Consider the following 144,179-nt stretch of genomic DNA (forward strand, 5'->3'; position numbering starts at 1 on the left):
GATATATATATCACATGGTGGTGGGTGGGGAGATGGGGTAATTGGGTGATTGGCATTGAGGAGGACACTGGATGTGATGAGCACAGAGTGTTATATGCAACTGTTGAATCTCTGGGTACTGAGTACATAAGTAATGAGAAAGAAATCCAGATAAAACCAAATCAAGCAAAATTTCTCACTCTTTCTTCATTAAATTATTTATTATTATTGGGTTTTGTAAACCTGGTCCTTCTCATCCAGATTTGAGCTACTCTTTGCCTACACCGTTTATGGGTTCTTTGGCTAATGCCCTGCCTAACGTCTTTAATAAAGATTAGTATAGGTTGTTTTTACTTGAGTTAAAGTCTACTTTATTATCATCATTTTCACATATGAGTAAAGGGCTCATAATTAATAAATGGCAGTGCTTTGCATTGACATTAATTTCATGTCAGTCTATTCTAGATCAGAAGTCATTATATGGCAATACTCAGGCTGAGGCTGGGCCACAGTATGGGGCTCAGCTCCCATAAAGTATCCTGTAACATTTAAAAAGTATGAGATTTTTTGTGTAAAAATACAGATATGGGGATTCTTTTGAAAAACAGATATTTGTCACAATGCAGTTTGAGTTCCTGCCCAACAGTGATGAGCTGGAGGGGAGCAGCCCTGGTCCTTTGCAAATGGGCACACGGCTCCACTTGGCCCTGGTTCCCACCACTACTTACTTCATCTCAAGGATGAAGATCCCGTGATCCTTGGCTCAAATCCCTTGCCTAAATTCATAGGCATTTTAGTGTGCTATCCCATTTTGAATCATCCTAATTTTCATCATTTTGAAGGATAAGGATGATAGAATTGAGAAATGAGTATTCTGTCTGCTATCTTAAGTAACATCATCTAGATGGCAGCTGGAGAGAGAAAGAAAAAGAGAGATGGAGAGAGAAAGGGAAGGAAGGAGGGAAAGAGAGAGAGAGGGAGAGACATAGGGAGAAAGAGAGGCAGAGGCGGGAGAAGTACACAACGAAGGCATTTATCAGAGGAATACATTTAATGTCAAGAAAACTGATATTTGGGAGATTTTGTTATTTTTTTCTGGTTTACAACTTTATCAGTGCCCATACCCAATTACTTTATTTGTATTTGAACAGTTCAATATTTATTCAGTTTGTGCTTTAACATAAATAATTGAGTCTTTTTTCCAATTGCCTCAAGGTATAGAGGCAGAAAAATAGTGAAATGTTAAAAGAAAACTAGCTTTGCAAATTTATTGAAATTGAAAACAGAAAAACAGATTAGCTGAAAGTCCTACAAGGGACAATGATGCTCCAGCCCATTGGGACATTGAGGAATCAACCAATGTGCCATTAAATAATAAAACCCGTGAGGTGGCGATGCGGGAGAATAAAAGCCTATTAAAGGGTTCCTAAGAGTTAAGGCTCTTGCCAGCAGAGCCATCTGTCAAGAGATTATGGAGAAGGAAATTTCTGCAGGAATTTTCCCTTGGGACCAGATGAAGTGCCAAGAAAAGGTGTGTGGCATCAGGAGTGAAGACAAACTCTGAGAGTCTTCTGCGGCGCTCATCACAGAGAGGGAACCATCAAGCCACTGAATGTCAGGGAAGAGGAAAGGAAGAGCAGACAGGGGAGTCTCTGTGTTGTCTTTGGCTGGAGAACCAAGGTCATAGGAAAGAGAGTTCGTGAAAACAAATCTCTTTAAGGTAAGTTAAACTTTGTTGCATCGGATTCTGAGAATTTTCTGTAGTTCAAAAACAATGACGTCATTGACTGAATTTCGAGGGTACTAGTAAAATAATGAATATGAAGTTGATGAGTCAAATTGCAGAAGGTAATCAAAAATATTTGAGCCAAAGTGGGAATACAATGTGTTTTTTTGCTTTATGTTTTTGAAAGCTTGTATCTTTGGAGTTTATGACAATACCTGAGGTATTTATTTATAAGAAACCCTAATACACTGCTTTTACTTATTTCTTCTAAATAAATGCTGGGTAAAAGTAATCAAGATGGGCTCATGAGTATTTGCCTCTAGAGAATTAAGTTCATGCCATGCTGTGAAATAATTAAAAACCACACAACCATGAAAGTTATAAGAGCTAATAATAAGGGCAAATATTTCATGAAGTTCCTAGAATCATGTCAGGAAAAGATACTTTAATTTATAAGATTCTAAATAGATATGAGTTAATTCCCTGACCTATGTTCCTATATATGTTCTACTTTGTGGGTTTTTTTTTTAATTTTATCATATTTTTGGTTTTCTTTTTTACGACTTTGTGTTTTTTTTAATAATATTTATTCCTCATATCCTTTGTGATTGGCTTATTTTCCTCCCCTTTTTAAAAGATTAAAATGTTGATCATAAAGGTAGAAGAAAAATATCACAGATTTTTGAAAAACTACAGATTTATTTAGACTACAAGATAAACGTTACACATTTTTTCCTTTCTTTTTTTTTTTTTTAAGTCAGAAAGACAGTTGGCTCTTTAAATGTCAGGAAAATAAACATATAAGAGGTATATTTTATTCTAATTTAGCAAATGTTTTTAAACCTGTAATACTGATAAGAAATTATTAATCAGAAATAAGGATTAAACACAGTTTAATTCAATTTTATTTTGTCCTGACCAAAACAGAGACATTTTGTTTAACCCATTGGTTACTTAGAGAAATGGAGATGAGCAGACATACATATAAATTCTAAACAGGGGCAAAAATTAATTTTATCCTGGGAAAGAATACAAAGTCAAATAAAACAGAGTTAGTTCTGAGTGATCACAGCAATCCAGTGTTCAGGTTGGCACTGTGCCCATATCAGATTATTGTGTCTGTAAATGGAAAGAAATTATCTTGTGAATTTATGTTGAATTATTCTATGAATTCAATTATAGTGGACAATTAAGTTCAATAACCCTGGCTTTTGAATCTTCCTTCCTCTCCTACACCAAAACAAAATGAAACAAAACAAAAAAATCAGTTTTGCCTGAATTATCAGGATATGGTTTAAATTCTTTTTATTTCATCATTTCATTTATTCTTCCATTCACTCATTCATTCAACCAATATTTAGCAAGCACTGTTTAGCTGGAAGTTATTATGGGGCTAGCCACAAAATAATGAATGTACAGGGTCCCTGCTCTCAAAGGGCTTACAGTCCCTTACATGGCATGTAACTTCTGCTTTTCACTTCAAAATAAGTTGAAAGACAAATATTATTTCGCCAACAAGAATTTAAGGTTTAACAGAAGTCAAGTGATAGCAACAGGAAGCATCTATGTTCATATTATAATTCAGAACTTTTAGTGCATTGATTGTATTTGTACTTTAGTATCTGAAAAAATTGTTTAAATTAGCAAGGGCCAAGATGAGCATCATTTACTCTGCTCCTGTGTTTTCATGAAATATGGTGTGTGGCTCTTTAAAAAAACATGGAATAGATTAATTTTATGTGCAGAAAAGAACAAAGAATTTCTATGCCACAAAATGTAGACTCAAATTCTATTAAAGATCCAGAAATGCTGCATTTTGTTTGTGATCAAAGACTTATCCCTGAATATAAGGATACTTCTCTAAATATTTGAAATTGGAAATATGATTCTTACCTGCTATATCTATTATTGTTTCTAAGATTGATTTGGGGACTTGTGTATTTCTAACATTTTTTGAAGTATTACAATGGTTGGTCCTGAACAAAAGTGATACTTCAGTTTTTGAGTTATGGAGATCCTCTCTGGGATCTCTGCCAGAAATAATGAAGTTCTTGCTTGGATGAATGGGTCTGGAAACTGTCACTTCAAATGAGATGTGCTTATTATAGAGCACAATCATCCTATCTTTTCAAAATAATAACATACTAAGTTCAATAGTCAATATTTTGATAATGTAACGTATGTACAAAAGTACAAATAAAATGTTCTTGTCATAGAGAATGGGTTAGTCAGAAGGGAACAGGTTGGAATTAAAAACCCATACAACTATGAGGAATAAAATCTGGAGCATTAGGGTAATAGTTCAGCAGTCCGTGAGTGAAGAGAGCAACGGATTACTCTTGACTTTTTTTTTTTCTTTCAGATAAAATCAGTTAGGTTTCCAGTTAAGAGTTTGATGTGTTTAATCTTCATGTATTGGTCACAAAACATGTTCTTTTTAAAAAGATTTTATTTTTATTTATTTATTTGAGAGAGAGAGAGAATGAGAGAGAGAGAGAGCATGAGAGGGGAAAGGTCGGAGGGAGAAGCAAGCTCCCCGCTGAGCAAGGAGCCCGATTCCGGACTCCACCCTGGGACTCCAGGATCATGACCTGAGCCGAAGACAGTCGTTTAACCAACTGAGCCACCCAGGCGCCCCACAAAACATGTTCTTATGCTATATAATTTTGAATGTTTCCCCCCTTTAATTGTCTTTTGAGTACAGGGGCTCAGAGAACACATCAATTTTGAGGCTCTCTGATTATTAAAAGTCATGGCCACAGCCTTCTGCCTGCCTACCTACCACCTGAGTGCTTTGTATCCAAAGAAGTGATAGAAACCCAAACTTGGTAATGCGACTACTCCTTACATTCCATAAATCACATGCAGCAGTGTGGGGTTGTAGTTAAGCAATGGGTCCTAATACCAAAACTCCTTGGTTTCATTCTTAACTTTGCTAAATACTATTTGTGAGGGCAAGTCTCTTACCTGCTTTCCTTAGCTATAAAGTGGATATAGTAATGGCACTATTATTATTGTGTGGATCGAATAAGATAAGGCACGCATGGTACTTGTGAGACTGTAGACCCTCGACATATTAATGATGGTGATGGTGATGATGATGACACATGTTTGAAGAAATTCAGACTTTTCCAGGGCCTTTTCTGAATTCTTGCATCGCCTTTAACTTTGGTCCAGTTTGGGATGTCTTTATTGCGTGCCACCCAAGCCACGAAAGACAGCTTTCAGAAAGTGTGAATCTGATCTTGTTACTTTCCCAAAGTGGAGCTCCATTACCTTTGGCTGAAGACCCACACCCCTACCACAGACCACAAGGCTCCTTTCTCACCCTCCTGGCAGTTTTTCACGCCTCTGGGCCTTGGCACACTTTGGTTCCTCGGCCTAAAACCCTTCCTCTTCCCCCCCCCCACCTGGCTCATTCAAACTTAACCTTCAACACTCAGCTCAAGCTGTCGGGAAGACTTTGCTGATCCCACCTTCTCCCACCCCTCTGTGTACTCAGGACTGTGCATAGGTCTGTCTGGGCCCTAGTTTTCCAGTCTGTCAGCTTGTCACTTCCTTCAAAAGACTGTGAACTCTTTGAAAACAGGGGCTATATCTTTTATCATTAACCCAGAAGTTAGTACAATTTCTGTCACGTAGAAGGTGCATAATAAATATTAGAAGGTTGAGTGAACATTCTAGGGAGCAGGCATGGAGCCGTGATTCCTCTCTTACCGCTGTGTTTGTCTCCTGTGTACGGATGTCCTGCAGAGGGACTGACATAAACACATGGATCCATGCAAGGTAAGGCAAGAAGGGCCATTCTTGTTTTATCCTTTAGAATGCGGATCCGGAATAAAAGAACCAGCAATGGTGCTTTTAATTTCAAATGTAATTTTTAAAAACTCCTCATTGGCAGTAAAGAATGGATTCTTTTTACTGAAAAAATTTTTTTTTTCTTTTTTTAATCAAACTAGGTGGCTTGAGGTATTACCAAAATGGTGCTAAGACACTTCTGGGTCTTTCTGCCGTTTGCTCCTCTCTTAGAGGAGTTATGTTGGAACCTCATTTGGAACTCAAGATTGTAATGATTGCTAGAATGGTTGTATCAGGCTGGATGTAAAGATGTGGTCTTAGAAAATAAGGTAAATACCGAAAAAATATTTTATTAGGCAATTCGTGCTGCCATCAATGAGTTCAGGGTGTTTTTGGAAATAATGAAGCTGTGTTATGAGACTCTTCTTAAAATTCTCACATCACCCTGACATTTTGCATATAGGAATTGGGAGTTAATGTGGTTTGCATATTTTGAATACGCAAATGTGGACGACTGAGGTGTGATCCCCTTTGCAGCATTAGTAAGCTGCTTCTAGAAGCTCCAATTTTGAATTTCCTGCACTTTGAAAAAAAAACCTGTTTTCAAACTACAGCGAGAGCCTATCTCCCCAGGTTCTTTCCTGCCCTCTCCTCTGGCGCTTGTTAGGGGATCTGCTCCAGCTCAGGTACCTAGAGCCGCCGAAGAGGGCAAACATCTCAGCATAGGCCTGGGGTCACTGTGTACTGCTCTTTCTGCGGCTAGCTGCAGAACGTTGGCCCTGGCTTTCTTGCCACCCATGTGGACATGACCCTGCTTAGAGTCTAATTTTTCAGGTTCTCTACGCTCAGTACAGTATAGTGAACCAAGTCCAAGCACCAGTTAATTGTATGGGTCTTGTTCTAGCACTACATGTGTCAGGCAGCTGTGTGATCTCCAGGGGTTTTCTTTGTGGGCCCTTTATTTACTATGAAAAACCACTGTGTCACAAGCTGGTTTGGGATGAAAATATCACAACCCCAAACTAAACTGCTATGCCCATGGGTTATGTCAGAATAATCATGAATTAAAATAAAGCTATCCTACTTTCTGATGAAAGTATTAGCTTTCCTTATATCCTTTAATCTTTATGATTTACTCTGGCAGGTACCAAGAATTGTTTTTTTTTTTTTTCACATTTTGAATACCATTTATTTTCAAGATGTGATTTTTTTTTAGAGCAGTTGTAGGTTTACAGCATAATTGAGAGGAAGGTATGGACATCTCCTGTGTCCCTTGCCCCTAAACGAGTGCCATCCCTCCATCATTAGCAGCTCCCACCAGAGTAGTCATTGGTTACAACCAATGAATCCACATGAACACATCACAATTACCCAAAGTACTTATTTTACATCAGAGTTCCCTCTATTTATTATACATAATATGGGTTTGGACAAATGTATAATGACATGAATCATATAGAGTGGTTTCACCGCCCTAAAGATTCCAGCTCCATCTGTTTACCATCTCCCCACCAAGCCCCTGAAAACCTGTGATCTTTCTAATGTCTTCATTGTATTCCCTTTTGTAGAATATCTGTATTTGTAGAGTTGGAATCATACAGTATGCAGCCTTTCCAGATTGGCTTCTTTCACTTAGTAATATGCATCTAAGTTTCCTCTATGTCTTTTCATGGTCTGAGAGCTCATTTCTTTTTCTTTTTAAATTATTTTTATTAACATATAATGTATTATTTGCCCCAGGGGTACAGGTCTGTGAATTGCCAGGTTTACATACTTCACAGCACTCACCATAGTACATACCCTCCCCAATGTCCATAACCCAACAACCCTCTCCCTCCCTCCTCCCCCCAGCAACCCTCAGTTTGTATTGTGAGATTAAGAGTCTCTTATGGTTTGTCTCCCTCCCGATCCCATCTTGTTTCATTTTTTCCTTCCCTACCCCCCAAACCCTGTACCCTGTCTCTGAAATTCCTCATATCAGAGAGATCATATGATAATTGTCTTTCTCTGATTGACTTATTTCGTTCAGCTTAATACCCTCTATTCCATCCACGTCTTTGCAAATGGCAAGATTTCATTTCTTTTGATGGCTGCATAGTATTTCATTGTATATGTATATACATATACTTCTTTATCCATTCATCTGTTGATGAACATCTAGGTTCTTTCCACAGTTTGGCTATTGTGGACATTTATGCTATAAGTATTCAGGTGCACATGCCTCTTTGGATCATTACATTTGTATCTTTAGGGTAAATACCCAGTAGTTTGATTGTTGGGTCATAGGGTAGCTCTATTTTCAACTTTTTGAGGAACCTCCATGCTGTTTTCCAGTTAATTGTTTGAATGCACCAGCTTGCATTCCCACCAACAGTGTAAGACGGTTCCCCTTTCTCCACATCCTGGTCAACATCTGTCATTTCCTGACTTGTTAATTTTAGCCATTCTGACTGGTGTGAGGGGGTATCTCACTGTGGTTTTGATTTGTGTTTCCCTGATGCTGAGTGATGTTGAGCATTTTTTCATGTGTCTGTTGGCCATCTGGATGTCTTCTTTGCAGAAGTTTCTGTTCATGTCTTCTGCCCATTTCTTAATTGGATTATTTCTTCTTTGAGGGTTGAATTTGTTAAGTTCTTTATAGATTTTGGATACTAGCCCTTTATCTGATATGTCATTTGCGAATATCTGCTCCCATTCTGTCTCAGTTGTCTTTTGGTTTTGTTGACTGTTTCCTTTGATGTGCAAAAGATTGTGATCTTGATGAAGTCCCAATAGTTCATTTTTGCCCTTGCTTCCCTTGCCTTTGGCGATGTTTCTAGGAAGAAATTGCTGCGTCTGAGGTCGAAGAGGTTGCTGCCTCTGTTCTCACGGATTTTGATGGATTCCTGTCTCACATTGGGGTCTTTCATCCATGCTGAGTCTATTTTTGTGTGTGGAAATGGTCCAGTTTCATTTTTCTGCATGTGGCTGTCCAATTTTCCCAACACCATTTATTGAAGAGACTGTCTTTTTTCCATTGGATATTCTTTCCTGCTTTGTCAAAAATTAGTTGACCATATAATTGAAGGTCCGTTTCTGGGCTCTCTCTTCTGTTCCATTGATCTTTGTGTCTGTTTTTGTGCCAGTACCATGCTGTCTTGATGATGGCAGCTTTGTAATAGAGCTTGAAGTCTGGAATTGTGATGTCACCAACTTTGGCTTTCTTCTTCAGCATTCTTCTGGCTATTCAAGGTCTATTCTGGTTCCATATAAATTTTAAGATTATTTGTTCCATTTCTTTGAAAGAAATGGATGTTATTTTTGATAGGGATTGAATTAGATGTATAGATTGCTTTAGGTAGCATAGACATTTTCACAATATTTATCCTTCCAATCCATGAGCATGGAAAGTTTTTCCATTTCTTTGTGTCTTCCTCAATTTCTTTCATGAGTACTTTATAGTGTTCTGAGTATGGGTTCTTTGCCTCTTTGGTTAGGTTTATTCCTAGGTATCTTGGTTTGGGTGCAATTGTAAATGGGATGGAGTCCTTAATTGCTCTTTGTCTGTCTTGCTGTTGGTGTATAGAAATGCAACTGATTTCTGTGCATTGATTTAATATCCTGACACTTTATTGAATTCCTATATGAGTTCTAGCAGTTTTAGAGTGGAGTCTTTGGGGTTTTCTACATAAAGTATCTTATCATCTGCAAAGAATGAGAGTTTGACTTCTTTGCCAATTCGGATGCCTTTAATTTCTTTTTGTTGTCTGATTGCTGAGGCTAGGACTTCTAGTATGATGTTGAATAGCAGTGGTGATGATGGACATCCCTGCCATGTTCCTGACCTTAGGGGGAAAACTCTCAGTTTTTCCCCATTGAGAATGGTATTAGCTGTGAGTTTATCATAGATGGCTTTGATGGTATTGAGGTATGCACCCTCTATCTGTAAACTTTGAAGAGTTTTGGTCATAAAAGGATGCTGTACTTTGTCAAATGCTTTTTTGCATCTATTGAGAGTATCATATGGTTCTTGTTCTTTCTTTTATTAGTGTATTGTATCACATTGATTGATTCTTGGATGTTGAACCAACCTTGCAGCCCAGGAATAAATCCCACTTGGTCGTGGTGAATAATCCTTTTAATGTACTGTTGGATCCTACTGGTTAGTATTTTGGTGAGAATTTTTGCATCTGTGTTCACTAAGATATTGGTCTGTAATTCTCCTTTTTGATGGGGTCTTTGGTTTTGGGATCAAGGTAATGATGGTCTCATAAAATGAGTTTGGAAGTTTTCCTTCCATTTCTATTTTTTGGAACAGTTTCAGGAGAATAGGTATTAATTCTTCCTTAAATGTTTGGTAGAATTCCCCCAGGCTCTTGTTTTTTGGGAGATTTTTGATGACTGCTTCAATGTCCTTACTGGTTATGGTTTTCTATTTCTTCCTGGTTCAGTTTTGGTAGTTTTGATAGTTTATATGTCTCTAGGAATGCATCCATTTCTTCCAGATTGTTAAATTTGCTGGTGTATAGTTGCTCATAATATGTTCTTATCATTGTTTGTATTCTTTTGGTGTTGGTTGTGATCTCTTGTCTTTCATTCATGATTTTATTAATTTGGGTCCTTTCTCTTTTCTTTTTGATAAGTCTGGTCAGGGGTTTATCAATCTTATTAATTCTTTCAAAGAACCAGCTCCTGGTTTCGTTGATTTTTTCTACTGTTATTTTGGTTTCTATTTCATTGATTTCTGCTCTGATCTTTATGATTTCTCTTCTCCAGCTGGGTTTAGGCTTTCTTTTCTGTTCTTTCTCCAGCTCCTTTAGGTGTAGGGTTAAGTTGTGTACTTGAGACCTTTCTTGTTTCTTGAGAAAGGCTTGTATTGCTATATACCTTCCTCTCAGGACTGCCTTTGCTGTGTCTCACAGATTTTGAACCGTTGTATTTTCATTTTCATTTGTTTCCATGACTTTTTAGAATTCTTTTTTTAATTTCCTGGTTGACCCATTCATTCTTTAGTAGGATACTCTTTAGCCTCCATGTATTTGAGTTCTTTCCAACTTTCCTCTTGTGATTGAGTTCTAGCTTCAGAGCATTGTGGTCTGAAAATGTGCAGGGAATGATCCCAAACTTTGGTACCGATTGAGACCTGCTTTTGTGACCCAGGAGGTGATCTATTCCGGAGAATGTTCCATGTGCACTAGAGAATGTGTATTCTATTGCTTTGGGATGGAGTGGTCTGAATATATCTGTGATGTCCATCTGGTGCAGTGTGTCATTTAAAACCTTTATTTCCTTGTTGATCTTTTGCTTGGATGATCTATCCATCCAAGGACTGTTTTTTATTTTTATTTTTAACAGTATTGAATGAAGGTCTACTATGTACCAATATTTTTAAAAGGATTTTTAAAAGAAGATTTTATTAATTTATTTGACAAATAGAAAGAGAAAGCACAAGCAGTGTAAGTGGCAGGCAGAGGGAGAGGAGAAGGAGACTCCCTCCTGAACAGGGAGCCCGATGTGGGCATCCCTGGACTCTAGGATAATGACCTGAGCTGAAGGCAGCTGCTTAACTGAGCCACCCACACCCAAGCACCCTTCTGTGGACTAATATTTTGAATTCAGAATATACTCATTCGGTAAATGAATCTACATAGTGAATTCCCTGATTGCTTCTTTATTTTTTCAAGACCTGGCATAATTTTTGGACATAGTAGATACTTAATCTTTATGAATACTTCAATAAACTAAACAGAATTTGACTACGTGGTAGGTGTAGGCAACTTGGAGAATCTGTGTAGATTCTATTTCACCTTTAAGAAGAAAAATGAACTGGCATCAGAAAATAAGTGACAGACCATCCTCTGACCGTTCAGTTTCTCGGAGATATTTCAATGAGAAGACAGTCACTAGAAGGAGCCTTTAGGCCCCACTCTGGGATATCCCAAACTGTCACTTTTTGAAGACTGCCTCTAAGTCATATTGAGATTAACTTACTGTTTTTTTCCCCCAGGGAAAAATTAACCAAATTTTCATTCAAAGTTATGTTTTCTATTATATGAAAAGCGGTTGTCAATGAGACACTCAAGGTCAGGGTTGATATCTGGCTTTATCTTCCTTTAAAAATGAATTTAATGACTTCATTAAAATCTAGGGATATATAAAAGGCAGCAATGCTATCACTCAGTTAACAGAGATTTACTTATCAGAATTTCAAACAAGGAATTCATCAAGCCACAAATTCTTTCCAAAGAACAGAATTGTCCTGTATTCAAAGAACATGAGGGCCATATCTCCTGTCGTGCCCTTGATGACAATTCTGTAAATGTATTCTAGTATATGGCTAAAAGAAGGCTGCTTTCTTTCTCATTTAGCTCAAGGTATAGGAATTGACCAAGAGAAGACAGACTTAAGGATTTTCTCTTCTTTAGAGAGAGGCAGTATGCTCAGAGCATCCTGGCATGTCTATTCTGAATCAGGTTTCCATATTCCCAAGTTAACCTATCTAGATGTCCCTAAGGCTGTTTATCCTTCTAGGTGTCCTTACGGCTGAGAACTGGCCTTTGAGTAGAGTCAGCTCCCACAGTGGCTCAAGACCCAAGGCAATTCAAGAGAAAAAAACAGAGACAAGTACAAGGAGACAGTAACTAAGACTTTTGACAAAAAAAGAACACAAACACACACACACATGCAGAGACAATGCACACACACCGCTTATGAAGAGATTGAGACATACTATGGCAGGGATTTTTTTTCACCTTTAATAAAGAGCTAAGGTCTTTATTATTTTTTTATTTTTAAAAATTGTTTAGATATTTATTGTTTTTTAAAATTTACTTTAATTTTATTTTTTTTTCAGTGTTCCAAAATTCATTGTTTATGCACCACACCCAGTGCCATGCAATACGTGCTTTCCGTAATACCCACTACCAGGCTCACCCAACCCTCCACTCCTCTCCCCTCCAAAACCCTCAGTTTGTTTCTCAGAGTCCACAGTCTCTCATGGTTTCTCTCCCCCTCCAATTTCCCCCAAGTCACTTCTCCTCTCCATCTCCCAATGTCCTTTGTGTTATTCCTTATGCTCCACAAGTAAGTGAAACCATATGATAATTGACTCTCTCTGCTTGACTTATTTCACTCAGCATAATCTCTTCCAGTCCCGTCCATGCTGATACAAAAGTTGGGTATTCATTCTTTCTGATGGAGGCATAATACTCCATTGTATATATGGACCATATCTTTTTTTTTTTTTTTAAGATTTTATTTTATTTATTTGACAGAGAGAGAGATAGAATCACAAGTAGGCAGAGCAGCAGGCAGAGAGAGAGAGGGAGAAGCAGGCTCCCCACTGAGCAGAGAGCCCGATGTGGGGCTTGATCCCAGGACCCCGAGATCATGACCTGAGCCAAAGGCAGAGGCTTAACCCACTGAGCCACCCAGGTGCCCCTGGACCATATCTTATTTATCCATTTGTCTGTTGAAGGGCATCTTGGCTCTTTCCACAGTTTGGCAACTGTGGCCATTGCTGCTATGAACATAGGGGGTACAGATGGCCCTTCTTTTCACTACATATGTATCTTTGGGGTAAATAGCCAGTAGTGCAATTGCAGGGTCATAGGGTAGCTCTATTTTTAATTTCTTAAGGAATCTCCACACTGTTTCCAAAGTGGCTACACAACTTGCATTCCCACCAACAGTGTAAGAAGGTTCCCTTTTCCCCTCATCCTCTCCAACACTTGTTGTTTACTGTCTTGTTGATTTTGGCCATTCTAACTGGTGTAAGGTGGTATCTCAATGTGGTTTTGATTTGAATCTCCCTGATGGCTAATGATGATGAATATTTTTTCATGTGTCTGTTAGCTATTTGTATGTCTTTTTTGGAGAAGTGTCTGTTCATGTCTTCTACCCATTTTTTGACATGATTATTTGTTTTGTGTGTGTTGAGTTTGAGGAGTTCTTCTATAAAGAAGATATAGATAGCCCTTTGTCTATAATGTCACTTGCAAATATCTTCTCTTAATATCTTAATATCTTTAATATCTTCTCTGTAATGTCACTTGCAAATATCTTCTCCCATTCTGTGTGTTGCCTCTTTGTTTTGTTGACTGTTTCCTTTGCTGTGCAGAAGCTTTTGATCTTGATGAAGTCCCAAAAGTTCATTTTCACTTTTGTTTCCTTTGCCTTGGGAGACATGTCTTGCAAGAATTTGCTGTGGCCGATGTCAAAGAGGTTACTGCCTATGTTTCTCCTCTAGGATTTTGATAGATTCCTGACTCATGTTGAGGTCTTTTATCCATTTTGAGTTTATCTTTGTGTATGGTGTAAGAGAATGGTCGAGTTTCATTCTTCTATACATAGCTGTCCAATTTTCCCAGCACCATTTATTAAAGAGACTGTCTTTTTTCCACTGTATATTTTTTCCTGTTTTATTGAAGATTATTTGACCATAGAGTTGACAGTCCAGATATGGGCTCTCTACTTGTTCCACTGGGCTATGTGTCCGTTTTTGTGTCAGTACCATGCTGTCTTGGTGATCACAGCTTTGTAGTAAAGCTTGAAATCAGGCAACGTGATGCCCCCAGTTTTGTTTTTCTTTTTCAACATTTCCTTAGCAATTTGGGGTCTCTTCTGGTTCCATACAAATTTTAGGATTGTTTGTTTCAGCTCTTTGAAAAATGCCGGTGGAATTTTGATCAGGATGGTATTGAAAGTATAGATTGCTCTACGCAGTAAAGACATTTTAGCAATGTTTATTCTCCTGATCCATGAGCGTGGAATGCTCTTCCATCTTTTTGTGTCTTCTTCAATTTCTTTCATGAGTGTTCTGTAGTTCCTCAAGTACAGATCCTTTACCTCTTTGGTTGGGTTTATTCCCAGGTATCTTATGGTTCTTGGTGCTATAATAAATGGATTTGATTCTCTAATTTCCCTGTCTATATTTTCATTGCTAGTGTTTAAGAAAGGAACTGATTTCTGTACATTGACTTGGTATCCTGCCATGTTACTGAATTGCTGTATGAGTTCTAGTAGTTTGGGGGTGGAGTCTTTTAGGTTTTCCATATAAAGTATCATGTCATCTGTGAAGAGAGAGAGTTTAACTTCTTCTTTGCCAGTTTGAATACATTTTATTTCTTTTTGTTGTCTGATTGCTGTTGCTGGGACTTCTAGTAGTATGTTGAACAAGAGTGGTGAGAGTGGGCATCCTTGTCGTGTTCCTGATCTCAAAGGGAAGGATGTGAGCTTTTCCCTGTTGAGGATGATATTTGCTGTGGGATATTCATAGTTAGATTTTATGAAGTTGAGGAATGTTCCCTCTATCCCTATACTTTGAAGCTTTTTAATCAGGAACGGATGCTGTATCTTGTCAAGTGCTTTCTCTGCTTCAACTGAGAGGACCATAGGGTCTTTAAAGAAAAATGGCATGATTCGAGTAAAACTATTTTGACTTAAAGAATCTATAGTTCTGTCAAGTTGGCCTTCTTTTTGACATACTTGTCTTCACCTCAAGACCTTTGCACCAACTATTCTGCTGCTTGAAATGCTCTTTCTCTATTTTCACATGACTGACTTCTTATCATCATTTGTAACTTTCAACATAAATATCAACTTCCTCAGAGAGGCTTTTCCTGACCACTGTAAAAAAAAGCAGCTCATTACTCACCTGGCAGTACTCTATTTTAATTCTTTGCATTGCATTATACTCATTAATATCTAATATTTCTTATTGTTTACCTTTAAAAATGTGTTTTTTTAAAAGTTTACCTAAATGATACCAATGAGTTTTTTTTTTTTAAGATTTTATTTATTTAATTGACAGACAGAGATCACAAGTAGGCAGAGAGGCAGGCAGAGAGAGAGGGGGGAAGCAGACTCCCTGCTGAACAGAGAGCCCGATGTGGGGCTCAATCCCAGGACCCTGGGATCATGACCTGAGCCAAAGGCAGAGAGTTTAACTCACTGAGCCACTCAGGCACTGCTAAAAAAATGTGTTTTTAAATCTTCTCCCTTACCTTGGTGTAACATAAGATCCTAGGAGTACAGGTTTTTGCTTGTTCTCTTTATACCCCTTGGTTGACACATAATACATATCCAATTCACACAGTGGATGGCTTTTTCAACACCAGAACTTAAAAAATTCCTTGGATTGAAACTGATGTTTAATAAAGAGTTGTTTAACTGAGTTTGAAGCCTTATAGTAATGGAAGGGATTCTAATAAACTATTTCTCTTTAACTCTCACAATTTTCTTTCACATTGTCCTTCCATTTGTTAATTTGGTATGAAATGGCCTTGATTTTTTGTCTTAGCTATTAAAAAAATCAAAATGATTCATACAAGTTTTAGGGCATTTTAACATTATATTAAAGTTTGATTTAAAGGCTGAAATGATTTTTTACATATTTCACAATTGATTAAACAACCAATCAGAAATACATGGAAGGGTCACATTGATAAGATTCCTTTACTTATGATTTTATATGTCTCGATTTTTAGATGAGGAATATAATATTTAGATTAAAAGTGTCATGGCATTACTTTTATTTTGTTGTTTTGCATATTGCTTTTCTCATTAGTGTTGTCATTTGTGTGGTTTACCTCTATTGAATAACCAATGACAGTGGAATGCCACGAACATTTAATATAGAGTTTAATTATCATGGGTTTGTGATGATAAACAGGTTCAATACCAAACAACTAACTTATTCTTATATTAAGCAGAATTATAATTGTCAAATATTTATCTGTTTTGCAAATCTAGTAGTCTTCTAAAATAACCTGTTTGACAATCTTCTATGAACATCAAGAGTATGTTATGACACCCGAATCCAAAAGTCTTGAGTAATTTAATTAGATATGCCGACAACAAATCTGTACCAATGGATGACAACAGTCGGTGCAGACAAAAGTTAAAGAAATGAAGGGAGCATATTTGGGTAACTAAGACATCATGATCAGACCGGAGATTGAGATCAGCAAACACAAAAATGTTGCTATTTCCTTAATCCACCACACCAGTATGTTTAAAGAAAACTCTATAATCAACAACTAGCCCCCCCAAAATATACCTCTAGGTCCACCTGCATTCTGCCCACAGCACACAGTGTGTCTGTGACCCGGTCCTCATGGAGCATGGTGAAAGACCATGTGAGGCGCACTTCCCCCCCCCACTGCATCCCGGATCCCACCGTCCTGCTGGATTTTGCTGACATTAAACAAAATCTGCAGGGTTCAGGAAGGTTGGGCAGACACATCAGAGGGAAATGTGCAACAATGTGGAGCGTCTCTGCTTGGCCTGTTGGGTTTGACATGCCAAAATAGCCCAGAAGGAATAGCAGAGCCTTTTGAAGTAGCTGAGATGCTTCCCTGATGTCACTTCTCTGAGTTTTAGATCAATGCCTGGAAGATGAATCAGAACATGTGAGGAGAGTCACTGAGGGGAAATATGTTGGAAAGGTTGCAGGAGTGAAGCACCCAAGCCCGGAGAAAATGTGGGGTGAGACAAGCAAGCAGGAAAAAACAAAGGGCTGAGTCATTGGAGGCCTAATTGACAATGGCACAGCTGTGACAACAATTTGCCGGCGGCCTGACCTATTTGATGAAAGGGCCTCTGCTTTCCTTGGAACCTGAGTTGCAGTGGTTCATAGGAACGCACCACTCATGTTTCCAGCTGGCTCAGCCTCATAAATACCTAAGCTCACAAGATGACATTTTTAATGCTCTGCAACTGCTATTCTGCGTTTATATTTATTGCAATTCCTCATATCCATTAGTGCATCTATCATTGATAAGTTTGTCACTGCTTTAGGAACACAGTCCATCATGCTGCATCAATTTTATTTTACAAGCTATTAATGTACTATAATGCAGCTTCTAATAGCATGTGGATATATTTGATTAGGAAGGTGCCAGAGTCAGTCAGATTGAACTGGGAATTGCAAGAGGACCCCAAATCTGTATTTGTTTATGGTAAAGATGAACAGCCTCGGTACATAGTGACTGTGTTAATAGAACAGGTGTATCTTCTTCATTTTCTCAAATAGGCACTGAAAAGAACGAATTTAAGCAATCTATTTTGACTCACAACAGACTTACGATATTTTGTTGACACTTGACATGTTTATTCTTTTAGCAAAATTATAATCATGTTTTAATATTTCCCACATGCAATTGGCAGCTTTATCCAAGAGACAACGATGGCATATGAGTCCAGAAGATAGGACCAACCATGGGTTTCTGAAATGAGGTAAATAAATGTATTAAAATCTTAGCAAATAAAGCACAGCTTTTTAATACATGACTTGAGATATTTCTGGATGCTGTAATAATTTTTGTTAAACCTAAACGAAACAAAAGGTACCTATAACAAATGTTTGAAATTGTATAGAAGCTAACAGTGCACACGAATATGGACTATACCATTTCACTCTACAATTAGAATCTGGCAAATCACTGTTGGTGTCCACAGTCTCCAGAGATGAACTAGGTCAGTACAGTCTGAGCTATTTTAACATTTCTGGCTGTGATAAAATGCTTGAGCCACAGTTTAAATCTTATTGTACCAATTTCAAATTATAAAGGAAGATCTATTATTATGCAATTAAAAATCCTGTTTGTTACATATTATGAAACCCACCTGTGAAAACTGTTTTTTAGATGGTTAAACACGGTAGACAGGTATGCACTTGAACCCTTACTGAGTTACTTTTCAAATGTGTAGAATCAGGCAATGTGATAATGTCTTTAAGCTTCAGCCTTCTGTATGTTTACTGAAGATAATAAGACCCGATGCATAGATTGCTCTTAGAATTGAATGAAATACCGGGTGTGGGACTTTCACACAAGGTAATATGTGGCTTCTGGAAAGATTTAGATGACCCTGGATGTGATTTGACAAAATGATTGCCAAACACTAGATTTAAAACAGATCTAAGCTCAGCCTATCATACCTACTAAATAAAAACATATAATATACATGCACAGAAAATTTTTGGTAGGACATACAAAACATGGATAGCTGTAATAAGGTAAGATAGGAGCATAAGATTGGCTTTTCATAGCATGCCTTTTTATAGTTGATGTCTTACTATTTGTTCATATTAGTTTTATGATAAAATCCACAATTTAGCTTTTTTAAGGATGTAATTCTTTAAAAAGAGTAACACAGGGGCGCCTGGGTGGCTCAGTGCATTAAGCCTCTGCCTTGGGCTCAGGTCATGATCTCAGGGTCTCGGAATCGAGCCGGGCATCTGGCTCTTTGCTCCGTGGGGAGCCTGCTTCCCCCTCTCTGCCTGCCTTTCTGCCTACTTGTGATCTCTGTCTGTCAAATAAAATCTTAAAAAAAAAAAAAGAAAAAGAAAAAGAAAGAAAAAGAGTAACACATTTTCTGGCATATCATGATAGCTCCATAGATGCGAGCTGTTTTCGTAAGGGGGATTATAAATGCTCCTTTTCCCCATGAAATGCGACAGACATCTTTGCTGCTACTTAATGTAAGGTTTGACTCCTAGTTTAAATGAGAGGAAGTTGTATGGGGACAGATGGATTTCCAAAGCCCGTGGGATAAGTGTCTCTAAGTGTGGGTGCATCGGGAGGCACCAACAGTATGAGGGGCTGCTTAAAAAGACTGATAGCAATTTGCGGGTGTCTTCGTGAACACAGAGCGGGCTGGAGGAGGAGGGTGGCAGTGCCTGTGTACTCTCAGCTGTCACAGCTCTGGAAACGGGTCCTGTTTGGGTTTTCTTTCTTATACAAGAGATGTGACAAATTGCAGTGTGTGCGGAGGAGGGTGACCAGGGTGGCACTGGGAGCAGAGTCCATATCTACACGGATAGGCAGAAGGACCTGAGGACCCGGGGAGCTAAGGCAAGGGGCCCTCCTAGTGACAGTTCCAGCGTTGCCACACAGTAGAGGGATTCAACTTAATCTGTGTTAGTTCCTGAGGGCAGAACTGGGACCACTGAGTAGAAGTTAAAAAAAGACATATTTCGGCTTACAGCCGCAGCTAAAACCCAGCATGTCATGATTTATTGCAGCAAATGCTACCCTAGGCAAGGATAGACTTTTCTGTTAAATTCTGAAGATAAAATGTACCAAAGCATCTGGATTCTCACAGGATAATGTCGCAAACTTAAACTAAATAAATAATCCCTGCAGATACAGTGTTACAAAGGTTAGATACATCGGGCCGGTGAACTCTGTGTCTGCTGCAGCGCCCCCTGCCGTTGGAGGCTCTGGCTCATTGCCGCCCCCACCTGCATTCACAGCCCGTAATGTGTGATTTGGCCTCTTCAGTGCCTTTACCCTATCCCTTCATTCTGGTATCACAGTTTACAGAGTTCAATACTGGGCCCCCCTGCCCCCTGACGCTGGGCCCGTCACTTTGCTTCCAAATCCACTCCCTCACCCCTTTTCATCCTCTGTGCCCCCATAAGATGTTTCTTCTCATTGAAATGTAAACTCTTTAAGGGTCTAAGTGCAATATATATTTGCGTCCTAGAATAGAGTAAACCTCCCTAAATTGGATCACACCCCTTTGTGAATAGTAAAGGGGGCAATTACAGATTTAAATATAGATTTAAATCTTTATTAGAAAACCATTCATTACCTCTTTCTGGCCCTTACATGCCAGGGATCATCTATCTATGAAGGTCCTCAGCAACAAGAAAATATGAAGCACACAACAAGATGAGGATATTTATTTATTTAGAGAGGGACCTGTGGGCAAGTGGGGGGAGGGACAGAGGGAGAGGGAGACAATCGCAAGCTGACTCCCCAGGGAGTCTGACATGGGGCTTGATCTCAACACCCCAAGATCATGACCTGAGTCAAAATCAAGAGTTCGATGCTTAAGGGACTCAGCCACCCAGGCACCCTGAGAAGAGGGCTTTAAGATAATGCATGTGTAAACCTGTGTCACTATTAAGGAAACCTATAATAAGCATGTATATTATTCTTTAAAGTTTTTAGGATTGGGTTAAGGATATTTTTGGATTTATCCGTGGGTAATATTTCAAATATTTTACAATCATAGCTGCAAATGGACTGATCAGTGCTGTCTTTAATGCTGGCGTGGAGTTCGGAGTCCCCTTCTATGCTCCACAGTAACTCCCTGACTGTAGGGAGCTCATTATCAGTCCCGGAAGCACAAGGAGCAGAGGCTAATCTCAGGAAGGCACAAGGATATATTACTTAGCTTATGTTGGGTAGCCAAACAATTTCCCTATGAGTGAGTCTTGTAGAAATGGGTGTGTCACTCATTCATTCAGGCTAGTGGAATCTTCCAGATGTTAAGCCTTGTCAAGAGGCATCCTCATTTTTCTCTCTGGTCTCCTATACCCTGTTCAAAAGTATATTTGAAAGTTTTAAATAGCTAATGCAGGTTTCATAAGCACCCTACCTAAAATGAGGAAGCAGGATAGGATTTTAGCTTATGCATCAAAAAGGGTGGAGGGACGCCTGGGTGGCTCAGTTGGTTAAGCAGCTGCCTTCGGCTCAGGTCATGATCCCAGCGTCCTGGGATCGAGTCCCGCATCGGGCTCCTTGCTCGGCAGGGAGCCTGCTTCTCCCTCTGACTCTGCCTGCCACTCTGTCTCCCTGTGCTCTCTCGCTCTTTCTCTCTCTGACAAATAAATAAATAAAATCTTAAAAAAAAAAAAAAAAAAAAAAAGGGTGGAACCTCTGATTCAGGTTCAAATGTTACAGTAAACTACACCAAATGTTTGCTCTAAATTTCCAAAAATATAGCTCAAATCTGAAAATCTAGCACATTAAAAATAGCCTGTATCAGAAATACTTTTTAAAGAACTTTCCATTACTATTTATTTAGGGAATGAAAAGCATATTCTATACTGATGAGAGGGGAAAGACATTATGTCTAAAATTTCACAAATCAAATTGTTCTTACAACCTTACCAGAAACTGTTCTTACATTCATTGGCTCAGTTTAATAAACTATGGTTATTGGGACTTGCTCTGTGCCAGGCATAGTCCTAACTGCTACTGGATATACATAGAATAGACAAGTCAGCCTTGATGGGGACTGAAGTCTAGGCTACTGGCATCTCTTCCTATCTTTATCTGAATTTTAATTTTCACAATAATTTGTTTAACTTCTAAAATATCTATCATCATGACAAGTGATTCCATAAAGGCAAGAACATTTTCTGTCTTGTTTATTAGCAAGATAACACCAGCACAGTGATTGCCACATGATAGATGATGAAAAAATATTTGCTGAATGGATGAATTAGTAGATGACCAAATTATTATATTTCAAAGTGGAGTAATGTAACTATTATGAAAGAAATACCTCCCAGGTACTGAGATTCAAAGATAGGCGTCTTATATTTTAAGATGGGCCTTAGTGAATGTATCATTTGAGATATCCTCTAAAAATTCATATCCCGTGTACGGAGACTGGATCAGCTTGAGATAACCCCTCTTCATCCCAATACATTGTAAAATTATGGTTTCACATTTCAGTCCCTGAAATGTCCCATCGAGTGGAGGAAAGATCTACAAAAGATGATATTTAATTATTGCCCCAACTTGCACCTACCTGCAGAGCCTGTGCAGTCATTGTCAGTGTCCTTCCTAAAACAGGGAGAGGGAGTGATCTTTGCTTGTGTTTATAGATGACAGAGCTGAAGGTATTTCAAGCCATGTGCATGAGTGCAGACCACAAGATCAATGGAGCCCTGCAGAGAGTTCCACAGGCACACTATGAATGACTTAGTCCTTTCCTCGCCCAGGAGCTGCTGGTGGGCAATCCTTTTGCTGTTAGCATCCCACTTGTGTGTTTACTCTTGGGCAGTGTGACATTATTCCTCTAGTGTGAGCCACCCCATTCTGAATGCTTCATGCCAGCATGCACTCCTGTTGCTACCCAGAAAATGACAGCTTTTCTGCGTTGCCTCTGGTGGTGACTCACAGCATCCCTATCACTTGTGATCAATGGCTTTAGCTCCCCTTTCCTCTGTTTCTTTAACATCTGTCTCTGTTGGTTCTCCTCACACTCTTAGCTCAGCAGTTCTTGGTGGTAATAGGCTTGGCTTTGATGCCAGTTGGCTTGCAGAGTAGGAACTCAGTGCGGGTGACCCCTTCTTGTCATTTGAGGTTACACAGTCATTACTGGCAAAATAAACACAAGAGATCCTGAACTAAGATGTGACTTGGAAGTGCCATTCTTGGCAGGGCTGGTTCAGTCAAGAAATTTGGGGTGATTCCATTTGTCAGGAATTAGCAGTTTGGTACCCTGAGTATCAATGCATTTCTTGAAAGGCTCTCATTAGCCCTGAATTGCCTATAGGTATTCTGAATATATGCTACTCCTCTGTTGCATTTGCATGATATATTATCTCCTTTGGATTTATGATGAACAGCACCATGTAAAATTCACAAATAATCCATAATTGTTGATTTTCTCTTTCCGGGGATTAACCAGCACATATGGATGGCCATAGCACCTTAGAAATTCACAACCTAATGATATGGAAGAGCATCTGATGAATTTTCAAGCGGCACTTCCATGTCCTTTATCATATCTTCTAATACAGTCAACTAAAGGCACACTTCGCTTTCTGGTGTCATTTTGACATCAAACACAAATACCACTGATAGCCAGAGTGTCTAGTAATATTGGCCATGTACACAGGTAAATTTCAGCCAATATTATAATATTTATTATTTATAAATATGTAAATACATTAAATGTAATATATTAATATGTTATATGTAATTTATATACCATTTTGTATAACCTATTTATACATTTGCATGTATATTTTATATATATTCTCTTTATAAAGTAAAAATCTCATTCTCTAATTCCCAGTGACCACTTACTGATAAAGCTATTTTCTTTCTTTCTTTCTTTCTTTTTTTTTTAGATTTTATTTGTTTATTTGACACAAAGAGAGAAAGAGAGCAAACACAAACAGGGAGAGTGGCAGAGGGAGCACCAAGCGGGGAGCCTGAGGCGGGGCTTGATCCCAGGACCCTGGGGTCATGACCCAAGCCAAAGGCAGACACTTAACCAACTGAGCCCCCCAGGCACCCTTGATTAAAGCTATTTTCAGTCATAATAAGAAACAGGTAAGGATTATTGCTGGAAGGTGTAGTCTCTAATTTTAGAGAAAAACTATATATTTTTCAATCTAAAAGTTTCCTCAAAACTCTTTTTTTCTACCTCAATTCAATAAAGTGGATGAAGTATGTAGTTGTTTAGTGCCTGACAAGTGTAGTTGTTTTGTCTGTTAAGATATGTTCAGTCAGGCCTCTTTTGGTTTTAAGTCCAGTGGCTACTCATTTAATCTACATTCACTTAACCAATTCTCCAGTTGAGAGATGCCCTCTCTTTCCCCTATAAAATGCACTGAAACCCACAGCCTGCAAAATACACACATTAGATATAAGTTTTTCTCTATCACTCTCCTGTACCTTTTTTCTATTAGTAAGCTGAATGCTTTTAAGAGTAAATGATGTTTGTTTCCAAACATGTTCATGTTTATTGTAGTATTATAATTATTTTATTTAATTTAGTATCTGGATCCTGATGAATTAGGGTAAAAAGGAGAGAGTAGTTGTGGGTTGAAACTAAATGAAATACTTGGGAAAAGTTGGTAAGGGCAAATCATTAAGTCAATATTGCTCAGACAGGGTAATGTACAAAAGTGTTGAACCACTATATTGTACACGTGAAATTAATATAACACTCTATGTTAATAAGCTGGAATTAAAACAAAAACTTAAAAAAAAAAGTATTGTTCAAGAATCAGGTGTGGATAAGACAACTATGAGTCCAGAAAAAAGATATTTAAAATTTGGAAGATTTATGTACCCAGATTGCTTTACATTTGGCTTAAAACTCTATTTCACCTTAAAGAAGTTTAAAAGGGAAATCACGATTATTGTATTTTGGCTGTGGCTTGTACAAGAATAGTAGTAGAAACTCCAAGTCACAGATACAAAAACAACTAGAAGTAAATGTATACATTTTTGTATTTCCAGTTGAAGGGTTTAAAGTGTCCATCACCTTTATGATTTCCCACTGGAACAGCTTATTCCTTTAACCAACCGACTCCTGGTTTAACTTCTTTTGGAAAATAGATTTCTCCAGTAGCAAAAACAGACTTTGGCTTGCAGTTTTACCAGAATAATGTTGAGTACAACAGTGAATCCAGGGATGAGCTGAACCACAACGCTGGAAAGGAAGGAAGCAGGAAAGCTCTGGAATGCTCTGGAGCAGGAGTTTGATTTGTGACTATCTCACTACATCCCTGCTCACAGGAGCCCTAGCACATTTCATTCTGTGTCTCTAGATTTTATTTTATTTATTTATTTTTAGTATTTTTTTTTAAATTATTGAAGCGTAGTTGACAAATCATGTTCTGTTAGTTTAAAGCGTACAACATAGTGATTCAACAATTCTATACATTACTCAGTGCTCGCCATGATAGGAGTAGTCATAATCTAGCTCCAGATTTTACGTTTCAAGTTTCTGGAAAGGAGAAGCCGAATCTGCTACCCTTGAAACAGTCACCTGTCATGAATTAATCATTTATATTCTAGAAGAAGAGGTTGGTTTTATAGTCATGAATCAAGGAACCGTTTTTGGAAAGGGAGAACCATCATGAATCATGCAGCTGCCCCCAAGAAGCATGTACTACACCCTTAAAATTGATTAAGGGTTAGAAAAAAAATGGAAAGACATTTAGTGGTATATATAATGAGGAGGGGCATTTTTCTCCACCAGAATTCAGGGGAGCTTTTCCCAAAGCTTAAAGGGGTTTGAGTGCAGGATGACAGTATAATTCCTGAAGACGTGAGAGGCAGAGAGGATCACCTGTAGGAAAAATGGGGCCGTTGGAGGGTAGGGTAGGGAGCAAGGGTCTGGAAGTAGGAAATCAGGGGGGAGCAATATTGTGCTGAATGGCTAGGAATGAGAAAGAGAGACAGACAGAGACAGAGAGAAATAGAGATAGAGAGATCTTGGTGTCTTTCTTATGTATAGAACACTGAGGAAAAAGAAGATCTAAAGGAGATTTCAGAACATTTTTAGGACAAAGCAACACATCAAAATTTATCCTCCTATTTAAAAGAAGACAAAATATATGTCAATGTTATTTTTAAAGGATTTTTGATTGTTGTTTTGCATAAGCAAAAGCAGGCTACTAGAGGGGAGCCATAATTATTTATGCTAAAATATCTACACTGTAATACATACTGACCACAATATTTCAGATTTAGCACTGCATTTAGAAATCATTCCTGTTTTCTACTCAGAAGAGTTGTATTCAAGCACATTTATACCATTCAAAGTAAAATACAGAATTAGAAACTCAGTTTCTAGTCCTTGTTTCTACAGTTAATAGGTCTGCAAACTAGTGTATCTAAGCCTAATTTTTGTTACTCATAAAATGTGGCTGATGAATATGAGTAGCAAATCAGCTGACATGTGCAAACATGTACACCACAAAAGCAAAATAGTATTCTAGCATGAAATTATCAATTGCTTATTGACCATATAGTCTTATTCATTATAAAACTTAGAATTCTAGAACGGTAGAGATAGAATAAAACAAATGTTAATAAATATTATTCATAAAGGGATAGTATCCATTCCATACCTTTTACTCACTTCCCCTTTATTATTTCTTCTGGACGGCCACAAAGATCACTTTTCTTTCTCTTCTCTAGCTTCCTCAACACATTTAGATCTCTAGTTTCTCCTACACACCTCCAGGTCAGATACAGCCTCCCTAGTTCTCTTCCCACACAGCCCTGAAACAAATGTGTGGTGTCCTTTTCTTTTTAGGGTTTTATTGCTAAGAGCTACCTGGAAATAAACACAAAGAACAAAAATAACACATTACAGAAGTTACCAACTCTCAAGATACTTAAGTATATTTTCAGCATATTTGGCCCTTTGTCTGTATGGAGGTGAGTGTGTGTCTAGCCTGTCAAAATTTCTCATTAGCAGGGCGCCTGGGTGGCTCAGGGGGTTAAAGCCTCTGCCTTCAGCTCGGGTAGTGATCCCAGGGTCCTGGGATCGAGTCCCGCATCGGGCTCTCTGCTCAAGAGGGGGCTTGCTTCCCCCTCTCTCTCTGCCTCTCTGCCTACTTGTGATCTCTCCCTCTGTCAAATAAAGAAATAAAATCTTTAAAAAAAATTTCTCATTAGCTTTTAACTTTAGAAGATCCTGGGGTTGTTATTATACCCTTGGTATTTTATTTATCTCTGGGTAGGGCTTCTAAATCTTGATGAAAGTTTTCCAGTTCTTGAAGAGAAGAACTGGCTTTGAGTAACCTCCTGTTCGCTCTCCTATCCTTGTCCCCACACCCTTTTTGTCTACGGCATGAAACCGTCTCATTATGGATGACGATGTGAGAATCCTTTTAGGACAAAACTGCCACATCCCAGTGTGCTCAGCGTTGAGCAGATCCTTTGTAAATTAAGGAAACTCCTGACAAGTGCCTGCAATTTTAATATCCCTTTGTTTCTTGCAGAAAAAAAATCACCTTAGGTCATTTTCGACAGATATAATTTGGGTCTCCTGTATGTGCTGGATGAAAAGGGACATGTATGAATTAGTTTTTACTGCACTCTATATTGCAAAAAGATTATAGCTTTCCATAAACTTAACTCATAAAATGACATTCAATACAAGTTATTTCTTTCCAGAGAGATTCCCATGGAATGCCGCTAGTTTTAAAATAGTACTCATTGTTTATTGAACTAACTTAAGAGAAATCAAAAGTGATTATGCTTATGTTTTCTTAAAGAAGAAAAAAGTTAGATTTTAATCTATTCATGTTCCCTCTGTGAGAGTATGTTCCAACTGAGAAATGGGACAAAACAGGAAATACTTTATGATTTTTTATGTGAAGGGGGACTATAACCATCACTTCTGTTTAGTTTATAATTTTTCAAGTGTTGCCAGCCTTTCATCCCCTCCTGATGGGGCACTTCTTAACTTTCATCATATACAGTTATACAAATGGGTATTAACAGGGGGAAAATTACATGAATTATTTAGGAAAGCCAAATGCTTTAAGCATTACTGTGAAAAGAAATAATTCAGCATTATCCTTATCATCCTTTGAGTATAAAAAGCCAATATCAATATTTACTTACTCTGGGAAAAAATGAAATATATCCTTATGCCAAAGTTATTAAAAAAATTTTATACATACATAATATATATTATGTTATATATATATATATAGTATATACTACATATTGTGAGTAAGGTACATATTTTTCTAAAAATATTGGTTCTCTAAATGTTGTATCTGTGAGTGGTATTTAAAGACCATTTATTAAATTCTACCATGTAATTCCTTTTACATACTATAAATCATTCCAACCGCAATCATTAAAGTGCTTTTAAACAGTAAAGTTCTATATTAGTAGGCTGTATTACTATTATCACTTCTGTGGTTTATTTACACCCCTATACATTGCTTTCTGCATTTTATGTATTCTTTTATTTGTGAAAATCATTGACAGCACAATGAACTTTCCAAATACTGGAAACTGTGCTGTTCACAAGCAATCTAAGGGAATCATTTAGAATTTTTGAATAATAAAAAATGAAATCAATCTCTATTTGTGCATGTTCCTAGTGTGTTATGAATGCAATGTGATCTTGGTATTTGCTTATCAAAGGAATGTACTAAATATTGTAGAAAAGGCCATGGGGCATAGTGAACTCTATTTTATTATTTCACTGTCCTTTGACTATTAATTCCAAATTCCTCTCTCTTCTGTTGGTCTTAATGAAATTTAACAATGAGATAAAAAGTCTTCAGTCTAGTGTTCAACAAAAAGTGGTAGAATTTCAACATGAATGAGACTTCATTTTATAGACGATTTTGCGGTTAATGAATAGTCTGCATTTTGATGTTTTCAAATCTTACTAAGAAAGCCTAACTCAAAGAACAATCTTCTTACGCAATGATTATTTTCTTGTGTACTCTTCTCATTCAAGTTAATTCAGTAGATATTGATTGAATTCCTATATATACTTCTGAGGTGGTTCTTTATAATGACTGTGTCTAGTCTTTTCTTCTCTTCTTGTGTTCTGTTCTACAATACTCTGCTCGAGATTCAGAGTCCTAGTAGAGAGAATCCAGTTGGCCAGACTTAAGTGAAGAGCTGGAGAGCATAGTTTTGGCAGGAGGATCCAAAACTGCTTTTACCTCTTCGAGGTAAGATAAGCACCTGAATTTATGTCCTTAAGACTGCACTCACTGGGGGGAAATTTCCACCCAAAAGTAATATGGAGTGTGGTCAAAAAAGGGGGATAGATCATGATCTCTATAGCCAAGAAGCCTCTGTGGAGGTGGATAGTAAGCAGAACATTAAATAAAGTGTGGGTTTCAGGTAGACAGAAAAGAAACCAAAAGCATTTCAAGAATGAATCCATTTGAATTATTAATAGCCAATCATTCATTTTCTTATAATCTGTTGAAAGAGATAGCCATGCATCAAACAGTGAATCACAGTGAATCACTTCACAAGCTATGAAGAATGTTTGGGTCCTCTAAGTTAGCCAGTTTGTAACATGAGTCTTGATAAAGGTTCCTCGTTTACTTTATCTTTGACTGAATTTCACTTGGTCATTACTAGCTTTATTGTGAAATACTAACATATGTACAACTTTTCACCTTCCTCGCAGGGGAATTAAGACTACTGTGAGTTTTATTAATGACTCTGATGCCCTCAGAGGGAGGTTCAAAGTATTGCAAATAAGAGATGTGAGAAAATGATTTTCCCCAGTTGTTTCTCAGTTCGAGTTTCACTTGTGCCTTTGACTTGTTATGTGACCTTGAGCAAGTATGTTAGATACTCCGGTTCTTAGATCTACATGTGAATGTGTAATATTTACATCATTTATTATTTGATAGATATTGACCATAATAGATTATAAATTGTTTAGAGAATTATGTATTTTTCCAATTATATTTCTTCCACTAAGAGAAATCCATGCATTCTGGGAATTAAAAACCATAATTTGAGAGCTCTGTGCCATTTTAGGGAAAAAAATAACCAAACAGTTCCATATGAAGTATTGCATGCATAGTACAAGAATGAAATTGAAGCTTTACTGTTCCCCCAAAATAGCTTTCAATGATCTTTTAGAACTACAATTGCATTCTTAGATATTTATGGAATGCCCGGGTGGCTCAGTTGGCTAGGTATCTGCCTTTGGCTCAGGTCATGATTCCAGGGTCCTGGGATCAAATCCCACATTGGGCTTCTTGCTCAGCGGGGATCTTGCTTCTTCCTCTACCTCCTCTCACCCTGCTTGTGCGTGCGCTCTCTCTCTCTCTCTCTCTGTGTCACAAATAAATAAATAAGATCTTTTTAAAAAAAAGAAATTTGTATAAATGCTATTTCAACTTATCCTGGCGTTTGGTCGGCCAATGAAAGGATAACTCGTTTTCCATCATCGACAATATCAGATTTCCTAGTTTAAAAAAAAATAGTGAGAACAAATAAATAGTTCTTTCTCAATTTCTGCACCAGGGAAGCAATGATGTGTACTTTAAATTAGCAGATAATGTAAGCAACGCTTATGTGACCAGCTTGGCAAATCTCCTTTTAAGTGTGTTTTAATTCAGGTATTTCTGATTTGGGGGGAAATGATTAGGCAGAACCAGCCTTACATAAGTTGGATCAAGAGCAAGTTTCTTGGTTATATGGTATGACTTGAGGGGGAAAATCCAAAAGTATCTTAGTGTCCAAAATACCTGAAAATCTCACCAAACTTATTGAAAGACCTGGTTAAGAATTAAAACCTTATCTCTGAAAAACAGAGAATTAATTCACTAATGCCCAGAAACGTGTATGTTCTCCTCCTTCCTATATTCAGTTCCATCGTCCTCTGCTCCTCCCTAAAGAGCCTCCTTCATTCTTTCCCAAATATTCCTGTAACCACCTGACTTCCATTTCTTCCTATTCTGGAATTGGCACCCCCCTCCTTCTTTCTATTTGCTCTAATTCTATATTAGCCTTTAATAGCTACATTAAGCTTTTATAGCTTAAGTTCTGTCTTCCATAGAACCTTCATTACTAACTCAAGTTGAAAGGCACTGTCCTTCTTCTGAACACATGTGAGCTTTGTGGTCTGTATGGATTCCTTCATTTTTAATCATTTGGTTTTGCCATGTGACATCTGATCCATTATATGCTTATTTTTTTAATTATTCTTTTTCCTTTACTCCCCCCCCCCATTTTTCTTGCTAAATTTTTTCTTCACACACCATCGAGAAGGATCCTTCTAAATACCACTCACATGTTTAAAATCCATTGCACAACTGATTATGTCAAATTCCTTACCTTAACTTATGAAGCCACATGGGTCTTCCAAATCACATAATACATTGAGCTCTTTCCTCAGGGCCATTGCCAATACTATCTTTTCTGCCAAGAATTCTTTCTGCCTATCTTTTTTTTTTTTTTTAATGTGATTAACTACTTCTCATACTTTAGAGTTCCATCTATGTATTAACTTGCTTTATAGTCTTGCTCTATGTTGTCAAAGCATGATTGTCTCTGGGTTCTCTTTTATTTTAAAGTTGTACTCCTTCCTTTCATCTCTATACTGATATTTCCATTTATCTCTCATAATTTACTCTTCACCATTCTCCACTGACCTCTGGCCTGGAGACTTGCTTTGTGATTTGCATCATTGGCCTTCCTGCTCTCTGGATTTGGCCAATGAGAGCTGACTCAGATAGTAGGGTGTGAGGGCTCCATATTTATTCCCTTGGCTTCCCCTTTTCCAAGCTATCCAGTGTTGGTTGTTTCTTGTAAAGTAGATAATGCATATTTCCATTTTTATAGAAGAAGAAACAACTCAGAATGGTTAAGAGATTTACACAATTACACAGCTACAAGTGTTAGTTTCAGGATTAAAATTTAAGCATTTTCCCTGCATCACTCTGCCTCATTTAACAATCGAAACAGTCCTCTTGTTCAACTTTTATTTCTCAGCCCAGTTGAAAGCACTTGTCTAAGTTTCGTTTCTCCATCTCTTTGCCTCTAAAATCACTGTCTCTCTGATTTACACTCACAACAGCGAATTGGGGGAAAAGTCCTCATAGTATTTATACCCATCTGTGCTGACCTGTCGAATACCTGCAGAATTCATCAAATGTGTTTAAAATCATCTAGCCCTATAACAGATAACCAAGAGTGATTAAATTAACACACACACACACACACACACACACACACACACATAAAAACAAAAAAATAAGACTAATTACTTTGAAATACATCCTGAGGACAAGTATAGTAATAGATTACTTTTAAGAATTACTGGAACTTAATTTTTAGATTAAGTAAAAAAATGCTTGAGATTTTATTATATTGAGCTCCATATATTGTCTACCACAACAATGTTAATCAAACTTGGAATGACAGAAGGTTTTTGAAATCATCATGTGAGAAACCCTTTAGAATTTCTATATGAGGTTTTGTTAACTGGAAAAAGTTTGCTGCTTGGATTTTATTGGCAGAAGAAATTCAAGAGCTAGTATGTAAACTCGGGCAGAATGCAAAATTCTTACAGGTTTTACTTACTTGAAATAGTCTTGCAGGGAGTAATTGTTTAGACCTTTAAATTTGAAAGTTTTTGCATATTTTGCTAAAGCATTGTATGTCCAATGCCTCACTCTTCCCTTAAATATGAAGGACCGTATGAAAAGGTTTTTATTCTCTTAAGGAGAGCCATTAATCTCCTTACCCGTAGGAAAGGCAAAAAACATGAAGGATAAGAATGAACCTTAATGTAAATACAGATAAATATGGCGACAGCTGTAGCTGAATAGTTACAGAATTGGCTTGAGAAACGAAACCTCTGTAGTAGACACACACACACACACACACACACACACACACAGACACACACTTTGGATTTATTTATGAAACAGCGTCTTCTAAACACAGAGCCTTGCATTGCAGAAAAGGCAATTAAATAGAACAGCATGAGGTTGTCAATCACTTCAACAACTAACAAAAGCATCTACTATCAAAGCAAATAATGTAAATGTGCAAAAAGGTACCTTGCTATCAAAGCAAATAATGTAAACACGCAAAGGCAAAGAATTCTCTCTATCAGATGTCACCATTTTAATGTTTACTGTTTTTGTGACTATTTTTGTATATGCTTGATACTAAATCAGTTGTTCTAAAAATTTATACAGAATTGGCTATTATCACTTCTTAGAGGATTTGGTCACTGTGTGAAGCTTTTGAAAGAGGCTGGGAATTTCTCCTTTTCTTTCTTTTTTTGTTGCTGGTGTTGTACAAATAAATGGAGAGTCACAGCTTATCATCACTTAAAGATGCATGTGCATGCTGCAGTTTACTGAAACATGATTGGCTGCTACATAAATCAATCTGATAGAGATCGGTTCCATGACGAAGAGATAAATCATTAGCCAGAGCTTTTGGAATGTAATTCATTTGAGATAGTGATTATTGATGATTTAATTTTAGCAGTACATGTACATGTCTAGATCATGATTTTATATAAAATGTTAATGCAGAAGAATATATTCATTTTAAAAGTGAGTATAAAGAAACCAATTGGAAGTTTACATGCAAAACATGTTAATGAAATGGCAGCCTTGAGAAGTCCCAAGTTCTTTTTATTGCATAAGCTAGAATGGAGCATATTTCTCGGGAAATTTCTTAAATGTTTTCTTAAGACAAGGCAGCACAAAGAAGTGGCCCCAAACTTCATTTGACTTATCACATCCAGGTGACTGAGGCTGACCATCTTGGATTTACATCTCCTGCATCTGACCTGCATTCTACTGTTCTTTGTGCCCTGAGACACACCACTTCTATTTATTTCAATTCAGCAACATTGAGTTTTCTATCATGTGGATAAGTAGGGAATGAGTCATGTGTTCAGGGGTGCCGAACATCTGTGGCTCCAGGTGGCAGTACCATGAGACTGGTAAATTCACGTTGAGAGGTAGACTAGCTAGATGGTGCCCAGGGCTCCTGGTCTCTGAGGGACATCACTGGGAAATTAACGAGTTGGAAGAACTCACTTTATTGGAAAATTTCCAAGAAAAGTTATATACTTGGGAGAAATACCTTTTAAAGTATTCCTCATGGGGTGGGGATGAGCTGGTCAAATAACAATAGCTAGTCCCCAGAATATCTTCTCAGATATGTCTTTGATTTATTGAGTGAAGTATTCTAATTTGGGTCAGTGGTGTAAGCTGCGACCAATAGAAATCTTCCTTCTTAATCTTTCCCTCATGAGGTTCGTTCGTTCTTTCTTTCTTTCTTTCTTTCTTCCTTTCTTTTAAGATTTATTTATTTGAAAGAGAGACACACAGAGACAGAGCAGGGAGAGGGCCAGAGGGAGAAGAACAAGCAGACACTTCACTGAGTGCAGAGCCTGATGTGGGACTAGATCCCAGGACCCCGAGAACACGACCTGAGCTGAAGTCAGACGCTTAACGGACTGAGCCACCCAGGCACCCCATGAGGTCCTGTTTTGCATCCATGTGAACAAATATTTTAACCACATTAGTTTGCAGGGACACCAAATTATTGCCCTGACCAAATACTTGATTTAAGTCCCTGAAGAAGAGGGAAGGCGAAATCACAATGGCAGACCCCAGAGAGGTTTTTATTTCATGTCTCTGGTCTTTGCTCCTGGCCAGTCCAGAGTTAGTCATCTTGGGTTTTCTAATCACTCTCCGGCCTTTAACAAGGAAGTCCATTTCACTGAGGAGATACAGTATATTAAAAATTCTGCTTTGAGATCAGCTTTGTAGTTTTCTTTTCCACCCCTGCCACTCCATACACAATCCTTCTAGTCTTCACTTTTCTCCCCAAAGTGTCACTGTCTCATCTAATTGCTAACAGTTCCTCGTCAGTCTACAAAGCCTAAAATCTGAACTGATTTACCCGTCAGCCTCCAGAATTGAGTTCTTGCCTTTTCCCTTTATGCTTGCAACTCTGCTGTACACTTTTTAAAAAAATATTTATTTATTTATTTATTTATTTATTTATTTATTTATTTATTCTGAGTGATCTTAAACCACTAGGACTTCTCCTTAAATCACATTGGGTGCTTGATTTTAGTTGCTAACTCCCTGGTGGAATGGATTACCCAGGTAGATGCCAATTATTTGATTGAAAATGAATGAGTAGAATTGAGAAACATCCTGTCTTTTAAACACACAACTCCCTACCCCCGCTTCTTGATTAAAATAAATAAAATAAGACAAAGCAAAGATTTTATTCTGAGAAAGTTTGAGCTATTGGAAAGAATGAGAATGTTCAGAGAAAAGCTGGCATATATGATAATATGAAGGATTATATTCTTTGAAGATCACATCAGGTTTCCTTTTAGGAAAATAAATATTCCCCTCTGTGGCAATCACAGAGGATTTGAGGGTCTTGATTCCAGATGAGAGAGAAGTAAGCTAGCCATCGCAACATGAAGTAAGAAGGGTATGTGTACGTGTGTGGGTGTATGTGTGTGAGTGTGTGTAAAAAAGAGACTTTAGTAAATAATCCCTGTGGCGGCATACACATTCTGGGAAGAGTCACACGAATCTAGTATCCCGTCCTATATTTCTTTCCCTTTTTAAAAATTTTTCTCTTGTGATTTCCTTCCTTCTGTTATCCCTAAGGCTTCAACGAAATTTTGTTCAATATCTCAGCTTGCTATTGACTGGGCTCTGGGAAAAAAACGAGATAAGCCCATGTCCACACTTGGCACAAAATGGCACGCGGGGAGCAGAAATGGCAGAAGTCAGAGTCAGGCAGGAAGAGGTTGCAGGCAGAAGGGTGTGGCAGCCGACAGAGACAGATGGCTGGCTGTGGGGGAAAGTGACAACCAGCACACATTCTTGAACATAAAAGCAATCTCGGGGACTCTCAGAGTTACTAGGGCACAAGAAATTGCTAAAAGACCAAAGTCCCTCAGGGTGGGGGGTCTCTGAGTATTGTCGTAGAGTCATCAAAGGGAAGGGTGACCCCTGGAGGCCAGAGCAGCCTACAGCGCGGACTTACTCGATTCACCAATTCCTTCAAGATGCATTCCTCGGTAAATAATAAAAAATGCCCACCCCGCCCGAAATGCCAGCTAAGCATTTTGAAAAATGCATTATTTTATTAGAGCTCCTTATTGAATTAATGTACAGTTAGGGCTAAGGGAATAAATGCAGACTTAGCAGCGTTTACCCTCCCGGGCACCACCTGCTCCTTGATCATCCCGAGCCAGAGATGCAAGTATCCTCACTCTTCCTGAAGAAACCGCAGAACATTGCCAATGGCATGAGTGTCCTCTCAGCACCTTCCGACGCTCATCCAACACCCTCATCCACCACCACAAAGAGTCTGTTTGCTAGCGCAGTGCCTTATAACTAGCAGTGCTTTTGCTGGAGTTAAATGTTTTCTTCTCGCAGTGTAGTGGATACACTTCTTAATGAGATTTGAATGTATTACATACTTCGGTTTTACCCGCAAGCCTATTGGTGGGGAGGTCTGTGTGCGGCGGAGGCATGTTCTTTACGGAAACTGAGTAGCTAGAAAGTTGTGTTTGCAGCTTGATCTGGAGGCCTGTTGGGATCTGATGGGCTCATGCTGAAGCGAAGGGATCTGCCTAGCTCGAGGGAATGAAGAACTGTAGCCAGGCCTGATGGATTATCTTTGAACCTTGGACAAATATGCTAGTCTCTTTTCCAATAACACTTTCAATTTTGCCAGCTCTGAGACAGCTTTTGTCTCCTTAAGCACAAGTTATGATCCCCCAAATGCTTCACAAGTTACCTTTGGATCAAAAGTAGATTGGTTCTAGAGCTTGATTTTACTGAAAAGGTCTACTTCCTCTCTTTATCCTAATTCCTGACTTAAAATAAATAATATGATGTATCATGCAATTCCTAATAGAAAATGTTTTTCTAAAGGACAAAACACAAGAATTATTTGATTAGTGTTTGTTTCAGGGTGTCAAGTGCCAGAAGTGAAATACATTGAGATTATTTTAAATCTCTAATTTTATTTTTAAAATCTTGGTTAGTACTGCTGCTTAGGCATGAAATAAGTAGTGATGATATTCCCAGAGTTCAAAAATCAGAGCAAGAAGTTGTCATTTATGGTGATCTGACTTTATGGAAGTCTCTATGAATGCTACAAACTTTCTCCAAGTGATGTTTTACAGAATTGCCTTTAAAAACCCCAGAGGGTAAATAGTATTCTCAGAATAAACAGAAAAATGCTGACCTTGTCAGATTTAGCTGCTGAAAGCCAAGCTGTTTTAAGACTTGGAGGATCAAGGGTCATGGTTATAAACAACGCAGATTTAAAAAAAAAAAAAAAAAAAAAAAGGAAGAAAGCTAAAAGGAAAAAAAAATATAGTGGGCTGCACCATGAATATAAATAATAAATATGTTGACCTTGACAAGAAGGGTATGAGATATATTTATGTAAAAATAAGGCAAAGGAAAAACAACCTCCCTCCTTCCAAAAAAAAAAAAAAAAAAAAAAAAAAAAAAAAAAAAAACCAACCCTCAAACCCTGAGGCCCAAAACTACTTGGAAAAATGTTTTTTAGAACATATTTAAAGCCGGAAATGAGTCACTTTAACTTCATCTGTTTTTGGTTTCAGAAGGGGAGAAAGGTCAAAGCTTCTTTGTTTTAAGTTGGCTGGTCACTACTTCTGAAGTATAACATGATAGGGTTCAGGAGCCTTAATGAAACAGGCATTTCCCAGACACCCAGAGCCGCAGGAGAGTTCTCTGCAGTGGCCAGCAAGTGCTGGCCTTTCAGAAGATGTTTTAAACAGAGGCAAGGCGGAGCATGACCCTTTCTTGACTTTGGTATCTGGGTGGGTGTCTGCAGCCACTTCTGTGGAGAGGAGGAGGCCGAAACCAGTCACTCTTTTCTATAGTTTCATACACTATGACAGGTTGTAGCCCCACAAGCAAACTCCTCCAGTTCTAGTCAGCGTGGGAACTACCCACAGAGCTTTGCATTTTACATGCTGCCCTGACACAAGTGATGTTTTTTGTGAAGCCTACACAAAGAAACAAGTTAGGAGACAGTTCTCATGGCTGAGAACACAAGTGTGAACTTCTAAAAAATTCAGCAGTCCTTAAACCTACTAGGTTCAGCCTCCTTCCAAAGGGAATGTTCCAAAGGGAATGAGGCTGAAGCTGAAGAAGGAGGAGACAGATTTTAAGAAGTAAGCCCAGACCCTGCTCTGAGCCTTTCAAGGCCCAAACAAACCGCCGTCTTCAGCAGGAAAGCTAGAGTGTATCCCTTTGTATGTCTTCACCAGATTTGTCAAGGTGAGGAGGTCTAGACCCTGGGAAGAAGGAGTGCTGAAGCACAGAAACAAAACGTGTAAATGTAGTTAGACGTTGAGGATTCCCTAGCCTGTAACAGGACAGGGGGGTGGCTGGCCTACCCTTCGCTGCCCCCCCTCTACTCCAGCTGGAACGTGCTGTTTCACATGGACCTCTGGACTATAGGCTGGTTGTTCCTGACTGACTCGGCAACCTTGTTCAGGCCTGCTCTATTCCTGACCTTGCTTCCTAGGAGCAATATATTCACTCTGGGTCATCACTACCATGCCTGTCACCATTTTGCTTAATGGCTGGAGTTTGATGTTTTTGACCTTGGATTGAACCCAGTCATGAATAACTTCTCTATACTGGCTCAGCGGCTGAATTATCAGTGCCTTTCCCTGGCAATATGCATGTTTTCAATGATTAGAAATGCAGCCTCCAAGTAAGAAAAAAGGGGTGATGTGTATGTGGGCTGGGCTTAGTTGCGGATTCTGGAGCTGGAAATATTCCAGCACAGACGCATGCTCACGGAAGTGCTCCAAACTGTCTAGTGTGAGGACAGAACCTGTCCAACATCGGGTGCGACCTCCTCCTTTCTCTTCACCCATTTGAGAAGGCTGAGAAATGTTTCCCGACCATGCAACTCTTTATGGTTTCTCAAGATTTTTCATGTACATTATCCCACCCAATTCACCATGACCTTGAAAACTTAGTTGAGGAAATATTATTATCCTCCTCCAAGATTACACCACTAGCAGATGGCAGGTCAGAAACAAAAATCCATGTCCTATTGTTTCCGATACCAGGTCTTTCTACACTCTCTGCCTCTCTTTCGTTATTGTTATAAAAATAGTAAACCCAGAGGTGCAGAGTTCTAGAGCTGTATGAAACTTTAAATACTGTCTATTTTAATATTATTATTGTTGTCATCGTCATTATTATTCTTACAAAAGAGAAAATTTGGCTCTGAAGAAAAGAAGTGGCTTACACAAAGCTATTAGTAGAAACCACTACATCTTCTGACTTCAGATCTCTCTCTCTCTCTCTCTCTCTCACACACACACACACACACACACACAAGAAAAGAAAAAGAAGGGAGATTGAGGTAGCCTAATAAGGCTTAGGATTATAAGGAAATACTCAATTCATAGTAGCAATTTTTTTCTAGTAATAAAATTTAATAAGGCTATCTTCTTATGAAAAACTTCAAAATAATTAGTTTGATTTTTCTTAACTATAGAAAATATAAACAAAGGCTAAGTTTTTTTTTTTTTTAAAGATATATTTATTTATTTGTGTGAGAGAGAGAGAGAGCACAACCATGAATGGAAAGGGCAAAGGGAGAGGGAGAGAGAAACCCGAACAGACTCCGCACTGAGCATGGAGCCCAATGTGGAGGTCAATCTCATGACTCTGAGATCATGACCTGAGCGGAAACCAAGAGTCAGATGTTTAATCGACTGTGCCACTCAGGTGTCCCCCAAAAGGTAAGTTTTTAGTCAAATTTTTAAAAGTTTATTTCTTATAGTTCCTTTTTTTTATTGAATATCTCCTGACCCATAAGACATCATTGGTGATATAAATATGACCAGTTATAGAATCTACTCAAGGGATTGTGGCAGCTTTAAACCATGGCTACAAATTCTTTGACACTTCTCCCATCAAAATTCGGGAGCTGTGATCACTTTCCATGAATCTAGGTGGGCTGGTGACTATTTCAACCAATAATGATGATGCCACAAGACTTCTTAGCCCTATATGGTCATGCATTTAATGACCTCAGCTGACATGTAAGAAGCCCAGCAATCACCATGAGGCCCCCACGCAGGAGAGACAACATGTTTACTCTACATGTAGGCATTGACATTCCTGTTAACATTCCCAGCTGATCCCAATCTTTCTATCACCAAAGCACCAGAATGTGAACAAAATCATCTTTGGCCCTCTATACCTGCATACCAGCTGAATACCACAGAGTGACTGTCCATATCCATGAAATAGAAGAACCACCCGGCCAAACCCTGTCCAAATTCTTGATCCAGAGAAATCACAAGACATAATAAGATGGTTATTTTAAGTTACTAAGTTTTGGCGTTTATTATATTGCAATAAATAGCCAGAGCAAGGATATAGTAAATAAGTTTTAAGCAATTCAGAAACAACAGAAGGCATTATCCTGATCTCTACAAGTTTACGATTCATGTGGGGTAAAGGGTAAGGATCACTCATGAAGCAATTAGATCAATAAAAGCCAGAAAAGTCAAGGAAGTTTTAGGAAAAAGTTAGCATTGAATGGATCTTGGAGAGACAACATAATTTATTGAGTGGACAGCTCAGGAGAGGACACCATGATGATATTTAGTGAGTGTTAAAACGTGGTATTAAAAAAACTAACATTACTTGGTGCTAATAGTGGAAACAATAATCACAATTAATTTAGTGCTTCTTATGAGCCAAGTCTTCTCCATTTTATTTCTTTTATCTTTCAATGAACTTTCAGGATATCTATCCTTATACCTTTGTACCAGAAAGAAATAGAACAGTTTGCCCAAAGTAACACAGAGAGTGTGTGTCAGGACCATGGCTCCAACCGATTATTATGTTTGACTCTGAAGTTCATACCTGAATGTTTGTTCTACACTGCTCCTCTGAAATCACTTTTCACTAAAGTGAGAAATACAACTGTGTTTCACATATAGCATATTCACAAAATTCAAAATAATTTCTTTAACTTTCTAGAGCTTTAGCAAGTAAATCAAAGATGGTATATATTTTAACTCCTCTTGAGTCCACAATATGTATCTAATGATTAAAATTATTTTACCAGTATTTTTGAAAAATCATACAAAATGTAATCTTTGAAAAATAAAACCTTAAAAAGTTTCCAATATTTTAGTATCATCTCTTTTTCAATAGCCTCTTTTAGCTTAGAAAGCATTTTTTTTTTTTTTTTCCCTCAACAGAAACTACCAACATGTCTACAAGGTACTCTTTGGGGGATTTTCTTCTCAGGTACTCAGAATATACCCTCTGTCATGGAGCTGAAGGCAGGATTAGTTATTTCACTGAGGGTATTTTAGCCTCTCTAAGCTATTAAACAAGCCTGAAATATGATGAAGAAACTCGAGCTTTAACACACTAAAATAAATGAATAATCAAAATCATATTCTTAGATGTAACTAAAAGAAAACACATGTGAAAATGTGTGAAGATCTGCAGAAAGATAGGGTTTAAGTGATCATCTGGTATAGAAAAGGTATGAGTAGATTGGATAGTGTTGTTCCCTATGATTTAAATAGTCATTAAAAACAGACTCAATCCTGAAGTGATAAATACAAGCTTTAAATCACCTACTCTGAATGTCTCCAAAAGTCGAAAGCTCATCTCTTAAAAGGAAAAAGTAAAGCAACACAATGTGCCCACCAAAGAAAGCAGTACTGTGTGAGCATCAATGTTCTTGTTCATCTTTGTTCCAAAATGGCATAAAGTATATGGCATTGCTACAGAGAAACATACCATAAATAGGTAACACTTTATTCAAAAATGAAGGGCTTACAACATAGCCTAGGAGTGTTTCAAAAGCAGAAATCTGTCTCACACACACACACACACACATAATGCCAATGGTCTGTTTCTTATTAAATGATTGAATTAAGATTATTTGAAAATAGAGTAAATGTCTGTCTAAAGAAGTAAAATGGCTGTAGATGTGTTATTGTTTGACAGCCTGTATATTAGAAACATTTTCCTGTTATTATTTGTTCTATTATATAGAAATACCAAAATGTACTAAGTTAATCCTCTATAGTTGGACATCAGATTTTCTTGTCTTTCATGAGTACAAAGAACTTCCTTAAATATAAAATTTTGCAGATTCATAATAATTTTCTTAAAATGAGTTCTTATAAATTAACTTACTAGGTCAAACAGTTTGCATGTTTTTTCTGGCATTTTCTTACATATGACCAATTTGCCCTAGAGGAAAGTTGTGTCATTTTATGCTCCCACAGCCTAGGAGACATGCTTCTTTGTTTTTACTGAGTATAGCAATCTAAGGTTTTTTCTAAAGTGAAAAATATCGCATTTTTAAAAAGTGCAAATTTACTAAATCTCTTTATTCCATGTGTTTTCCTTTACATTTTTTCCAGCTGTATTAGTCTTTCAACCATAAATTTTATATCAGTGTATTCCTTATGGGTTTGTTCTTTGTTGCCATAATGTCAGCTAATCAACTATAATTTCTTCTAGATTTTTACGGTTTAACTTAGAACATTTCTAATTCACCTAGAATTCATTTTGATGTCTAGTGTGAGGGGAAAAAATGTCTTTCTACTTTAAAAAAAATCCATATATATATTAAAATCTATACATCCTAATGTTATTTTTCTCAAATATTTTTATCTTAGGAAGCCAATCACATATTCTAATGATACTCTGAACATATTTGTAACTTTTATCTAAAATTGTCTCCAATTCCAGTAGAAACTTATAAAGCCACATAAACATACCACTCTGGGATTTATAAGCAAGCTTTGATTTTGATTAGAAGTGGAACAACTCAGCTTGATCACTTATTTCATACAGCAGGCTTGGCTTTGATTGGCTTTTTGCTCTCTCTAAAAATAAAATCTGACCTCAATTGGTGAAAATTCACCATCACTAAGGATATTTCAAAGGACTTGTACCAGAGGTACCCAAAAATTCCCAAAAGAGGATTTCCAAAAATATTCTTAGCAGTGGACTAAGTGTCCTTCTAAAGTGCCTAATTTGAAATTGGCAACACTAATTTTGTTGTATATATTCTGGTTTGGATCTTAAATTTTGGTTTTATTATTTAATAATCATACTCCTTTTATTTTTTCTAAGAAACAACTTGCTAAATGACAAGGAAGATATATTAAATATCTTCCATGTGATTTCAAAAAACCCCTATTTCTTGTGGGAAAAACCATTTATATCAAAGCAAGGTGGGGTGTGTGTGGGTGTGTGTATGTGTTTATATGTTTTATACAGACTAATTCTAGGAATGTAGAGCATAATATCTCACAGATATAGGATTATGAACAACATTCTTGTTAAACATATATTGTTAAACATATATATTCTTTTTCTGGTAGATTTAGTAATGAGAAGCACAGTAACTAAGAACACAATTCATACATAATACTAATTAATAAAAATATTATTCTAAACACTCTTTTTTTGGACAGAAAGTTTATTTCCAGAATTACCAAAGAAAGTATAGGGATGTATTCTAGGAAGTCAAGAAGAAGAAGTTTTATTTAGAGGTGGCAAACTAGTGGGCCTAAATTCTTCCCGTTCATTTATTATATTTTTTTTTCCTGTCTTCAAATTGTCTTTTTCGTTCATTTGTTTTCAAAATGTAAATGCCATTGGGCTATTTCCATATCCGGAAGCTACCACAGGCCCTTCCACTCTTGAGTGCAAAGGTATTTGAATTTGCAATCCCCAAACTGGAATTTTTCAAACACATTCAGCACTAATTAAATAAATAGGACCCTATACATATGGGACTTATGGTTATTCTTTCAAGCAAAGGCTATGATTAGAAAAAGAAAGTAGAGTAAGGAATTTATCCTTCAGCTGTGAAAGGAAGAGTAATGGAATGCTTCACTGAATTCCTTATATTTGGAGCCCACTAGACCTTGTTGTGATCTACAACCTCTTCATTCTTACTTGGAAGTTCAAAGAGGCCTCAGGCTTTGGGGTCAATTTTTTCTTTGGTCAGGGAGGTTCAAGGAACACCAAGCTTAGAGTACAAATGGAAATTCTCTGACCATTTCCCTTCTCTTTTCACTTCCAGCTTCATTCTGTACCTTGAGGAGGTCTTGTGTGCACATGGGTAAGTATTATAGACACATGACCAGGTCTAAGTTCTGTACCTCTTCCCTTTTTCCCCAGAGCTAGCTACCTTGTAGCCTCATGCCCACATGGCTGATGCTGTTAGTTACTGAGAAAATGGACAAGGAAAGGGCCTATTCAGGTCCTAGAAGCAGTCTCAGGGTCATTTGAGCAGAGTTTGGAAAGTTGGGTGCAGGCTTCAGATGGGCGTGTCTTCTTAGCATAGTGTACTCCCTGCTCCATAGAAGTAGCATGGCTGGAGGATGGCCCCAGAAGAGTTCTCTACAGGACAGGAATTGGAGTAGGGGAGCTTTTTGCCTCAGTCCAATGGTGAGAACTATTTCTTGGGACTAGAATCTTCGTGATTTATCTAGTCTTGGTTCCCAACCCAGCACTTTCAGTCTGCCATGTTCTTCCCAGAGATCAGTTTTGCCTGGGACTTTGATCTTTAAGACAGTGTCTTTACATCCTTCTGCTGATAACTTGGATTTCTGCCTGATGTTTGCTCCAGGCTCCTTGAGCATCTTATTAATCCTGAGAGTTGAATTCTCCACTCACCATCTTTTTAAAAAATGTATTATTGAAGTATGGTTGACATAGAGTGTTATTAGTTTTAGGTGTACCATATAGTGATTCAACAATTTTATACATTATTCAATATTCACCATGGTAAGTGTCACCATCTATCACCCTAACCATGTTATTATGATATTAGTGACTACATTCCCTATGCTGTACTTGTAATCCCTATGACTTATTTATTTTATAATCAGAAGTTCATTTTGAGTATGGTCATGGTGCAGACTGCTAGTCTTAACTCACACCATAGCCTACCTCTGGCTCCTTCTTCTGATTACCTACTGTGCTCTAGTAGGCTTGTCTTCTAGTCCCGTTGTCTTAGCTGATCTGGAATCAAATGACGCTCCTACAGAAGAGATGCCAACAAACACACTTGTCCTGGGCAGGATGGCTTCAAGCTTGTGGAGAAGTCAGAAAACAGCAGCAACCAGGCACCCAGCAACCAGTGTCTGCCAGCTCCTTCTGAACCCATACTTGTTAAGTGATAAGAGGCCATTTCAAGGAGGGGCCTCATGTTCTTCCTGAATGTTTGTAAATTATCCTAAGAGGAGTAAGCAGATTTGCCTTTAGTGTAGGCCCTACCTTGTAGAAATATTCTAGCCTTTCTTCTTGCAAATGCCTGAAATTGCTTTAACATGAGTACAGTCTTTCATTCCATAATTAGAGACAAAAGGCTTAAAATACACAAGCCTGACTATGGTTAGGCATTTACAGAATCTCATTCACACTCAAATGTCATCAGTCAATCAATCAGTTAACATCTATAAATGGCAGATATTAGATCTCTTCCTTTTTGATGAGTGAGCGGGGTAGGGAAGATAGTAGAAAGAAACTTAGAAAATTCAGTGCTTCGGCACTGTGGATGGAATTACCGTTGAAATGGGGAAAGAAGAACACAAACAGAAGATTGGGAGCCTAAAAGACAACATTGAAAATTTCATCGATTCCATCATCTTCTCGTTGCCAGACTGAATGCGGAATTCAGTCTCAGTTCAGTCCTGCTGGAATTGGAGTCAAAGAGTATAATTTACAGATGATTAATCAGTGATGTGATTATGTTTGATGAACAGGGTATTACGCTATAGATTCTGTAGAGAAGAGACAATAGCTATCTTCAGTTTACATTTTAATACCCAAATGCCCAGATATAAAGCAGCTTTTCATGTTGCGTGGAGTCTTAGGGTAAGTCACAAATTGAAGCATGGGATGAGGACTGTTGTACAAAGCTATCCTCAAAGATGGCTAACAATAAATTAATGTAGCAAGACATGGAATATGGCTTTTCCATAGGAAACCAAGCATAGCCACATGCTTGAAATGTAGACTTCAATATGCAAAAAAGTTTGATGTCAGTCTGCTTTTCAGGATTTCTCAGCTTAAAGGGTTCTATTTTTCCTGAAGAAAAACATACTAGAAGGTTCGGATTAGAAGTAGGCAAGACTCGTGATAGGATGCTGGGTGCGGAGGGGCAGGGGAGCCACATTTTTGTCACAAGATGACTTGCTCCTAGAAGCTAACACTAGAGTTATGATGGCGGTTAGGAAATTCTTAAAAATAGAAACAACTAATTCATTAATTAATTCAGTCACTAATTACACAAACATTTATTGGGTATCAATGAGAGATAGAGTATGAGATGCCATGGTTTGTTTTGAGGAAGATACAAATATTACTCATACCAAGGCTTCGGCTTTCTGTAATCTATCAATAGAAACCAGCTGAAGCTAACATTGAATCCAAGTGAGATTTATTATGAGAAGATAAGGCATTCTAAGCAAGAGAGTATACCAGACCTCAGAAGGGATGCTTCAAGAGGCCACGCAAGTGATTCCTTTAGTATTACTGGGGCCACAAATACTGTCTCAGTACCTGGCACATCATTAATACTGCTTGATTAACAATTGTAGAAGATACTTGATTGAGAGTTGTAAAATAAATTAAGGGCTGAACCAAGAACAGAAGAGTCTGTAGCAGGAAACCCAGAAAGTGGTCAATTTCCTTGTGTCATATCTTTGCCTTTCCATTTGCCTTCTCTCTGCCCGCTTAGAGAATACGGCTGGTCTGCCACGCCGGAGTTTAGATTTTACAATCTGATTTGCACGCCTTAACTGTATGTGATTCTAATTGGCTCAAAATAGATCTTCGGTCCCAAGAGGGGCTTTGCCCCCAGGGCCAGGAGTAGATTATGTGGAAAAACACGGCTGTGGGGAGCACACCTAAATAGAACAGTTCGACTGATGTTTTATCGCAGACTCGGTAAATAACCAATCTAAAGCTGGATCCTGCAGTATTAGGGCCTTTAGATATGTATATAAAGGTAGGTTGTTTCTCAGTGTTCTGCACTTGAGCCATCTCTATTCAGTCTTCCTGCAGACATGCTACGTACACCTGTGTTTTTAAATCGCCTCTTATAAATTTGATTCCCAAATCCATAGTTTTAGCATACAGCTCTTTGCTGAGCTTCAGAGCCGCACAACCATCTTCTTACTCAATTTTCCATTCATGTCTCTTAGACACCTCACTTTTGACATGCTCAAAACTGAAATCATCTTCCCTCCAAAATTTGTCCCTCTTCCACTCGTCTTTAAACTGTAAAAATGAATACATGTTTTTCAAATACACAGTAAAGGCCATGGGAAATGTTGGCAAATCAGTTTCATTAGAGGCAAAAATATGGATACAAAAAGGACATCTTGGAATCTGGAACAGAAAATTAAAATCTGAAAACTGCCAGCAATATCACACATTAATAAAATGTGTGCCCACACATAGTCTGAAAACAAGATGTAATTTGGGAATTCAAATCAACTTATTTGGCCATTGGAGGAAGACAGTACTAGCATGACTATACATCCCAGTTTTCCTGAACAGTTAGTTTGTTCCTGTTGACTCAGCATCTGTCTAGTTTTATATGTATTTCTAGTGTTTTATTTTTAATAGAATACTATTAATAGATGAATTAAGCTAGTCTTACATGAGCTCAATAGAACCCCACTAGCTTCTGCCATGGGTTCATCCAGTAATATGTAGTAATATGCAAGCTGAACAGAGTTTTCATTCTCTCACTAGTGACAAACCATTTCTCTATTCCTATTTTTTTTCCAGATGCAGTGTGGTTAACCAACCACTTCATCTAAAGTAGCTAACTCCATGTGGTGTCCATGTGGTAATGAGAGGGGTATGCTACTCTGATACCCCTGATGGCACTCAGTATACTAACCAGCTGTGCCAGAGTCCATACAGTGGTCTGTGAGCTGCATAAAGTCATCCATCCATGGAGTCGATGGGAAGATGGGAAATTACAAGTTGTATATCCTCGAAACGTAAGCAGGTAATAATGGCTAAACATAGCCTGCCATGGAAAACATAAAAAAGAATTAAAATACTTTTGTTAAAGTCATTTTGGTATTTTTTGTATGTGCAAATCTATAGCTATTTTTGTTTCTGGTAATATTTTAATATTTTGCAATATACTTCCTTTTAAGCAAAAAATTAAACGGAAAAGCAAAAGTACATGTTTGTTGAACAATTAAATATTGGTTTATCATCTCTCAAGATATTTTGATGTTGACTATATAACTTGCAAAAAAGGTTAGCTGACATTTACTATCCACTATCCTCAGGGGACACAACGGTACATGTAAATAGAACATGACACTTTGCTAAGCACCATCAGTATATAGTACAAAAGAAATGTCTTTTGGAGACTGAGTCCAAAGTAAACTATTTAAAACTTGCATTATAATCAGTATGTTTATCTATGACTCTTTGAAACATGAGTTTTCATTTAGATCAGATGACTGCTCATCTCAATTAATTTCACTTATTTTGATCCCAAGATTTCTTTTGCTTAAAAAAAAAAAATGAAGTCATTGCTTTTATTTTTGACCCATTAGTAGAAGAAAAACTCCACAAAGAACTCCATGAAGAGTTAAATGATGTCAATTTTATGTCAGTGTCATCAGATATTTCAAGTAGAAAATAATCCCAAAAGTGGTTTAATTTTTCCATCCAATTTACAGAATCTAAGTAAAGCTTTTGGAAGTGTATTTTGTCATAGATTAACTGCATGACATTATTGGAAATGCAATTGTAAATTCTTTACAAAGGGCAACACTAAAAATAAAATTACTTGGTTTTGCAGTGATCATAAGAAAGGAATTTGGAATAATGTGACATTATGGTAAAAACAATGTTTTTAACAAATTAGGAAAGTTATGGGGCAGAAATATATGCAGATCTGGCCATAGCACACATATAACCCATAGTTATTTGCACATGAACTGATATATTCTACTCATCAAGTAGAAGTGGTACTGTTTTAGAAATAATTTTATTTTGGAAATTTACTATTGAGTAGAGCTATGATATAGTCCCACCAATAAAGTAAGAACAGCAAATTACCCAAAGCAAAGTAATTTTAAAATTCTATAATTCCCACTATTTTTGCCTCCTTTTTAGCTCTTACACCTGTCCTGGTTTGAATGGTCATTATATGATTATCCTACCTGTTTAAATAAAGGTATCATTGTCCATCCATTGAACAAAGACATCAACCAGAAGGTCATTTGACTCATCTTATCAGTCAAATATCCAGTCACTAAATAATCTTAATTTTAACTAAATTCCCACTTCTCTGTCACTACGTGAATTCAGTGCCTTAGCAGTCTTTTTCAAACTTGCTTCAAAAGACTTGTGCCTGGTGTTGCCTTCCAAATCTTTCATCTTTTCAATCTACCCTCCATACCGCTGTCAAAGCGATAGTTACTTAAAATCATTTGAAAGTTCTCAATTTCCTACCGACTGAAGTTTGAGCTTACTGTCATAGAAGGTCTCTGCCTAGCTTTCACATGTCATTTCTTGCCTCTTACCTCCATGCGGCCTTCACTCCTGCCGTATCTGTGCATCAGGTATACTGTTTTCCTTCGGGACAGGAGACGGACGAAGCTGGCTGAGTGAGTCCCTTAACAGGGTTCTCCCCTGTGTCTCTGCTTGGCTCTTACCCTACGGTACATTCCCGTACCATAGCAGTTAACATACTCTTTGGTAATTGTGGACTTGCTATCTTCCTCTGTAAATGGAGTTTCATTAGAACAGAGAGTCCATATTTCCTTTAATATCCCAAGTAATAAAAGTACTCCCTTACGTATCACCCCCCCAAAAAAACAGCAGTAAAAGTGAATACAAGACAGAAAAATGACTGCTGTAAAGAGAGAAGGAATGGGATAAGTTATCTCCAGACTGAGAGAAAGAGGGGAAAATTCGCACTGAATCTGAATTTTTAATCGATTTTGTGGTGTGTATAGAATTTGAATGTGCAAGGATGGAGAGAAAAAAATCTTGAGCAGAAAGTATTGCTGAAGAATATAGCAAGTATCCTGGAAACAGTGAGAATTTAAGTGCAGGTAGAGTGAATTATAACACAAAGTCGAGTGGTAAAGGCTATCTGGAAAGTCCAGATCCAGATTCCTGAATGTCAGTCTGAAGTTCAAGCTTTATTCTCTTAAGGATGGGAAATATTCTGAGTGTTAGAATAGGAGTTATGCATCCATGTGCCATCTCAAAACTACATGCGAGATGGCTTCAAAAAAGGAAAAGAAAAGGAGTCGTTATGAAATCATTGCACAAGCTAGATGAATGAGAAACAGTGCTGTCCTGGAGCCAGTCTATACCTGCTAGTCAGGAATTTTGTTGAGTCAGTTTTATATATAGTCCTTATTAAAAGTAAACTTGCAATTAAGTGATTTCCATTAAAAATAAAGGTAATGAATACTCAAAAGTACCCACTTCATCCTTTACTATTATCTATGCATTTGAGGTTACACATGTCTATGTTGTGCACATAAACTAGGATGATGTACTCTTGAATATCTCATCCCAACACAGTTTTAGTGACGTTGTGATGGCAGCTTGAAATTAGTCCTTATGGAGTATTTACACTACAGTGATTGGCAAATGCTACTACCATCCTGACTTGATTTTTTGTCTCGGTTTAAGATAGCAATGAAGAAAATTATAATAATGTAGATTAAACTTAAAAGTAGGTCATATCTATAGTCATTTCATGGGGAATAGCACAAAAATTCATAGGATATTTTTCTAATAAATTTTATTACCTAGAAGTTGCCCATCTTATTATTGAAGGAGTATAATTCCAACATCTGCATTTATTTTTTAAAAACGTTTGTATCAGAACTTTTTTTTATCACTTGCAACTGCTGGCTGGCTGTGGGTATGAGAGTATGGTGCAGATTAACAAATGCATTGTGTGAGAATGAACTAGATCTGTGAAAGTTACAACAAAGAACAGTATATATTTTATTATAATTTTTAAATTGTGTGCTACACATCCTTTTTATTGATAACATTTATAATAAATACAGGTATGTTTTCATGTGCATATATATTCATATAGATTTTTTGGTGGGGGTGAATGTCATATTGCACACTGCTGGCAATATGATCTTAGCAGTAAAAATGGGGAAAAAAAGAATGCTTTCAAAAAATATTTGGAGGTTATGTTACAGAATATGAAAGCTGAATGTAAGGGAATGAGAGGTGATTCAGAGTTGTATGAGGCTTTGAGGCTTGTTGAAATATGTACTTTGGAGAAATATAAAGCACAGGTAGAAAAGATTTATGTGGAATAATAGTTGAGTTTTTGACCACTGTATAGATTTGGGAGTCATCTGCACTGAGGTGTCCCTAAAGTCATTGTCAAAACTATAAAAGGGAGAAAATAGCTTAGAGAGATCTATCTGTAAGAGGAAACCTAATCTTAGGGGAAAGGGAAAAAAGGGGAAATGCAGAGAAAGAATCAACAGTAATCAGAGAATCAAGAAGAGATCAGGAGACTATGGTTGGGGTCAAAGGAACTTGGTAAAAAAGAAATGTCATGTAGGACATTATCAAAAGAAACGGGGAATTTGAAATCAAAATTTGTGAGTATTTTTGTTTGAAACCAGCAACCTAAAGGGGAAAAAATTAGTATTTAGATCAGAACAGGTCACCGTAGGTGACAGTGAAAGATAGAGCATATGATGTAAATGTTCTCATAAAAGAATCAGGTAATTTATATCCAAGAATATCTGTAGATTTGTTTAGAACCATCAATCCCCAATTAAACCTTAGAGGATTGCATTTAGCCTGCCTTGACAGAATCACAGATATAGACTGTAGCTTCTGAGAGTGGAAGAGGCTTTGAAAAAATTTGCCAAATACCTCAAAATCAAGCCTAGGAATAGTGATAGTTGTTGGCAATTTCTGGCATTAGGGGATCTCAATTACTCACATGAGAGCAGACCATAAAAGCTAATCCAGATGCTTACAAGGTGAAAGACATGTGGACTACCCACCTAACACAGACACAAACTCGTAACTGAAGAAGTCTGAGCTTTATTTGATAAGTGCCGTGACAGAAAATGGATTTATGAGGAAACCGGACAGCAGGCTCTGCCAGCTTTCTCAGGATTCAGGGGGGTCCCACCATGCCGAATGGCAAGACTCAACACTGCAGCAGCATTAGCAGGGCAACTCTGGCCTTTCTGTCTCCACAGGTGCAACTGAAAATCGACAAGACCAGGTTCTATCTGGAAGTCTGCTATGTCCCTCAGTTATACATGAAGAACTGGAATTTTGTAGAAACTGGAGAACTGGACCCAGCTAGTCCCTCCTGAGACTTGGAAACTTATGTCCTAACTATTCTGGAGATCTTACCTTGATAATCTACTTTGAAGAGATTTTCCCTACAAAATTCGATCTCTAGAAGTGACTTGCTTTTTATTAGTATTGTTGTCAATATTATAATTTTATTATTTCTCTCTTATGTATAGCAAGGTCACTTGATATTTAATATACTTATTTGGCCAAACGAGGTGGAATTACTGTGAAAGTATGAACATACTGCACAGTACTATTTTTTTAATCCATTAAAATATTTCTCTGTGTGAGTTTAAAGGCAAGAAGAATGTTATCTAAGGGGGGTAGGGAAAAATCAAGTGTGCATATATATATATATATATATATATATATATATACCCTCTTTCCATATAAGGTCACATTCTATGGTTCTGAATGGGTATGAATTTGGGGGGATGCTATTCAACCCACAACAGCTCATAACTGCATTCAAAGTTTTAGGGAATATTAAAATAATAATAAAAATTAATAAAATAATAATAAAAATTACAGATTGAAGTTTTCTAAGTAATAAAGACTATATTTGGATTTATTTTGTATCATGTTATCACTCATTTTTCATTTAGTTTAATTTCTCCTTCCGTAGTTGCTCCTGTCTCAGAAGACTATGCGTTACTGATGTGGAAGGATAAATTCACCCCTGTGGTTGGTATTTATGGTGACAGGTAAGCTGATGCACTCTTTCTAAATATTTGACCCACAAATGTAGCCAGACACTTAAAAATAAAATGTGTGTTTCCTAGCTGTGTGGTTATATTAATATCAGACTAAGTGACTTCAAGAGAAGAAGTAGTGCCAGAAATAAAGAGGGCATTTCATAATGATAAAAAGGTCACTTTATCTGGAAGACATCTTAAGTATGTATTTGTCTAATAAGAGTCTGAAATCGGTGAAGCGAAGAGGAAGGTATACTTAAATCCATAATCGTAGTTGGGCATTTGTAGTACTCCACTCTTAATAATTGATAAAACATATAGACAAAAAAAATATAAGTAAGATAGATAATATTTGGATGGTAATAATCACTTCTTGGCCTTTTGGCTAAGATCAAGTGTAATATTTGGATGGTAATGTCAACAGTCTTTGTTAAGACAGTATTTTATAGAACATTTATCCAACACTGTAGAATACATATTCTTTTCAGATACGTATAGGATATAGACCAAGGTAGACAATAGCATAGACCAAAAATATAAGTATCAATGTATTTTTTTAAAAAGGAAAACTGTACGAACTATATTCTCTAACTACAAGAGAATTACATTAGAAATCAGTGATATAAATTTTTTTTCAAATATTTTGAAATTAAAAGAGGGTATGTTCTGTGAATAAGATCTCAACTCTGACAAAGAATGCCAATAAAACAATTTATTCAACTCGATGACTTCCAGGTAGGTAAAGAAAAATCTCTACTAAACTGATCAAGAAAATTAATTCTCAAAACCAAGTAATCCTTTTAAAATTTATAAGTAATAGGGCTCTGTAAAGTTAACTTATGTACTACCATTAACTGATGGCTGGCTGCATCAAAAAAAGATGCATTCAGCATTATAAATAATCCTTGCAGTTATTTTAGGATTATTTAGGGAAATACTCTATGTTACTTTTCATGGTCCCACCTTGCTTTAAAACCACTAGAATCGGGGCGCCTGGGTGGCTCAGTGGGTTAAAGCCTCTGCTTTCAGCTCAGGTCATGATCCCAGGATCCTGGGATCGAGCCCCACATCAGGCTCTCTGCTCCGTGGAGAGCCTGCTTCCTCCTCTCTCTCCCTGCCTGGCTCTCTTGCCTACTTGTAATCTGTCTGTCAAATAAATAAATAAAATCTTAAAAAACAAAACAAAACAAAACAAAACAAAACAAAAACAAACCACTAGAATCTCACAGTCCTCCCTGGAACTGCAGAGGACATTGCCAATCATCTTGGAAAGTAAAATGAATGCTTTTTCTACATGTGTTAATGCCATTGTTTATTGACTATTTACTCAGCTCTGAGGTAATTGGGGTCGTTAGGGAAGGAGAAGAAACAAAGGTCCTATCAATACCTGACCTTTTCTAATAGCTGGTACAGGCTGCCTTACTGGGTGTCAAACCCGCTCGCCCCTCCGCGGCACACAGCTGTTTCCGCAGTGCAGGCAGAAGCAGAGGTGCCATTCCTCGTGGAAAACTTTTTTTGGGGGAAAAAAAAATCTTCTGCTGTAGACATGGTGTTTCAAAAATCAGACAAAATATATTTCATGGAAAATCTATTTTGAGATCGACATTCATTTGAAAAGCTAAAACTAGCATCCGGATAAAAAAAGGAAGGGATGAAACATCAAACTGAAAATATCTTTCTATATTGTGACATTTTCGCAAATGTAAATGAGACCACCTTTAAGGCTGTCACAAGCAAAGAAATTCAACTGGGGTCTTGATGACTGAAGGGATGTTAAAGAATCTCTCATCAGCGGACCAGAAAGAATAAAGCAAAAGCTATCACTGATGTGCAGATGTTATCAGGATGTGACTTCAGCACAACCTCACATCCCAATAGAGACAAAACGGCAGATGTTTAATATATTACAGGAACTAACCACAAATTCTGTTTTGCTCTCCGACTTTATAGTGTTTAATTTTTTTTTTAAGACATGAATTGCACTTTTGAAGAACTTCCTCTAATCTTAATGACTTTGTAAGTTTAAATGTCTACTACTGGGATGCGGGGATTTCTGGGTAAAGTGGCAGAGCAATTCCCACCTGGGAGTGGGGCAGTGTGAAGGCTGTAGGGGAGGGATTTGTGTGAGTGCTCAGATGCAGATGGTGGGAAGGGAGTTCTCATTGTTGTGTGATAATGGAACCCTAGGTGTGAAATAGAGACCTTGCGCTGATTTCACAACAAACCTACTTGAAATCTGCTCATGTCCTGGCAAACCAGAAGAATTCATAGAAACTCAAATTTGTTAAACAGAGTAGAAAATATTTGGAGATGTGAGCAAATAGTTCTGCCCAAATGAAGTCTTCTTTTTAAGGTAAAAATGATAGAGTGATGAGTTAATAGATTATTCATGTTGTTTCAAAAGGAATTATTTGCCTTGGTGAGAATTCTCTTTGGCGGGGACTGCTGGGTTTTCATTTTTATGGTCATGAAGCCAGCCAGTTGTAAAGTCATGGAAAAGTTGTACCAAGACCTATATTTCTTTCATTTTGATTAGTTTAGACGCAGTCATTTTCCAGGAAAGTTTTGTTTTCCAAAAAACCAGTCCATCTACTCTGTTCAGATGCTGTTTTGACCCTGTCTCTAAGTGAGTGTGGGCGGTTGGGGTGGAGTAGGTCAGGCGGGTACCCTCTCCTGCCGCCCACTGACAGTTTTTCTTCTCTTCCTCAGGGAGCCAACCTTGCCCTTCGGGGCCTTTGTGCCAAACAAGCCTACATTGTCTGCATCAAAAGGAGAGAAGATTACAGAATAAAAACGTAGCAAAAGGAGAAAAGGTAATTTTTGGAAAAAACAAGATGATATCTTTGAGATTAAAAACATAAACCCATGCTAATGGTTTCAAAAAAAATAATTTATAATCAAAAACGTAAACATAGGAAGCATATTCAAGATTTTCCTTTTCCTTTTAGTGGTAGTGATTAAGCCTGGTGTTTATAAAGATGAAAAAATCAGAGACCGATATCACCTAGAATTGGAACCAGTTTAATATGTATTCTGAAAAAATTTTCTTTGAGATTCAGGAAGGAATAAAGGGGGGTCACATATTGTACTTCATTCCAAAGGGAAGATATAGAGGAGCAAAATAAAAAGTAAGCCTTGCTTTATCTTAGAGGGCTCAAATAAGCAAATTCTATTCTGATGATTAGAAACAAATCAAACCGAAGGCAAAGCAATTCCTGGTTTTAAACCAAAGACAAAGCAACCCCTGGGTTTCAAGCACATTTACATATTTATGTCCACATGGAATGAATGCAGTAGAAAGTGAACACAATCCATCCGTAAAGGTTGGTTTACTGTGGGTCTGTGTTCTCTTTATGTTTCTAGTTCCATTGCTCAGCACAGTGCTGGGCACATGCATTAACACTGTCCAATGATGTTGTTTGAATTAAATAATTGAACAAGAGCAAAGACCCTGATTCTGGATATTAGACAAAGTAAAAGATTCAAATACTTGAAAGCTTCAGTACTCTCTCTGTCTGAAGGACCATCTCAACTTGTAAGAAAACTTTGTGTAATTTTATGCCAGGGTAGGCAACTACAGAGGGAATGAAAGAAGTTCTTCAGTGTAAGGTAGTTCCACCTTCTGCTAAGATGTGACCGCCAAAAAAACTCAAAATATTTTGAGGAGATGCTATCTGCCAAAGGGATTACCACAATACATGTAGGATCAAAGAAAATTCCACATTTTACCCTGGTGATTAGCTGTAATTAAATAAAGTAAGTCTTTTTAAACTTCATTAACAGCAAGACGTTTGCTACAGCAGAGTGGGCACAAATCATCCATTCTTAATTAAAAGATAATCCACAGGATGGCCATAATCTTCTTCTAAAAATACACCATTTCCCCCTGAAAGATTTTCTCATCAAATAAGGATAAATAACAGTTTCTATGAGTTTAAGCCATGAAGGAATGGAAGCTCCTCCCGTTTGCTTGAGTGAGTGCTGAATGTGGCTGATAACATCACTTTGGCATGCTATTATCTAAAATGGTAGAATACCTCACTTCAGCAAAGTCTGACATAAATCTTTGAAAACAAAGACATTGCATATGTATGAGCTGAAATAGATATGACAGTGTTGGCACATTAATATTCCTGTCACTAGGGGGTTTCAAACTTTTAAGGAGAGAATGGGAATGAATTCAGACTGTAGCTGGTAAAATAGGGCAACATACAGTAGGACAATTAGGCATCGCGAACCGTAGTAAAATATGTACAGAGAAAGGGGTTCCCCTGCTCCCTGACTTTGGTAAAAAATGACTGTGGGATTATCTCTGGGGAATGCCAGGAATAATTAATTTGGTTTAGAGATTTGCACGGTTGTTCTAAGCATACTAATAAGAATGTTCCGTGAAGACCAGTCCCGATCAATAGACGAGAGAGCTGTGTCTTTCTTACGTAGCCACTCTGGTGGTTCATGGGTAACAGATGCTTCCGCTTTATTCCACAACAACCCTCCTTAAAAGTAACCATGAGGCCTAATTGAATAGTCCTCCTTCTCGTTGGATTTGTGCAGAAAATAGTCCTATTATTGTATGTTCTACAGTCATTTCTTTTCCCGTTTTTGCTTGCTGATATGAAGCGCTTTACCATAGCCCTTTCGCTTAACTCCCCAGGAAGAAGTAAACAGGTGAGAAAATAAACTTCTTTTTACTCCCTCTGGCTCCGTAGGGCCTTACTATGTGTTGGGAAGTATCTACTTCAAAATGCCAACTATTTTTAGAAAAGCCTGATAAATCATCACATTCTCGAAAATCACCACTTATCGGGGAAGATGACATAACAGTTGCCTTCGATTTCCCTCGGTCTGGGGGTGAGCAAGAGTTATTCAATACTAGGTCTTAATGAAAAATCGTCACCAAGTTCCACTTACCGTGTTTGAAGCCGATGTTGAAATGTTAGAATTTTTCTTTTGGTAAAACATATGCATTGACCTGGTGAGTGGAAATGAGGGGCTGCTTAGAAGATTTTTTTTTTTTTTTTTTTTTACCAAAAGCTTTTTGGACATGTTGCTGTAGCCCTGGGAGGCTTGGTCTGAGCCCTGAACAGCAGTTGCCCAGATGCAGAAAAAAGGCTTCAAAACCTCTCCTTTGACAAAGAGACATGAAATAATATCTGACAAAGGCATCGCAAGCAAACATGATGGCAAATCAGCAATTATACGGGCTACAAAGGAGAGCGCATCTCACTTCCAAATGTCTTTTTTCTTCTTCTTCAAATTTTACTAATAATATCTCATAGAGGTGCTTAGGTCAGTATTTTTAAAAACAATTTAATATATGACCATGCTTTGGGTTTGGTTTAACTCCTTTATTACACTAATGCTATTTGGCATTTCATGCATGTGTCAGCATTGTTTTTGAATGGCAAAAAAAGGTTGGGACTAAACCAAGCACAAAGAAAGACACTCGCAGCTCACTATATGTAACTTCGTTTTAGAAAGGAAAAATATTCCACAGAGATTGGTTAAATGCCAATGCGCAAAATGCTGCTCTCTCTTAAACAGAGTCACATGTGAAGAGAGGAGGACCTATAATAAATGAAAGCATAACGGTGATAAAAATGGCAGCAAAATTGACCAGATCCAAATTGCATAGCTCCACTCTTTAATCTCAGAGTCTCTTTAAATACATTGTTCTTGATCTTGGAAAATAAGGAAGAGGCAGGCTTTGAAAAAGGAGTTACAAGACTAAGTTTCAAGGTGAAAATATTTACTTTTTTTTTTTAATCAGATAGCACATCATGAGCAATTTACATTTACAAAATGAATTTTGATCCCGTCTTATAATAAATCTTCATTAAAACCGTATTTGCCTGGGCTTTGACTGGGATGGATAGGAAGGAAAACACTAATGAGAATAAAAATAATAATAATATCAATAATAATAAATGAGATGTTACATGTCCTCCACAAATAACTGCGTTACACACTCCCTCAAAATCTCAACCTTTTTCTTTCATAATGATCAATCTGCTACTGATCAAAGATTCAAAGATGTGCTGTATCTCAAATAAGCAAAATACTCATGGTATGAAATTATTGATTTGAACTGTAAATGAAAACAAAGCTACTTGGGCCTTTAAAATGTTCTCTTTCATGTTGATTCATTGCAGAAAAATAATGAATTGCAGCCTCTGCTTCTTCCCCTGACATATTTGGGATAGTTTACATGACTTTGAAATGGCTTAAATATTTTACCACCCACTATAGAATGTTCTGCAGAGGGGAAGGAAAACATGCATTTGTTTTGCCAGTGGTCATTACTTACTGTCTCGTTCAGCGTGTAGGAACACAAAAGGTGTACTCTTTAAAAGGAAAGGAGAAACGAACTTCGGCAAATGTATTAACGTACAGGAACCTAGTGGAAAGGTTAGATTAGAAGATGCTTGATAATGAGCAATCAATTCATTTACCACATGGTCTGGTCTAAGCATCCTGCAAGATCTCTGATAACCACATGGGCTAATCAAGTTACCTATTAAGTGGTTGTAGATAATGACGCTCCTAAAATTATGTCACAGACTTCTAAAAAGCACTAGAAAGATGTAGTATTTTCTCAATCACATTCACATAAAGAATTTTTTTTTTTTTATTTATACCCTCACAATTTTTTTTTAGGATAATCTCTTCTGTCAGATCATCTAGATGGAATTTGTTGTGATACTATGCTTTCTGATAACGGTGAGAATCAGAGATTCAGCATTCCACTGATAAAGCTATCATATGCTTTTATTTATTATATATAACATACCTGTTGTGATTTAGACCCCCACAAAAGCGAGTGCTTTATTAAAACATTTCAGACATACAAATGCAGTTGGTTTTAAAGATGCAGCATGCCACATCTTGTTTATCTGGATTAAACATTTGCATCACGTATCAGTACATCATGCACATTTCCTTGTTGGAATCGAACAAGAATGGCCATGAGCTGGATTCTAAATGGAGTTGGAACATTTCCTACAATGATCATTTTACATGAAATGTAGAAAAGAAATAAATCCAAACAAGTGTGAGTTTGGTATTACCAATGAAGAACACAGCCTAATTCCCTGGTACCGTTTCGTCCTACGTGCTATGGCATTTCGTTGTCCAGCAAAACAGGTCTCTCATCTTCTCCTGCCGTTTTATATAAAATAAATAAAATACCCACTTCTTGCCTTATCCTTGCATTGCTTACTCCTCAAAAAAAGATATGTTTTATAAAAGAAGTTGTTATATTAAGATGTATGTCTGCTTTCCTTCAGAAGACAGATGAGAGTGCTTCAGCTGCCACTAAAGTTGTCGCTCTTTGTAACAAAATGTAATGCTGCATATATAAAAATGCAAAGTGTAATGTAGAGTCAAATGTCTCTCAGCACAAGAGTTGTTCGTTTTAGCACCCATTTTGTTGGTATTTATCAACTTACTAATTATAGGCAAATTGCTTCCAACACGAAAACTGTGATGATTAGCAGTTTTTTCTGCTAACTCTAGTCTACTGTAGTTCCGGTAAAGAATGTCAATAATCCAGATTCCTTTCTTTTTCCTGGCTTAGAAAATGTAAAAATAAATTCATCAGGCTAGCATTTCTCAACTTTTGGGAAATGTGGTTTGGAAGGATGGGGGGTGGCAAAAGGAAAGGGGATGGATTAAATATATCAAATAGGGAAGGTCTACTTGCTACCTCCCATCCCTTGGGCAGTCTTGAAGGCTCACCGAAGATTGGTCTATCGCAAAATGGAATTAGGCGATCCCAATGTAATGAACAGAGGAGCTGCATTTGAGCATTTGCACAGGAAATGCATCAGTTGCTCGAACCCAGCAGGCAGTCTCTGTATTAAAGGGAAGAAGAAGATTCTTAAGAACTACCTCCCGTGCTATCACTGGCACCTAGCAAAAGGCTGGCGGCACATACTGTTTTAAACGTCTCCTCTAACTCTTCAGCGGAGATATATGATATTGCTTGGTCAGACATAAAACAGTTTGTAACCTTCAGACCTCCATTACAGCCCTTTAAAGTGAGCTCAAATGAAAATGGGAGTCACATGCCAATCTAGGAAATGTTTTCATAACATGCAATACAATAAAAGGTTGGGTTTTCTATCACCATTGCTAATTTCACCCATTTGTTTCTCATTACAATAAGTAAACAAGATTAAATGAAAAATCTTACAGTTCACAGAGTACATTACGCAGCAGAAATGTCTGTAGCAAATACTGACTTAGTGTCTTAACCAAGTTATGTGCCTACCTCTAAGTGACTATTCCTCCCTGCTATGAAGTTTTTACGATTTTAAAGTTATATTGGCAGGTTCCAGTCAACAATGATGTCTGCGAGGGCCTTCTTTGCCCAATACTTTGCTTTTAGTCTAATTGCTTATTTGCGGTCTCAGCAAGCAGAGAGAAGAATTTCATCCTCTTTGCCTTGTCTCTGAATACTAACTAGCTGGCCCAGCCGAGGCTCTCTAAAGAGAGAAACTGCATGAGAGACACAGTGCATTTGACACAGTCAAGAGGTAAAAGAAAGAGCAAAACAAAAGTCTATTCAGGACCGAATCCTCTGATATTCTCCCCCATCCCCCAACCCCTTTAAAAATAAAGCAAAAGGGGGGAAAACCCATAAATCCATGCCTGAATGCCTGAGGTTGTTAGAATAAAGGACAATGAATGACAGGTGACTGTCAGTATCATTCTGTCTCCAAGTTATCACTTCTTGGCACTGTTGAACAAAAAGAGTGTATACATAACAAGGAAATCTATCACACGTTCTCTATGAATGCACATAGTTCAATTTAGGAGACGCAGCTAAGTCCTTCCACAGGGGCCCCGGGCTTTCCTTTCAGTTCCACGTATTTTTGCCGGACAATGTTCTGAAATTATGAAGTGTTTTTCTAGTGACAATGATGCCTAGTAACTTTGGGGAAACTGCTGATGGGTTATGAACCTGCTTTTCACTTCTTTTTTGAAAGAATTTATTTAAAGACTAGGAGATCTGATGATAAATAAAACTCCTTGCACATGTTGCTAAAATTTAGGAAAAAAAAAAACCAAACAATGAAAACGGAGTAAGAGCCCACTGATGAGAGTTTTCCTGTTTGATTTTTAAAAGGCTCCTCTCAGGCGATTTTCCCCCAAGATCTCTTTACACTTTCATCTTCAGAGACTGCCTTAATCCTCCCGTCTTTGTTGTTCCAATGTCTGATCAGTTTGTTTTTTTTTTTTTTTTTATCTATTTTTTTTTTTTTTTTTTAAGATTTTATTTATTTATTTGACAGATCACAAGTAGGCAGAGAGGCAGGCAGAGAGAGAAGGGAGGAAGCAGGCTCCCCGCTGAGCAGAGAGCCCGATGCGGGGCTCGATCCCAGGACGCCAGGATCATGACCTGAGCCGAAGGCAGCGGCTTTAACCCACTGAGCCACCCAGGCGCCCCTGATCAGTTTGTTTTAAAGTCGCATCTACCCCACATTTGCTAGAACTGAAACTTGACTTCAGGCACTTGCGGTTATAAATCCCTACAAACGGGCAGGCTTTCCAAGAGAAAGGTGGAAAGTGCTGAAACAGGGAAGGGTTTGATGGTTATTTAAATAATGTGCATTAAGTTGTCTGGTGCATGAACTACAGGTACAGAGAGATAACAAACGTGAAGTGACGGAGTAATCTGTAATTAAAATAAGTCTGGCCTCTCCTCGGATTACTGGCACACTCCAGTCTGTTGACCATCTGTAGTGGAAGGACAAAGGTTCTGTTCTCAGTTCCACTGGGCTACGGAAGAGACACAACTGCCTAGAGCCCCAAGTTTCTAGGCCTTGCCATGGTGGGCATGAAGACGGCTCACTGCGGCCAACCTCCTGATGCCAGGTGTGGTCATGCAATGAGCGGAAGGAGTATGGGGACAGTGGTCTGTGTCAGGCTGAGTGCTCACGGGGCGCCAATAAGGTAGAGCTCAACTGTTGTTACTGCCCCAGCAGGTGTTACAATACATTCCAAATCTTTTGAGAGAAATGAAGAAAGAAGGGAGAGAATAAAACAAAAAGTGAAATAAAACAAGAGAAACAGGAGAAAGTTAATCTACTGGTTCTATCTTTTTTCTTTTGCCTGCTATGAAGGAAGAACAAAATCTTAAAAGGATGAATGTGAAGGAATGCTGTGTATTTCACAATGAAACGGAGACAAGAATGTGTTTTACTAAGTTTGGAAATGCAGAGTACTTGACGGGAAATAGTTGACTTATACAGACTTCAACTCAGTCTTTAAGAAATCCATGTGTAGAGTATTTAATGAACTGATCATATGAGAATTTTCCTTGTTGCATGTAAAATATGTTTGCACAAATAAGTGAACAAAATTGCCAGATTCTGTTTTTATTTTTTCCTTACAGTGGGTGCAACTTAAACTGCAACATTTGCACATTTATTTCAGAAGTGTAAACAGCAATGATTATATCCGACACCTGAAAGTGTTTTTGTATAGCCTTCATGGGTAGTAATTATATTTCTATTGCCTTTTATAATGGTCTTCATGAAAAAACTCCTAAGAAAAACAATAAATTTAAAATCTTCATGTCATAATTGAAATTGACAGGTTTATAGTTATTGAACTTCAAAGTCACAGATAAAATTGTTTTAAAATACAGGATTAGTCTAATATTGCTTTTGATTATTAGGGAATTCCTGGGCATGGAAGTTATATAAGACACTGATATGAGACAAGGATTTTATGCAGGAGGGAACAGGAGACCAGGCCAACTTTTAATTCTCAATAAGTGAAATTAAATATGTGCATGTTAAAAGAATGAATCTATTTTTTTTTTTTTTTTTTTTTGGTGGGGAGAGCTCAATTGACCCAAAATTAAAGATTACTATTCAGTGGCTGTGTGAAAAGTTTTTCTTAATGATAGTCAGAAAGTAGAAAGAATTATGTTGTGAATAGTAAGTACTTCATACTAGAGCCTTTTCAAAATGAAGATATTTAATTCTTCATTTCATTTATATTTAATAAGATACCCACTATACAGTTGAGGAATTCCAATTATTTTGAAAAATAATGACCTGTGGGTCAGCCATATCTTGACAATTCCTGGTAAGAGTTCAAAGGAAAACTCAGGGTCTTAAAAATTTGAGAACCTATGTAGATCACCATCATCATGAAACAAAAATAGAAAGCCTCATATATTTTATGAATATGATGATTATTTGCTGAGCTATTTATTCTCACGAAAACTGTTAATTTCTTTCTCTGATGACAAAGAGCAAGGTGTTCAAGTGATAAAATATCCAGCTGACAGTCATTCTTAAATAGTAGGTGATAAATGCTTTCCTTCTGAAATCTGTTCAGCCTAAATACATTCTTGACTGTATTTTAGCCAGTGTTCATCCTGTAGGTTACAAAGATGCAATGTGTCAGGGCTGAGGAGTTGAGCAAATAATTATGAGAGACAGGGAGTCAAGGAAGTAGCGTGGCAGAGATGGGGCTTGTACTCTAGATTGAAGGGAAGGAGCCTTAGGATAGGTCTAGGAGAGGAGAAAGGGCTTGTTGGAAAAGGAATGGAATGAGCAGACACAGATGTGAGGGTGAATATAGGTGGAAAGTATCTGAGCCCTGAATTTCCCTTTGCACAGATACATAGATGGGTAGAGGTGGTTGAGTAGGTAGATGCTGAATGGAGAACCTCATATTGGGAAGTGAAAGTCTGGGATGATATTTTAGTAAAGTTTACTACTTTCTATCTATACCATTTACAATTTATGAGGGAGATGTTTTATCTTAATATAACAAACATTAAGAAATAGGGAGAGAAGGGGCACCTGGGTGGCTCAGTGGGTTAAGCCTCTGCCTTCAGCTCAGGTCATGATCTCAGGGTCCTGGGATCGAGCCCCACATCGGGCTCTCTACTCAGCGGGGAGCCTGCTTCCTCCTCTCTCTGCCTGCCTCTCTGCCTACTTGTAATCTCTGTCTGTCAAATAAATAAATAAATCTTAAAAAAGAAAGAAAGAAAGAAAAAGAATAGGGAAAGAGGGAGTTGAAAACCCAGCAATATAAACTATCGCTTTTTTTTTTTTTGAAGATTTTATTTATTTATTTGACAGAGAGAGAGACAGAGATCACAAGCAGGCAGAGACGCAGGCAGAGAGAGAGGGGGAAGCAGTCTCCCTGCTGAGCAGAGAGCCCGATGCGGGGCTCGATCCCAGGACCCTGAGACCATGACCCAAGCCGAAGGCATCGGCTTAACCCACTGAGCCACCCAGGCGCCCCTAAACTATCGCTTTTCTGTCTGAGAACAGAAGCTCAGATTAGGTATTCCTGCAACAACTGGAATGACCCAACCATGTTCTTCCTCCGCCTGGGCTCCAGGACTGAAGTTCAGAAGACAGTGGAGCAGTGACTCACACAGTGCTCTTTCAAGATAAATTGGTATAATTCCTCTGAAGGAAAAAATTAAACGCCCTAAGGTCAAAAACCTTGAAAATGTATATAAACAAACGATTCTACTGCTTGGAATTTATCCAAAATAAATGATCAGACCATCCAGGTAATTAAAATAGAATCAACCTAAATGTGAACTGTAAAAGATTGATTAAGTAAATTGTGTTATATCCAGATGGCCATCATTGCTTAATTCCAACCGTGAAACAACATCACTATTGACAATTGTTCTAAGTTAGGGTGAAATGGAGCAGGGATTCTTGATCATCAGCTCTTGAGATTCTGCACAGGGAGTCTGTGTGGGTAGCCCAGACCTCATATTTGATGCGATGCTTACACATGTGTGTCTCCTCAACTGTGTCAGATAGGGAAGCTGTTCCACTATGGTACATATGGCCGTTTGCCACCCATGTCCCTCCAGTGGGAAGGTTCGGTTTGGTTACCAAGTAGGAAGTTGCTCTTTACACTTAACAGAATTTTAAATACCAATAGTTGAGCAAGGAACAGAAAGAAGATACAGGTTGTGTTCACAGTAAGGTGGTCCACAGAAGTCACTTTACCTGTGCCCTAAAGGGAAAAAAAAATAATAAAAACTAGTTAACATCTGTCAGAAAGTAGCAGAGGAATGAGTAAGGATTTTTCAGAAAATTATATAAAGCTATCACAATTGTAAAATTAAACTTTTCTTCACATATAGGTTATATGTCTTTTTTATGAATGCTTTTACACTTACTTCAAGTGTTAAAGTGAAAACCAATTGAAGCTAGAAATTCTCACAATTTTCATGGAGTGCTACCCTTGAAGGTTTCAAACGTCTGCTCATTACAGTTTTAAATGCATTTATTTAAATCTAGCATTTATTTCCCTTTTCTACCTGTAAATAATGCTTTGGTAATATTAAAAATCTACTTTGGAGCAGGTGCTATTTCCTCAGAGAACAGTTTTGGGGCAGTAGTCAAAAATCTTTAATGAACTCATTCCAAGAGTATCCCTCTCTACTTGAGGAGATGATTGGCCCTTGTGCTCCTCAGGAGCAGGCACTTGACCTTCACACTCTGTGTTCTAGCAGTGCCCAACGGTAGAAAATACTAAACAAATGTTTGTGGCAGCAAGAATACTCTGAGACAGTCCCCATTTCATCTAAGTCAATCTATTCATGGTCCCCTGAGTACATTTTGCCCCTTCCCCCTGCCTACAGGTTATCACCCATCCTACCACGCTTACTGAACCCCTGGTGTCACTATCTCCGTTATTCGTTCCTGGTTAGCTGATGCCACCACCACTTTTCCTTTCTTAAGACACATTGGGATTTTTTTCTGTGCCATTCCCAATATCACATTATCTTACTTTCAAAACTGTCTTTCATAGTTACATGCATTATATGTCAGTAATGGTTCTTCCTTATAAGCACCAGATGCCAACTGCGGTTACCCAAAGTGTAAGGGAGTTAATATCAAGGTGAGGATGGAGACTCACATATTAATAGGAAGCTGGTAGACCAGGCTTCAGACCATGATCCAGGAGAATTCAGGAAGGACGGGGTTTAGGAGGTAGCAACCACAGTGACTTGTCAATAGCTGAAACAGTGGTCAGAATATAATCACGGGGATGGTTGTTCTTGAGTCACACAAGTCCCTCCCAATGTCTTAGAGGCGAAGAGTCGATGGACAGATTTAGGCTGTAGATGGACTCTCCTGCTCAGCTAGTGTTCCAGAAAAAAGAATGAGTTGACTCTCCTCACCTTTCTAGAAGGAAGAGAGTGGGATGTGGTGTGGAATTCACATACAAAGAGAGGGAGGGGATTTCCAACAAAAGAGATTGAGCGCTCACTAGGAAGAAGCATGAATGCAGAGTGGCCATCTCTTTACTAAACTCTAGAAAGCCCACATGTTAACAGAGAATTGACATAATAATGCTGTTAGGGTAGTATCTACTAAAGGTATTCAGTAAATTGTAATTATCTTGAATAGTGGTTTATTATCAGAGTTTAGGCTTCTCCACTCCTGCAAGAGGCAGGGTGTCCTACATTTGTCTTTTTTAAGTTTACCCTTTATTGATTACCCAGCCTGTCCAAAAACTCCAGAGGAAAGAATAATCGCTTTCCTTTGGCAAGGTAAGACTCTTTGGTGATTTTTGGATGATCTAGCAGACATCAAACAAGCTAAAGTATTAGTCACCATTTTTTGAACAATTATTCAATGAATTATCTGTCCAGCTGTTAAGTTGGGGCAAAAAACCCCAACCTAATAAAATGAGTTAACAGCAACAAAAAACCCAGTCCCCCCCCAACTCCAGAAAATTTGGTGGGAAGTAAATGCATTCTCCAGACTCACTTTGTGCCAGGAATCATTTCAGTGTTCTGGCTCTACTTAGTTTCTTCCTCATTTCAGAGACAAACTACACAAGTAAAGGGGAGACGAGAGCGCCAGGAAACGTGCAGGGCTATGCCAGCTGCCAGAATGCTGACCAAAGTTAAAGGGTCAGCAGTCATCTGCGATAGATGTACTTCATTTTGATAAACACTGGGATGTTGGAAACAGGTCTGTTCTCAGATAGTTTATAATTCAGGTGAGGAATAGAACTGTGAGGACGTTTTACTGCTGGGAATCTTATTTCATACTTGAGAGCAATTAACCAGCTGATAAACAGGCTTTTGTTTTCCATCTGAATGACCAATGTCCATCCGTTTGGGACAGTATCTTGTCAAATGGGCCACAATAACAATAAAGTTTATGTATTTTGGCTCTTTTCTCCTCTGAAAACCTGTAGTAACCTCCTGCTTTGGAATCAAGAAGCTGAACTGAGCATGCAAAATAATTACCTTCCAGAATCCACCTGATGGTGACTGGAAATAGGGATGAAAAGTGTCTTTTTATTTCGATGGCTCTTTATTTTTGTATGATCAGAACCTTCCTTGCAAGCCATAGTATTCTCTATTCCACATGTTTATACAGCTTAAACACAAAGTGAGATAGACACTACTTCATTTCAAAAGGGGTTCTAAATTTTAACTGCCGTAGGAGAGTGTCTTAGTTTCTGAACTACCTTGTACCCATTTTCTAGCCACTTCTTATTGATAACGCTGAGAACTTTTTGTGATGACTTAGTATTTCACCACAAACTGTAAACTTTGTATGTTCACTTTATTTTTTTTCTTCTCACCCATATGTTTTCCAATGTATTCATATTCATCTTTCTTTTTTTTCCCTAAATAATAAGGTCATTTGTTCCTGTTTTGGCTTGATGTAATATTTTCATAAATGAAGGTGATGCATGGTTGTATTTTTTTTTCCCCTCATAGCAGTGATTGAAAAGAAAAGCCACCTATATCCTCTTGCTAAGTTTCCCTTGAGAAGAATGAGCAAAGAGAGCTGTGCAGCCTCGTAACCATGGAAGAAATTGCCTGTATAATGTTCACAACTTTAGCAAGGTAATAATTAAGGCCACACAACTTCTGATAAAATTTCTGGAAAAATAGAAAATACCTTTTCTGTATTGATTCATATATGGCCAGATCAGCTTAAGAAGGCAAAACAATATAGATTTTCTCTTATCCCCCAATTAATAGGTATTGAGCTCTACTATGTGCTATTTTCCCAAGAATAGAAATATGATTAATATGTGGTTTCTGTTCCCAAAGACTTAATAATCCAGCATGTTTGGTTGCACTGGTTGTAGTAGTGGTAGATAGTGGTGATGATCGGTGATGATTTTGGTTTGTGTTGGGGAAGAATTATTGGGAAGAAAATACATCACCTGGGACCTGCACACATTATCACCTGGAAAATGGACACAAGTTTAATTTCTCACTTCATCTATTACCACAGATTTGCTTTAATGTGATATTGATAATTATTGATTTCTATCACTTTTAAATCTCATTTATATTTTAATGAGCCTCAAGGTTCTCAAAAGATTTCAAAGGCTGGAGATATATATATATATAAATCTATATATATATATATATATACACACACACACACTTAAACACATACACATACACGTATAAATACATATATATGTATATGTATACTATATATGTATACATATACATATATACATGTATACATATATATACACACACATATATATGTATATGTATATCTCTCTCTCCACCCAAAGGTGGGATCAAACCTTAATCAAATGTAGGAAACTTTGGGGCACCTGGGTGGCTCAGTGGGTTAAAGTCTCTGCCTTCAGCTCGGGTCATGATCCCAGGGTCCTGGGATTGAGTCCCGCATGGGGCTTTCTGCTTGGCAGGGAGCCTGCTTCCTCCTCTCTGCCTGCCTCTCTGCCTACTTGTGATCACTATCTGTCAAATAAATCAATGAAATCTTAAAAAAAAAAAACAAAAACAAATGTAGGAAACTTCTCAGCTCCTACTCTTTATGGGAAAGTGCTTCATGCTTTATAAGAAATATGATCGTTAGCATTAAGTGTCAAATTTCCCTATGGGAATGGGACATGCGTGTATATATCTAAATAATATGCAATATACATATGTACACACAATGTTCTTGCATGTTCCTATACATAAAGGTGTGAATCAATGTGGTATAGACCATATATACAAAATGAAACTTCAACTCTAAATCACAGATTGCTGTGGGGTAAGGTTAGTCATAGAGAAAGGTTATTATCAGATTCAACATAAAATGAAGTATTGAACCTGTTTTAGTAAAAAAGGAAGATGTGCATGCTCTCAGTACTGAAAATAGAGAAAGGGAAGAAGAATGATATTGAAGAATTATTTTGGTGAATAATTTTAGGAAATGCAATATCCACCCAGCTCTTTGACCTCAGCCAGAGAATTGGTGTATGGCCCTATTTTCTTTAGGCTGAAATCTTTATGATGGAAAGTGACTGTTCTGACTATGAATTTATTTTCTATTAACAATTACTTTTAGAGTATCAGTGACTCTTGACTTCTTTTGTTCAGTGGTTCTGTAGTTTACCTCTTAACTGTACTTAGTGTATTTGGTAAATAGCTGTTTTGAACCAAGGAGTATTTGTTGACTTTTATGTGACTAGCCTTGGGCCAGGTCTTACAGAGCAGAGCAGAAATGTAAAGACATGATTCTTTCCTGCAAGGCTATTCGAATATCATCGGGTAACCTACTCTCTGGCAGTATATTTGAAAATACAATTACTGGTAATACAGAGAGGGACGTGCTTTAGGAAGACCTAGCTTGTATCTAAGGGCTTTTTAAAAACTGGAGGAAAATATAGTACCAGCAAGTAGGAGTCCGTGCTTCTGGCCTATGTCTTAGCTCGGTACTTTAAAATGTCTTCCACCAAATATTTTAAGATTGTCCCTAGAGGGCTAGGACCTACAGGATCCAGGAGCACCATCCAGGCCAGGCACCCAGGGTTCAGACCACAGTGTGGCTTTCATGGGATCCCATGAGACTGAGCAAGAGGACAGTGCTGACCTATTGGATTTGTGTGAATCTTAGTTAGGACACAGGGAGAGTTGGAGGCTCTAGGCTACTGATAGTCCACCTTTGACCCTTACACTGGAGCTGTGTATATGGGCCACAGAGTCTGTTCTCACCTCTCTGTGTTCGGAACATGTATCTCCTCTGATCTACAAGCACCAGATGGTAACATGCTGGCGGCAGGCACCCTTTGCTTTGTGGTAACCTGGGACAGTTATCCTACTTCTGCCACATGCTTTGCACTGTATGTCAGGCATATCTCTGGGGTTGGCTGTGCCTGTCCCCTCTGAGGGTTTTCCAGAACATTGTTTCTCATTGCTAATCAACCCTTCTGATCAAAGTTCTCCCTTGCCTATGATTGATGTGGTAACATACTTTCCTATGTTAGTCTTTTTCTTATGGTATTTGTTTATTTTTATTTAAATTCAATGAACATATATCGCTTCTCGGCCTTTTGGCTAAGATCAAGTGTAAATTCAATGAACATATAATGTATTATTTGTTCCATATGTAGAGGTCAGTGATTCATCAGTCTTTTATAATACCTGGTGCTCATTACATCATGTGCCCTCCTCAATGTCCATCACCTAGTTATCCCATCCCCCCACCCTTCTCCCCTCCAGCGACCCTCACTTTGTTTCCTGTGCTTAAGAGTCTCTGATGGTTTGTCTCCCTCTCTGATTTCATCTTGCTTTATTTTTTCCTCTTTTTCCTATGATCCTGTTTTGTTTCTTAAATTCCACATATCAGTGAGGTCATATGGTAATTGTCTTTCTCTGATTGACTTATTTTGCTTAGTGTAAAAGCAAAACGTTCCCTCCATGTCATTGCAAAACGTAAGATTTAGGTTTTTTGATGGCTGACAAATAGTCCATCATGTATATAAACCACACCTTTATCCATTCGTCTGTTGATAGACATCTCGGCTCTTTCCATAGTTTGGCTATTGTGGACATTGCTGCTATAAACATTGTGGTGCAGGTGCCCCTTTGGATTTCTACATCTGTATCTTTGGGATTAATATCAAGTGGTGCCATTGCTGGGTCGTAGGGTAGCTCTATTTTCAACCTTTTGAGGAATCTCCATACTGTCTTCCAGAGGGGCTGCACCAGCTTGCATTCCCACCAGCAGTGTAGGAGGGTTCCCCTTTCTCTGCATCCTCGCCAACATCTGTCATTTCCTGAGTGGTTAATTTTAGCCATTCTGACTGGTGTGAGGTGGTATCTCATTGTGGTTTTGATTGGTATTTCACTGGGTTACTCTTAAGCCTTGTTGGAAATGGGGTGGACATTTCTTATTTGTATAGGACCATTCCTTTTGTTCAGCTCAGGGGCTCACCAGTCCTCCCCATTGGTGGCAGTATATGGAAGGCAGGGGTATGGTCAACAATGGAAGGTATTACATTCTAGGAATGAGATGATTTTGGTTAAATATTTTGAGGGAAGACATATTTGGAAGATGTGTTATCCTATGACTAAACTTTGAAATTCTGTCTGATAAGATTAAAAGGACAGAAAATGGATGATAACTCATACTTTGCTGCATACTCTGGGTAAGACTTGCATTTATTTGTGGTTATAATCAATGAAGTAGAGTTATAACTTTGATAGTGCAGTGAAGCCATTGGGTGATGCAGCCTCATGAGTAATGAAATAAGTAAATAAATAGTGTTAAGGAACTGAAGTAGCAGAAAGATCTAGTTTGTTTCAATACAAATGCTTTCTGAAGAGCCATGGCTTTATGAATAAAAATGGCGTTGCTACCTTTTTCATGTAGTGTGAGATATGAAATTATTTAGAAAATGGCATATTAGACATTAAATAACATGAAGAGTTTGTTTCTGAATGTGCAGAGGAAGAGATGGTGACTAGAAATTAAGAAGAATCTTCATATATATTGATTGGGCAATAAACAAATATGTAACTTCTTCTTCTCTACCCATTCCAAGACTTCTAAGTCTTCATTTCTACCTCATAGGGACCCATGCATTTGGTAATATATTTTAAATCTAATAGTTTACATAGACAGAAATATTTGTCTAGAGCACCTCACAACTAGGAATGGATAAATGTGTCAAAGGAAACCATAGATGTCAAGAATAGTTTTGAGGGAATTCTCAGCTTCATCATTTTTGGTTTCCTTAGGACAGAATCATTGCTGGACTTTGTGGTTTATTACACCAACAGACTCTTGGCTCAGAATGGCATCTTCTTCGGGGGTGCCTGGGTAGCTTAGCCAGTAAAGTATCTGATTCTTGATTTCAGCTCAGGTCATAACCTCAGGGTTGTGAGATGGAGCTCTGTGTTGGGGTCCATGCTCAGTGGGAAGTCTGCTTGAGATTCTCTTTTCCCTCTGCCCCTCCCCCCATGTTCTCTCTCTCTCTCTCTCTCTAAATAAATAAATAAATCTTAAAAAAAAAAAAAAAAGAATGGCATTTTCTGCCAGATGAACACCCATACTTGTAATTTTGACATGCCTTCTTTTATTTATTTGTTTATCTTTTTAAAGATTTTATTTATGTGACAGAGAGAGAAAGATCACAAGTAGGCAGAGAGGCAGGCAGAGAGAGAGGAGGAAGCAGGCTCCCCGCCGAGCAGGGAGCCCGATGTGGGGCTCGATCGCAGGACCCTGAGACCTTGACCTGAGCTGAAGACAGAGGCTTTAACCCACTGAGCCACCCAGGCGCCCCATACATGCCTTCTTTTAAAAAACAACAAACATAAGCCAGTGTTTTATCATACCATCTACAATGAATAAACACTCAGCGCAGTTCAGCAGCTCATATTTATGGCAAAGTCCTGTTCCAGTTCGGTCTCCATTATTTGTTTTGTATTGATGATCCCATGAAACCCACACCTTGAAAAGAAAAAAATTGGGGTGAACTAGAGCATTCCAGTAAGCGTGTTTTGCACAATTTGCCCAAGTTTATGAGTAAAAAAACAAATAGGAAAATAGATGCAATGTAGTCAAATTCTCAGCACAGTTTTGATTCAGTGGTAAATATTCCACCATTACATCTGCAGCATAGTCAATAGCAAATGCTGTTAATGATGATTAGGGCTGTTGGGCCACGAAACATCAAGGAGTAAGGATATTATTTACATTATACATTAATATAAGAGAGCATATAAATACGGTTTTGAAAACTTTAGAAAGATATTTAAACTTCAAAGGAGTTATTGAAAACTTGAATACAGGGGCACCTGGATGACTCAGGGGGTTAAGCCTCTGCCTTCAGCTCAGGTCCTGATCTCAGGGTTCTGGGATCGAGCCCCACATCAGGCTCTCTTCTCAGCAGGGATCCTGCTTCCCCCCACCCCCGCCTCTGACTGTTTCTCTGCCTACCTGTGATCTCTCTCTGTCAAATAAATAAATAAAATCTTTAAAAAAAAAAAAAAAAAAGGAAAACTTGAATACCTATACCTTTGTTCTTTGGCTACTTAAAGTTGTCCTTAGATGAGGAGCTGCTGTTGCCAACATAGGGCAATCCCACAAACATATCCATATAACCACAAGATAGAAGACATATTTTGGAAATTCAGAATAGTCATTGATCACTCACTGAGTGCTCCATGCTACACATTTAGACGTATTTTTAAATTGTTCAAATTTACGGAGTATACACATTGACCTTGTTCCTGTGAGAGAATTTACTGTAGGAAGTGCAACTTTTCTTTGAGACACTGTCCCAAATATTGTTTTAATTAATTTTTATTTTGCTACAAATGTTACATTTTTTAATTAGTGAGATATAATTGACATACAATGTTATATTAGTTTCAGGTGTGCAACATACTAATTTGACAGTTCTGTACATTTCTCATTGCTGGCCACTGTAAGCATAGCTGCCATCTGTTATCAAACAACATGTTACAGTGTTATTGACTGTATTCTCTACGTTGTTCTTCTCATCTCCCTGACATATTTGTTTTATAACTGGAACTTTGTACCTCTTAATCCCTTTTCATCTATTTTGCCCACCCTCCTCCACCTCCCATCTGGCAACCACCAGTCTCTTCTCTGTATTTAAGAGTATTTTTGTTTGCTTGTTTTTTAAGATTCCACATGCAAGTGAAATCATATGGTATTTGTCTTTCTCTGTCTGACTTATTTCACTTAGCATAATACCCTCTAGGTTCATCCATGTTGTTGCAAATGGCAAGATCTTATTCTTTTAATTAATTAGTTAATTAATCAAATAATTTTAAAAGATTTTATGTATTTATTTGTCAGAGAGAGAGCACAAGCAGGGGGAGCAGCAGGCAGAGGGAGAAGCAGGCTCCCTGCTCAGCAAGGAACCTAATGTGAGACTTTATGCCAGGACCCTGAGATCATGACCTGAGCCAAAGGTAGATGCTTAACTGACTGAGCCACCCAGCCTTCCTGATCTCATTCTTTTTTTTTATGGCTGAGTAATATTCCATTCTGTGCATATGTATACACACACAGACACAGAGACAGATATATATATATATACACACACACACACACACACACACATATATATATATATATGCATACATATGTAGATATGCCATATCTTCTTTATCCATTCATCTATCAATGGACATTTAGGTTACTTCCTTATTGGCTATTATAAATAATGCTGTAATAAACATAGGTGTGCATATATTTTTTTTCAAATTAGTGTTTTTATTTCCTTTGGGTAAATAACCAGTAATGGAATTACTCACTTATATGGTATTTCCTAATTTTAATTTTTTGAGAAACCACCATAGTGTTTTCTACTGTGATTGCACCAATTTATATTCTCACCAATAGTGAACAGACTTCCTTTTTCTCCACCTCCTCACCAACACTCATTATCATTTGTCTTTTTGATATTAGCCATTCTGAAAGGTGTGAGGTGGTATTTCACTGTGATTTTGATTTGCATTTCCCTGTTGATAAATGACATTGAGCACCTTTTCATGTGCCTGTTGGCCATTTGTATGTTTTCTTTGGAAACATGTTTATTCATGTCTTCTGCTGTTTGCTTGTTTTTTGGCATTGAGTTGCCTAAGTTCTTTATAGATGTTGGATATTAATCCCTCATCATGTATATCATTTGCAGATATCCTCTCCCATTCATAAGGTTGCTTTTTGGGTTTTTTGATAGTTTCCTTTGTCGTACAAAAGCTTTTATTTTGATATAGTCTGAATAGTTTTTTTTGTTGTTGTTGTTTTTGTTTTTCTATTTCCCTTGGCTGAGGAGGCATATCCATAAATATGTTGCTAGGTCCAATGTCTAAGAGTAGTTCCTATATTCTCTTTTAGGAGTTTTATGGTTTCAGGTCCCATATTTAGATCTTTAATCCACTTTGAGTTTGTTTATGTGTATGGTATAAGAAAGTGGCCCAGTTTCATTCTTTTGCATGTAACTGTCCTGTTTTCCCAATTTCCTTATTGTATATTTTTGCCTCTTTGTCTTAAATTAATTGACCATATAGGTATGGGTTTATTTCTGGGCTCTTCAACTTGTTTCATTGATCTAAATGTTTATTTTATTTCTGTGCCAGTACCATACTGGGTTTTTGTTCATTTGTTTTTGCTAAAGTTTTGTAGTACAACTTGAAATTTGGGATTGTGATGCTTCCAGCTCTATTTTTTCTAAAGATTGCTTTGACTGTTTGGGGTTTTGTGGTTCCATACAATTTTAGTATTATTTGTTCTAGTTCTGTGAAAAATGCTATGGATATTTTGATAAGGATTGCATTGAATCTATAGATTGCTTTGGGCAGTATGCATATTTTAATCATATTAATTCTTCCAATGCAGGAGTATAATATATCCTTCCAGTTTTTTGGTGTGTCTTCATTTTCTTTTATCAATATCTTATAGTTTTTAAACTATAGGTCTTTCACCTCCTTGGTTAAATTTACTATTATGTATTTTATTCTTTTTGGTGCAGCTGTAAATGGGGTTGTCTTAATTTCCCTTTCTGCTATTTTGTTTTTAGTGTATAGAAATACAACAGATTTCTGTATATTAATTTTGTATTCTACAACTTTATTGAACTTATTAGTTCTAATAGTTTTTGGTTCAGTCATTTGGGTTTTCTTTATATATAATATCATATCATCTGTAAATAGTGACAGTTTTACTTCTTCCTTTACAATTTGAATGTCTTTTATTTCTTTTTCCTGATGATTACTATAGCTAAGACTTCCAATACTATGTTGAATAAAAGTGCTGACAGTGAACATCCTTATATTCTTCCTGACCTTAGAGGAAAAGCTTTCTGTTTTTCACCATTATGTATGATATTAACTGTGGTTATTTCATATGTGACCTTTTTTTTAAGATTTTTTTTTTTGTCAGAGAGAGAAAGAGAACACAAGCAGAGGGAGCAGCAGGGAGAGGGAGAACCAAGAAAGGAACCCGTTGAGGGGCTAGATCCCAGGACTCTGGGATCACGACCTAAGCCAAAGGTAGACGCTTAACTGACTGAGCCACCCAGATGTCCCATATATATGGCCTTTATTATGTTGAGGTATGTTCCCTCTACATTCACTTTGTTGAGAGTTTTTATCATGAATGGATATTGTGTTTTGTTGAATACTTTTTCTCCATATAGTGAGATGATCATATGGTTTTTATCCTCCCTCTTGTTAATGTGATACATCACGCTGATTGATTTGGGGGTAGTGAACTACCCTTGTATCCCTGGAATCAATCCACTTGATTGTGGTGAATGATCTTTTTAATGTATTGTTGAATGTGGTATGCTACTGTTTTGTTGAGGATGTTTGCATCTATCTTCATCAAGGATTATTGGTATGTAGTTTTCTTTCTTTCTTTCTTTTTTTTTTTTTTGGTGTCTTTGTCTGATTTTGATATCAGAGTAATATTGGACTCATAGAATGAATTTGAAAGTTTTTCTTTCTCTTCTTTTTTTTTTTTGGAATAATTTGAGAAGAATAGGTATCAAACTCTTCTCATATGTTTGGTAGAATTCACTTGTGAAGCTCTCTGGTCCTGAAATTTTGTTTGTTTGAAGTTTCTTCGATTATTGATTATTGATTCAATTTTGTTGCTAGTAATCTCTCTGTTCAAATTATCTATTTTCTTCCTGATTCAGTGTTCTAGGACTATACCCATTTCTTGTAGCTAGTCCAATTTATTGACATATAATTTTTTATAATATTCTCTTATAATTCTTTGTATTTCTGTGGTATTTTGTTATTTCTCCTCCCTCATTTCTGATTTTATTGGAGTCTTTTTCTTTCCTTGATGAGTCTAGGTAAAGGTTTATCAATTTTGTTTATCTTTTCTAAGAAGAAGCTCTTGGTTTCATTAATATTTTCTTTTCTTCTTCTTCTTCTTCTTTTTTTTTTTTTATCTCTATTTCATTTATTTCTGCCCTGATCTTTAGTATTTCCTTCCTTGTACTAGCTTTGGGCTTTTACTTTTTTCCTAGTCCCTTTAGGTGTAAAGTTAGGTTGTTTATTTGCAATTTTTCTTGTTTCTTGACATAGTCCTCTATCATTACAAACTTCCCTCTTAGAACTGCTTTTGCTGTGTCCAAATATCTTGGAGCATTGTTTTTCATTTTTATTTGTCTCCATGTATTTTTTTTTAATTTCTTCTTTGATTTCTTGACTGATCCAGTCATTGTTTAATAGCTTGTTGTTTAGCTTCCATGTGTTTGTGTTTTTTCCAGATTTCTTTTTCTTGTGATTAATTTCTAGTTTCATACCTTGTGCTTGGAAAAGATGGTTGATATGGTTTCAATCATCTTAAATTTATTGAGGCTTCTTTTGTGGCATTACATGGATATATCCTGGAGAACATTCTGTGTGCACTTGAAAAGAATATGTATTCTGGTTTTTGGATGGAACATCCTGTATGTATTTGTTAGGTCCATTGGGCCTAATGTGCCATTCAAAGTCCCTGTTTCCTTGTTGATTTTTGAGCAGATGATCTATCCATTGATGTACATGGGGTGTTAATGTCCACTACTATTATTATGTTACAGTCAATTTTTCCTTTTATCTCTGTTAATAGGTATCGCTTCATGTATTTAGATTGCTTTATGCATTCAGATGCTTCTGTGTTGGGTGCATAGATATTTACATTTGGTATATGCTCTTATTGGATTGATTCCTTCATCATTACATAATGCTTTTCTTTGTCTCTTGCTACGGTATGTTTTAATCTCTATTTTGTCTGATATAAGTATTGCTACCTGGCTTTTTTTTTTTTTTTTTCTACTTCTTTTGTGTGGATTATCACTTTCCATCCCTTCACTTTCAGTCTGTATGTGTTTTTAATTCTGAGGGGTCTCTTGTCAGCAACATATAGATGGATCTTGTTTTTTTATTCATTCTGTCATCTTATCCTTTGGTTGGAGCATTTAATACATTTGCATGTGAAGTAATTTTTTGTAGGTATATACTTACTAACATTTTGTTCATTGTTTTCTGGTTGTTTTTATAGTTTTCTCTGTTCCTTTCTTCTTTTGCTCTCTTCCTAGACCAGGGCTGATGGCCTTCTATAGTCTTTTTATTTTGTGCATCCTTTGACTACTTTTTGCAGATATAATTGATTTTATTACTTTTGTGTTTTCCCTTCCATACTGGCTTTGTAAATGATTCATCTACTCCATTTACTATATATTTCCTTTTACTTGTGAAATTTTTTCCTTCTCTAATTTTCTTAATTCTAGTTATGATATTTCCTTTCCACTTAAAAAATTCTTTTAAATATTCTTTGTAAGTTTAGTTTAGTGGTGATGAACTCCTTTAACTTTAGTCTTTCTGAGAAATTTTATCTTTCTTCCAATTCTGAATGATAACCTTTTCAGATAGAGTATTCTCAGTGGTAGGTTTTTTTCCATTCAATACTTTGAATATGTCATGTCACTCTCTTCTGGCCTGTAAAGTTTCTGCTGAAAAAATAGCTGATAGACTTACAGAGTTTCTTTTGTATGTAACCATTTTCTTTTCTCTTGTTGCTTTTAAAATTCTCTTTTAACATTGCATTTTGCCGGGGCACCTGGGTGGCTCAGTGGGTTAAAGCCTCTGCCTTTGGCTCAGGTCATGGTCTCAGGGTCCTGGGATCAAGCCCCGCATCAGGCTCTCTACTCAGCGGGGAGCCTGCTTCCTCCTCTTTCTCAGCCTGCCTCTCTGCCTGCTTGTGATCTCTCTCTGTGTGTCAAATAAGTAAATAAAATCTTAAAAAAAAATTGCATTTTGCCATTTTAATTAATACGTGTCTTGATGTGGATGGTTCTCTGTACTTCTTGGGCCTGGATGTGTGTTTACTTCTAAAGGTTAGGGAAGTTTTCAGCTATTATTTATTCGAAAAAGTTTTCTGCCCCTTATCTCTCTTTTCTCCCTCTGGGATTCCTAAAATGCAAATATTGTTATGGTTGATGATGTCACAGGGCTCCCATAACTTCTTGTTTTTATTATTATTTTTTCTTTGTGTCATTCAGCTTGGTTGCTTTTCATTACCTTGACTTCCAGCTCACTAATCTGTCCTTCTGTCTCCTCAAATCTGTTGTTTATTCTGTTTGGCAAATTTTCCATTTCTGTTGAATTCTTTAGCTCTGACTCTTTTTTTTTTTTTCTCCTATCACTTCGTTGAAGTTCTTACTGGAGTTTATCTGCTCTCTTATCAAACCGAGTGAATATCTTTATGACTGTTACTTTGAAGTCTTTATCAGGCATATTGCTTATCTCTGTTTCATTTAACTCTTTTATTGTGATTCTGTTTTGTTCTTTCATTTCTGACATATTCCTCCATCTCCTCATTTTGTTTAACTCTGAGTTTGTTTCTATGTATTAGGTAGGCTACCTATGTCTCCTGGTCTTAAAAGAAGTGACCTTGTTTAGAAGAGGCCCTGTGGTACTCTATAATCTAGCTCTCTCTGTTCACCAGAACTAGGTGCTCCAGGGGTGTCCCATGTACAGACAGGGTACCTACCTGTTATGACTGAGTTGCAACTACTTTTAGTCCAGCTGGCTGTAATAACCAGCTTCACCTGCTTTGGCTACACTGGGAAGGGTCTTCTTCCCATACTGTTGATAGGCCCAACTACAAGCCCTGTGAGCTCTTTGGTGGGCAGGTCTGGCAACCAGCCTAGCTGTCTGTGGTTAGCTTCTCTGCCATAGCTGCAAGTGCACCAAATGGCAGGGATTGCTTCCCATGCAGCCACCTGGGAGACCTGGCTTGAGGAACTGCAGGCATACTGGTGTATGGGGTTATCTCCCTGTCTTTGCAGGCCAGGAGTCTCTTTGAAGAGTCCCTGACCCTGGGTGGGGTTACCTGCTATGTGTGGTGGGGGCAGGAGCTACTTTGGAGAGCTGTCTGCTGACATAGGCAGTTTGGGTGAGGCAAGTCCAGAGGGGGAATGCTGGGGTGGGCACAAAGTGCTAGCGAAGTAGATGAAGAGTGTTAGTGCTGGCTCCCACAAGTGTCTGGCTATCTAGGTTGGGGAATGAGAAAAGAAATGGTGCCTACCAGCACTTTTATTCCCAGAGAAATCTCTTCTATATCTTTGCCCCTTTGCCACATTTTCTAAGATTAGTTAATAAATCTTTAGGTATGCCCCAGGTGCTTTTCATACCATTGCTTCTGTGCTATGTCTCAGGCCATTATTTAGTATTTCAGCTCTTTAAAGTCAGGGACTTGGTTTCCTATTATTCTCTAGCTCTCCCAGAGTTTAGCTCTCTGCTTTTTAAGTGATATTCAGAGCCAGATGTTAATGGGGACTTTTCTCTCAAGGTGGGTCTCCAGTGCTGGGTTGCCCAATGTCAAGTTTGATCCTCTCACTTCTTCATGCTTGTGATATCCCTCCCATTTGTGGTTAGTCATGCTGGGGTATGGTTCCCAATGGTGTCTCTGCCCCTCCTCTCCTTTTCAGTGTGGCCTTCTCTCAATGACTGGCTATGGAATACTTGTCCTGCTGTCTTCAGGTTATGTTCAGAATTAGTTGTATAGATAAAATTGTTTCTCTGTGTGTCCAGGGGGCAAGGTGAGCTCAGGATACTCCTATTCCATCATCTTCTTGCTTCTTCCAGATTTTAAATTTTATTTCTCCTAAATATTTAAAAGAGTCTTTTCCCTAAAATTATTTAGAAATAATTAAAATCCTGCCACAAGGAGAAATCGTAATCTAGGACATTATCACCCCAAAACCTTAAAACTCTATGTTTTCTGCATGTTTTATGGTCCTGGCTTAATAGTGAATGAATACCATAAAATGCTGAGAAACCATGAACTTGATAGTAATAACTCTAAATTTAAGATTAATGTTTTATGACAATTAATTTTTCCATTTGCTCAGGAAATCTTAAAAAGCTTCCTTGTTTTCCTTTGCTTCCTAGTTTTAACTTTTCTTTTAAAAGAAAATAAGAAATTATTTGTGATGATTTCAGCTGAGTACATTTCTTATGTTTTAATGGTAATTTAAATAACTTAAAATAAAACCATGGATGAAATAAATGGTTCAGTCTAATGTTTCTCCCATCATAATGAAAAGAATTTTTTTTGGCACCCAGCTGCCCCACTGATTATTTATAATTTTTAAGGGACCATTTTGCATTTTAATTTTTGTGTAATAGGCCACATAAAGATGGGGAGACTATTATAATATGACAAAGAAAAATCCTCTGATCACACTTGATTCTTGTAGTCACCAAAGGTGTTTGCTTTCAAAAGAATTATACTTCTAACTTATTTGCCTTGGGGAATGTCAATTAAATCCAAATTATTTTGTGATAGAGATTTTGCCATTTTTAGAGACAGGTTAACTGAACTAGAAATGACAAAAATTAAATGAGAAGTGAAAAAAATAAAGTTTGATATTTACCTGTAAATTGCTTATCTTACAATTAAACACTGGCTTACCCTTGCCAAATGTCCCCGTTTGCAGATGCCTATTAAAAAATAAGCTGTTTTCATTTCCTGCTAGTACACAGCTTAGTTTCTTTTAGTGCATGCTTGTGTTCAGTGCTTTCAGAAGAGCTTTGTGTTATCTGTGGTATCTTGTACTTATAAAGAATCACTTTCAGTGTGTGTGGCCGGCTTCCTAACAGTCTATCGATTCATTGAATTTCCTGAATTTCAGAAAGTCACCAATTGATTCTTTATGCTGCCTGGCAGAACAATTCTTAATTTTTGTCTGCTTCATCCCAACATCATTCTTAAGAAGAAAAGGTTTTCCTTACATTGCCTTGAAGGGTTTACTGAATCATACATCACCAAGAACATTTTAAAGCTTTATTTTGTCTGTTATTTAAAGTGGAAAATGCTGTCCCTTAAGACACTGGCACTCAGCCATTTGCCTCCAGAATATTTCATGGTTCACTGTCAGGACTGTTGCTTTTTCTAGAAGAACATATGGGCCATTTTGGAGAAGTTTTCTGTAACATTCAGATGCTGAACATATATCTATTTACATTTGGTCTCCAACAAATAATTTTTCTGGAATTTTTATACCTTATGGATTCTTTGGAACTTACTGAAAAGGATATTGGAGCCTGATGACGCCAAAGGAGGCTTGTGAGTTGGAAGTAGAAGGGACTAAATTTAATTGAAGCAAAGTTTAGCATCATTGAAATGTATTACTGTGATTTCATTATTTTTCACTGGAATATTTCACCTTCCTCCTCTGCCTCCCCCTCTTTCTCTTCTTCTTCCTCCTTCTCATCCTTCTTCTTCTTTTTTAGTGATTTCAAATAGTCAGTATAAAACATTTAAGTAAGGGGGAAATGATCCTCCTGCTCTCTGTGATGTTGATAAATAAGTCATTGGAATGTGGTAGGAATTAGCACACACTTGAGGATGATTGTGTCATTAAAATTGCAGCCAGTCAATCTGGAAATACCTCACCTGAATTGTTCTGTAAACACTCTTCTCACTAAAACACCTGTTTAGTCTGATTGTGTGTATTTTGAGTTAAAAAAAAAATCAAACAAAATGCATTTAAAACAAGCAGTTAGAACTAAAGTACAACTACATTCTGAATGGAGCTGCTAATTGCAATTCCAAGGAAGAACAGTCTCCCCTTTTGTACAATATATTGTATTGATGACTAGAATTGGACAGGTTTTAGTGGAAAGAGACTAATTCCTCATATTACTGTTCTACCACTAACGACCCGTTCTTGGTCATTTGGTGAACAACTAATTGATTTGCTAAGTTATAGAGTTAGTTGGCTCTTAAGTGAGAGCTAATCTGCAAATGGTACTATGGCAATGAAGGAAAGAATGAGGACGTAAAAGAAAATAAAACTAAAGAATAACAATCATGTTCTAAATCTGGAAACCATTAGTAACACCATGGTCAGGGCCCTCGGCATAGAAAGTCTTTTGCCCAAGCAATCCTGAGGTCTTTTCCAGATCCAGAAGACTGGAGGAGTTGAACAGAACAGAAGTGGTGATGGTCAGAGCAAGATAAAAAGGGAGAATGAAAGTACATGAAAGAACCTCTGTGTCATCACAGAAGGCATGGAATCAGAGATAGACTTTAGAGAACGTGCCATTTAGGGAAACCCAACGTTAAGTATGGCTGTATGCCTTACCACTTCAATTATTTGATTTTCTCTCATGTTAGAATTACATACATGTCATCTTGTTGTCATCTTGTTCTTATTCCATGTGTCTCATTTTGCCATTTGGTTACAGCAACAACCAGCTTAAGAGGAAGAAGGCACAATCATCTGTGGACTCGTTGTATGGGTAGTGGTGTCCACTTGCTCCCTGACGATTCCTTTAAAAGAGAGGGAAGAGGCAAGCCTTGGCAGGATCCCTTTAGGCAAGAGTCTAGAGAATCAGCCGAATCTTTAATCACCCAGGCCACATAAAATGAGGAAGACGACCACGTAGATTATTCACTCTACTGTAGCATAGCTGACAAATGAGGAAAGACAAAGGAAGAAATGACTTGCTAACCCTTACCTTTCAAGAGAGAAAAGCAAAATTTGTTGAGAAGGTTTCAAAGTAGTTGTTTAATTGTCTGATTATTATACTTTTTTCCCCCATAGATCACAATGTGATTATTTATATATGACCCACATTATTCTGGTCAGTGTGTCCCCCTTATTAACATTTGGTAAATGAAAGTATAAATGTGTTTTTATGAAATCTCCAAATAGGTATATCCTAGAAAGGAACTTTGGAGTAGAACAATGTACTATAGCCTTTTAGATACATCTATACTATTATTTATGTCCCTAACCATCACCTTCCTGATTTCTCTTAGATATTTGATGCTTTGATTTTTATTTGCCAAGACATTATAATTTGGAGTTAGTACTTAGAGTTCAACACATGATAGTGTCTCACTAGCATGCTTATCAAATAACAGACAATTATTTAAATATTCTTATTCTGGAGACATGCCTTTGAATTCTGTATTTGGATATGTGTTATGAGCAACATGTTCCACATTTATTCAAAAATTCCCCAATCTTGAAATGTATTAAATGGTAAAACTGAAACAATTTTAAATCCTACTAGCTCAGGAAGCTCAAGATATTCAGATCTACGTCTATAATGTACACACATAACTGCACCCCCACACCCAGAGGCAGGATGATTCTCAGCATGTGTATTTTGAGAGAAAGAAAGAATTAGAAGATTAGGGATGACAGACTCTGTGGTATTCAAGCCAGTAAAGCATATTACATCTTAGATTTTCTCAAAGGGGGTTTAGTTTCCAAAAATACTAGGAAGACCTTGATGTAGTGAAGTCTCACCTGTGACATGATCCTTTGGTATTTCCTATGTTTTTGCCTTTCTGATTTAAAAGTCGTGCTCCCGATGGTGTTAGGTGTTCGTCAGATCTCTGTCCATCAATAGACCTCATGCCTGGCTTGTTTACACAAATCCTGACTTTCAGGGAACATTGGCAGCCAAAGAACACAGGAGGGAGGCCATGACAACTGTAGAGAGAGAATGTCACTGTGTCTTCTATCATGCCCAGGAAATATGCCCCATGTCCTCACAGAGAGAGGCATCAGATGAGGATAATTACATTCATAAAATCATTTAGAGGCATTAAGTAAATAAATTCTTTAAAAAAAATCAGTGACTTTATTCTTAAAAGAGTACAAACAATGATTCTTCTTTTTAATCTCTAATGGGCATGACCATTTGATTGTAGACAGTGTTCAGTGCTCCTTTTTACACAGTTTATTTTGATAGTCATCCGTTTTTTTCACCTTTAATTCATGCTAAAAAGACACAATCGGTACTCTCCATTAGCCTGTGACTTGTAGAAGAGAAGTTGAATCTCACCTTGACCCAGGCCTGAGGCTCTTTATTTCTGTGAAATGCACAGTCTCCGGGCTGTTGGGCCATAGGAGAGCAGGCCATGGAGTATTGTATTGCCAAGAAGCTTGTTTTCTCAGGCCTTGTGAAAATAACATGAGCTCTAGACTATTGGTAGAGAATAAACAAAGACCAACCATATAGGTTGTTCGTTATTGTACTTTGATTATCACCATTGGGATAAATCTTCTATCTTCAAATAACAGTTTTATCAGTCTTATTGCATTAGTTAGCGATTTAATAGGGCTTATGTACTTTGGTATAAATGTTGACCATGTTCGAGCCAAGCTTTATGCTAATATAACAGCTGCCCACCGGAACCTCCAATCTAAGGTTATATAGTAAATCGTGGTTGGACTGAAGTAAATGGTCCAGGTGCCATGGTAGAGAAATGCCACCTTCATCTTTTACCCACTTATCCCTGTCAAACTATTATTTTTTCACTACTAAAAGAGAAATGTTTGATTTTGTCTGATTGGTGATAACTAAAAATATTTGTTGTCTTCAGTATCTCATAAGACATATGATTTCTAAAATCCGCTCAAATATTCCAACATCTACTTGAATATTTCAAATGGTTAAACCAGTTTCCTCTTTGACACACTTAGAAGAGACCCTAGGTTTGACTTTTTATGCTCTCAAATGCACTATGAATCATTCTGCCAAACTCTTGCCCTTCATGTGAATGATATATTTTATTTACACTCTTAGAAAAAAATCTATGCATGGCCATTATTAATCACTCACACCTTTAAGAATGATCTTACCTTTTAACTATTCATCAAAATCGGTTTCCCTCCTGTTAGAAAGAGACACATCATAACTGATGTATAGTCAAACCGTAGATGGGTCCAAGTACACAGCTATTAGCAGAATAGTTGTCTCTTCATTTTAGGATTACAGACACACACGAGCATGTGTGCATGGTATGCATGTGCGCGTGCATGCGTGTACACCACCCCCCCATCTCTGTATGCTGTATCTATTCTAGCAACTCTCTTTCGAATGCCAGACTGCTAAAACTATGTTGGCTTTTAGATAATACATCGCTATGATCGAGGAGCAGCATATCATTTCCAAAAGCCACTCCCAACCTGAGCAAGGTCAATAAGACAAGAGACAACTGGATTAGCAAAGGTTCAAAGACTATCATCTATGATTTTTATCAAAAGCAAGGGAGGGGAAAAAATTGGTAAGTGAATCAGCTTCCTTTGATTATATGCTAATCTCAAGAGAGGGCTACTTTGTAATTGAATCGTATCTCATTTAAAAAAATCAAGAAAATATTTTTTTTCTGCCTTTGATCATAACTAATACATGCTTTCATTGGCAAAGAAATATTAAATCATTCATAAAATGTGTTTGAGATACCTCATTTTTGGGTAGAAATTCTCATAAATCTCTAAAATGTTGGCTGGAAATTGGAAAGATGATGCTTATATTAGCCTTAGGGGAAACCAAAATAGAACAGGGATTGACATATTTTCCATTCTCCCTTTTTCTTTGGCTACTATTATGATTTCATATGACGATGAGGACTAGAAAAGGCCAAAAGTTTGAATAGTTTCTCAAAAGTATTAGATAATACATCAAAATGAGGTGAAAAGTGCTTGAGAGTAGGATTCTGATTACACAACATCTATCTATACAAATGCATACAACCTTAGAAATACTTTAAAATAAACACATCGTGAAAGAGACATTTAAGTATACAGGTAGCACTTTATAAATTACAAAATCAGGAAAAACACTGCAGTAAGGCTTTGAGTCTTAGAAGATGCTAAAAACTCTCTTTTCAACAGAATTTTAACTCCCTGGGCATGAAAGAATTACTTAATAGAAAAGAAAATAACCCATAGGGAGAAATGTAGCCAGCAGAAAAGCTGCTTACGATTTTTGATAGGCCCTACTATAGGATAGTAGAAAGGCAAATGATTCTATGCTCACTCCCAAACTCTGTATCTTAAAAGTTTCTCATTCATTAGTTTTTCTGTGCTGGCATTGAAAGCTTCCAAAGAGAAAGATTAAGATATTGATCTTGTTACGGATATCCTTCTTACTGATTCCCCCCCCCCCCCCCCCCCCCAGTTCATGGAAGGCAGATCTGCAAGACACAGGATCTAATCCCAGTTTAGAATTTTATAAACCCTAATGCAGGGAAAAAAAAAAAAAAGGCCATTCCACAGAAGAAGTTATGGCAGGTCACAAGGTTGTATCAGTCACCATTAAGTGTGTTAAACACAGAGAAGCAAAGAGTCAGCCTTTCTTAAGGTGTATTTAGTAAATGCTTACCATGTGCCTGGAGTTGTGTGGTTTGTGCTTAGGAGTATGACTATGGTGAGTAAAGGTTTCCTTTTTCAGGGAGCTCACAGTCTAGTGCATCACACTCCGGTGCAAGTAACAACATTGTAATTTGGCCACAGAATCGAAAGGATAGGATGCCATAGAAACAAATACTCTTCAAAATTATACTTGATGTGGGCTTTAAATGCATTGTGCAGAAGCTACCCTACATCTTTTAAAAATATTTTCCTGAGAACTACATAATTTTGTGGCTTTGTAGATTATGCTACTTTAAAAAGAGTACTTTTTCTCCTATCAGGCCAGCCGTCTCATTCAGTGAGGATGTTCCTCTGAGGTGTGACGAATTCAGGGCAGCCACCTTCCCCGTCTTCTGATTCAGGAAGGCAGAGACAAAGGGATACCCCTTGAGGACCTGGCTCACTTTAGCCTGTTACGTCTTACCCGACAAACCTGCACAAGATGCAGCCAGATTAGTCAACAAGCAGATGATTAGAGATAAAACCTCTCATCTTGGGATAAATTTAATCCAGGCAGCATGTGCTCTTTGGTCATTTTATAAATATAGCATTTTAGAACAGCATTCGCAGAGATCCAGCAGTGCATATCCAGCATTGTAGCTAAAATATTCAAATAGAAATAAAAATAACTCCCCAGAAAGTTGCTGGCATTCATGTTTCCGTTGGAGAATAATTACAGAAGTCAGTTTCAAAGCTAGCATAAAAGATGTTGAAAACCACCTCTCACCCCCACAGAAATGCTAATGACTTGTTGTATTATAGTCTTAAAGCAAAGGTTCCAAAACCTTCTCTTTCTCAGATTCGTGGTGTCACAATAACCGGCCATGACCAGACTCTCTGGAAGGAAGCAGAGATTCCTTGGACAGTGAAGAGATCCAACCAGGTATCTCCTGCGGCAGTAGAATTTAGCCCTGAAGGTTTAATATTTCTAATCCTATTATGTTCTAATCCTATTACGGAACTGTTGAGATGAATTGCATATATTTCCTTCTTTATCTCTGTGCAATCTCACATATTTCCTTCAGTAATGGCTTTCGGCTGCCCCTCACAAACAGTTTAGCTTCTTTAATTCTTAAAAAGAATATATAGACAATCAAAGTGAAATCTGTTTATAGCAACATGTAGTGCTGCTTCTCCTTAGGATGCCTCACGGGGAAAGTGGCACTGCGGTGGCTAGGCATCCCACCCCTGATTTCTTGCCTTTTGTTAACCCAACTGATTATTACATCAAAAATCATGGTTTCCGTTGACGACAGAGTCCCACTAATGTGTGTGTTTATGTGTGTGTGAAATAGCTGCACAATGAGTTATTGAGTTGTATATAGAAAAAATGCTAGGCAACTGCAAATTACAAGGATATAATGCCATCAGGGGGTTTAATGGTGACATCATAAATCACAAGAGCAAGGTATAAATGGACTGGGCTTCCCCACAACTCTATGATGCCACTGGAGCTGTGATTTTAAAGGTTGTCTACTCTCCCCGACGACCATTACCTTACACATGGATAATTTGTGTTATAATTTCCATCGTCTCCTGTTCTCTCTACTTCTCCTCGTCAACTTCAAACCTTTTTTCTACACCCAGAGAGAATCTGTTTTCCCCACTGTGCGATTAGAGCAGCTATATTTAAATGTTAACACTGGATTGTCTTCAAGTTAAAATAGAACAATTCTAAAAATCTTGCCATTCTGGGCTAGGTGTCACCCTCATGCGATATGACAGACAGGTGGCAACAGACCCAAGGCTTAAGAGATTTTCTCTTCTTGGATAACCATGCTCCATGCACCTCTTCTCATTTCCTCTAAGAGCAGGGAATCTAATTACATAGAGTACCCCTGTAAGGGTGGCAAACATAGAAATGATTTTATAGTTTTGCTTTTTTTCACATCTGAAGTTAAGCTTTCCAAGTAATATTCTAATTTATTTCTGTGTCCTAAATGATTCCTTTTTCTCTCTGATGCTGTCTTATGGAGGAATATATTAACATAAAATAATAACTGGCCCAAACTTTTGTCCAAATTTAAATATGTCCTAGCAAAGCCAGCCCCATTCTAATTGCTTTTATGTGTCACTTTAAAGTAGGAGAACCAACCTCCTGGCAGCTTTGCTTTGGGTCTTAATTAGCCACTTAACTGCAAATTGGTTGGCACCCTAGTCCTTTCATCAGTTATTACCCAAATAGCATCACCGACTTCGGATAAAGAAAAGAAAGATCCCACATGTAGCAGGTCTTTCCATCATTATTGCCCTTTAATACAAAGAGGGGGGTTCCCAACTACTAATTAAGGCTACGTTTTTAATAGGCAATTGGCATCTTATTTAATTCACTCTCAGTGCGATGTCTTAAAGAAAAAACAATCACAGTAATGTGTGTACAGTGCTAAAGAATTTACAAAATATTTTCATCTACTTTATTACTCTTACGTAGTATCTGCTCTAGCCATGAATTAATCAATACGTTTTTATTGGTTGCCATGATTTAAGATGTGGATTTTATTTCAGTCCTTATCACATTTGCCTGTGTACCCACAAAGCTATCTAATAAAGTTAACCAGGCCAACCTCCTGTATACAAAAGGGAGCTGGCTTCTTTATTTTTTGTTGCGTTTTTAAGGAAATGGGCAGACCGTTAAACATACTGTATAGATAGGTACTTCTTTACAAAGCAGGCATAAGTGGTTAGTGGGCAGAAGACTCAGAGGCTTGGTTCTGAGAATATAGAAATAAGGGAGAAAGAGACTACCGATAGAGGTCAGATCCAAAAACTTGCCAAAGGGGATAGAATTCAAAAAGAACATGACAGTTTGTATAGTGTTTTAGCAGAATACCCTCAGTTGATACTTTGCATGTGATATGATATCATGTCCTTTGTTCATGCTAGAAAAGAAAACAAGTTATCATGGTGACTTTTTAATGATCAACACCTTTTTCTTCTTGTTTTTTTTTTTTTTTTTTAAACTGTCTTGCAAACTGGTCCTCTTGTTTCAGGTTATAACACTTTTATAAATTTTAAATGCCGGTACTCTTTTCTATTCTGTTACTTTAAGTCACTAGGAACTGTATTTGAGTACGTAAATCCAGACTTTCTTCATCTCCCTGAAAGACAGGTACATTGAGATTCTGCATGTCCCAAATGTCTTCTGCCCATCACAGTGACTGGGAGCCCAGAGCCCATCCACAGGCTGACCTCGAGTGAGACTGTTCCAGGCTGTGTGTTTTGGAAGACTTGGAATTGGTGAATTATGTTTATGAGATTCATTTCTAAACTGTACCAGAGCTTATAAAATATTAGTATTTACAATATCCTGGAACAACAAACACAGTGTGGAGACAGCTGCCTCATCAGAGACGGAGCCGCAGTGATCTCACACATTTGTCTGTTTATCATGGACTGGATTTCCTTGGCAAACAATTCAATAAGGAAGATGAGCACACCAGTTTAACGCTCTGCTCGACACTGCAAGAAAATGTGCTCCTCACCATCCCTCCAAACGCTAGTGCTTCTACTCTGCAAGCCCCCTGCCTTTAAGTTGAAGTGTGAAGAATAGCAATGTGGGACCGAGATCAAATGAAGTCAGGCCTTTGATTAAATGTGAAATGAGAGGTGTTTCGAAGAGAGCACAGATCTTTTTCTTTTTGGCCGATGTAGGCAGTATCTACAATTAAATCTCAAAAGGAGCAGATGTATGCTCACAGGAAAGATGTGAAAGAAAAATCATTAGGAATTATTATGCTTTCACTACCTAAAAACAAACTTGTTCCTGTGAAATATATGAGTTATTAATTCTGGCAACACTTGAGCTTTTTTCCTTCCATATGTGATTATGGAGACCCAGCTTTTAAGTATATGATGCATTTGAATTTATACAACAAATTCTCTTCCCTAAATAAAAATTCGGTAATCTACTGGAGGAAGTTTCATGATAATGCAATAGTTGTGAATTACTCAGCTAGCCAAGGATTTCATTTTTCTATAGCAAACAAACAGATGAAGCACTTTACCTAGCATCTTTCAAAGAGTAGGTATTGAATAAAATTTTGAATCAACAAAGTAGATGAGATGAGAGAGCTAGTCTAGTAAGAGAATATTTCTAGCCGATGCTACATGGTTCCACCTTTGATATCTAAAGAATCTTATTTTAATCACCCCAAAAGAAAAAAAAAATCTTGTTTTTGTTTAACTGTTAGAATGATTCCACAGTGCAGCTGCTTGCCCGCGAAGAACCTTGACTAAAGGAGTGTCCACCTGAATTAGTGTGCAGCCAGAAATGCAGAAACAAAAATCTGAGTGTTCCATTAGGACTTTCACGTGATAGATACTACCCTGGAAAATAAAATGGACAGTGTCTTTCCCTCCCTCTAGATTGAGTTTTTTCTGGCCAAAAAACACATTCCAGAGTTTTTCTAATTTCCTTATGGCTGGCTTCATTTGTAAGCAGCCACAACAGTTGGCCGAGGTCAGCAAGTCAGGACTACAATACCTCAAGTCTCTTGAGAGTTGTAATTTTTATATCAAAATGGAGGTTATTAGGGTGGTTTATCTCCCCAGCTGTTTTTAGACAGACAGTGTGCTGACCACCCAGTGGATGAGACCAGGATGGGTGGAAGTGGAAGAGACTATTTGATGTGACTCAAAAGAAAAAAAATGCAAGATTTTTGGGGAAAAAGTCTATCATGGCAGGAGACCATGAAATACTTGTCTTAAACAACTTATCTTATTTTGTACTCTAGATTGTAAACCTACCTCCTGTGAGCACCCCTTAAAAATAGACAGCCCTGAGAATAATTTAAGAAAGGGAGGGCTTATAGTAAGGTCATGTCAAGTTCATCAAATAAAGAAAATAGAGAGATCTAATCTCTTAGATAGTTTTCATTTGTTTTGTTTTCATCCCATTTTGAATGGTATTGAAAATTCAATGAATAATTTAACATTCATTTAGTAAACCTTACGTAAGCTCTTCAAGTTTCCTAATTTTATAAAACTGGATTTATAGAACCAACTCATATAAATGGCCTATCAAGTAGATTTACTATCTGTAAATATTAGAAGTACTAATAGAGTGAAAGAATATTGTGTTTTTATGGTTATGTTTTGTTCATGGATGAATCAGTAGCTTTTCTGATTAAATGATTAATTTAAACCTTAATTAACCTTTGTCTAACACAGTGAAGAGAATTTGGTTTATTAATAGAGACATGCCCATTCTTATTATGTTACAGAGAATGTAAACTTCATGATATTAGGAAAACAGACTTACTCATTACCATAGTCCTAGCACCTAGAACAGTCCCTGACAAATAGGAAACATTAGACAAACTATTTGCTGAATAAATGCATCTAAATCAGTGATTTCCCTGACCAAAAAGAGACAAACTTTAAAACAAAAATGAAGACAAATCATGTCAAAATAGGAAACTTAGGTAGAACCCAGAAATTTGAATGTTTTAATAGAATGCCCAATGATTTTGATGACCACCTGATTTTGGTAAACACCAAGTATCTGTAGCTCGGTACCATGTATCAGAAACCACGTATGAGCCCAGAGACATGGAGCTCAGTTAAAAAAAAAAAAAAAGGAAAAGAAAAGAATGTCTTTAAAAGAGGTATAACCCATCAGGTTAACACATATTTTTATGTCACTCTCTACTGTTGTACACAAATTCCATTTTACTCATTTTCTTTACCTGTCTGGCAACTGAAAACATAGGGTTTCCAATCCCTGAATTATGGATGCTTATAACTCAGTTTTGGCAGACTTTCAATTTATATGAAAACTTCAATTTGGTATTTATTTTTCTTTGTTTTATTTTTATATTTCTTATAAGAAAAGGAGTGCATTTGTGAGATTAAAAGATAAGAAAACCAAAAAGAAACTTGAACTAGATGTCTTTCAAAATAGCTTCGATTTTAAAGTTCATCATGAGTGGCTTTATGAAGGCCCTTTATGAGAAAGGTCTCAAGTATTTAGTACATCTTTCAGGTCTCTAATATTGCCTTTATGTAGGGAGGGATGGAGAAGATACGAGCAAAAGAAGTGGTTAATGCCTTAAGGACTGAAAATAGTTCTGCCTTCAAATGCAGGAATTTCGGTAGGTATCTTAAAATATAATGTTGTTTTAAGAAAAAGGCCCACTGAAAACTAAGATCTACTACTTTCAGTTTACCAGTGTGACAATAAACTCAAAAATTATTTATTAGTTTGGAAGTGTGTAAGGTTTCTTCATCTGGCCTTGTTTCTCTTCAGCCTTATCTCTTACCTCCTCTCTGAACTTTGACCTAAATATTTTCAGTACCTGGAAATATTGGTAATACTGGTAATATCATCTGGAATATTTCTCTAATCTCCTTCTCTTGACCAATTACCTTCTTAGATGCTCATAAGAAATCACTGTTTATCCCTAAGGGGAGAAGAGGTCTGATGTAATCCACAGGGCTGGTTGCTTCAAGAAATGGTGCTCTACCACGGACTTAGGTTCAGTCTTAGCCTCTGGTAAACATTAAGATGTGGCAGTAACTAGACTAGCCCTGGTGAAAAGGAGCCCATGCATAGCTTCCACACATCCTGGCCACTCTTTTCATAATCCCATTGCCCAAGAACATTTAGGCACTGGGGCAGCAGAGGAACCAAGTTGGCAAATATCCACAACACAAGTCATTCTATCCATCTTCTTATTTAGCACTTATTCTGTGGCGGGCACTTTTTGGTCCATAACTGAGCAGCCAAGGCATTTCTCACTATCGATAAGTCCATGTATAACTGTACTTCAGATTACTTCTCCTTCCATATTAGGTGAATGACCCAGTACACTGCTCTTATCTCTGCTTGCTAGTAAGATTTCCATGAACACCATCCTCTAGACAAATTAAAGTGGAGATGTCATGGAATGGTAGTTTAGTTTTAGCTACCACCAACATACGTGAAAAAGTCCAAGTTTCTTCCTTCATTATAGGATTGTAAAAAATCCCCAACTCCAGTAGGGCCATAGTTAGTTGAAGGAGAAGTGATGTATGAGCATGAAATAAAATACCATCAGGCATACAGTTGGTTGGAGTCCACTCAGAACTAGTCATGTTATGGGCACTGAGACAAGAGACAGGTGAGGCAGAGAGGACCTTATGTGTGCACATGAAGTACCCGATACACACCCTCAGTGTCTCCACAGTGTCTGACTCATGGCAGGCGCTAACAGTATTTGTGGTTTTTATCACCAGGAGCATGATACCATCAACAGCAATGGAGAAAGTTAACTCTTCCGTGAAGTGAAGGAGAGAATCTTCGAAACCTTTTAAATGGAAGGAGCTGAAATTAAAATGGCTACAGTAGACTGGAAGAGAGCAGGAGGTGGTGGCAAAAACAGACTCAAGAGATGTAATAAAGAGGATCAAGTATGCCTGAGAGAATAAGGAAGGATGACGAGGTAAAGAATGAGGCAGGGAATTCTGGAAAGTTCTGAAGCACAGTGTGAATATTTACATGACTTGGGATCCGCTGGGAGACCTGAAGAGTTGTGATAGTTCATTTTATGTCAACCTGACTAGGCTAAGGGACGCCCACATAGCTAATAAAACACTATTTCTGGGTGTGTCTGAGAGAGGGTTTCCAGAAGAGATTAGCATTTGAATCAGCAGACTAAGTAAAGAAGATCCCCTCACCAAAGTTGATGGGCATCATATAATTGGATAAGGGCCCCCAAAGAATAAAAATGCACAGAAAGGGCAAATTACCTCTGGAATGTTCATCTTCTGCCCTTGGACATTGGAACTTTCGGGACTTGGGCTTTCTGACCCTGGGACTGGTAGCATTGCACCCCCTTCAGAGTGGAGGTTACATTGTCACCGCTCATGGTTCTCAGGCCTTCTGATTGGACCTGAATTATTCCACTTGCTTTCCTGGTTCCCCAGCCTGTGGACAGCAGCTCATGGGACTTCTCGGCCTCCGTAATCATGTGAGCTAATTCATAAATAAATCTCCTGTTACTTCTACCTGTATTTATCCTATTGATTCTTTCACTGGAGAACCCTGACTAATACAGGAGTGTAGTGAGTACTGACATTTTTAAGACTGCTAATTTGCAGAGGACTAATTTGCAGCAGTTCTTATGGGTTGTAAGTGCAAGCTGTTGCAGTAAGAGCTGTGAACTTGGAATCTAGTGGTTGGTGTTTTAATCTTGACTTCACCACCTAGAGCATTTTTTCTTAGCTGCAAATGTGAGAGATGGAATAGAAGGTCTTTGAGCCTCTTTCAGGCTTGATCATTATACAAGGATGATTACAAATTAGAACCCTAGGATTCTGTGACTATCCCAGTGAGACATCCTCAAAGTTTGACAAAAGATAGAATCACAGGGTATGCAGGTGTGGAAAGTGCTATATAAAACATAAAGTAAAATGATTAGATGTGCAAGTGATTAGATAGCTAAGTGATCAGCTTGCAGAAATGTGATAGAGAAGATGAACTTACAGGGCATAGGGAAGAACTGTAAGAAGTTGCATTTTAATAGGGATGTTAGCGAGGCATTCCCTTGGACCCAAATGAGGGAGAAAGTGAGCAACAGCAGGCAGATTTTGTTGATCTCTGCATGTCCATGTATCTGGTAGATAAATTCATGTGAGAAGATAAAGCTATTTAAAAATCTCAATTTAAGCATCTTAGATTGGAGTCTCATGAAACTTCCTTTACAAATGAATTGTATGATATGTTCTGGAATAGTGACTTAGTAATACAAAGTAAACAGCCACAACCAACACTGCCCCTCCCCCCATCCCTGCCAGCCTATCAGGGACTAAGGGAATTATAGTATGTAATTGAAGAAAGAAAGGACCCAAAAGAGAAATAGTTTAGTCTTGCTAATGTTGAAGTAACATGACAAAACTATTGTTTCACATAGAGATTCACATTTGTGACATATAAAATGATGATTAGGAGAAAACTTAGTTTTTAATTCAACATTTCAGTATGCAAACTAAAAATACCACAACTAGACCATTGCTTTTACTCTTTCTAAAACTGCTATTAGCTTGATTCAGGAGAAATTCTAACTATTCTCTCATGGAATGGACACCAGTACAACCAGACTGGTCTTTACCTTGAGTGTAATAAATTGACTAGCTGGCTATCATCTGACATTATCTAGCTACTTCCTCCTCTTTTCATACTTTTGGTGCAATACTATGTGAATAATATGGCATTTGCGTGTGAATTCAGGTTAAGCAGGTTTAAATCAGAGATGAACTCAAACATTATTTTCACTCAAAAGTTAAGTGTCAATGATGGGCTGGCAGATGACTTCAGTATGCAAATATTTTGGTTTTCATGGAGATAGGATGGATTCCAGCACAAACTACTTCCACCTGCAGAATTTTCTCAATAAAAATATGGTCATGTTGTCTTTGGTCCACTTTCTTTATAAAGACACTCAATTTTCTTCACTTCACTATAATGGCCCTGAGAAGCATTCTCCATGACTAAGGTTAAGGCGGAGGATACAGACATAATGCCATACTATAAAACTATAGTTTTATCCATCTGGATCAACTTTCATGTTACTATTATCCATATGGGAAATTGTAAAGAAAGCAGAAATATGACTATCATTAGATTTATAAAATACACTGAAATAAAACAGAATAGGTTTTCTATCAACGTTTTTGTCATTCTGGACAAAGGAATGTGCCAATCATCCAACTATTTATATTTCCATATACAATTGATTACTCTTAGATATTTACATCTAGATATGTTGTCCTATGGAAAAAATCTTTCCTCGTGGTCTAGTGTTATCTGACTCCTTCCCACAACTATGGCATATTGTAAATTGTCTGGAAGAGTCTAGTTACAATGTTTAGTTCTTTAATCTCACAGCAAACTGAAGGTTGATTTGACCCATATTAAATAAGGGTAGAAAAATAGAAAAGAAGACATTGGTGATAAACAGTGTTTAATTCCATTTTGGAGAAAACAATCAAGTCTCTTTCTGTAGGATAAAGCTGAAAATGGCAAAAGCTCACACAAATATACAGTGCTGTATCATTCTCAGGTTAATAAAAACAATTTATATGCAGGGTAGTGAACAAGAGGAAAGTTATGGAAAACATTTCTCACCCAAGGACAGTGTACCAGATGTGTTAAGACTTATGGGAGCAATCAGAGGTGACCAAGTCTCAGTGGCGGGCCTTATTAAGTTAGACAGTGACCCAGCACCTTCAACTTATTAAGCTGTCGAGAACTTCAGTGATTAAAACCAAAGAAAGGTCAGATACAAACCTTCAGAATATCCCTGCACTGGTATTTTCTTATAGGCATTAGACCCTCATGGAAATGTTTCTCTTGACTTTAAAAAAATTAGGTATTTGAACTGGATGTATCCAAAGCTTGAGAGAAATTTTAGTAGATGATGCTTCCTCAAGACTTCTCATATTAGTTTCATAACTTGAATCAATATCTAAGGAAGTATCCTTAGAAGGTTTTGTGTATCATCAGAACTGAGGCCGGAAGAACAGATCCATGGTGAAGTTAACATTTTCAGATAGGACCTAGAAGATGAGTGAGACTTACAGCTACTGTTAGAGATACTGGGAATAAACTTTCAAAACCTTATAATTAATACATGTAAAAGTTAAAATTGGAAATTTAAATCCATTCCAAGTCATATCCTAGGCTTTAAATAGTGTATGGGTTTAGATAACTTTTCTCTGGCCTTTTCCTCTGTCTCCTTTTCCTAATGTATCTGTCCCTGTGTTATGATATTTAGCTACACGAAACTCTGAATCCATTCATGTGTAAATGTATAGGTATAGGGGTATCATGTATATGTAAATACATACTATATATGTATCTAGGATAATGTTAAATGTTAGGCTTTCTGTTGTTCTGGAATCTAAGCAGAAGTCTCAATTCCATATGCACCTGAACCCTTCAGCCCCATGGCGGAAAGTTGTTACTTTGTTTCTGCAGCACATGCCAAAGTATTGTGAAACCGGATCTGCAAACTTTAGCCTGTTGTGGATCTGTAGGACCTGAAAGAGAAAAAAATAGAAAGGGCTATTTACCACTACAAGCCTCCCACCTACCACCACCACTGCTCTACCATATTTCCCTTACTTCCTTTCCAGGGAAGTTTGCCTTCAAGAGAAGAGTTTTACAGTTGCCTAGAGTTTGAAGGTCATAGGAAGGGGCCACTGCCCTCTGTAGGGAGAATTCTGTAAGCAGTGTAACAATGGAGAGAGGGCCCAGAGAAGAGTAACCTGCAACCACTTATGATGCAAAGGTCAGTGGGAACCCTGAGGAAGGGAAACTTGCCTCAGTCTTCTCACAAGGGACTCCACTATTTCACAGAACCACTTCCAGGGCACAGGGCTATAGCAGAGGCCAAATTACCACTAACAGCGGTGCTGAAGGGAGGGAGGGTTGTATGGCAGCTAACTGGAAGAGGCTTCTGGAAGCCCCAAGATTCCCTGTGAGAGGGAAAATCAGAACTCGTTCAGTACATTCCTCCTTCCTAGTCCAGGATTTCACCGGGTTGGGGAGAAACTTAAATTTGCATCAAAATTTAGAGTTAGATGATACTTCATTAACTGGACTTTTATTATGGAAGTGTAACCTGAAAATTTGTGGGATCTACCTTTGCCCTAAGACATTTCCATACAGTGCTCTGATAGGAGTATAAATACAAATACTATTTCTGGGAAAAGACATGGCAATATACATTAATAATTCTCTCAGAAATTAATATTATTCGCTTTTTATCTTCCTATGAATTGATCTCTAAAAAATAATCAAAACTCAGACAATAGCATGCATCATGATATTGCTTCTAATAATAAAAACACAGAAACAATTGTATCTAATAAGAGAATGGTTCAATACATTATGGAATATCAGTATAATGGAGAGAGATTACATAACCATTTAAATTGTTATTTTCAGAGATTAATATATGGGCAAATGCTTAGCATATAATGTTAAGTGAAAAAGAAAGATTCAAAATTATACATGAATTTTAATATCAATTTAAATATTTATGATTGTATAAAATATGTATGCCTAAATAAAAAGATTGAAACAAAATATTAAGAAGTGTTATAATCAGCTGGAGTATGGGTTGGTGACTGTATTGCTTTATTTATGCCTTTTTAAATTTTCCAAGTTCTATTAAATGAACATGTATTGCATATATTGTAATTGAAAGACACAAAATATAAAGTGATTTATTTTACTGATACAATAAGCAACATTTTTCCCATTATTTATGTTATTAATAAAGGTGGCATAACAGAACACATTGGAAATTCCAAATTCAATATATTTTATTCTATAAGTTTAAAATCTTACTTTAAAACTGTTTTGACATGAGCAATATAATTTTAGATACAAGATTTCATAGAAAACTTATGGATTTGCTGTCATTTCTTAAAAAGTATTTTTGAACACTTTTATAATTTTTCTATCCAAAAAAGAAAATTTTTTACTGATATAAATGATATTTTCATATATGGGTTTTTATTAGGATAGTTATTCATACTCCATTAAGATATGTGATTCCTACCCCATTTCCTATGCATCTTAAATTCCTATATTTCTAATATACTTAACACAAAAAATGATTCAGTTTTGGAACACAAATACTTAAACATGAAATTTTACAGTTTGTATATGTGAGAAAACTATATAGATGATATTGTCTTCATTTGGAGACACATATCTCACAATCTCTTTTCAGATTCCTACCTGTTCCTTCTTTTTCTTTATCAGTATTCTCCCTGTGTTGTTTTCTCCTGGCTTTCTGACTTAGATGAAAATCCTCACCACATGGCTTCCTAGGTGGCCATCAAAAGGTTGTAAGATGCAAACTGGCACCTGAGGAGTTGACTGTCAGTGATGTGACCCTTGATGAAAGGGAAAAGGAGATTAGAAGGTGTCGGGCAAATAAATTCCTTTCCTTTTCTTTCTCTTCTTCATTGAGTCTGCAGAGGCTTGCTTTCTTCTTGCAAACCCTACAAACAAGTTTTGAGGGCCAAGTAACACAAAGACAAGTCAACCCGTCATCTCTGTGGTTCATTGTTAAGCAGAAACCAGTGTGGTAACACATCTTGGTGCACTGGTTTCTCCTACCTTTGCTTTGTTTCACTTTTCCTGTTACCTTCCCCATCAGAGCTGACACCTCTCAAAATGTGTTAGCACCTTAATCCTTGCCTTATGCTTCCCTAGTTAGAAGAACCAGTTTATGACACTTTCTATGTGGGGTGACTTCTTTCCCTATCGGTTGACTTGGTATAGTTTGGGCCATCAGTATTCTGGAGAAAGGTTTTGTTAATGAATCTGCCTTTGCTATTATTTTGATAACCTGAAAGGAAAATAAATGTATGATCTGCAGAATGGAAGCTTATTTCTTTAGACACCTGAAATCATGACTGAAAAGATGACTCTGTCAGAGCCAATTTTAAGGTTATGGGGATAATACCAGTATTCTGGTAGGAATACAGTCCAGGGAAAAATGACTGCCTTCAAATTCATTATGTTCAAAGTTGCATAGCACAGTCCAGATTATATCAGAACTGTGGTTTCCAACCCAGAAGTTGATCTCACATGTTATCTGAGACTCAGTGAACAAACTAAGCCTCATGAGATTAGAAGCGGATTTAATCTGGATTCTACTAGAGAGGGCTATTTTATGTCTAAAAATCTTGATTTATCTCAGCAGTGGCCACAGATGGATTCAAGAAGATCATGGTGATGCAAGCATGGCTATGTGGAGTGAGGTGAATGTGGTGAGAACTTTGTCCTTTATACTGAATTCAGAATGAGAATGGACATGGACAATGGTGTTTGGAAGGAAGTCTATAATTTGGTGAATGAAAGTGCCTGTGAGGTGTTAAAACAGAGAGGATAAATAAATTTTCTATTGGTGTGTGACTTATCTCATTGAATCCACATTTAAAACAATATCTAGGTTCATCCTGTATCAGTGATTTAAAAAAAAGGTATATGGCATGCAGGATAAATTCTTCTGACCCTAAGTGCTCAAGGATTACCTTTTGTTATCATTAAGAACACGAGAGTAGATATATTTGACATCCAGAAGATCGAAAGCAACTATGATATCTGTGTTCTGTGCTGAGGAAATGTAGCTCTAATGTGAGTAACTGAGCATTCAGTTACCATCCATATTCATGGATCATACTTTACTATTTCTTTCTACAGCAGGAATTTGGGCCCATGGTAACAAAACATGTTAATAAAATGCTTGCATTTTAACATACAAAAGAATTAAATTGACCACCATAATGTACCAAAAAAAAAAAAAAGAAAATAAAGAAGACAATATAAAAGATTACATGGTTCAGTCTAAAACTAGGTAGAAATATGAGAGTGAATTTTCTCTAATGAAACAATTAGACTGTAAGTATCAGACAACGTTCCTTTTTATAATATGCTCTCTGTCTGAACAGCTAAAGTTCTGGGTTATATTTTTAAATAAGCCGATTGGCGATTAAAAAATAATAACTTTAAATTACTTCTAAAATTATAAAATTAACATAATTTTTACTGTGGACCTTATGAACAGTAAAGAAAAGCATATGAAGGGAAACAAAATATACACCACCTTTGGAAAATCATTGCTAATTTGTGTTTGTGCTCCCAAATTTTTTATATTTTTTTTACACAGATGCATACTTCCAAATTAAGATAATACTACATAGGCAATATTGCATTCTATGTGGGAGATTTTTTTTTTGTCATCAGTTTTCTGTATATTTTCCAAGACTTTTCATATTCTTTGAAAACAATGTTTAATAGTTCTTACTATTACTTTGTATGTCTGTAGCTTGACTTACTTACTCAGGAATTCATTTGTGTTTATTTAGGTGGTTCTTCCATTTTCCTCTCAGAAAGAACTCTGTATTAAGCATCCTTAAACATACTCTTTTTTTTTTTTTTTTTTTTTTTTGGTGAATCACCTATTCTTTCCTAAGAAGTAGAATTACTGGTTCAAAGAGAATACAAATTTAAAATTCTTTTGATATGTATTACTGAGTTATTTATAAAAACTAGAGGTCAAAATGCTATTCCATGTATTTTCAATTTATATTTTGACTATTTATTAGAGTTTAACTTTTTTAATTTATTAGAAATTTTATCTATTATTTATGAGTCTTAATGCTTTTAATTATATTTCTGCACAAGAATTAATCTTACATATTGGGTTGTAAGAACTCTTTACATATTATATCTTTTTATGAGTGTGCTAGACAGGAATAAAGATGAAAGACAAATTACTTGTTTTCACAAGCTTATTTTGGCATACAAGACATAAAATAAATCAGCAAACAAGGAAATAAGATATTTGGTTGTTTCAGACAAAGATATTTCTTTTCATCTGATCTTTTAGATAGCAATAGGTATAGTAGGATTGAGAAGGATGATGCCTTAGCTATTGTGTGCAGAACATGGTAAGTTTCTCAGGTTCTAGATTCTTTATCTTAAACACATATATATCATTTTATTGTTTTCCTTATTTAGCTCTTGCCCACTTCTTGTCAAATCTCTTCCTTTGTATTTTATATTTTTTGTTTTTATGGATAAGATCTCCTTCGCATTATGTTTCCTAATTGGCTATGGTAGGTGACTGACACTAGTTATGATATCTATAATTTGAGTTTTGGTGCCAAATGTTAAGATCAGGGTGAGCCAATTACCACAAGGTGCTACTCAAAATTTCCCACGATAGAGCTCCCAGGATTCAATCTTCCTAAGTTCCTAAACTCATACTTAGTATAGAAGTGTCAGAGTTTAAGAACCTGATGATAACCACAAATCTTAGCTTTATTAGAAGTATTTATGTCTATTGGTAGTTTATGTCTTGAAGTTTTACTATGAAACCAGCTATTTAACAAACACCTTGTGTTTTGCATCTAGTCAAGTTTAAGATACTTTTAAAAGGTATTTGTACATTCTAAAAATCCACTTACTATTACTCAAGTTGTTGAATTTATTTTCTTGCAGGTTTTCATTTGAAGAAGAGAATTGATTTCATCGTGATTAGACAACGGTGAATGAGATTGAGGAGCTGTCTCTGCTTCCTGACTTCTCACTTGACCAGGGAGGATGTGAATGGTTGTATGAAAGGGGTTGAGTGACTGTTACTGTGGGAACAATCCCTAGGAATGATCTATCTTCCTATCTGACTATCTACTGTGTATATCTATGACACTAATTACTACATAGGGGCCCTGACAGATCACATTAGTTCAGGGAGAGCATAAGAATCAAGGAAAACATTCTCATATCATTTTCCTGAAAATCTGCCTACGGTTTGCCAGTAAAGTTTTAGGACTTCTTTTCCCTAGACGCTCAAAAATTTTAACTACAATGTTATAGTAATATAATGTACTAATATTCCTTGGTATAATTATTTTTTTTTCCTACTAAATTTGAAGATTTTGAAAGCTTTGTGTCTTGGGATCAAGCCTATAGGCTTGTTATTATATTTTTTCTCAGGTTTGACTGAAAAATGTTTAAGTATGAGAATGAAAAAACATTGATGCCAAGGGTTTCTTTTTTTTTTTTTTCCCCTCTATTCCCAGAAATCCCACTTAGGGGAGGGATAAATGTTTCTCTTTAACAGCCAGCCCAAACCATGACCAAACACCCCCCATATACAAATCACTTCCCATGTTCCCACATCATTGCACACTTGCTGTCACTGTGCCCGTGCTGTGATTTTTAAATTATTTATCGATCTGACTTTTCTTTACTGGATTATAACTCCAAAAAGGTAAGAAATTGGTCTTATTTTTTCATTGTGTCTTCTTCAAACCACTGTACAGGGCAAGGCATATGGTAATCGCTTATTGAGTGAATCAATAATCCATTGAATAATCATTTTATTTTGTTCTCACATTGCTTCTGAACTTGATCAACAGCAGAGTCTGCCAAATGCTTTTATAAGCTATTTTAATTCTATATCAAGTTATGAAAACTTAAACAATTTTCTGTTAAAAAATAAAATGTTTGTTTTCACTGTGCTTCTCTTCAACTTACAGAGTAAATTCATGTTTCATTTGATGAGTAAGTGTATTTAGACATTTATCTGGCACACTTGAATAAACTCCTCTGAGACGATAGATCAGTGTACTGTTTTTAAAGTAATAGTATAGCATGTGGAATTTACTCTGACAGCTTCTAGCAGCAGTAGTAGCTAAAACTCAGTAGACATATAGCATTTACTCTGTGCCGGTCTAGGAGTGAACTTAAAACTATTTGCCAGGCATGACTTAATGACTTTGGATATATTAATTTGTTTAACCTTGTTCATCGTTCTGTGAAGTTGGTATTATTATTCCCATTTTACATAGGACAAAATTAGAGCAGGGAGAAGTTAAATCACATACACAAGGTTATATGGCTGGTAAGTGGTTGAGTGACTATGAGACAGCCACCTGGCTTCACAGCCTATGTCCTGACCACTATGCCAATGACTCTGCTAGTTTAGATCCCATTTCGAACACAACGCTGAGGAAGTAAAATACTAAGGGATAAAGAAAGAAAGAATTGCAGAAATGTAACTTACCTGGAGTTTCAACAGCATCCACATTAGTTTCAGAGAATTTTATTGATAGTAAAAGTCTCCTAGATTCTGAATCAGATGCTCACATTCAAAACAAAAAATTCTGAGATGAAAAAGTGTCACCCATAGTGCTCACTGCAGTCTGTAATGGCCAAACCAAATCCAAAACCTTTGAACAAACAGCCCTGTATGATCTGCAGTGTTCTTTTATGTACAAGTGGGAATTTTTCAGCCAAGACTAATTAATTAGTGCTAGTTAAGAAAGACTGCCCACCTGGGTTTTCACTCCTCTTCACACCCCCAAATCTCCCTGAATCTTGGCTACGAGAAAGGGGTACCTGACGCTGCCAGCCCATCCTTTGTGCCTCTCAGTTTGTCCCCTGCCATCTGTCTGGCATCGTCACCACCTCTCACCCAAAACCCACCCCTCCAGCTTTCAGGCAACCTGACTGGCAGAGTCATTCTTTCAAAGTTGCTTCCGCTTCTGATTTTCTGAGGCTAGGAGAAAAATGAGATTTTGAAGATTTTTAATAAAAACATTTGACTATAATGAAAGTCATCCATTTTGTCATGGGCCTGAAAAAGATAGAAGCAAGGCAGGAATTGTTTTAAAGGGTGGTAGGGAAGAACCTTCTTACCAGGGTGCCTGGGTCGCTAGTGGGTTAAGCCTCTGCCTTTGGCTCAGGTCATGATCTCAGGGTCCTGGGATCGAGTCCCACATCGGGCTCTCTGTTCAGCGGGGAGTCTGCTTCCCCTTCTCTCTCTGCCTGCCTCTCTGCCTACTTGTGATCTCTCTCTCTGTGTCAAATAAATTAAAAAAAAAAAAAAGAAACTTCTTACCTGACAACTGTGTTAACCAGAAACACACCTTCATTTAGGTATGGTCTGAAAGACCATATTGTTACTCCAGAAGGGGTACCATCAAATAGTACCAGACATTATATTACATTCATACAAACTGATGTCAGCTTGGGAGGAGCTTGTGTTTCTTGAGGGTTTGTGTGGCAGGTGCCTTATGCATACTACTTCATTTGATCCTCAGTAATAGGGGAAGTAGGTGTTATTTACCTACCTCAGATAGGTGTTATCATACCTTCTCACAGGTTGTAAAATAAAAACAAACAAACAAACAAAAAACCCAAACAGAAATATTACGTACTATTTCTCCAGTCTCAGAGTCAGTAGGTTGCAAAGATGGAATTTGATATAAGTAGTTTTTGGCTCCAAATCTCAAACTCCTTCTATAATATGATTCTAAAAGAAAAAAAAAAGATTTAATTTAATTTAAAAAGGACGAGAGAAGCAACCAGGGACAGTGCCTGGAGAGGGCAGTCCTGCCTGGGAAATTCTGGGAAGCCAGAGGGTGACATAAAATCTAAGAGTCTCTGAATGTTGACGAATAGGTAAAGAATAAAACATCCTAGGAAAGTCAAGGATGTTCCCTCCTTTGCAATACTTCTGAACGCTTGCTGTTCACGGCTGGCTAGAGTCAGAGACTAGAAAGGAGGTCAAAGTGGATGTTGCAGTGAGGAAATCCCAGTTATTTTTTTTAAAGATTTTATTTATTTATTTGAGAGAGAGAAGAGGAGGGGAGCAGGGGAAGAAGCAGAGGGAGAAACAGACTCCTCATTGAGTGGGGAGTCCTATTTGGGGCTGGCTCCCAGGACCCTGAAATCATGACCTGTGCCAAAGGCAGATGCTCTACTGACTGAGCCACCTAGGTGCCCTGAAGAAACCCCAGTTTTGAAGATCTGTTTGCCTACCTCTATTCATAAGACTCTAAACTTCTAAATTTGCATCGCCACTTCTAAAGGTATTGTTTAAAAGGTATTGTCTGCTACCAGATGAAGGGCAGTGAAAAGAGTGATGATGGAAATGAAAGCGGTTGTTTGAGATATTGGGAAGGTAGAATCCACAGGATTTAGGATCTGTTGGAATGTGATGGAAGAGCCGCTATGCATGCAACCAAGGAGGCCTGGAGTTGTGGAGCTGGGGGAGGTGAGAAGGGCGTGGGGTCTGTGTGTGATGCTCGTAGGACATCTTGGTGGAGACGATCAGAAGGGAGTTTTGAAGTGGCAGAAAGCTTATCCTTGTAGGTAAAGGTTAACATGTCCATTTGCTTAAAAATGATAGTCGAAGTCAGGCTTCTACAGGTGGCTCTTCCGGGAAAGAAGAGAGACTAGGTAAGGGGACCAAGGACAGAAACTTTGGAAACGTCTGTTTAGGGAGCAGGAAGAGAAGTAACAGTCCAAAAAAGCAGTCTTAGAGAGAGCAATTCGAGAGCAGCAGCATGGAAGGCTCTGGAGGAGAGCTATGATAAAAAAGATCCCACAGAGCAGTTAAAGGGGAAGAAGGAAGAGAAATATCTTCCATTCGGCGGATTATTATCACACCTCGGAGAGAGCAATTCAGTAGATCTGTGGAGCAAATGGGAAAAGAAAAAGTGAGGAAATGGAGACTCCTCCTCCGAGAAGGAACTTTTGAGAAATTTAGCAGGGAAGGAGCACAGGGGCAGAGCGGTGGTGCGATGGGAACATGATCTGTTAGCAGGACCGCAGTCTTAGAGTCGAAGGAGCTAGGGGCGGGGGACCGAGAATGAGAGTGAGAGAGCAAGTCAGAGAGGAGAGGTAGGAGATCCAGGGATGAGCTCTCAGAGGATGTGGAAGGGATGGAATGAGGTTACAGCTGAACGAGCCCTGAAATTACTTCTTCACCTGCGATGGGAGGGAGGGAGGAGAAGATAGAGGAAGAAGCTGAGGGGTTTGGAGAGAAACAGGAGAGACTGAGGAACTAGTTTTGATCTCACTTAAGTAGAAAGTGGAATTATTTGCAGAAAATAGCTGTGGGTTGCGGCTCTGCTCTTAAGGGACTGAAACAACCTTATGCAAATTCAATCAGTTCAGAGACAAATGAGGGCATTGAACAGTAGCTAGCCATGAGCGGCTGGTTTCTGCTGAGCCCGTGGTGGAACCCGTTGTGTTGTTGTAGCGCTCTCTCTAGAATAAATTGGGAGTCCAGGGGCAGAAGAAGGGGCCTGTGAGCTTTCCCTGAGGTAGTTAATTGGCATACCCCTTGTTACCTCTTGTTTACAAACTTCTTTTCAGTACCTTCAAAAACCCAGCAAATTTTCTTTATTTTCTTTATCTCTATTGCCCTTGCCCACCAACTCCAACCACCCTTATCTGCCTCAGTGATTTCAATACCTTGGTCAGAATCTTTCTCGCTCACATTTGACATCATCTTCCCATTTTTTCACAAGATCCACCTAAATAACCTCATTGTTTCCAAGTCCCTTCTTGACTTCCTCAGTTCTGTTTAACTGCATCTCATTCCACCTAAACATCCTAAGAGCACACCTGTACTTCTGCTATAGTCACTTTTCACAGCTGCTTCTCCAACCACAGTCTTGAGCTGCGGCATCAGCTTTAAGAATCTCGGTGAGAGGGATGCCTGGGTGGCTCAGTTGGTTAAGCAGCTGCCTTCGGCTCAGGTCATGATCCCAGCGTCCTGGGAATGAGTCCCACATCGGGCTCTTTGCTTGGCGGGGAGCCTGCTTCTCCCTCTGCCTCTGCCTGTGCTCGCTCGCTCTCTCTCTCTGACAAATAAATAAATAAAATCTTAAAAAAAGAAAAGAATCTCGGTGAGATTTAAGTGGAAGGTAAATTGACATATATTTTAAGCTGAAAAAATAATAATGGTTCTGCAGGACAGATTCTTCTACATCCCCAAATCTCATACGTTCTTTTTCTCTGAAGGACAGTATGTAAGTCTGCTGATTAATGAATGTAAGTGAACACTTCCAGTTTTTAAAATGCCCCTTGAGTTTTAATATGAAGATTACATAATCCATCAAATAATGGTCACCATTTAATGAATGTATTTACACTGACATAGGTATTCCATGCACATTCTGTCAACTTTTCATAGCCGTATTTCCGAAATATGAAAGTCCTTTAGCTAATCATTACCGTAATTGCTATTTGAACAGTGGACTGACTCCAAACTATAATTTTACTCTGTGGTTCTTATACATGTAACTTTCCACATATTAGCTTGAAAGTGTATTTAAAAGAGAGTGTAAACATTTCTAGAATTTAAGTCATCTTTGAGAACTTAAAGTTGCTATATATCGAATGGTATAGAATGGCTTTTTTTCAAATGGTAGGGTCTGTATAGCTCTTCAGTTAGAATTCCAGCTCTGGGAATTACGAACAATGGGGTCTTGACAGTTCAAGCCAAAGTTTTCATAAGTCTCAATTTCTTCATCTATAAGACTGGAAAAAAATAAGATCACACAGATAACATCAGACTGTTGTTAAAACAATTAAATGTAGTAGGACGTACATGGAACATAGTAACTACTCAATATGTACCAGGTAATATTATTACTATTATAGTTACAACTGTATCCCACTAATATTTTTGAAAAATATTCCGAGCACTAGTTAATTTCACAGGCCTTCAGAATGTTCCCCTGAGATAACACGTAAGGGCATCCTGACTAAATAGGTTTAATAACATATATAATTTTATTGGTGCTTCAGTTATCACGAGAGGAAACTAATTCTTTGATAGTATAGATTCTATTTTCCTGATGCTAAAAAAAAAAAAAAAAAAATCCACATTTTTTTTTTTTTTCTTCTCTCTAGGTGGCAAAAAGGAAAGAGATCCTGATATTTTGATACTGACATCCCTCCACTCCAGTTCCCATCCTGGCTTATTTCATCAGTGAGCTGGTTTGCAGATCCATGGTCTAAAGGCTGGCTGCTTCCACTCCCACATGTGGCCCGCTCTTGATGCTTTCATCCTCCTCTCCACCATCTCTTAAAGATCCCCCAGGGGTGCTCTGTTAGGAACTGGGTTGTCATCCTCAAATTGGCATTGCTGCTTTCGGTAGCATTGCTTCTGGTGATGTGTGTGCTAGGCGGCCATTTGCTAATAATAACCTGATGAAGTATCACCACCATTAAGCTTCTTGAAAATGAGCATGATTTGCTGTGGAAACTCTGGGATTAGGGTGCATAATAATGACGAAGTTTGGTTCCAGACCAGCTGTTTGTGACAAAGGGCTAGGGAGTTGAGACAGTCCTGAGCTACACTCTGTGCAGAAAGAGAAGACGCAAAGAAATCATCTCTCTGATGCAGATTTCTCTCGATCTCAGTGACAGTTTACCCCAAGGGATTCAGAGGCTGGAAATTTTTTTGCAATGAGCATTTTGCTTGTCTCACATCTCCAGAATAAAGTTAGCACCTTAACTAAGGGGTAGGGTTTATCAAAAAAAGGTTAAAATCAGTGTAAAGTGATAAATTAGAGAAAATTGCCTCCAATTTTCTGCAGTTTATAACTCTAAAAAGCTTAAGATCAGTGGCTCTCTAAACAAAACAAAAAAGAGGAACGCATCAGAATTTCTTGGGAAGGTGGTTAATAACTCAAATTCCAGGTCTTTTCCCTAGAGATTCTGATTCAGTGGGCTTCATACAGTGTCTACAACACTGTGTTTTAGCATATAATCCAGTCAGTTCTGATGCAGGGGTCTTAAGGAAACTCCTTATGAGGCAATGGCACAGACTTCCCAGAGACCTAGAATTTAATCTTCATTTTTTTCTTTCTCCTCCTCCTCCTCCTCCCCCGCCCCTTCTTCTTCCTTAAAGACTTATTTGAGAAAGAAGGAGAGAGAGAGAGAGAGGAGAGAGAATGGGGAGCGTGAGCCAGAGGGAGAGAAAGAGAGAACCTCCAGGAGACTCCCCACCGAGCAAGGAGGTGGACACAGCGGTTCATTCCCGGGACCCTGAGATCATGACCTGAGCCAAAATCAAGAGTTAGATGCTTAACCGACTGAGCCACCCAGGCACCCCTATAATTTAATTTTTAGCTGCCATTGTACCCTGTTGTATTCAGACAATGAAATCCACATGAAAACGCTCTCCAAGTTTCTGTTCTCTTTCCATGCATGGATTCATGTTTCCACTTGTCAGTTTGATCAGACTCATTCACTTTCCATGTCCTAAACTGCTTGTGGTTTTGCATTCGTTCTCCGGGTCCACTCTCTGCCCGTCCAATCCACCTTGTATCCAGGAGGCCAGTCTCAAAACACTGTGTCTTCCAGTGTCCTTTGCCTTCAGGAGGCCGGTGGAGAGTGAAGTCAGCATTTATGCTTCTGTGCTCCCTTCCAAGAGAAGTTTGTCAGTGGCTGAGTTCCTCTACTAAAGCATTGACTAGGAGGCATCATACTATAGGTCAGGCTGGATTCTGGTAACTGCCCCCTTCCCTTGGCCCTTCAGGCCTAGAAGACTTCTAGTTTCTTAAGATTGTCTAATGGTACTTCCCTAGCCCTTGTTGGTTTTATGGAACTCTATTTGTATATTGTGAGAGTCCTATGGTTAAACCCTTTTCAATGATTCCTTTTGAGTGTGACATGCTTTTCCTGAGGGAACCCTGACCAACAATTTAAGTAGCTTTATACCAGTTTCTGAGAAGGTCATGGAATATACAGCATGGTCAGAAATGATTATTCTGAACTGGGGTAGGTACTGTGTAGAAGACGTATAGAGCAATAAGTGAACAAAGTTGAAAGGAAAAAGGAATCTGTCCTGGCAATTGGGAAAAACTTATAAATGAGATGACATTGCTGTAGGGTCTGAATATTATTTAGAAAGTCCTTAGGTGGGAAAATGGAAGGAAAGTCATCTGCAGAGTTCCCTTGTATGCTGTTTGCCATCAGACTACCCGAAGTCACTATCGTCTCTCGCAAGAGTCAATGCTATGCTATTCTTTTATTTAATCTTCCTGCAGTCCATTTCCCAACACAGCAGAGGCGTGATCTTTATAAAACATAATTAGGATAATGTGAACATATATGTGTTTATAAATAAAAGAATCATATTTCTAAGTTCTTTGCAGCTAAACCTCAGAATGCAGAGAAGATAGAGGCAGTTGTCAAAAATAACGATGCACATAATCTAAGGCCTTAAATACTGCACAGTCATGGAAGGGTTTAGAATAGAAAGGTGATATGGTCAAAGCTTTATCTCTGGAACTCTGGAAACAATATAGAAAATGAACTATAGGAAGAAGAGACTAGAAGAAGGAAAAACTTATTAGGAGCCTCTTCTCACATGATAGGATACTCACTGATCTTGTAAAAGTGATTCCGTTATCCATTGGAAATATTCTCTGAAACTGATCATTTTCCACAACATTATCTTCTGGTAAAGAGTATGAAAATCCCTAGTGACAATTCACACCTAAGATTCCACAATTGCCTAGGCCTATTGTCCCGAGATAATGTAAAATTCTAAATTGCTTTAATGCTCTATTATAGAGAAAAAATTATCATAAAAGAATATTCAAACCTCAAAATTTTCTCAGCAATCTGATTATTATACCTTAACTCTACTTTTTAAAAACATCTTTTACTCTTTCTTCAAATATATATTACTAAATTACATTATGTATTTTTCCAATAAATTTTGGCATAGATATTGAGTACATATTGTGATCCTGGAAATTTAGGACATTATCTTTTGATGGAAAGTCCTGAATGTAAAATATTGAGCATGATTTATTCTTGAGCACATTTCATTATTTACTTAAAAATAAATATGGAGAGGGTGCCTGGGTGGCCCAGTCGGTTAAGCATCTGCCTTTGGCTCAAGTCATGATCCCAGGGTCCTAGGATCAAGCCCTGCTTTGGGCTCTCTGCTCAGCAGGGAGTCTACTTCTCCCTCTACCCATTACTCTTGCTTGTGCTCTCTCTCTTACTCTCTCTCTCAAATACATAAATAAAATCTTAAAGAAATAAATATGGAGAAATTTCCTATAAATTTACTTTCCATATAATGGAAAATAATATCACATACACTGTCAAATTTCCTTAAATAAAACTGATTTTATATGATTAACAACACAAAAGCAAAGTATGGGAAGAGGTGAAGGGCAAAACAAAATTTAACTGTTCCCATTGTGTGCTAGAAAATCTTCTCATGTGAAACTGTTTTTTCATTCTTTTTTGGTGTATGTGGCTTTTAAATCATCTTTATTAATATTTAACTGACATATAATAAGCTGACTATATTAAGATAAACAACTTGAAAAGTTACCACACATGTATACACTCATGAAACTACCATCATAATCAAGATGATGAACTTATCCATCAGGGATGCAAATTTGCTCATGGCTCCTGGTGATTTCTTCTTCCCAACCTTCCTTGACCTCTACATTGACCCCCCCAAAAACAAATCTGTGTTCTGTCCCTATAGATTAGTTTATATTTCCTAGAATTTAACATAAATGGCATCATACAGTATTTTTGTCTAGCCTCTTTTGTTAGCATAATTATTTTGAAATCCATCCATGGTGTAGAGGAAAGGAATACTTTGTCCCTTTTTATGGATGAGTAGTAGTCCATATCGATACAGCAGGGTTTATCTTTTTACATATTGATGAAAATTTGGATTCTTCCCATTTTGGAGTTTTTATGAATAAAAGTTCTATAAATAATTATGTCCAAGTCTTTGCATGGACATATACTTTCATTTCTCTCAGATGAACCCAGGAATGGAATGACTGGATCATATGGTAGGTATTTTTAAACTTTTTAATCACATTATCAAATTGCCCTCCAAAGTGACTGTACCATTTAAATTCCCACCAACAGTGTATGAGAATCCCAGTTCCTACAAATGATTGCCAACACTGGATGTTCATTTTTAAGTCTTTTTTCATCTCTATACGTTTGATTCAGGTATTCTTACATCCTTATATCCCCACCTTTTTGAACATCTGTTTTGATAAACTGTCTTAATTTTAACATCTGTGTCCGCTCAGGGTTGATTTCAATTGTTGGTTTTCCTCTTTGTGGGTCTTATTTTCTTCCTTGCTCATATGATTGGTATTTTTTATTAGATGCCAGACATTATTTAACATTGTGGGTTGCTGGATATTTTTGTCTTCCTATAAATATTTTTGTGTCTTATTTTGTAACGCAGCTAAGTTACTTAGAAACAGTTTGGTCCTTTGATGTTTTTGTTAAGACTGACTAGCCCAAATATTCTCAGTATAAGGAACCCCACTACTGAGGCAAGATCCTTGTAATGATTCTACCCAATGCCCTGCGAATCTTGTTTTTCCAGTCTGGTCCTGTGCGTGTGTGGGCACTGTTACCTTTACTCCTCTTGGATGCCTCTTTCCCCAGCCTTGTGTGGTTTCCTCAGAACATGAATTGCTCAGCACCCCAGGGAATCCTTGAGGCCGATGCTCCACATGTCTCCAGGATTCTCTTCTTGGAGAGAACTGGTTCTCTGATACTCTGTCTTGTGAACTTTAGCTGCCCTCGTCTCTCTGGTGTCTCAGCTCCATCTTCTTAAATTAGGGAGTTTCCTGACTTCCCCTAACTCCCCATATCTGTACCAAAGGCCAGAAACTCTTTCATAGCTACGACAGGGGCAAAAGGTCTGTCTCATTTGTTTCCTGTCATCAAAGATCACTGCCCTTTTTCTGTCCGATGTCCAACATCTTGAAAACAATTGTTTATTTCTTTATCTCATATAGAAAGGTAATTCTGGCCCTGTGACTTTATTTCGCCCAGAAGATGATCTTATCTATTACAATGCGTAAGGTTTGTTTCAAAAATTTTTTTAGTATTACGTATTTAATTAATTAATTAATTAATTTAAATTTTAAAAAATTTCTTTTCAGTGTTCCAGAATTCATTGTTTATGCACCACACCCAGTGTTTTTTTTTTTTTTGATTTAAGTATATTGCAAGCATCTTGGTTATCCAGAAAAATTACTTTATGTATCAGGAAAAGGAATTTAATTGTGAAGCATATCTATGGCTCCAAGTCTAATTTCACAAAATGTTAGAGATGATGAAATACTGATTTTTCTATGTTATTGAAGAAAATTTCAGATATGTTCTCTGAAATAGTCTTACTATTTCTTCTTTTCAAAAACGTCATCATTAATACAAGATATATTTAAGTAAGAGCTGTCTAGACTGTAGTCATTTACATGACGATGTTGACTTTAACCATAAACATTTATTATTGGAATACACACCTGACCTTGATGCTGTTACATTTTAGAACATAACAGAATTGCCACCTCCTACTCTGAAAGAGCCATCTGTATCTCTTGACAAGTAAAAAGAACCATGCCCACAAGGACAGGTTCTTAGGACACCACATAGCCCAGGCAGGTATAATGCACTAGTTTATGTGAGGCACTTTATGTCTCTGAGACCATTTGAGTAAATTTTATAAATGGCGTCTTGTTAAGGTCTTCATTACTCTGGTGTGGTTAATATACTCATGTGAATCACTTACTATCCATCATTATTAACCACCAAGGTTCAAATTCTAGCTCTGCTGCTTACTAGTTGTGTGATTCTGGGCAGGTAACTTATCCTCTCTTTGGCTTACATCCTCATCTATAAAATACAGTTAGCATTTAGAACAGAAAATAAGTGCTATATAAACTTTTGTTAAAATATATAATTAATGCAGTTGATACTGAACAAGGCTTGCTGAAAGAGGGGCTCTGGATAATAATAATGCTTGAAGGGTTTGAGGTCTTCAATAGTGGAGGGGACTCTCAGTTTTCTTCTAAGCAGAGGTCTGGGATGGCGAAAAGCTTGATGTAGAGGTCTTCTACACCAGTGCCGGAGAGCACTGAGATGTGTCCTAGAAAAGAAGATTCAAAACAGTAAGAGGGCCTGAGATAGCTCATAAGCCTCCCCTGGACCTGAGCAGCACAAGAGAACATCCTGTAATTATGCTGTTCCTAAGAAATCTAGAGATATGGCTAAAAGTTGGGTTGGGACCAAAGGGCCATAATAGGTGCAGGTGCATAATGGACTAGGTGGCCACAGAAGCGCCTCACGAGTAAGCAGTGGATGCAGTGTAGACCAAGGTCAGTGTCCAAAGCCCAGGCTGACTAAGCCACATCTCCCTGAGGCCAGTGTAAGCAGGTACCAACGACCCTGGGCCAACCGTCTGCTCTCCTTAAGTCAGGAGAGAACATCGGCTACCAGGCCAGGGAAGAAAAGTAAAACAAGGAAAGGCTCAGAGTAAAAGAAGGAACAGGCAGAACTGTTTACTCCTAGGGACGCCTGGGTGGCTCAGTTTGCTAAGTGTCTACCTTCAGCTCAGGCCGGGATCTTGGGGTCCTGGGATTGAGCTCTGCATTGGGCTTCCTCTGCCCACCCCCAACCCATGCTAAAAACAAACAAACAAACAAACAACAACAACAACAAAAAACAACAAAAAAAAGTGTTTATTCCTAAATGGTGTTTGAGTAATCAGGAATTTACACTTCCCTGTGTGGCTAGGTTGATTGTACTCTCAGGCAGAAATAAGGTTTTAAGGAAGAAATTAAGTCCAGTTATGACAAAAAAGAAAGTTTAGAGTCCCTGAATTTCTTTTTCTTTCTTTTATTTTTTTTAAAGATTTTTTATTTATTTATTTGGCAGACAGAGATCACAAGTAGGCAGAGAGGCAGGCAGAGAGCCTGATTTGGGGCTCGATCCCAGGACCCTGGGATCACGACCGAAGCCGAAGGCAGAGGCTTTAACCCACTGAGCCACCCAGGCACCCCTCTTTTTTTTTTTTTTTTTTTAAAGATTTCATTTATTTATTTGAGAGCGAGAACACGCTCAAGAGAGAGCACAGGGGAGGGGCAGGGAGAGGGACAAGCAGACTCTGCTGAGCAGGGAACCCAATATGAGGTCATGACCTGAGCCGAAAGAAGACCTTTAACTCACTGAGCCACCCAGGCACCACCAAGATCTTGAATTTCTTGACTGTGAAATCTGTACTAATAACTTATAAACTATAATTATAGGTCCACATAGTAATATGGGACCTGTGAGTTTGGAGCTCTGAAAGTATAGTCAGGAAGCATAAAGTCTAGTCATGATTTTGTTGCTTATTATTGTGGTATCCTGAGCAATCCTTTAACCTAAGGACTTTATTCAATCTAAAATAGGTGTTAGAACACCTGTCCAGCATTCTTCAGGTTTCCCCGGAGCATCAAATGAGATCATTTACGTAAAAGGGAGCTGAGAAGCTAGAAAGCATAATGTGATCCCAGGCAATTATTATGAATTAGAACAGGAGCAATGATGAGTTTTGGAGGCATCACGGAATGCAGATTTCTGTCAAAATGAGCTCCCCCAAATGAGGTTATGGAAGTCAATGCATAGTGAAGGAAGTCAATATATTGAGCTGTGAGGAAATATATTACAGTCTTAAGAATCAGAATGACCTGATAAGGAATTCAGGAATTCTTAGCTCAGTTATTTACTATCTTTATGGTATGAATAAAGTTAATTTACTTTTTTGAGTCTCCACTCTCATTTGCAAAATGAGTTTAGTGAGGAATAGAAATCAGGTGTGTTAGGGGTGTTGCTCATAGCATGCCTTCACCTGTAAAAGATAATTGCTTTTACTCATTCTCCATGGGTGTGAACCAGTTTACGTTAACAAAACAGGGTTGGGAGGTGGGGGAAGGTGAAACTGTGGAAGAACTCGGGAACATTGGCAGAGGTAAGTCATACACACGCCTGTAATGTTCCTTGATTAAACACTGTATATAATGTATGCATTTACATCTTGAGGACAAGGAAAATTTTAAGAATCATTCCGGATGAAGGAGGAGAGTGAATTTACTCCTCTCCATGTGCCCTGGGAAAAAATGTGGGAAGTTTGGGTTTATCTTTAAATTCATTGTAAATACAGAGACTGCATATATCCCACGATGATAAAGCTAGGACTGTTTCATTGTGGCATTTGTGGTACTAAGTTCAGTACCTAAACAGGACACACTCCTCTTCTTTTAAGCTTGCAATCTAGTGGGATAGGCTAAAAAAGCTTTCAAATACCTGAGTGATTCTGAAAAAAAACTAGTAATTGATTTTATTACTATGAAAAAAACTAGTAATTGAGAAAAAACTAGTACGTAATTTCATTACTCAAATAAAAAGCAGTGTTCAGAATGAAGGGAAGAGAAGCTAAAAGTTTAGTCTGGGACAGAAAAATAGTAATTAATCTGTTTACTATGAAATAAAAGACAAGGTTTGGACTGAAGGGAAGAGAAGCTGAAGTTGTAGTTTGGGACAAGTATAGATCGTAGTGTTTTTTAAAAAAAAATCAAAAACAAAAATGCAATGTGCAGAGTGTTTACTCAAAGGGGAGAATATGGGATCTCGATCTTCACTTAGGCTGTTGTGAAGAGTACCATGCTAGTTAAGTGGAGATAAATCCCCTCGGCGGGTAAGGCTTGGAGCAGAAGACCAGGGGAATGATCTTGACTTTGGGAATCAGCCACTTAAAGTTGGTTTTGACATATCGGTAGAAAATCTGTTTCTGGGAAAGTTGGAGCAGAGGAAAAGGAAAAAGGGATCTAGGACACCATAATAGGCCCAAAGGTTAGCCAGAGGAATTTTTGTTCACCTGAGGCAGATGAACTTTTCAGTAGCAAATTGATAATGGTGGGGTCTATCTATCTATCTATCATCTTCATAATTTTCCAATTAACTTTCATATGAATTAGGTCATTTAATCTGAGAACAATCCTGAGAAATAGTCAAAGCATATGTCAGCCTTAATTTGCTGATTAGAAATAAAAAGTTCAAAGGGAGCGAGTGACTTGTTCAAGGTTACACCGTAAATATTGGAGTCAGGGGTAGAACTGATGTCTTCTGATGTCAGTCTTCCTACAACATACACAGGGAGTACACTCTGCATCTTTACTCAGTTACAAAAACAGCATTTTATTTATTTTTTAATAAATATTTAATTTATTTATTTGACACAGAGGGAGAAAGCAAGTATAAGCAGGGGGAGTGGCAGGCGGGGGAGAAGCAGGCTCCCCATTGAGCCGAGAGCCTGAGGTAGAGCTCAATCCCAGGACCCTGGGATCATGATCTGAGCTGAAGGCAGATGCTTAACTGACTGAGCCGCCCAGGTGCCCCCAAAACAGCATTTTAAATGAGAGAATTGCCGCAAACCTCTAGATAAAAGCTAAAAGCATCATGCCAAATCCAGATACTATGTGACTAGATCACATGTTTAGATGTTGGAGTATATCCCAGTTTCAGATCTGTTGCTGGTATTTTAATCTACAGGTCTGATAGGACTGAGATTTATCCCGCCTGATTCTCATGTTCCCTATACTGGGATTGCCTAAAGTCCCGAGAAATGTTTCTGTGAACAATTTCAGTTCTCACCATCTCTTCCCCCTTTTAAGGAGAAAATGGAGCTGTTTGCATTGGCATTTCAGATCAAGAGGTACTTAATTAAGCAGAAAGGCTTCTACTTTGGTAAAGCATATTCTTGGCATAGGTCTGTGGGGGCAAATACAGCGTATCGGGAGGTCAGTGCTACCTCCCATCCTTGCAATGTTAGGCTGATTCATTTGGGACATTAGAGAAATTTTCTCTTTCCAAATTTCATTTATGAGACAAGCTTAAAATGAGCTGCATTAAGAGATTGAGAAATCATGGCATTTTTTTAAGGCCATTTTGTCCTCAGGCAACCTACATAGGCAAGGAAACAAAACTCTTTTATAAACTAATTCTCTCAGTGTAGACTCTTACTCTGCCATTATTATAATTAGAGGCCCCAAACCAGTTCATTTTTGTGTTATAGACTATAGGTTTTTTCCTTTCTTTTCTTTCTTTCCTTTTTAAACTTTTGTTCCTGAACTATCAGATTAATTACGTCCGTCCGTACTTATTACTACTTCCAAAACTTAAAAGGAGGGAATAATATCCTAGTTGAGAGATACACTGCCAGAGACATAGGATCCTGTGAAATTCTGGCTCAAGTGTTTATCCTGGATTTGTGCAATTTGACCAGGCCTGACTACTGCTGGCTGGGTGGTGAATGATGCCATTCCTTCCGGTCGGAGGGTCACTCCCTGCTTTTATTTATGTTCCATTTTATTTAGTATGCATCGTGGGCATGGTGCCACTCTGACTTTTAACCCTAATGGAGAGAGCACACAAGTTGACTGGGGACCTCTAGGGAAAATCAAGCTTTAATGACAATTTGAGTGTGAAATCTGGTCTCTGGAAGAAAGGTCACCACATCTGCATAGCCCCTGGAGTCAGGCTTAGAGCCCTGTCTGCCTTCAAATACAGAAGCATTTTCCTGTGTCTTAAGGCTGCTTTAGTGTGAGGTACAAGGAGCACATGACAGAATCAGGGGAACTGAGTGATGTTTGTGCATGTTTGACTGCACTCTGCATCCTAAGAGAAGACTTTGGAGAAGCCCAATCAATACTACAAGCATGTCCTGGACAGCAGCAACGCTGTTTTCATTCTGTTACAATAATGAATTGAAGTCTCCCAACAGCAGGTATAATAAGCACTACTCAACCCTTGATATTCAATCACCTTTAACTGGTTATATCTATCTAAAATTCACTCTCAGCTGTGGTGTTACAATACCCCACTGGCAACCTTTTATGGCTCTCCCTGCACGAAAATGCAAAAACATCAAAAATGCCTCTCAGTGCCATCGACTCCATGCTTCCCTAGATTTGCTAAAATGTTTTCCATTTTTTATTTAAAGTCCAGTGGAAGGCATTCAGACATTGTGCACAAAATGAAGTGGTTTTGCCTTCAGTTTGAAATTATTTTTGCCATTACCGTTAGCCTAGAGTTCATCTCTTCATCGTTTCTGGATGTGAAATGATTTTGTGTTATTTAGATCCCCTAAAGCAAGCTAATCTTTTACGAATAAAAATGAAAAGAAACCGATTTTTTTTTTTTTTCTCACGAGGCTCACTTGGGTTTTTTTGGTACCCGATTCTTTTTTTTTTTTTTTTTTAAAGCTTTGTGAGGTATTTTTTTGTTTGTTTTTTGTTTTTGCTAGGAGATCAGAAGCAGGATAACTAATGCAGCTTACATGCAGTAGAAATGAGCAGGAAATTCTGCCTAATTATATTAACACAAATGTGACAAAAAAATTAAGGGCTCATGAAAAATCCTGGTAAAATCCACATCCTGGAGAGAACCCAGGTTTAGAATTCACAGTCTGAAAATAAGTAACTGTGTCTCAACCTATTTTGCCCAACTCACATTTTATTTACAATTTTAAATGCAAAGAATCTGTTGTTTTAGGGTTAATTCAACATCTGAACAAAAGTATCTAGTCAATTGAAACTATGTTGCAAGGTCATTGTTAGATTTTAAGATTTCAGTTTGGTCAGTTCAGAGTGCTTCATTGTAAATGAGATAAATTTGACCAAATATTTTGGCCTAAATATCAGGAAAAAAATCACAATAGTTAAGAAAGATAATAATTGAAGCCATTCTAGAGTTAAAATTAATAAATTTCTTAAATCTTAATCTTAAAAATACTAACACATGAGTAGTGTAATAATACAATAATGTATTTTACATATATGTGTGTATAGAATATATATAATATATGTATTAGATTTTGTGGATAAGCTTTAAAATAAGAGGTTTTACATTTCTTTATTTGCTGTATACAGAACAGGAGAATTTCTACTTCCCAACAAATAAAAAGCTAAAAGGTTTCATCAAAGCAAGGGTGGTAAAACTAAACTTAGCTTTTAAAATAAAAATAGTGTCAAATTCAATTTCCCTTTCTAGTACCGAGTAATTCTGAAATGTTTTGAAGTAGCACCAGGCTGCAGAGTAATGCGATCTGCAAAATATCACCAGTATTTTCAGACATGTGGTAATGATTTTCCTCACACTTAAAAGTGGCCCCAATTCTAACAATAAGCACAGTTGCTTTAGAAAAAAATGCTAACTTTGACAGGTTTGCTAGCCATTTTTTAATTATGTTTAATGAAAGATCACTAACTTCTAATACTTCAAAAGCTCACCCTGTTTTCGAGAGGGAAGGTGCAGTCCTCACTGTAAATCCTTATTGCCCAAGCAAATAGTGGAAACGCTAGACCAGTACACTAATGAATTAGGTTACCTATACTTAAGATGCTTAGAATTTCAACAATTTTTAATTCCAAAATTGTGGAACTATATAAAGCACTTTTAAGGCATATTATTAAAAAATAATCCTGTTTTCACAATGTGTCCAATATGAAATACAGACTTTTGCTTTATAGAAAATTACTCAAAATTAAGAACATGCATAGGACTGATAACATAAATTATTCTCTTAAATTCTAGAGAAATCTAAATCCTATCAGAATTTGGAATTGCAGCACAACTTATCTCCAAGTGTTATAAAATAGATGAATCTGTACGGTGACATTTGTAGGAGTGAATAAAAAGGATTTGGGAAGAAAGTAATTCAGGTCCAGTACCATGCCCAAATTCTTTAGTTTGTTTTCCTAGAAATGTAACGTCATAGGTACTTAATATAATTAATGACCAGAAGCATAAGAAAGTTGTGAAAAATCTTCATTTTGAAGTGACAACTATTTGTCTTTTTGATATACTTCCATCTGAGGTGTGAAATTAAATTTACTGAATTCAGCCACTATAGAAAAATGTTTCATAGCTAGAACACAGAAATGATTTAATAAGTTCTATGAAAAGTCAATTTGCATGAGATCAGCACCTAGCCTATAACGGGTGGTAATGGATTGTTGGCTTGATTTTATACCACTTGACATCAGATTACAATACACTGAATAAATGTTAACCTATAATCCCTTTAGTAAAAGCGAGCGTTGTTTGTCTTCCCTTGTAGAGACCACATTGATTTTCTTTTATTGGATGCTCAACCACTGCACCTTAGATTGATTACTTTGAATTAAATGTGCAGAGAACATTTTTATTATTCTAAAACAGCAATCTTAACATTAAGGAGATGCACTTCCTCCTATCCGTTCCATACTACAGAATGTATACTCAGCCATATCATTGAGATTTCTTTAGTTTTCCCATTTTGTTTCAGGGCTGCTGTGATGCTGACCCCTACTCTGCCCCCATGACCCTTGACCCAGACACATCTGACCAGTCAAGGCTCTGGAGGTGGCAAATTAATAGAAGCCCTGCTTGTTAATTGCATAAAAGAAAAGCCAAAGAATTCATCACCTCAGTCATGGCCATTGCTTCCCTTTGACCTCCTTCTCCCACAAGGCTTTTGCTGGTGGTCACATCTGTGGTTTTCCTATAGCCTACATATTTGCCATATAATTATTCAGCATCAAACCTTATTAATCAAATCGATGCTGTGTTTTAAATGGAAATTGCAGGATTAATACAAGCATTCATTTCATCCTGAAAATCTTGATGGCTTTAGCACATGAAATCCAATTGGAATATAAAAGAAGGGATGTAGAGACCTGATTGAATTAGGGGAGGCATGGTGCACATTAAATTACATATGCCAGCAGGGTTCCATGCTTTTATAGTAAAATACTGCTTTGGAGTCCATACGTCATATACCTCTTGTGATTTTCTGTTACTCACTAGCACTCTTAAGATAAGCAAGGATATAAAATGTTTCCATATTCTTAAAGGTGTTTTTCAAGTATCCAATATGTTTCCAATAGAAAAAATAATTTTCTATGACTGTCTCATTGAGTGTCAGAGGTTATCGCAAGATGATACAGCTGAAACTAGGTATATTGGTGTTAGACATCTCTCCGTGTGATGGGGAAGGTTAGGTGAATCATAAAATCATCTCTTAAGAGAAACTTTTTTACCCCAAGTGTCTTTACATAATAGGTGGTCAATAAAAATTTAATTAACTTTAAAAAAGCACTTTATACAGGGCCTAGGAACTACCCATGTTTATTTTACTGTATTTATTACAGAGAACACTACTGGAGACTGAGACTCAGAAACCAGAGGCACAGCCACACTGTTATTGACAAGTACCACAAAGATATTATGGAACTCAATAGCTTATTCTTTGGGGTTAACCCTGACCTAGTGCAAGATTAGCACTAACACATTGATAACCTAAGGAACTAGGCAAAGTATGTCCTTAAATGTTTCACTTTGAAAAATTTGGCACACTCTAGAAATTCTCTTCTCCCTCTGAGGTTTTCTTAGTTCAGTTTTATTTTTAGTCTTTGTGAATAGGAAAGGAGAAGTGAGTGACTTTGTATCAATAGCCCATTTATGGATGTCCTGGATAAGCTGCTGGTCACTCATTTATATATGAATGTTTGGAAGGAATTTGAATATGATGGGGGAGGGATTATCATAAAAAGGCAAATAGTTGCAAAATAGTAAAAAACCATTTTGATTAAGAGGGTTTAGTAAGGGGAAGTGGCTTTGTCTCATCATTACAAGTCAGGCCTTATGGAAGACATTCCTTTCAAAATTTCCTAGTTTTATGTAATTTAAAGGTCAGGCTTTCTCTTAACTAAAACAAGTTTAAACTCACTTTTGAGGTTGGATGTAACTCTTTTTTATTTATTTATTTATTTTTATCTAATGGAACAAAGATCTTTCCACAAAGGCCTCTGATAATCCATAGGTACCATATGTGAAGTAGAAAATCAGGTCACTCCCTCTAGACAAATACAGCCCCCTGGATGTCCAGCTTGGTGAACTTTTGCCTTTATCTAAAACAGAGGAACGGTGCTCGCTTTGGTAGCACACATACTAAAATTGGAACGATGCAGAGAAGATTAGTATGGCCCCTGTGTAGGGAGGACACTCAAATTTGTGAAGTGCTCCATATTTAAAACAAAACAAAACAAGGAAAATAAAACAGAGAAACATCTTGCCAGGGTACATGGAGTAGGATCTAGATTTCATGCCCTCTTACACTTACTGTAAGGTGTGCTTCTACAGTGAACAACCTGTTCTACCATATGTGGCAGACCTGCTTTCTATGAATATCCAAAGCAATATAGCAATCCTTGTTTGCTTTCCACCAGTTGCTTACAGACCAGATTTAGTATTTAGTATTTACTTTTGAGGAATAAATTTGAATTCAAATAAAATTATGTTAGAAACACAATAGGGAGAAAGTTCTGATTAAGGAGAATTTTTCTGTGGAGTACATTTAAAGGCTAATTATCTGCCAGATTCAACTTTGGTTCTCTTAGAGAATGGCAGTGAGTTTCTCCAGACTTGGTTTACTTGCATTACTATACATGAAGAATGCTTTTTTTTCCCCTTAAGACTTTTTATTTACTTATTTGAGAGAGAGAGAGAGATCATGAGCAGGGTAAGGGGCAGAGGAGAAGCAGACTCCCTGCTAAGCAGAGAGCCCGATGTGGAGCTTGATCCCAGGACCCCAAGATCATGACCTGAGCCAAAGTCATACACTTACCCCACTGATACACCCAGGTGCCTTGAAGAATGCCTTTGAATGAGCTCTGCCTATGGTAGTTCCTTTTAATCTGAACTGTCATTTTGGAGTAATAACTCAAAGAATAGGGGTCTCTCCCCCTCCTTAAGCACTTTTTAAACATTTTAAGGATCCATGTCTCTAAAACTCTCATCTTAACATAAGAAAAAAGTTAATCAGAAGATGTTTATGGCGGTGTATTTATGAAATTGCACTTGACAATCATGAAAACAAGCTGCTGTAGTATATGTTCTGACACAAATTCTTTCATTTTAATATGTCCCTTGCCAAATTAGATGATTTTACTTACCAAACTTCATACATACTTCATGATTACTTGTAAAAGACAATTAGTTGTAAAATAAGTCAGCTCAGCATCCAGACAGAGGGCTTTAATAACGAGTTGATGTACGAATACTGGCAGGTGCTGTCTGTTAGTTAGAAATAAATAGTACCTCAGATCCTTCGCTGTAATTACCACCATCCACTATTTATACGTGACCTGGAGTTTGGTTCGTCATGGAATAGACTCAGAGCTGATTGTTTTTCATCAGGCCTCCATTAGGAGCTAAATTAAAATGAAAATCTTCAGGATGAATGAAAGTTTTAATCCAGCACGGTAATATTACTTGCTCTGGGCATAACTGTGTGTCTCAGTGAACATGGGCGTGTACAAGGATGTGTAAGGGGGTGGGTGTAAGAGCACGTGCTTCCACATTCTAGAGGGTAGGGTTCTGGACGAGTATATTCTCAAGCTGTTCCGCCGACTTTTTTTCTTGTCAAGGTTTAGAAAGCCAAATTCTTTAGAACCAACCCTGAAGTAAACAAAAGTAATAAATCAACTTGGTATTGTTCTTCATTAATAAAAGGGCAAACATTTTCCTTGTTTTACTAGGAAAGCATTGTTTGCCCACAAATGCCCTATTTTTGTTGATAGGAAGAAGGAAATCTGCTAAGTATATATTTGACGTGTTAGAAGGGTTTTAAAGATAGGTAGATGCAGAAAACGGAAAATTGTATGCTCGGGAGTCTGAGGTCACTTTTGGGGGGCCAATCATGTAAGTGATTCTCTCTGCATGCTGGGGGATCTAAACGTGGTGTGTCTGACTGAGGATGTGTGCTCTTTTTTGAAGGAAGCTTTATTTCCTCTCTCTGTTCCTAGGTTAACCCTAATTATTTGGTGTATCAAAATTAGGATAAGCAGAGTAGATTTAAAAAATCTAGTTCATTCATGTATATATACACACACACACATACACATACACATATAGGCACATACATATATGTATATATGTATGTGTATATATATATATATGAATGAACTAGATTTTATTATATGTGTATATATATGTCATATAGTTAGGGTGTGCAGAGAATTAATGCCTGCCCGATGTTATCATGTATGGATTGGAAGAAAGCGAAAACTATTAAGTACTCAATGAGAAAAAAAAAAAAAAACACCTCGAAATTTTTTGGGAGACAGATGTGTAGGAAGGAGGTAGGGTAAGTTTTGGTGGCAAAGGGTATTTAAGTTACTTCTCTCCTCCACCAGAGCATTTTCCACAAAGTACAGTGAGACACTATGAAACCATATAACAATATTTTGAACGTTTCCTGAAATTGAGCAGTAGTCTAAAAATTCATATTAATATTCCCTTAGGCAAGAAACCTCTAGAGCGGAGGTATATGTCAAATCAATTGAACTCTATTGCTCTAATTATATTGAGCTCACCTGTGATTTGCTTTGTTGTTATAATTATTTGTACCATTTGAGTCCTGAAGAAAGAATCCTTCTTTACAACAGGGGCCAGTCTTATTTGAAGCAAGAACAAAGTGTTCAAATCCATTTATGTTGTCAATACATCTTGTGGAAGAGAAAAAAAGATCTTTTAATACTATTTCAAGTTATATAATTTCCACATAAGTATTTTTTTATACTTAGTGCATATATGAAGAAAAAACTTCTTAGCATCCTATAAAAATAGGTCATAAATACCTAGGGAGATAGTTTCAGGAATTTGTACTTAAATCTGTACGTAATATATTTTCCCCCCTGTGATGTCAGTTTAAACTGTAAGGATTAAATTATCCAAGTCATGAAATGATTGGTTTTGTTTGATGTCATTATAATCAGTTTCTAATTTTGATCCACTTCGAACGTAGGTGAAAACTGCTTTTCTGTTAACATCTGGACAAGTGTTTCTATATTTTGGCTGAACTATCTCCACACTGTAAAAAGTACTCTTTTATAATATGCAAGGCACATTTCAAGATGATGTCCTTCTCCATGACTAAAGAAAATGTCTTTTTGCCAGTTGCCTTACAAAAAAAGTAAATCCCTTTAACTTGTTAATGTACTGGCCCGATAAGGAAGTAAATGATTTACATATTATTCATATATATATATAGAGAGAGAGAGTTATAGTGTATATATACACTATAACAAAATGCCATTAAATAAATAATAGTTAAAGAATAATCTTTTCTTTCTTAACAGTAGAGTACAATGATAATGAAAAGCATGTTCTAAGAACAGTCACACAGATAACAAGCTATAAAACATAGGATAATCTGGTGAAATCATTCTGAAACAAAAAACTGATAAAAGCTAGACATTTTTCAAAGAATACATTTCCAGATGATGCTTTCTGCTTAACAAGAGCCTTTAAAAAATGTAAGTGATGGAGTTGCTCATCTGTACACATTGTTCAAGTCTCAATTAAGCGTGCATTGTGCAAATGTGAACCATGCAAATGGACTCTTACGCTTTACTTTATGAGCAACGAATGACCACAGAAATTGACGAGTACAGAGGGCAATGTCTTTATTTTAATGTGGGATTGGAAAATCGGGTCTTAAAAAAATTAAGAAACGGAATGAAAGATAAATCCACCTATTCAATGATCTCCTTCTGAAGTCTGCATTTAAAGAAGAGCCTGACATTCTTTAATGAAAGCCCATCATACCAGTAATGCACTCTGTGCTTTTACTGACCAAATCATGCCATAAACTAAAGATTCAGTGCAGGATGATATCCAACCTTGCACCAGCTCCTCAGATAGTCCAGGACATCTCAACAAACACTTGAAATGCTACCAAACCCAAGCCGCCACTTCACATGATTTATGATGTCATTAATGTCAAGCTATCAGTGGACAAGAGTAAAAGAGACAACAGCAAAGCTGACTAAAAACAAATAGTTTTGATTAAACTCAAGGACGTTCAGTACAGCTTTCAGCAAAAAGGCATTCATCATTTCCGAAGCTGACCTTGTGTGTGTGTGTGTTTTTTTTTCCCTTCGTTTTTTAAAATCCTAAATGCAAACGTAATGCACATTGGTATTCCTGCAGACTCTGAGCCCCATTTTAGCCGTGTCCAGTCTTTAAGGCAAAATGAATGAAGCAAAAGCTACAGCACCATTTTCGATGGGGCTGATGGAGTAGTTAATTGACCCTTTTCCTTAAACTCTCCCTTCCCTTCTCCTTTTATTTCCCAGAAGATTTCTGTCACTCACCTTCTAAATCATTTCCAAAGAGTAGGCTCTTCTCCCCTCTCCTGTTTTATATGCCATTTTTTTACATTCAAAAGAAAGAAGGACTAAAAATTAGTTATAACACAGAGGATAAAAATGTATGTGAAGTAAATAAGAGAAGCAAATTATTTTCACAGGAACATTTCTTACTCAGTTACAAGCCTTGTTTTCTAGAAACATAGTCAGATTATTCCTCAGAGTATTAGCATGCTTACGTCTCTTGTAATAAGCGGGCGTAATGCTCCTTTATCTGACATGGGCTCTATATAGAAGACCCCAATTCTCTTTTGAGCAAGAATTAAAATACAGAAATGTAAAGGAGAAACAAATGATACATCAAAGATATTGTTCTTCGTCAATATCCAATTGGACCGTCACCTCAGGAAATCTTATTTCATGCCCTTGTAAAAGCTGCCATAACTCATTCAAACAACAGGAGGAAACTAATAGTTCAGCCTTTACATGTGTATTTTAAGCTGTCAGTGGCCCTCTTTTTTTTTTTTTAAGGTAATAAGGTTTTCTACTCAAGTACAAATTTTAAACAGTGGTCATCTCCTCCCACGCATTTCTGATATCTTTCTGAGGGGCTAGGCTTTAAATTCTTTTATTGCAATCATTCTTATATTTTGTTAACATTGCACACTTCAAAAGCATGAAGTATTATCAGCAGATATGGCTTTCATGGGCAAAAATAGAAATTAAATTATATCTCAGTATCAGAATAAAATTACTTAATTGTGAGATTTCAGTTTTAACCCTACGTAAACTTAAATCAATCTTTTAAAAATCAGTATCTCATAAGACTTAAGGAAAAAGCTATAGTATTTTTTTTTTTTTTAATGACTGGAACGCTTTCTGAAATGTTGCCCATTTTTAGCTGGAATCATTTACTCATATACACTTAAGACACTCCTCCCCAAATTAGGTATATTTCCTCTGATTTAACCAGAACTTTCTGGCAAGATTTTTTTTTATGGGAAATAAGACAGACTGTTTTATAAGTATTAACTGTGCATGGGAACATTTATAATATCGCCCTTGGAGAATAATAAACAGATACTAGAGATTGAAATTCTGACACAGTTTACAGAACAATAATCCAAACATCTGTTATAATGACAAGGGATTTGAACAGAATAGAGAGTACATGGGAAAAGCTCTACTACTTTTAGTACAGTTGTAACGTTAAATCAAAGCACTGCAGCTCAAGGCAGCTTGCTGCTAATATAAACAATTTTCTACATATTCCTGGGCCACAAGCCAGATCTCCGGATTCAGTTACAAGCACAAGGTCAAGAGGGAATCAACAGTATAAAATTACTGCCTATGAATCAAAAGAATAAATGGATAATTAAATATGAAAACAAATTAGAAGGTATACTCTCATTTAACTCATCTAATGAATTTGTCGGGCAACTTTATGTATGGAATTTGTTGCAGGATCAGTAGATGCTTTAATATATTTATTGATTAAACCTGAGTTATTAGCATTTCCCTGAGTCAGGCACACCATATCATTTTTTTCCTACGTATGTATTTGATTCCCTAAGAAAATCCTACATCTAATCAAAATCATGAAGATAAATATCTAATCATAATTTTATTCACAGGAGAAATGTTGCTGTACAATTTTACACTGATGATACAAGTAAGCTTCCTTGCACCTGAACTTCTAAGAGATACAGTGTTGTGTGAAAAGACTTGCATCCCTGGTATTAAATGATCTAAAATCTGGTTTCACTTTTATTAATATCTGTATGATGCTGTCCACATCATGTTAGCCCTGCAAAAATCTAGCTCCCTGTAATCAAAAAAATTCACACACAAAAACTCTGATATATGAATTCAAGATATATAAAAAAAGGTGACAGTGGATTAAATCTTTGGAATTAAAGTTTCTAATGGATTTCTCAGTCTAATAATATGTTTGTTTTCTGATAGAAGTGAAAATCATATCATCAGACGCTAGCCCTAATGACTTCTCTATTTTTGGTTAGCATCTACCTGCACTTTCTTTTATGCAGAGAAACATCTCTAGAGTTTACTTCAAATTTGACACAAAGGAGAATAATTGAAAATAAGTCATGATAAAATTTGAGAGGAAAAGAGAGTAAAGTGGTTTTCTTTTTATTCTTTTAAAAAAGAAGGGTAGAGTTGTTTTGAGATTAGAACTCGTGACTTTTTCTCTTCCCAGCACTCATTTGTGAAGGCTCCACAGTGTACATGGAAATAAACTTGTATGAAAGAGGGCAGTCTTTGGGGTTGAGGAAACTGAGGAAGCAGAATCTATCATAGAAAATATTCCATTTTGCTTAATCAGATTGGTGTGGTGCTTCAAGGATGCTGTCAGGTTAAACCTCATCCTTCTAAGTTATTCCTTCCCAAGTGAAGTCAATCTAAATGCCGCCCACCCCCCCAAAAAACCTTCATAAAATGTATGGAAAAAAAACCCTGAATTTTAATGATGTCCTAAAATTGTCCTGAAATGTGTTAACTGAAGAAAAGATCGTCTTCCAGTTCTAGTGAAAATTGAAAATGGAGTAAATGCACACCAACCTTTCCCTTTCGCTGAACGTAGCTATCGAACCTCCACAGACTGCATGAGTAGCATTTGAAAAATAAATATCAGCAGGCACAAAAGGGGAGAACACTAGAATCTGAAGAATCAGTAAACAGAGTTTGCCATTTTTTTTTTTTTTTCCTAGTCTCTACCAGCCCAAACACAATGCAAACCAAAACCTGAAGTGAGCACCATGGTTCAGAGCACAGAGATCAAGGAGAAACCATTTTAGCTCTTGTTTGAGGAACAGGAAAGGAAACTCCTAAAGCTCAGGGAGGGTGAGAGAAAATCTCTTGATTTTTTTTTTTTTTTTTTTTTCTCTCCTCTTTCTCTCTTCTATTGCCTTTCATATTCAGTTGATCCTACAGCCAAAACTGAGGCAGGGGAAACTTCTTTTCCCTTTGGTGAAGTGCCAAACTGTTGATGATTTTCCCCTCTCCCTCTGTCCTTCTGCCTCAAGGCCTTGGAGGCAACGCAATCACAGAAGAGGACAGTTTCTTACTGAAAGACCAAAAAGTGAAATCCCATACCACTGAAAAGTACGAGCGATATTATAGAGAGGAAATATCTAGGGAGAGCAATAATTCTGTTTATTAATTCTTGAGAGAGCTCATGACCTATATAAATGGGAATCTGATCCTAATGAGTATACCACACACTTTGAGAACTGTGCTAAGGAGTAGATTTCTTGTCAGGTCCCAGATTGACCCCTGGGCCATGCATATGCTGAATAGAAAAGGTAATGCAAAAGCTTTGCAAATGGACCTGACATTGGAAGTACAGCCTATAGAGGGGGCTAAAAGAAAATGATCATTCTCATAGGATATAAATAGGCCCCTAAGTTTCATAAGGTAATATTCAAAATGAATACAATACAACAAAAATCACTTGCATAGGAAGAACCATAGCAATCTCAACTCATATGGGAAAATGAAATCAAGAAATACAAATAAAAAGATGACAGATATCAGAATTACCTGGCAAGGACTTTAAAACCTCTGCTTTGTACATTGTGGTCATACTTTTCACTTACTCATAGACTATGATCACCGAACACTGTTACTATAATTACTTTAAACAAACAGGTTTTTTTTTTAATGAATTAAGAATAAGAAAAGTAAGATTTCATTTTACCTTCATTTATTATTTCTCTATTACTTCTCTTCTTCTTTTTTTTAAAATGTAGATTCAAATTTAAACCTGTATAATTTTCCATCAGCAAGAAGAACTTCTAATCTTCCTTATAAGTTTGGTCTCTTCCCTCAGTTTTATTTGTCTGTGAAAATCATCATTTCTCTATTTTGAAGGATGATTTTGCTGGATATAAAATTATAGATTGGGTAGTTGGGTTTTTTCCAACATTTTAAATATTTGACTTTCTTTTCTTATTCTTGACATAGTTTCTGATGAGAAGTCACTTAATTCTTATCCTTGCTCTTCCACAGACAAGGATTTCTACCTCCACCTCAAGCGTCCTTCAAGATTTTCTTTGTTTGGGGTTTTCTGAAGACTGACTATAATATGCTGAAGTTTGCATTTTGGGGACATAGAATTTTTATTCTTGGAGTTTTATCTTTGGGGTATGGGGTTCTCTGAGATTTGTGGATCTGTGGTTTTGTACCTACATGAATTTTAGAAAGTTTTCAGCCATTATTACTTCAAATATTTCTTCTCTATTTTCTCTTTCTACTATTTCTGGTTAAATTTTTGAAATTGTACCACAGTTCTTAGATGCTCTTTTTTTTATTCTCTTGCATTTCAGTTTGGAAAGTTTCTATTGATTTACCTTCAAGTTCACTGATTTTTTTTTTCCTCAGCCATCTAGTGTCTGATAAAAGCATTTTTCATTTTGGTTCTTGTAGGTCTAGCATTTCTTTTTGTTTCTTCCTTAGAGTGTCCGTCTCTTTAGTTATATTACCTATATCCTTTTGCATTCTGTTTCCTTTTCTCTGTTAGAGTCTTTAACATATCAAACATAGTTAATTAAATTTATTATTAATATTATTATTAAAGATTTTATTTATTTATTTAAGAGAGAGAGCAGGAGTGAGGGGAGGGGCAGAGGAAGAAGGAGAAGCAGAGTCCCCATGGGGCTTGATCCCAGGACTCTAGGATCCTGACCTGAGCCGAAGGATACATTGTTTAATCAACTGAGCCACCCAGGTGCCCCTAGACATAGATAGTTATTTTAAATTCCTTGTCTGATAATTCCAACATCTATGTCACATCTGAGTCTGGTTGTGATGATTATTTTCTCTCTTTAAACTGTGGGTGGGTTTTTTTTTTTTTTTTTTCCTCCTGCCTTTTAGCATGACTTGCTATTTTTCTTGAGTGCTAGAATGTTGGAACTGAGAGAAGTAAGCGTTTAGTATGAGGATTTATGGTAATCTGTCTAAGAGTTCTCCTGTTTAATATGTGCTGCACATTCCTATAGTATCCTTGCATTGGTCTCCCCTCTGCTGTGGGGCTTCCCTTTGTTCTGCTCCTCAGGTATAGTCTGTAACCTGCTACTCTTTTAGCTGTAATCCATTGTGATTTTACTTGTGCCCTGTTGGTGTGATACTAACGTGTGGGAGAGGAGAATCTATTCTTTAGATTAAATCTCAGTCTTTTCATGGGCCTGTGTTTGGGGGATGCATCCTCGCCAGACGCTTCTGCAGTGGCATAGCCATCCCTCTACTGTCCTCTCTCCTCTCCCCTGGCTGCAGCGCCCACCGTCTATTTCCTTCCAGCCCTGGCTCCTGTGACGGAAGTTTTCCCCTCCTGAAGTTAGATAGAAAGGCTAGAGAGGATGGAATGGGGATGAATTCTCTTCCTCCTGCTGGGAATAAGGCTTTGCAGTTGAGCTCTGGAGGCATCCTTTTTCGGGATAGCAGGCCTTTGTTATAGAGAGGATGCTGGATGTATTTCACAAGGGTTATTGTTGTTCTGCTGCCTACGTGACCAAGGAATCTTAGTTTAACCTTCAGGATCCATCCATTTGTCAAAATGACTATTATTATTATTTTAAAGATTTTATTTATTTATTATGTATTTATTTGAGAGAGAGGGTGAGAGAGAGAGAGAGAGAGTGAGCATGTGGGCATGCACAAAAGGGGGGAGGAGCAGAGGCAGAGGGAGAAGCAGACTCCCTGCTGATCGTGACCCAAGCCTCAGGCAGATGCTTAAGGAACTGAGCCACTCAGGTGCCCCCCAAATTATTATTTAAGTGTTTTTTTCTAGCTATGTCTTCATTGACTTCAGCTTTGCATTAGCACCTCTCTTCTGCTTTTTCTCTGGAAACACCTTTCCAAACTGATTTCAAGGTGACAGTTTCCCTTATGCTCTCAGTTCTCTGGTGGGTCAAAAAGTCATTAATATTCAGTTTGTCCAGCTTCTTCTTGCTGTGAAGATGGAATGACAACTTCTAAACTCTTAATCTCATTTCATTTAGAGATGAAGCCAGAAGTCCCTTCTCTGTTTTTTTTCTCTCATATATATATATATATATATATATATATATATATCACAATCTAACAAGACCTGTATTTTGTTTATTGATTAATTGGTTAATTGTCTTTCTTTCCAAATTGTCATGTAGTTTCATTTAGGCAGAACTCTTAGCTTTCTGTTTGTCACATTTCTGTTTACTGGCAGCAATCCAAAGTGAATGCCCAGATACTAATAAAAAAACAGTTGGTTTGATGGTGATTGTTTTTAGGATAATTGATTTCAGAGATGAGAAATAATTTTCATCTCATATATAATGGATTAACAGTAGTTGCCTGGAAAACAGAAAATAGTAGAAAAATTTCCATGACAATGAGATTTTTTTTTTTTTTTCTACTTAGTAGGAAGAACACTTGTAGTACCCTTGCCCTGTGTGTGCCATTTCTGGTCATTGGTGCACAGACATCAATTATTTTTCAATAGGTGACAACATGGTTTCCCTAAACTGCCCTTAGCTATATACTTTCTAATTTAGTCAAATTCTCAAAAATATGTGTGTATAAATGATCTATTAGTAATATATAATTATTTATGCCAGTAATATCAACCTAATTTTAGTCCTTTCTAGTGAAAAAACAAAAGCCTTTTTAAAATTTCCAGTAACTAGTGATCTTTCTACTAATATGAGTAATCTTAGTTCAACCTACTTATATTTAACTTGTATTCTCTTAGCTTATATATCTTAGATTTTCCATTTTAATTATATTTTCATTAGTCCTACAAAATCAGATTCACTAGGGTCAAATACTATCAATTGGAAAGTTATTTGGATAGATTTGCTTTCTGGGAATTCAGATTCATATTAAGTGGTTGGAATTTAACATCTTTATTTTCAATAGTAAGAACTTCCAACACCTGGCACTCTAGAGTTATCAAGAACATTACCACTTAAATCCTTGAGAAATGCTACCAGATAATATATCAACCCAAAATAGCAATGTATTATATCAGATGAATGTTAAAAAGAAATATTCCAAATATTGTAGGTTTTTTTTTTTTTTATTGGTACACTATCAATAAAATCATTTGGATTGGGCGCCTGGGTGGCTCAGTGGGTTAAAGCCTCTGCCTTCGGCTCAGGTCATGATCCCAGGTTCCTGGGATCGAGGCCCACATCGGGCTCCCTGCATGGCAGGGAGCCTGCTTTCCTTCCTCCCTCTCTCCCTGCCTCTGCCTACTTGTAATCTCTGTCTGTCAAATAAATAAATAAAATTTAAAAAAAAATCATTTGGATAAAGAGCTTCTAAATTTAATTTCCAAGTCTGGAATTTATTGAGGAAATTTTCTGTTCTAATTGCAGAATGAAAAATGGAGTATTTTTTTCTCTCTATGTAAGCCTTGATACAACACAACATAGCTTCTCATCTCTGAGACATTTCTTATTATTTTTTGATAACTTTTTTTTGGAGTGAAATGAAATTAATTCAAATTACTGGTAGCATTTTCAAAAACCGAGAACCCTAAAATAATCCCAAGAGTTAAAATTCTAGGGAAATAGACATGTAATATCTGAACACAATATAGTTTTGATTTACCCAAAGATAGAGAAAAAACACAGTGAAGTACAACAAAATGTATAGACATTGATGTATTTGGATTGGCTCCAGGTCTGCTCTAGAAACTCCATTATTTTTATCCCATAGAGTAGTTCTGTATAATTGTTTGATATACTGCCCTTACTGCCCTCCAAAACCATGCCCTTTTTGGTTCCTTAGGCTGGCATTTAAGGCTTGCAAGTAAAACATGAAGTAAAATTAGATCTGGTTATCTGTTCTAAAATGCTCTAACGCAATTGCATTTATTATAGCTTAGATTAAGAAAGTTAGAAAATTTTTTCAATTTGAAAAGTCACCAGACTAGAGCTAATCTCTAGCCTGTCTAGGGACAAGCAAGATGTTCTTTTTCCCCTCTCTTGATTTGCTTTGCCTTGGTGCCATCGGGTGCTAATTTTATTCCATCCAGTTTTTAAATATTAATTGTACATGTCAAAACAAAAATTTCTTCCTGGAACAGGATGTCATATAAAAAATGTCATCTTGAAAGAAACTGAAGCATGAACTCTAAAAGCTTTAGCTAGCTAAATGAATATTGACTGGCTAATGCTACCTATAATGAAAAAAGCTTTAATAAGGGCTCAAGTAATAATATGAAGACTGCATCTCAGTTACCAATGTTTTATTACACCTTAAAAACATAAAATTTGACTCCATTAAGATGGTCAGGCTGTTCTAGAAGTTTCTCTGACCTCCTGTTTAGTTTACCAGCTGGACGGTGACTAGACTGGAGTGAAATACGCGATTCTGACAAGCACCTGGCATTTGCAGTGATGGCCAAAGTGGTAATGTTGAAGCATTCTACACTATTTCCTATGCTCTACAGTGAAGAATCAAAAGAAACTGCATCATTATTGAAATCCAGCAGTGACATCATTGGCGAGATCATTCATACAATATTGGTTTAGCAACAGTTTATGGGATAAGCGATATGTTAAAGGATAGGTCTGAGAAAGATGAAACTACAGTTACTGTATTTCAAGAGCTATACTAAGTGCCTTGCAGGAACTGTAGCATATAAGTTCAAAAGAATCCCTTGAGACAAGCCTTTTTTTTTTTTTTAATTGTCCCCTTTCCAGATGTAAATACTGAGACTCACAGAGCTTCTGTGATTGTCCCTTGGGGACACATGATGACTACATTAGTAGATAGGATTTGGTTCAAACCAGGCACAGTTTACCCTCCTTTCTACTCTGGACTATAACAATATAGTACATTCCTAGAAAAACGACCAGAGACAGAGGTAGTTAAGGAAGTACAGTCCCTCCACCCCAGGTATTTAAATCTCTGTACCCTGATTTATGACTTCTATGTTGCTGTGTAGGCAGCAACAGTACTGTGGTAGGCAGGATAAGGGCTCCTCAAAGATGTCCTTAGCCTAATTACCAGAACTTGTGAATATGTTACCTTATGTGGTAAACAGAGACTTTGTAGATATGATTAAGTTTGGGATCTTGTGTAGGTTATCCTGGATTATCCCCAAGAGTCCAATGTAATCATAAGGGGTCTTTATAAATGAAACAGGGAAGCAGGAGACTCAGAGTGACTGGATATGAAAACTCAACCAACCCTTGCTGGCTTTGAAGATGTAGAAAAAGAACGATGAGCCAAGGAATACTAGCAGTCTCTAGAAGCTAGAAAAGGCACTGAAACAGATTATCCCCTAGAGCCTCCATAAGGAGCACAATCCCATGAAAGCCATTTCAGACTTCTGACCTCCAAAATTTTAAGAACTGTAAGAAAATATTTAGCATTGTTTTCAGTCACAAACTGTTTATTTGCTACAGCAGCAAGAGGAAACTCACTTAAAAGCCCAAAGCAAAATCTCTCCAAAAACGTCTTCCTTCTCTCCTCCCTGTCCTTCTCCCTCCATACTCCATAAAAGATTTGGAATGTTTAAGCAACATGTATTCAGGTGAACTTTGTTTGTACGCAACCACCCAACCTCCTTGAGAGATATTAAAAGTGCTGACGACTGTATGTTCTGAACCCCTTCCACCTGTCTAACAAACCCATGACAGTTTGGTATAGGGCAGGGGATGGGTATGCATTTCATCCTCCAATGCTGATTCTTTTGTAATAGCGACATCATTTGGAGTGCAAGTTTGAGGAAAATTCTTAAGGCCATGTGGAGGCTCACCGGGAAAAAATACTGTGGTCCATTATCCATGTAAATATTTGCCATCCGCCAAGGAGGAGGAAAGCAATGCTATGTCCAGGAGTGAGAGAGACCGGGGAAGGCTCTCTTGAGTTATGAAGGAGAGTTGATTCATTGGGACAGTCAGACATCATAAAGAAATCTGAAGGTATTAGGTAAAGGGTGAGGGAAGAGGTAGCCAAAAATAAAAATCTTACATTGTTGCAAATATTTTTCTTGGGCATCAAATGGGATTACTGTTTCCTGGGCTAATGATTTGCTCAAGAACAGGCATGTCACCGTGAACTGGGGTAACAGTTTTTCAGAGACTGCTAGTTTTTAGGAGACAGCAATCCATACACAGAAATAGTTTCTTTGGCCTAGGGAGATTTACACACTATGCAAAACCATGAATTCTTCTGCTTGTCATTACAGTTAACAAAAATACCAACAGCAACTTTTCGTAGCTAGGCAAGTATCCCAAACTTAAAGATGACTTGATTATAAATTTTGGATTGTGTTTGATGAGTCCTAATTAAATATCAGATTAGAGCTCTTTCTCCTTTATTTAAGAACAAATTACCTGAAAAAAAGTACTTGTTAGAGTTATTTGTCAGATACTCTGTTTCGTCGTTAGAGCAGTGCTTCAAAATCAGCTGAAGGGAGAGGTCAAAATACTGATCTTTGCTTGGAGTTCTCATTATATTTATACACCAAGAGCAATGCTTCCTATCTGTAATCGCTGGGAAGCTCATAGCTTTAGGGAACATGATGGTCTGGAATGCATATTGAAGTAACAGATATTCCCCCTCAAATATTAAACTCTTAAGTTTTCATTTTTATTTACATATAACCTAGATATTTCCTTGAATCATTTTCATTGATTATTTTTATTAACTGAGGTGGGAAAAAAATCATTAAGTATAGGAAGAAAAAACTCTTCTCCATTGATGTGTTCATCATTTTAATTGGGCATAGTTTATAATTATACACACTTGACAAAGGACATGTTTACAATTAAGGCTTCTTTACATTAGTTATGACATTAACTTAGTTTGGCCAACTCAGCTTTTAAATCATCTGCTAATTTAATACTAAATATAAGCCACAGTTGAAATATTCATAGTATCAAAATGTTAGTAGGTATAAAATAATACACCTTCTTTATGCAATTAAATCTACTAATTAGCAATCTCTTCTTGTTGGGCTTATGGCACACAAACTTGTCACCAATCATATGGGCTGTTGTCAGGTTAAAAAGAAAAAAAAAACAAACAACTGTTTTGTGAGTGTTGAAAAAATACAGTGATTCCTAATACATAGTAATCCTTTAAGACTCAATCTAAATGTCTGTGGTTAAATATAAGTAGGACATAACACACAGGGAAGTAGAAAGAGAGCAATGTTTTAGGACTGATATCCAGGGAATAGCTTTGCATGGAAAATTAAGATTCATCCGAACCCACCTTAAATAAAGCATCCGGTGCCTGATAGAGATGGATCACTTGCTCTCATAAATCTGGCATTTAAACTGAACTAGTTATGAATATTCGTGACAGAAAGATTTAGCTGTGTGCCTCATCCCCCCCACCAGTGACTAAATAATTAGTCTTTGAGTTAATCTTCATTACCATTGTCACCTTCCACCTTGTCCTTTGAAAACAAGATTGAAATAGAAGGATATCTAGAAATTCATATTGAGAAATATGAGAGCCATGAGCCATTCATATGACAAAGGTGCTTGAAGAGACAGCAAAAGTTATTTCATCTAATCTATAGATACACCAATGTTAAATTGATTAAAATTTCAAAGGAGATTTCAGGGCATAGTAATGCTGATGAATAGTCTACAGACAGCAAAGGGTAAGCTGAAATGCAGGCTAGGAGGGAGCTTAGTAAATTGTCTTTCACATTCCTTGTGCCTCTCTATTGTTCCTGCCCCCTGCCCTCAAACACATCTAGCTGCTCCTTCTATCTCCCGGTATAAATTTGTCTCTGGAAAGAAATATATGTGATCAGAACTAAGATCTTGAATATGCTTTTAGAGTCCCCTCATGAATTTTACGAGAACAAGAGAGACTGGCTGAAATTTATCCTTAGAAGTTAAATTTTTTGTCACTGGGAGGGCAACTTCATTTAGGCACTATTGACTTGTGAATCACTGGAAGTAGGGAGTGCTTTAATAGAAAAATAAGGCTAATGATAATGCTACTTATTTAGTACCTATTAGGCATTAGGAGGTTGGATCATGTTACCGGATTCACCCCGCAGTCCTGCCCGTAGGTGTTCATCTTCCTTTACAGATGAGGAAATTGAGGCCCATAAGGTAAAAATTACTTGTTCAAAGTAAGGACAGGTTTATGGTAGAACAGTGGCTTGAATCCATATTTGTAAGATGTTAAGCAAAAGTTGTCAGATCGTTATACTTGTGGGCCCCCTATCTCAATTACTTCTTTTACTTTTTAGGTGAACCAAGGAGAGAGAGAGGGTACTGAGAAAAATTCAGCTGTGTGGAGGAAAGCCAAAGTAATGTAAAAAAAGAAATAGGCTTAATGAGAGAGACACAGTGTTTTCTTAAGGTTAGATTTTTTTTTAAGGTGAAATTATGCTGATAATAGCCTTTGTATTCATTTATTAAAAAAAAAAAAATCTTTGGGTGCTCGTTTGTCCAGGAACCACATGTTTCTGAATAGGTAAGTTGTGTTGGTGTTAGCACTTGTTTAACTGAAGTTATTGATAAGATGTGATAGTTTTCATCCATTTTTTTCACTTTCATAGACAGATCGCTCTTCCTCAGAGGTCCTCTGAGTCCTTTACCTGGTCTGAGTGTAGAAAGGATCATGCTGCCTTTATTTGTTTGCAAGGGCACAGGAACAGAAGCTTCATTGACATTCAACAAGAGAGAATCTTCCCAGTGAAATTTAGAGAAGTCACCTTCCTGTCAATAGCAGCTTTAAGGAAGTTTTCTTTTCAATATTCCTCCTTAACCTGAGCCACTTATTATTCAATATTTTCTTTCAAGACCCAGTATCTAAATCAAGCAAGAACATCTTGTATTGTCACTAAGTGATGAATTTATTTGTGAAAGAAAGAGTTGCTCTTTTGTTTTTCATTTAGACATAAATAAATGCATTTTTCTTCCTAGACATGAATTAATTAGTGCTTTTCTGTCCCAGACATCTACAACATGAAAAGAATGTAAATCCAGTACTATCAATACAATTAACATTGGAAACAGAGGAGTCAGAAAAGAGCAAGTAGTCCAACAATAAATTTATAAACTTTAAGTCCATCAGGAACTAATAAAATACACCGCGCATTAAAAGGAAAAAGAAGAGTCACTGGATTCCAGATAAGGTACTTTTTGGTTGGGTAGTGTGACCTTCCAATGTTACCTTTCTGCCACAGTGAAATGTTACAACTGAAATAGTTGGTTAATTTCAACATACAAACATTGCAACATATTGGTTGCCGGATCTGGAAGAAACTGTTACTTTTACTTATAGTTGCCTCTTCTTCTTATGGTAGTCAAATTTCTTCTAATCTAGTTAGAACATTAAGACCATTATGGCTCAAGAGCAGAAAGTTTTGGCACCTGTCTTAGAGATGTGCATGCTTTGAACCTAAGCAGCAATGCAAAATTATAGCAGTCTGGGCTCTTTTCAAAAGTCAGGTTCAGGGAAGCATGCAATCATTCCTTAAAATACTTTTAACTCAAAACCTGGGTTACTTTAGACCACCAGATGAGTACATAATTAGGAGAAATTAGTTCAGATCAGGGAGGTTAAATATGGGGTGCTCTATCATTCTCTCATCTTGAGGAAGACACTGCTATTTCCATGCCCACTATATCCACAACTGACTATAAACTTATTCTGGAAAGGGTTTGATATCTTCCCTGGAAACATAGTCACAAAAGTCTATTTTATTATGCCATCATATTTGTTAAAAGATATTTAAGAAAGTTTAAAATAAGATTTATGTTTGTGTTTGCCATTTATTTGTTTGAGGAAATAGTGTTCTACGTATAAGTTTCAAGAATGATCCTTGCTTCTACCTGAGAAATTTACAGTTTTCCTCCTTTTTAATGAGGGCACATATAACTGTTTCCCATTTTGATTTCCCTGCTGGAAACTTCAGATCCAAATTATAAGGAAGCATAATCATGTTAGTCATGCAGACCTTTATCATCAATGAATCTTTATAATCTTTTCCTTGGTTCTGATGCTCCACTTCTCTTTTACTTTTTATTATGTGTCTTGTCTTAAAGTCTGCTTCAAAGGGCAGAGGTGAGATTATGAACTAATAAAAATTTAAGAATATATGTGGTGGGACTAAATATTATTGGATAGAAAATTGCCCACTCTTTTTGCAATGAAGATGTTCCCACTAAGAAAGAAAGACCATCTGCTCCAAGTAAACTTTCAGATATTTGAATGCTAAAATTCTAAAGCTCACATGGCACGATAAATATTAATGACAAGATAAGATTTGGGGTTTTGAGTTCTTGACCCGTAGAGCTAAGTACTTCTGTACATATGGGTTTAGCCCTGTTTAGCATGAGCTGCTCCAGATTTCCAGACAATTCAGCTTTTGGGTCATGTGCCTTCATGCTTCAGTTCCTTAAAACTTACCTACAGCTCTTGCTGTGAAAAATAAGCCAATTTTATGCCATTTCTGTTCAAAACTGTAAATGACTTGGGCTGGATGTTTGAATCTGGGTGGTAGAGAGATGTTAAATACAAGGCAAACAAGTAACTTTTCATTTGGGGAAGAAGAAAGAAAAACCTTGAGAATGTTAAATATTTAAGCCATTAAAAACTGTTCAAAGATTTATTTGCTAACTTCAAGAAAGACATTCCATTCTCACATTTCAGATACATACTTATTAAAATATTAAATATTGTTTTACCCATACTTTCACACTCTAACCATACAGACTCACTAGAAATTTATAATGGAAAAAAATAAAAGATTCCACATAAG

This window comes from Martes martes, assembly GCF_963455335.1.
Source record: "Martes martes genome assembly, chromosome: 5".
Classification (NCBI taxonomy): domain Eukaryota; kingdom Metazoa; phylum Chordata; class Mammalia; order Carnivora; family Mustelidae; genus Martes; species Martes martes.